We start from the raw sequence: 113261 nt of genomic DNA on the forward strand, positions 1-113261 counted from the left end.
CTGATCCCCAGGGAAAACATTGCTTGATTGACAGCTATTTGGAAAGCGAGTCAGGACGTGCTAATGGGCCAGCACTCTGCCCACATGAATCTAGAGCAATTCCCATTGGCTCCTGATTCTCCAGGGCTGGAATTGGTGCTGGAGAGCTTGACAAGCTGCTTATAAGCACTCCACTCCCCCCACACACTCATTCCAGCCAAGAAGATGGCTCCACAAAGGACAGCACTATTCTTGCAAACACGGAGCTTGATAGAGTTTTGGATGAGGTGAAGGAGAGTTGGGGCACCCTCTACCCTAGAGTGGGAATGAGGCTACCGTCCGCAGTTGACCAGGCCTGGGTGGAAGTGGCTGAGGCATTCAGCGCTGTGAGCCTCACCAGGCTGACGGGTGGCATCCGCAGTGGAAGCCTTGGACCAAAAGGCCACAGCCATGGGTCAAGACATCCAAGGTTTGGGGCACACTATGTGGTCGATGGCTGAGGCTCAGGACAGGGGAGCCCAGTCACAAGTACATTGTTGCGGCGCTCCAGAGCTTGGTCATGACTGAGGGCATCAAGAGCATTGACCGGTCGCGGACTGACTTGCGCCAGTCAGAGGAACATGTCTCACTCGCTGAAGGACATGGCTCAGTCTCTGTGCTCTATGGTTGATCAAATCGAGACCCACATTGAGACGAGAGCGGACCCCCAGGACTGGCAGCGCCAAGTGACGGATGGAGCCTCTGGAGTTCACTCCGGCCTCATCTCTGGAGGCCATCAAGCACCCAAGGGAGGAAGAGGTGATGCAGCCTGTGCCGGTGCCTCCCGCAGGAGTGCTTCTGAATCCCTCCATCTGATACTGCTGCATCTGATGGACAGCGGGCAGAACAGGGTGGTACCCTGTTCCAACATGCCTCAATCCTGTCTGAAGGGTGTGAGGGAGGTGCTGGGTGTGGAGGGTGTGACAGGTGATGAGCATGGGAGGTTGGTGTGGGTGTTAGAGGACGGCATGGGGCAGGGCTCCCAGGACAATTGAACGTTCCAGCTGGGGTCACTCTCAGGGGCAGCAGGGAACAGGGCCAGAAATGTGAGGCTGCCTTGTATGACAGCTTACCCAGTGAGTGACCCATCACCACTCACCATCTCCATAACCATGCCCTGCACCACTGCACCCCCCCCCCCCACCCCCCACCCCCAATCCCAAAGAATATATGGGCCCGTGAGATGGAATGACCAGCACACATGCAGGGATCACCGGGCAGATAGTGGAAGGTGATCCTAAAGGCAGGAGTTCGACTTTGTCAAATGATGAGGAGCACCAGAGCCCACAGCCAGTCATCATCATCGTCCATCCCATAGACAAGATACTGCCTGCCCATTGCCAACACCCTGTAGTGATGCTGGCAGGACCCGCAGAGGGGGGAGAGGGTGCTGGGATAGAGTGAGGAGGGACATAGGAGGCTGTGAGCGGCTATGTGGAAAGGGCACCACTTGGAAGTGGGGGATGCATGGGGAGAGTATGGAGAGGTAAGACAGGGTGGCGGCGTTGCTGTTGGCCAGGCCTCTTAGTTGTCAAATCTGGAGGTGATGAGTTTGTCCTATATATGGCAACCCTGGAGCACACATTGGGCGACCTGTTGTGCTAGCCCGGGCTCCATGCATGCTTTTTCCTGGCCATCCTCCTCGTCAGATGAGGCCTGGAGTTTGTCCTCCTCCTTCAGTATGTCCCCCCCTCAATTGTGCGATGTTGTGCAGGATGCAGTGGGCCAGCACGATGTTAGAGACCCTCCTGGGGCTATATTGGGGTGCTCCACTGCAGCAGTCAAGGCATTGGAAGCAGATCTTATGGACGCCAATGCCCCGCTCAATGATGCTCCTGGTTGCTGCATGGGCACCGTTATAGCAGTGCTCCGCGTCGGTCTGGGGCCTCCGGACAGGCATCATTAGCCAAAATTTCAGCGAGTAATCTTTGTTGCCCAAGAGACAACCCCTCACCTGAGGGAGTGCACTGAAGGTGCCGGGAACCGCCGAGTACGCCAGAGTGGATGACAGATGGATGACGGTCATGCACACTGCCTGGATATCAGGTCACACACCAATTGCACATTCAGGCAGTGGAAGCCCTTCTGATTGATGAAGGGCACCCCGTGATGAGCCAGTGTTCATAGGGGGACAACTGTGCCACCGATCACCCCCTGGACCTGGGGCATGCGAGTGATCCTGGCAAATCCTGCTGCCCGGGCATCCTGGTGTGCCTGGTCCAGATTTAAGTTTATATAGTCTGCTGCATTGACGCATAGGGCATCCATTACAGTGCTGATGCACCTGTGTATGGATGTCTGAGAGATCCCCAATAGGTCCCCGCTTGGCCCCTGGGAAGACTCAGAGGCACAAAAGTTCAGGGTGACCGTCATCTTGATGGCCACGGGAAGTAGGTAGCCTCCTCCAAACCCATATGGTGCATAATCTGGCACTGGTGGCGCACGGTCTCCTTGGCTAACCAAAGTCTTTGACAGCACAGGCAGTGACGATACACACGTGCCCTGGTACGGCGCCTCCTTTGCACCTCCTCCTCGGCCTTTTGGGTGGTCGACACTTGAGCCTCAGTGGCTGGTCCCTGCTCTTCTGGGGCAGGCTCCTCTTGTACAGGGTTCTCCCCGAGAAGGCCCTGTGCCTCCTTATTCCATGCATCCGCAATGGCAGCTGCGGCCAGGTAGATAGCAAACATTACTAATTGTACTCATTCATTCTTTGCAGGAGGGAAAAGAGAAGACATGTTAGCAAGATGAGTATTCCCTTGCCCTTCCAAATCCAACACGCTCCATGCTGACCCCCGACTGCACTTCAGCTCCACAATCCACATGGCTTTCCCCCCCCCCCCCCCCCCAAACTCACCCCCACCCCTTAGCCAATCCCCTCGATGTTGCCTTCCACACTGCACCACTGTCTCGAGCAAAGTGGCATCGGGGAGCCTCTACCCTCACCACCCGTCCCTGTAAACAGGGGCACCGCTGACTGCCGCAACTGGTGTCAGTGATAGGCCCTGCAACCCGTCCTGTCTCTTCGTCTCCTTATTGGGGCCTACTGTGGGTGCCCTCATTGGGTGGGCCGTGTGTTATCCCGCCAGCAGGGTGACACCTGGTTGTGTGCTGGAGAGGGTCACGGTGTACCACCAATCGCATCCAAGCTTATAGGCTTGTGTGTGGGCAGGTCCTGCAGATGGGGATGAGGCAGGGAAGTGAGTGGCTGCTGGGAGCGTAGCTGCAGTGTGATGTGGGCCCTGGGTGTGACACACAGATTGTGACAACTTGTCCAGGGGCAGAATGGATGAGAGCAGGGGCGCGGTGGAAAAGCAGAACTTGGAGACGGCTGGTGGTTCTGTGGCATGGGCTAGCAGATAGGGTCACTGGTGAGGCCTTTGCCCTGAGGGGGGCAGCGTGCCAGGGACGATGCCAAAGACCACGGTGCACGTGTCCTTTGTTTGGGGTGAGATCTGCTATTCCCCTGCAGCAGGGCTGTGCTTCTGATAAGTGCATTGAGGACTGGCAGCACTTGAGCTTGGCCATGCCGATCCTGTTGACAGAGGGGTGGCCTACCAAATGATCAGAGGCTCTGTGAACATTTACACGACACAGTGAACAGCCAGAAGAGTGAGCAGCAAAGAACCTGTAACTCGTTCCAAATGGGTGCTTTAAAACAAATACTGGTCTGATTCCGGACATTTCGATCCCGAGGGGGACACCCCAAATCCGTGGATCTGTCAGCAAGTTGCTCCCCACTATTCCCCCCCCCCCCCCCCCCCCCCCCCCCCCCGCCCGACCCGGGCAGCCACCCCCCAGCAAGCGGTACAATTTTAAACAGTTTTTCAAACTTTGCTTACCATCTCTCTTCCCCTCGACAGCCATAGCGCCCAGTCCCCATTAGCAAATACCTGTAATAAATCGCGCCCGCGTGACTTACACCCAAGTGGCGGGGTATCGTGATGGTCCGGAGCACAGTGCGTCAAATATGCTAATCATATTTAAATGCATGGAAATGCCAGTTTTGCATGCTGCCGCGGAGCACAGACCTAGTTATCGCCACCAGTGAGGGACCAGAGCACAGTGCCCGAATCGCCACCTGGCCTTGATTTTGGCCGGACGCCCGATTCTCTGCCCGAGCGCGGTTTGCGATTGCGGCATTGCAAGGCGGAGAATTTCACACTTTGTTTCATGTTACTGACGGTAAGTGTGCTAATAGCATGCATACTGATGGTAAGTTTGTTAATACCGTGCATTCTGATGGTAAGTGTGCTAATACTGTACATACTGATGGTAATACCCCAGGTATGGAAACATCATTATTGACATTTCGAAGTTAGAAATTTATATCAATACCTGCAGCCCTGCCAGCAGTTTTTAAAAATGCTCTTTATTGCCGTTGCACCTTGAACACAGACTTGTAAGAAAAAGAAAACATTGTTACAATTCCAAGCAAATTTGTTTTAGTTCTCCTGAGCTAAATATTTATTTAAAAATTATTAGTAGGTACATGACCCCTTCAGACATTTTTCAGCAAGGTTGAAAGGGCTTAAATATATTTCAGAAGCTAAACACAGAGATTTTTGAGGTTATTTAATGTGTTGTATTTTGCATCCAGCATCGTTCAGATGAGATCAATCTATTCCCACTCAGAACAGCCAAATAATTTTAGTACATACTGCTGAATATTTGGATGCCTGAGGTATTATATAGTCCAAGGATATTGAGTGCCATCTCTTGTTCATGTACACTATTATGCTACATGCTCCTCTTAAAGATGGAGCTGATATTTTCGCACTGGGCAGTTTGTGCTGACGTGGAAGAAGCTGGTACTGATATCTAATATCTGAGAAGCTACATGGGGTACATTTTCTTTTTAAATGGCTATATATTTCCTATAGCAGTCAAGCTAGCATCCAGCTCCTATATGACACATGCTTTGTACATGCATCACTTTTAAAATAAAACAAGCATTTTTTTTTTTACTTTACAGGACAGGTATTGTTTTTTCAATTTCAAAGTTCACAGTAATCAAAATGAAACATTTTGGGAATTTAAAAGTTTTAAAATGTTATCGCACACGCCAATATATAAACACTGCACTGATGGTGATTATTCTGGGGGAGTCAAATTAATGCACAATAATGGGAGTGTACAAAAACAAATACTGGGTAGGAAGCTACAAATACATTGGGATTGCAGGATCAGTATATATTTGACCAAAAGTGGAATAGACCATACATGAAGTGGTACAAGCTGAAAATGACTGATGGAATTATTCATCATTAAATATTCACTCTGCAAAATTCAGAAGACTTGAAGTGGGAATGCAGCATTAATGACAATTCAAGACAGGCATCTGCGAGTTCAAGTAGATAAAGAACATATAAATGAGAAAGGTCCACATTTGTCCAAGAGATGGGCTCCAGACGATCCATGTGACAATTAACAGTCACAAGTATAGAGTAAGCATAATGCTACCATTGTTGTACATCAACGATCATCCTCTGCGAAATTCAGTCATTTTCTCTCAATGCTGTCCTGCCCCATATCACTAACTCCTTCCAAGAACATTTTTCTAAATAACATTTGCTGCTATTAGATTCCCAAAAATGGAGAGGATCCTTTTGTCAAAGATTTCCGTCTTTTCCTGTTTTGCTCAAAAGAAAGTTGAGGTTGCGAGAAAACTACTTGGATGCAACTTGCTTGTTAAGTGAGAGTTATTTCATTATTTTCAAGCCTGCTGCAAAGTTTCTTCTGTCCTTATGAAATCAGGCACTTGACTTGTTAAAAAGGCTGCTTGAATGATAAAAAATAAACAGTCGACAGTATCTGCTGTAGTCATTCAACAGCAACGTTTGAATGTCCAACCGGGATTTTCATTCTCCGTTCCTTCGCGCCGACGGGATTCTCTGTTCCCACTGCAGTGAATGGCGATTCGGCTGAGCGCCAAATTCTCTGTCCTCTCTGCTAGCGGTAGCGAGGCAGACTCACAACGGAGAATCCCGCCCCAGGTGCATTAGACATTGAGGATTTCAAATTCTTCCTCTGACTCAAACAGTTTGTCAGCTGGTTCAACAAACTCTGTAGGTCAAAGAACAAAAGACAAAATAAACATTATTAACCGTATAAAGTAAACCCAGATTATCACTTCATGATATACTGAGAGAAGAATGCAATTATTGAAAAGCAAACTTTAGAACAGATAAAGAAAAATATTTTGGTTCAAAGTAATGAACAGAATAGAGGACGAGAAAGGTGACAGAGGCAAAATCATTAGGATTATTCAGTATACAAGTAGATGTGATGGGAGTCTTGGTGTATGTGATGTTCTTTGTATTGCTTATTTCAGGATGGTTGGCGTAGTGTTTACAAAGATCACAAAATAGCTTAAACAAAGCTATAAAATTATTAACACTACTAATTTGGATTCGACATTTACTCCTAAAGAATACACAGTTGATTAATAACATTTAACTGCTCTCATCTACAGCTAATCTTAATACTGATATAAACTATGATCTGCTCTCACTTAAACTATTTGTACTTCTGACTCTCTCTAGTTAACTCCTGCATACACTCTCTTACAAGGCTTAGCAACACTACCTTATATAGTTGTAACTGTAGCTCCCTCTAGTGGCTACTCTAGGCACATCCTTAACCCCTGCAGTTCTGATAATACCAGTGTACCAAAGGAATGAGCTTTAATTAACCCTTTAATAAAACCTTTCTCATCCCTAACTTTTCTTATTTTCATATTTGTTTTGGTGCAGCAATATCGAAACAATTCTTCATGATCTTTTTATTTAAATGTAGAAGTATGAAAGGACCACTCTAACAAAACCAACTTACAGTTATATAGGACTGTTTATATAATTAAGTATCCGAAAGTGCTTTAAAGATGAATGATGGGCCGAGCAGAAAATAGAGGAAAAGACAGGGGAGGTGAGAGAAGGGAATTACGTAAACTTTGAGAAGGCCTCTGTGGAGGAGAGAGGGGTGGAAAGGTAAATATGTTTAAGGAGAGAGTTCTGTCAGCTTTGGTGGAGTGGAAATAATACTGCAGCCAGAATTGGAAGAGTACAGTATGTATTCTGAGATGTAATATTGAAGAGGACTAAGCTGGTGTAGAGTTATGTCCTGGAGGAATTTAAAGAAAAGAACCTTGATACTATTTTTATGGGAAAAATAGTGAGCCTGTGAGGATAGTGTGATAAGTGTGCCAGACAATATACAAGATAGGATATGAATGCAGTGTTGGTGGAAGGTGAATCTAAGAAGTTGGCATGAAGAATATATGGAGGTTTGAGTTGACTAATGGGGTTACTACAATAATAAACAATGAATAATGTCTTAGCATGAATCTTACCTGCTCCTGTGGTCTGCACTTCAGGTTTGGTCGCAGGTATAAAAGGAGGCCAGTGTGAAGGATGCTTCTCAACCAATTCAAACATCCGGAAGCTTCGGGTCATCAGAATTTCCTGTTGTTTGGCACATTTATGTCATTAGTCGTAAGCTCAACATAATTTTAAATGTCACACTCTAAACTATCTTTATGGGGGCAACTGTATTATTGTATTTCAATTTCAACCCCGAGTATCCCAGACTAATCAGGATGAACGTTTTCCTTATTGTCAGTTGTACAGGCAATGAAATTAGTTTGGGGGCAGTCTAAACCTCGGTCCTCCTGGGTAAGAATCCACACTACAAAACAGTTTAAGTATGACACTAAATCATTGTGATGCAAAATCAGTCCTCACAGATACCAGTGCTTATGACATTAACCTAGCAATGACCCATGGTTCACTTCAAAGAGGATCCTTTCTTAACAGTCAGACCGTCATTTTTGAAACATATTTCCTTGTGGTTTGGGCAGAGGGCCATAAAAGATGTCCATTTTCCAAGAAATAACGTCATATTTCAGAATAAAGAAAGCTGTGGTCCCTTAAATGTTACAAACTTCCTCAAGACTTTTTTTTAAAAAGTAAAATCATTTAGAAAATGAGAAACAAATCTGAAAGAACACTAAGCTCAAATAATATGAATCTCAATGTTAAATTAAATCAAAATTAAATTCATGCCGGAAGAACTGGTGTCTACCCGAAGGGAAAAGAAATTATGCACCACCTCAGGGTGAACAGAGCGAGGGAGATTTATCTAGACCACATCCTAATAACATCTTTAAAAAAGCTTTCCTGTTGGCAATGCTTTTTTAAATGCTTACATGAATGAGAGGTCACAGATGTAGGTTGAGAGGCGGTAGATTTAGAACTCAGATGAAAAGGAACTGCTTCTCGCAGAGGGTGGTGAATGTGTGGAACTCGCTGCCACATAGTGCGGTGGAAGCCGTCATTAAATGGTTTCCAGGAGATAGATATATTTTGGATTAAAAAACGGGTTAAAAGGATATGGGGAACAGGTAGGAGGTGGATTTGAGACCAGGAAGAGATTAGCCATGAACTGATTGAATGGCGGAGCAGGCTCAAAGGGCTGAATTACCTACTTCTGCTCCTAATTCCTATGTACTTATGGGAGCGTCTTTGGTGAGGGCCAGAATTTTGCCCACCCATAATTTCCCTTGAGAAGATGGTGATGAGACACTTTCTTGAACCTCTGCAGTCCATGGGGTGCAAGTACACCCACAGGGCTGTTAGGAAATGAGTTCCAGGATTTTGACCAAGTGTGTCATAGAACATAGAACGATACAGAATGATGATATTGTTCCAAGTCATTATAGTTCCAAGTCAGGATGGTGCGTGGCTTGGAGGGGAATTTGTAGGAGGTGACATTCCCTAGGTGAGCGAAGTATTGGAATTGGAAGGTGCTGTTAAAAGAAGGCTTGGTGAGCTACTACTGTGCGTCTTGTTTATGGTACACAATGCTGTCACTATATTGGTGGTGAAGGCGGTGAATTGTGAAGGTGATGGATTGCGTGCTGATCAAACAGGTTGCTTTGTCCTAGATGGAGTTGAGTTTCTTGAGCGTTATTGAGCTGCACTCATTCAGTCAAGTGGAGAGGATTCCATTACACTCCTGACTTGTGCTTTGTAGATGGTTTGGGGAGTCAGGAGGTTACTTGCCACAGAATTCAGCCTCTGGCCTGCTCTTGTATTTATATGGCCAGTTCAGTTCAGTTTCTGGTCAATGGTAGCCCCAAGATTTTGATGGTGGGTATTCAGCAATGATAATACTATTGAATGGCAAGGGTAAATAGTTAGAGATTCTCTATTGTTGATAGTCATTGTCTGTTACTTGTGTGTCATGTGGATGTTAATTTCCACATATCAGCCCAAGCCTAGGTCCTGTTGGAAGTGAGTATGGACTGTTTCAGTGTCTGAGGATTGACGAATGATTCTGTGCAATCAACAAAAAAACTAGGTGAGATTCTCCGGCGGCTGGATGTTCCATTTTGCCAGCAGCCCGGGGTTTTCCCGATGGCGTGAGGCTGCCCCACAATGGGAAATCCCATTAACTGGCCGGCGTAACAGAGCATTCCGCTGGCGGGTTGAGGCAGAGATGTGGCACAGCGGGGCAGAGCATCCCGCTGCCCAATTCTGACCATATGATGGAGGGAAGGTCATTGACGAGGCTGCTGGGGATGGTTGGGCCTCGGACACCACCTTAGTAACTCCTGTCGCAATGTCTTGGGACTGAGGTCATTGGCCTCCAACAACTGCAATAATCTTCTTTTGTGCTAGGTATAGGTGTCTGGTCAGATAATCAGATATGCTGGCACTGGGCATAAAATGTCAGAGAATATTAAAATTCTATGGTGCTGTTAATCTCCAGTCAAAATGCAATTATTCGAGAAAATCTTGCATTAATAACCAATCTTCTTTTGAACACTGGCACGGAGACTATTTAACCTGAGGGTCATCATGACTGTCTTCAATCCAATCTTCACTAAATGCCCTTTCAAAATTAAGTCTTGCACTTTTCCTTCAATCTGATGTAAACTCCACAGGCGTGATTCTCCGCAAATGCGGAGAATAGTAAAGGCTGCCGTGGGACAGGCCGTGACCCACGGCAGCCTTCACGGCCACTTCCGGGGCCGATTCTCCCCCCCAGGCGGGGCTAGGAGCACGGCCCCGTGCGTCACGGCGGCGCGGCCTTGACGACCGTCGTCAAGGCCGCACGTCAAGCGTCATGGCGGCTGACGCGACCGATGACGCATCCGCGCATGCGCAGGTTGGACAACGCCAACCCGCGCATGCGCAGTTGGCGCCTTTATCCTCAGCCGCCCGGCAAGACGTGGCGGCTTGATCTTGCCGGGCGGCGGAGGGGTAAGAGTGCGTCTGTTTTGGACGCTGGCCTGACGATCGGTGGGCACCGATCGCGGGCCTGTCCCCTCCCGAGCACAGTCGTGGTGCTCCCGTGCCAATCGGGCCTCTGGATGCCCCAAACAGGCATCTGCCGCCCGTTTCACGACGGCAGCGAGCAGGTGTGTTTGCTGCCGTGTTGAAACGGGCGTGAAGGCCCGGCCGCTCGGCCCATCGGCCTCGGAAAATCGCCGCTCGCCGTAAAAAACGGCGAGCGCCGATTTGTGGCGTGAGTCGGGCGTGGGGGAGAATAGCGGGAGGGCATGAAAAATGTCGGGAGGCCCTCCCGCTATTCTCCCACCCGGCGTGGGGGGTGGAGAATCGTGCCCCACAGATTTCAAATTAATGTTTAATTCATAAAAGAATAATCAGGATTCAGATTAAGACTAAAAATAGAAATGGTTTAATTTCATACCTTCTGTACAGAACTACACCAGATTTCAAAATCTCTTTCAGTGTTGAAAAAAAATCCCTGGAACAAGAAATAAATGTCATGAAAATGTGAAAATCAGTAGGATGTGCAAACTTATGCAATCAGTCATGAGCATACTGAACTTCAACATACCTTTTTGACAGCACAAGATTTAAAGCAAGTAGATAAATTGCTATCCCATATTGGTCCATCAATGGGGACATTGATCCTTGATTATTGCTAACTAACACTTGGGTTGTTTAGATTTAGTTAATGGATTAGTAGAATCTACCTGTGTCGCTTTCACAGTAACTTACTCTTGTGATTCAAGCTTGGTGAAGGGCTTCTCTCTATATCGGACTTGTGACATAAAAATGTCACTTTCTTGTCATCTGCTTTAGTGCATTCATGTAACAAAGAGAGAAAGGCAGGCGGCGTTTATCCTCAAGGTTTTTCCTCCTCCTCCTCCAGGTACTATGTTCTAAGACGGCATTGGCAGCTGTGGATTGGTCCATGCTTATGCTTAGCAAAATACTGCAGTGGGTAGGCTTGCTTCTTGGAATGTGACTGACCAGGACACTCTCCTGCTCTTACCGTTTGCCATTGGGTACATTGAAAGGATATACAGACAGATAAACCACCCTGTATGGCTATGTTATGAAGGCACCTTCCATGACCATCAAGCCCTGAAATGGGACGTGAACCCAGAACGTCTGGCCCAAAGGTAGGGACGTTACCACTGCACCACAAGGCCTCCAAATTATCCTCAAAGCTAGAACAAATCAAACAACATATATTTGCTCTGTAGAACACAAAGTCTTCCCAATGGGGATGTTCCTGTTCTTAATTAGGCTGTTTGGCTTGGAGGAAGAAGGTAGGAACCAAACTTGCAGTAAGTGCTTCCCCAGGGAGTACTTATTAAAATTTGGTGGTGAATCAACCTACGTTGTTGATTTGTACTTCCTAACAGCTGGTGTGTTGCAACATTGGCAGGATGTAAACAGTGGCGTTCCCCAGGGGTCAGCGTTGAAACTATTACTATGCGGGTGATTTTAAGCCCACACTAGCCGTGCGTGGATAAGGTGAAGTGGCTGCAAAGTCCAGAGAGAACTGGAAATCGTGAATCTCTCCGGCAAGATGTCAATTTCCGATCTTCAAGCCCCCTCATCAGCGGAGTAACGTTAAATATGCCGCAGGAGCCCAGGAACCCCATTTTAATATATTAGCATGTCATTCGTGAGCATTCACTCTGGGACCCCTCACTGAATATTCATTGGGCGCTGGCCTGCGGCCTGACGTCACACTGGCACCATTTCTAATAGCTTGACATAAACATGAACCTGACAGAGAAGACCGAGATAGACATTTCTTGATTAATTAGGGAATCAGAGGTTACGGGGAGAAGGCAGGAGAATAGGGATGAGAAACATATCAGCATGATAGACTGGCGGAACAGACTTGATGGGCCGAATGGCCTAATTATGCTCTTATGGTCTTGTGAACCTGGCAACCTCACCTCCGAGGGAGATTTCAGAGGCGAGTGCTCAGGCAACCATCACCCTCCGAAAAATGAATTGGGTACTCTAAATTTAAAAAATTTTTTTAAAAAAAGAACCCGCATCACCCTCCAGGGTGTTAAAGCTTACATGGCACTGGAGAAGACACGGGAGACACAGGTGAGTTGAACCCGGGGCTGGGGGTAGATTTCAGTATTGCAAACCCAGCTGCAGGGGTCGCTTGCAGGCCTTACCAACCCTTCATGCCAGGATGACCCTTGCTTTAAAGTGGTTTAAAGGCTGGAATGCAGGCAGCGCTTCCCGCGACCTCTTGTTTTCATGGCCAAACTAATTTCTTGTTGCCGATTTATTTGATTAACCAAATTTAAATTCCTCAAATGCTACAATGGGATATTAACTCATGTCCAAGATTGAAAATATTCTTATATCGATGGCTTTTAGGACATAACATGTCTTGCCAGAAACAAGGGTGGAAATAAAAGAATTATTTTTAAAAAGGGTATGAGAAAAAGGAAGAGGAATGGGACTAAGTATTTAGCACTGACCGAGACAGTCCAGGCACAGGATCAAACAAACTCGTACTGTAAAACACTGATTCTGCTAGCAGTGCAGCGCAATCTCGGTTTCAGGCCATAGCTCCAAATTTCCAACTGGGTACCCAGATGTCGAAACCTCTAACTTTCCTGTTTGATGCACCATTACAGTTTCTCCAGAGCTTTATCCGCTATGAGCAACCATTAGGATAAATCTCATTAAATGTTTTGTTACAGTCATCATTATCTGTAGCCATGTATAACATTGAAATAGGATTTTTGTTCATAATCAAATCACTGTTTTGCCAGCAGATGGTGGTACTGCACTCTGTAAAGAAATTCAACATTCGAGCGTATGCCGGAGAATACAGAAGAACAAAGGGGGGAGGTCGACTGTTGGGGTCTTCAAGGTTCAAAACCAAGAAATTCAAAATAATCAAGTACACCCCCATTGTGGTAAAACTTAATTCAAAATCTCCCGAGCAGCATGCACTAGTTGGGAGGCAAGAGAATTTAAATGGGATATAGAAGAAATAAAATGGTGAGCACTAGGCTAAGCTAATTTTTTAAAAAAGCAGCACTGAGCAATAGATAAATTTAAAAGGGGTGCACTCAAACAAAGCAAGAAATAAACTAAAAGGGGAGCTGTTTTTCTTGCATTAATTCATGGGATGTGGGTGCCGCTGGCTAGCCCAGCATTTACTGTCCATCCCTAGTTGCCCTTGAGCCGGGACGAGTGAGCTGCCACTTTGATTAAGTGCCACATCACAGGGTATTGCGGAAATAAAAGTTCATGGTTTATGGAGTAATGTATTGGCATGGATAGAAGAAATCACTGGCGAACAAGAAGCCAATAATCGGAATAAATGGGTCTTTTTCAGGTTGCCGAGGTGTGCCACAGGGATCAGCGCTGGGACCTAAACTGTTTACAATTTATATAAATGACTTGGATGAAAGGACGGTTGCCAACTTTGCAGATAACACAAAGATAGGTAGGTAAGTAAGTTGTGAAGAGGATATAAAGAGGCTACGAAAAGATATTGATAAAGTGATTGGGAAAAGGTGTGGAAAAAGGTGTATACTGTGGGGAAATTTGAAATTGTCCATTTTTGTAGGAAGAATAAAAGAGAGGCATATTATCTAAATGGTGAGCGATTGCAGAGCTCTGAGATGCGAGCGATCTGGGTGTCTGTGCATTAATTGCAAAAGACTAGTATGCAGGTACAGCAAGAACATAGAACATACAGTGCAGAAGGAGGCCATTCAGCCCTTCAAGTCTGCACCGACCTAAGCCCTAACTTTCACCTTATCCCCGTAACCCAATAACCCCTCCTAACCTTTTTGGTCACGAAGGGCAATTTTTATCATTGCCAATCCACCTAACCTGCACGTCTTTAGCAAGTAATCAGGAAAGCTAATAGAATGTTATTTATTGCAAGAGGAATTGAACACCAAAGTAAGGACGTAGTAAGTACATCAGTTATATGTAGAACTTGAGACCACAACTGGAGAACTGTGCACAGTATTGGTCACCTTATTTAAGGAGGAAGTAAATGCGTTGGAAGCAGCTCAAAGTGGTTTGCCAGATTAATACCTGGAATGGGTGGGTTGTCGATAATGAGGAAATATTAGGTTTGTATTCACTGGAGTTTCTAAACTCTTCTAAGAGTAAGAGGCAAATTGATTGAAGTATGAAGATCATTAGAGATATAAACCAGGCAGATGCGGAGGTGATGTTTCCTCTTGTGGGAGAATCTAGAACGCGGTGTCACAGTTTAAAAAGGGTTCGCCCAATTAAAATGGAGGTTAGGCAAAAATATTTTCCTCAGAGGGTTATGAATCTTTGGAACTTTCTTCCTGAAAAGATGGTGGAAGCACAGTCCTTGAATATTTTTAAGACAGAGGTGGATAGATTCTCGGAAAGCAAGGGGATGTTTGGTTATCAGGGATAGGTTGGATGCAGATTTGAGGTTACTATCAGATCAGTCATGATCTTATTAAATGGCGGAATAGGCTCAACAGGCCAATACATTACTCCCGATACCATGAACTTTTATTTCCGCAATAACCTTTGACGTGGCACTTAATCAAAGTGGCAGCTCACTAGTACCGGCTCAAGGGCAACTAGGGATGGACAGTAAATGCTGGGCCAGCCAGTGGCACCCACATCCCTTGAATTAATGAAAAAGAAATAGATGCTTGCTTCCCCGTTTAAAACCATTAAAAAAGCAGATTAGCTGATCACTATGTCATTGCTGTTTGTGTGGCCTTGCTCTGTGCAAATTTATGCACATAAATGATGCTTTGCACATCAGAATTTAGGGAGGACATTAAGGACCTTAGAGAAGGTCCAGAGGAGATTTATTAGAATAGTAGCCAGGGCTGATAACCTTCAGTTATGGTGAATGATTGGAGAAACAGTTTTTCTTAAAGGAGAGAATGTCAAGAGGAGATTTGATAGAGGTGATCAAAAAATAAGGAGAACATGTTTCCAGTGATAGACGGGTCAACAACCAGAGCTCATAGATTCAGGGCGAATGGCAAAAGAACCAGAGGTGGCACCAAGATATTCAGGCACTGCCTGAAAGGGTGGTGAAAACAGTTTAATTGTAATATTCAAAAGTGAATTGGATAAGTATTTTTGTCTTTGGAATGAGAAATTAAATTGAGACCCTGAGTGCCCTGTCTCTCAGCATGGGTGTAAAGGAGGCCATGGTACTATTCGAAATAAAAGGAGTGACGTTATCTCTGGTGTCCTGGCCAATATTTATTCTTCAATCAACATCACAAAAACAGATTATCTGGTAATTCTCTGGTTGTGGGAGCTCACTGTATGGAAAATGGCTGCCACGTTTCCTATAGTGCAACATTGCCTACACTTCAAATCTTTCCAGTGGCTGTAAAGCATTTTGGAACATCCTGAGGTCACAAAAGTCATGTCTTTCTTCACTTGAAGAGAAAAGAATATCGGACTATGGAGAAAGAGCTGGCTAAGAGGCGGTGTAGACTCGATGGGCCGAATGGCCTCCTTCTGCACTGTAAATTCTATGATATGATTCTATGATAATGGTACTTATTGGCTAACCTTACCAAAGAGCTAGCACAGGGCGTGATGGGCTGATGGCCTGCTTCAATGCTATATCATACTATGATCCGATGAATAAGGGTGACCCTAAGTGGATGAATGAGTTGAATGGCCTCCTTCAATGCTGTAAGGTTCTATTCCATACACACACGTATTACTGACATTGAAAACAGGATCCTGATTTAAATATTTAAACACTTATTAGTTTAGCTGGTTAAACTGTTAGTGGTGCTGTCCTCTTGAGGGGGGAGCTTGTTATTGGTTCTTTTCCTGGTAGCTTTGGACTTACGTCTGGCTCCACTTTATTACTCAGACAAAACGGTCCTGTAGTAAGCCTGATCATAGAAACTATTATTCTTGGTTGAGACAGCAAACAATTAATTAAGTAGCGTCACTCACTAAAGCTACTGAGGGATCAAGATGTGTAATTTTCATACGATGTGGTATTCGCTGGCAGTGATAGCTGTAATCGTCCACACTCCCATCATCCTCTGTGTCTACTGCAGTCTGTGTCGTATGAGGATCCAAATAGATTAATTCATCTCCTGTGTAGGCAAGGGGAAATGAACGACGCAAATAAAATTTAGTGACTGCTCAATACAAAACCCTGAAGATAACCTTTAATTTAAAGTACAATACCACCACTAATAGATGTACGCAGAGGCACACACACATGCCTACATTGTAATGACTCATTCTACATTATTGTAAAATTCTGGCATTATATAAACTGTGTCCATTGCACAGCACATTATTAATGCTATGACACAAGTCCATTACTGGCTGTTCCGAGCCCACATGATGCATTAAAGCACTCCCAGTGAATAAGATTGAAGTGACAATTTTTTTATTGCCGCAGGGCCCTAGTTTCCTGCTTTTTGGTCATGGATTTTCTATCAGGCATCTTCAGACAAGGCTACAGTTTCACTGGATGGTATCTTTCATTATCATGTGGACTGTAGCAGTGAAGGTTTTTGTACTTTCTCCGTATTTACAATGTACAGCACCACATCAGCACATGAACAAGATAATTTGCTCTATAAAGAAATTGAAAGGGTACTTGAGGACAGAATATCATCTTTAATGGGAAAATTCAATAAATCTATGTGATGAATGTAAAAGATTGGTATGTATATTGTATTTAATATCTGTTTCAGTAAGGTTTTTTAAAAGCCTGGGTGGAGGTATATTTGTTGCAGTAATATTATTACAGAACCTAGGTTAAGGTATCCAGACTCTATGGGCGGGATTCTGCGGGAATCAGTGGGGTGGGCAACTCCGGCGCGAAGGAGTGATGTGAACCACTCCAGCATCGGGCCGCCCCAAAGGTGCGGAATCCTCCGAGTTGGCCCAGGCGTGGGAGCGCTAGCGTGTGCTGGCGTCATCCCAGCGCATGCGCAGGGGCGTTCATCTCCACAGCACCCGACGTGGAGGAATAGAGTGCCCCCACTGCAGAGGCCTGCCCGCGGATCGGAGGGCCCCAACCGCGGGCCGGGCCACCGTGGGGACACCCCCGGGACCAGATCCGCCCCGCGCCCCCCCCCACCCCCGAGGACCCCGGAGGCTGCCCACAGAACTAGGTCCCGCCGGTAAGTACTCTAATTTACGCCGGGGGGCCGGCCAAAAACAGGCGGCGACTCGGCCCATCACGGGACGGAGAATCGCCGGGGGGGGGGGGGGGGGGGGGGGGGAGGAGGAGGAGACCACTGCTAGCGGCCGCAGACTGGCGCGGCACGATATTCGCCCCCGCCAAATCCCGGCGCCAGAGAATTCGGCAGCCGGCAGGGGTGGGATTCACGCCGCCCTCTGCCGATTCTCTGACCCCCGGCGATTCTCCAACCTGGTGGGAGGTCGTAGAATCCCACCCTATGTCTGCTAAAGCTGTAATTAAGACAACATAGAATCCATAGAATAGAATCCCAACAGTGCAGAAGGAGGCCATTTGGCCCATCGACCGACCCTCCGAACGTGCACCCTACATAGGCCCATTTCCCCACCCTATCCCTACAACCTCACCTAACCTTTTGGGCACTCCGGGCAATTTAGCATGACCAATCCACCTAACCTGCACATCTTTGGACTGTGGGAGGAAACAGGTGCACCCTGAGGGAACCCACACAGACACGGGAGAACGTACAAACTTAACACAGACAGTCACCCAAGGCTGGAATTGAACCCGGGTCCCTGGGGCTGTGAGGCGGCAGTGCTAACCATTGTGCCACCATGCTGCCTTTATAAGAGGTGTGGTCATGATTAGTTTTAACCATTTACATGTTTAGAGATGCCTAATGCTAGATTATTATGATTGTTGGAGATTTCCTGGAATGTAGATAATTTATGGGGACTTGGGTTTAGTCCAAGCTAAGCAGGTCATGGAACTTAGTGCGATACGAATGATGCAATTAATGGGAGCAGCCAGGTCAGTCTGTAGTTTAGACGTTTGTTATAGCAGTGTCTTAACCCACAGGTAGATCGCGGGAGGGTGTCGGGATGGTGGTGGAGCGATTGCTCGTACCGTTCCCATGGTGGTCCCGATCACAGGAGAAGCGTCCAACAGCTGCTACCGGCTTTTACATTGAAGCCGCAGCCACCTTTCAAACTAAAATAAGTGAGGCTGTGTGGAGTCCGAAGCAGCAACAAAGAGCAGCTCATTCATCCTGCACAAGTGACTTGTACGTGCATTTGTCGCCAAATCACGGAGCAGAGTTGCTTCCATTTCCAGCTGCTGGCAAGACAATAGTGAAGATGGATCGTTTTCCTAAAAGTAAGAGATGGCCAGAGACTCATAGTAGTGCAGGGGTTTTCAAACTCAGGGTCGTGACCCGCACGTGGGGCGCGGCTAGGTGGCGGGAAGGTTGTGGAGCTCATTCCCGATCGCGCGAAGAAGTTTCCAACTGCAGTCCCCGATTGGTTGCGGTATTTGAGGCTAGGCTGTGTGCTGGTCACACAGGGGGAGGGGGAGGATGGGTGGACGCGTGCTAACAGTGGTGTCCCCAGCTTGGAGCTCCGCTCTGGTGCTCGTCCTTTGCGCGCTGCTCTGCTCATCCCCCGCCACCGATCGGCAGTACGCAGCCTGCAGCTACTTGGTCAATCCGTTCAACGGCCAGCACAACGTCCGCTTGCACTCCCACGATGGCAAGTACTGGTCGGGAAGTGGTCTGTGACTGGGGTGGATACAGTGAGAGGAAGCCAGGCTGGGTTTCTCGGAATACTGATTAACCAAGGCCAGTCAATAGGGCTGACAAATATGAACACCGGAAGAAACCTACAGTCATCACTTTGCGTCGACACTCTCTGGAAACCAGGAAGTCAGAGCTTTTGGTGAGTTTGTAAAATAAAAACAAGATTGTACTTTTTTATAATTGGTTAAATTTCTAAAGAAATGGGAACATATTTAAAACAAAGCTTGTGTGTAAATGTAAGGTTGCACATGTTCAACTGAAGTTAATTTAATTTTTAGCAGTAAAAAGTCATAAATTTGGAAAAATTAGGTATTAGGAATAAAGTTTCAAAGTCAAAAAAGGAATGCCGGCTGTGACCGGCCTTTAAATATGAACGATGAGTCTTTCCACCAAGGCAGTGGCAGAGAGAAGGTCATGCATCAGGCACGCCAATACTTTAGGCGCAAAATCATAGAGGTGAGATTACTCCATTTTGTAGCTGCCAGTAAATAAGCAACAGGACTGTGTGAAGAACTGAAGATGGGTCATTTTGTAATAAGATAGAGAGGGCCTGAGATACAAACTGTAATGACCTCCAATTAGCATTATTAGTTGGCCAATTGGAGTATGAGCTCCCTCAATGATAGCTCATTGAGGAGGCCCATATAAGCACCTGTGTAGGCTTTGTGATCCAGTCTTAAGTTGACTGGAATGCTAGCAGCACTGTTGGAGCTGCTCTTGTATATAGTTATTGGCAATAAATATTGGTGTGGTGATGTGACTCCTGCCTCCTGTGGATTATTACACAAACAGAACAGATCTCACAACTAAATCTGCTGGAGAGAGCTTTTCAGGAGAGTCCACGGTAGGACAAGGCAGTGCGAGTGTGAGCTGTATGCCGAGCTCCAGGGCCTCTGGTGAAGAAACAATTAAGAAGAAACTGAAATCGGGAACAAAGCAGTGTAAAGATGATTTCTTGCGATATGGTGCTAATTGTGCCAAAGCAAATCAGGATGCAAAGCCTATGTGTGTTATATGCAGGGAAGTGCTGACAAATGAAGTTTAGGACCCTCAAATCTTCAAAGGCATTCGAAGACTAAGCATGGCGAGTACGAGGACAAACCTCTTGATTTTTTTTCAAAGCATGCAGCAAGAATTTAAATCGACAGCTGAAATGTAATAGTGAATGACGAAGCAAGAGATAGTGTGAGGACCAAGCAGGCCCACCTGCCACATTAAAGGTAAGCAATAATGGTATGTTGCGAAAGTCGGCTGACATGGGTTGCTAACGTCAGCTGGTATGTCTCGCGAACGCCAGCCAGCATGGGTCTTGAAGGTCCGCCAGTTGGTAAAAGTGGGTCCCGGGAGAAAAAGTTTTAAAAACACTGTAGCGGTGTATCTATTGGCCAGGATCTCACAACAGAATCTGCTGGAAAGAGCTGCTCAGGAGAGTCCAGAACAGGACCGAGCAGTGCTAGTGTTAGCTCTGTCAACAGCTCCAAGGCCTCTGGTTAACAGCCTACAAAGAGGAAACTTACTCAGGAACAAAGCAGCATAAAGATGATTTCTTGAGGTTTTGTCAATTGCAAATAAGGATGTAAAGCTCATGTGTGTTATATGCAGGGAAATACTGGCAAATGAGAAACCAGGGGCTGGTTCAGCACAGGGCTAAATCGTTGGCTTTTAAAGCAGACCAAGGCAGGCCAGCAGCACAAGTTCAATTCCCGTACCAGCCTCCCCGAACAGGCGCCGGAATGTGGCAACTAGGGGCTTTTCACAGTAACTTCATTTGAAGCCTAATTGTGACAAGTGATTTTCATTCATATATTCAGATTTTCAAAGAGAAGTGGTGGATGAAAAATCCCTTTTGAGGTTGAGACCCCAGAGTCAGTTCTTAATTTACAGCTGACTCCAAATTAAAAGACGACGCTGCTGTAGCTGACCTGTAATGCCACATTAAAAACATGGCAAAAGCCCATAAGGCTGTCAGCATTCTGGAGCAGCATCCCCCAGGAGTATCCAGTGCTGAGTAAAACAAGCATTCTTTTGCTATTGCCCTTCACCCTACATGTGCGAGGTTGGATTTTCTGTTTTCATAAAGGTGAAGACAGCACAAAGGAACTGGATGAAGTCTGCACCTGATATGCACATTGCCCTCTCCTCACGTGAACCTGATTGGAGTGAAATTGTGAGGACCAAGCAGGCTCCCCTTTCGTATTAAATGTAAGCAAATGTGGTGTGTGTCACAGAGGTCAGCTGGCGTGGGTTGTGAAGGTTGGCAAGAGTGGATCCCGGGAAAAAAGGTTTGAGAAACACTGTTATAAGATCTTAAGTTGAACAATATTTTTGTCAAATGCTGTCAGATTAAACAGAAGCTTCTGACAACACAGAAGGATTTTCAGATTGTTCTTGAAAGGTTTCCTCTCCAAAACTTTTCTACACAAATAAGCAAGTAAACCTGTTGTTAACTTTATTTATAAGAGGCATTTGAACTATATTGGGATTGCTAGGTTGAAATATTTATAGTGAAGGGGTAAGGCGTAAGTTTGAACTTTTCCTTGTGTTTGAGAACAGTTTAACTGATAATTGTAAAGCTATTTTCTTTGATGTCAATGTAGTTAATTCTGTGTTTGAATCAAAGTTTAATTTAACATAAAAGATAGCTATTGGTCAGAGTCATCACTCCTGTGGTGAAGTATCCTTCCCTCACAGTTTTACAAATTAAAAAGTGTTTGGGGTTCTTGTCAGGTATCCAAACAAACATTGGGGCTTGGTCCTGGATCCTAACACCTAAACATTAATTGTGTAAATCCAAGTTGCTTAGAGTCAGGATTGATTAAGAGACATAAATGACGGATTCATATCCAGATCATGACTGGAACCAATTTTATGAAATAAGAAAATAACTAAAAACAAAAGGGTGGGTGGTGTGGTTTTCAACACTAGCAGCGGTGTATTTAAAGGTAATATATTGTGCATGCAGGATAAATACATACGAAAATTCAACAAGCTTAGACTAAACCTATGTGATTTTAAATGGATTAAGAAAAATAAAACAATAATGTCAAAAGCCTACAAACCCTGCAGGGGTGATTAACATGGTGATCAGGAGTGAAATTCTCCGACCCCCAGCAGGGTGTGGAAATTTTCTGCCACCCGGGAATTGGCGGGGGCGGGAAACGCGCCACACCGAGCGGCGAGCCCCCTGCGGTGATTCTCCGGCCCGCGATGGGCCGAAGTCCCACCGCTGGGAGGCCCTGTCCCGCCGCCGTGGTTTGAACCACCTCTGGTGGCGGCGGGATCGGCGGCGCGAGCGGGCCCCCGGGGTCCTGGGGGGGGCGCGGCGCGATCGGACCCCGGGGGGTGCCCCCACGGTGGCCAGGCCCGCGGTCGGGGCCCACCGATCGGGGGGCGGGCCAGTGCCGTGGGGGCACTCTTTTTCTTCCGCTGCCGCCACGGCCTCCACCATGGCGGACGCGGAAGAGAATCCCCCAGCGCGCATGCGCCGGTGGTGACGTCACCTTTGGGGAGGCCCGACGCCAGAGTGGTTGGCGCCACTCTGCTACGCTGGGACCCCTGATGGAACCATCAATTCACCAGAAACGTGTTTCCGATTTGAATCTAGGCTTTAATCGACTTACTTCAGAGCCAGCCTGTTACCTGTAGATGAACTCGTAGTGAACTCAGGCTGACTCTGGACACGGGTATTTATACAGCTGCACTAGGGGGAGGAGTCGTGGGCGGAGCCAAGGGTGGAGCCCAGTACAAGTTCCTGAGTGCTCCCAGCGCTACTCTCCCTAATGGTAGGATAGCGCTACTGCGCTTCCAAAGACAGTGTGAATTAACATATATACATCAATTACATTCACCCCCTTTAAAAAAAATCAAGTCCGGCGGGGTTGGTGGTCTAGTCTATAAAGTCAGTCTGTCCGGCGGTCGAATTGTCCGCTGAGATCTGCGGAGCACCGGGGTTGCAGCCTCTTGCCGTGGCTGGATGGGTGTTGTGTGCTGGGGTACGATGGGGGACTCCAGGGAGGCAGGGAGCTTCATACTCTCCTGGTTCAACCGGGGACTGGGGGCGCTGGGGGCTGGCCGGCACGGGGGCGCGGAACTGGTGGAGCGAGCTCGTGGGCTCGGGAGCGCAAGGGGGCGGCGGCATGGGGTGTAGGGTGAGAGATCCTTCTGTGGGGGTAGAGGGGGCGCTAGATCCGGCGGGTGCCAGATCCCGGAGGGATACAGTGTCCTGACGGCCTTCAGGGAACTCAACAAATGCGTACTGGGGGTTGGAGTGGAGTAGGCGCACCTTCTCAACAAGGGGGTCGGTTTTGTGCACCCTGATGTGTTTCCTTAGGAGTACGGGGCCCGGCGTCCTCAGCCATGCCGGAAGTGAGACCCCCATGGTAGTGCCCCTGGAAAAAATGAAGAGCCTCTCGTGAGGGGTCTGGTTGGTCGCCGTACACAAAAGGGACCTAATAGCGTGGAGCGCGTCGGGGGGACTTCCTGCCACTGGGAGACTTGGAGCTTTCTAGACCGAAGGGTCAGTAGGACAGTCTTCCAGACCGTCGCGTTCTCCCTTTCCACCTGCCCGTTCCCCCTGGGGTTGTAGCTGGTAGTCCTGCTCGAGGCAATCCCTTTTCGAGCAGGTACTGACGCAGCTCGTCGCTCATGAAGGACGAACCCTGGTCGCTGTGTACGTAGCTGGGGAAACCAAACAGGGTGAAGATGCTATGCAGGGCACTAATGACTGCGTGGGAGGTCATGTCGGGGCATGGGATAGCAAATGGAAAACGGGAGAACTCGTCTACGACGTTTAAAAAGTAAACGTTCTTGTCAGTTGAGGGGAGTGGCCCTTTGAAATCAATCACGAGGTGTTCAAAGGGCCTAGAAGCCTTGACCAGGTGGGCCCTGTCTGGTCTAGAGAAGTGCGGTTTGCACTCCGCACAGATCGGGCAGTCCCTGGTGACCGCTTTTACCTCCTCGTTGGAGAAGGGCAGGTTTCGGGCCCTAATGTAGTGGGCGAGCCGGGTGATGGCAGAGGTCATTGTGGATGACTTTTAATCGGTCTATCTGCGCGCTGGCGCATTTCCCGCGGGATAGGGCATCCGGAGGCTCGTTGAGCTTCCCGGGTCGATATTTGATATCGTAATTGTAGGTGGAGAGTTCGATCCTCCACCTCAGAATTTTATCGTTTTTTATTTTGCCCCTTTTGTGAGTTGTCGAACATGAAGGCAACCGATCTTTGGTCGGTGATGAGGGTGAACCTTCTACCTGTGAGGTAGTGCCTCCAGTGGCGGATAGCCTCCACGATGGCTTGTGCTTCTTTCTCGACTGAAGAGTCTCGATGTTCTGAAGCGGAGAGGGTACGGGAGAAAAATGCAACTGGTCTCCCTGCCTGATTTAAAGTGGCTGCAAGAGCTACCTCAGAGGCGTCGCTCTCTACCTGAAATGGGGTGGATTCATCCACCGCCCGCATGGCCGCTTTGGAGATGTCCTCCTTGATGCCGTCGAAGGCCTGGCGTGCCTCGGCTGACAGGGGAAATCGTGTGGGCCTAAAGAGTGGGCGGGCTTTGTCCGCATATTGAGGGACCCACTGGGCGTAGTAGGAAAAAAATCCCAAGCACCGTTTGAGGGCCTTGGGACAATGAGGGGGAGGGAGTTCTAAGAGGGGGCGCATACGGTCCGGGTTGGGGCCCAGGACTCCGTTTTCCACAACATAGCCGAGGTTGGCTAGTCTGGATGTGCGGAAAACGCATTTCTCCTTGTTGTACGTGAGGTTCAGTTTCTGTGCCGTCTGGAGAAAAAGGTGGAGGTTGGCATCGTGGTCATATCCGCAGATGGTGACATTGTCCAAGTACGGAAACGTGGCCCGCAGCCTGTACTGGTCCACTATTCGGTCCATTGCTCGTTGGAACAACGAGACCCGATTAGTGACGCCAAAAGGGACCCGGAGGAAATGGAAGAGGCGGCCATCGGCCTCGAATGCCATGTAGTGGTGGTCCTCCGGGCGGATTGGGAGCTGGTGGTATGCACACTTCAGATCCACAGTGGAAAAGAGCCGGTACTGGGCGATCTGGTTTACCATGTCTGCAATCCTGGGGAGGGGATACGCGTCGAGGAGCGTAAATCTATTTATAGTCTGACTGTAGTCGACCACCATGCGGAATTTTTCCCCGGTCTTAACGACCACCACCTGAGCTCTCCAGGGACTATTGCTGGCCTCTATAACCCCCTCACTGAGTAGCCTTCGGACCTCTGCTCTGACAAATACCCTATCCTGCAGGCTATACCGCCTGCTACGAGTGGCTACGGGTTTACAGTCCTTCGTGAGATTGGCAAAGAGAGGAGGGGGGAATTCGCAGCGTAGCGAGGCTGCAGATCGTGAGTGGGGGCAGGGGCCCTCCGAAGCTGAGGGTGAGGCTCTTGAGGTTGCATTGGAAGTCTAGGACTAATAAGAGTGGCGCGCAGAGTTTGGGCAAAACGTAGAGTTTGAATTTCGAGTAACTAGCGCCTCGGATTGTGAGTGTCGCGGCGGTGCGCCCCTGGATCTGGACCGAGTGGGAGCCTGAAGCGAGCGCGATAGTTTGCTGCGTGGGGAAAACGGGGAGCGAACAGCGTCTTACCAGGTCTGGATGTATGAAGCTCTCTGTGCTCCCAGAGTCGAAGAGGCGTGGCATTTTGTACCCGTTGATATGGACCTCTGCCATCGAGTTTCGTAGATTCTTTGGTCGTGATTGGTCCAGGGTGACCGCGCTGAGTTGTGGGTAGTCGGCGGCTCGATCAGCTCTGCTGGAGTGGCCCCTTGATGACTGCCCTCTGAGTTCATAGTCTAATTCGAATTCCTCCGCTGAGTTGTCCGAGCGCGGAGATGCCAATCGGGCCAGTGGATCGCACGTGGCGGGCGGTGAGGAAGATGGCGTCCAAGATGGCGGCCCCCATGGGTCGCACGTGTCGGGCGGCGAGGAAGATGGCGGCCCCCATGAGTCGCACGTGGCCGGCCGCGTGGTGGAGGTTTTCCAAGATGGCGGCCCCCATGGTTCGCACGTGGCTGGAGGGGGCGGAGTCCGGGTATAAGGCCGCAGCGTTTCGGGCCCCGCGGAGCTGCGAGTGAGGGGAGCGATTACTGCGAGTCGCTGGGGAGTTGGAAGTTGGGGCCCTTTTTGCGAGGCACACTCTTGCGTAATGCCCTTTTCGCCCGCAGCTGCTGCAGGTCGCGTTGCGGGCCAGGCAGTGCTGCCGCGGATGCTGATTCTGGCCGCAGAAGTGGCTGGCTGGGGCAGCATGGTGGTTGGCTGCGGCAGCATGGTGGCTGGGCGGCCGCGTAGCACAGGCCTGGGGGAGTCGCTGGTCGGGGGCCCATGATTGGGTCGCGGGGAACGAGTTAAGGCTGCGGAAGGAGACCTCCATTGTGGTAACAGCTTCCACAGTCGTTTCTAAGTCCTGGGCCCCCTTTTCCAGCAGTCGTTGGCGCACATAGTTAGACCTGAGGCCCGCTACAAAAACATCACGTACCGCCGATTCCCTGTGTCAGCCGCGGTAACCGCTTGGTAATTACAGTCATTGGACAAATTATTAAGTTCTCTTAGGAATTCGGCGAGTGATTCCGTTGGCCGCTGACGGCGAGTCGTGAACACATGGCGAGCGTAAACTTCATTAATGGGCCTTAGATACATTTTTTCGAGAACTGCTAGCGCCGCAGTATATGAACTGGCCGAGTTTAGTTGCGTAAAGATTCTGTGGCTCACCCTCACGTGCAGTAGACTTAGCTTCTGATCCTCCGTAGTTTCGGCTGTGCTCGCTTCGGCCAGGTAGGCCTTGAAGCACCGGATTCAGTGGGAGAAGATTTCTTTAGCCTCTGCATCCTGCGGGTTGAGTTCCAGGCGTCCAGGCTTGAGGGCCGATTCCATAATCGATCTTTACTGTTCTTAAGTCGATTAAATTGATGGAACCATCAATTCACCAGACACGGGTTTCCGATGTGAATCTAGGCTTTAATCGACTTACTTCAGAGCCAGCCTGTTACCTGTCGATTAACTCGTAGTGAACTCAGGCTGACTCTGGACACGGGTATTTATACAGCTGCACTAGGGGGAGGAGTCGTGGGCGGAGCCAAGGGTGGAGCCCAGTACAAGTTCCTAAGTGCTCCCAGCGCTACTCCCCCTAGTGGTAGGATAGCGCTACTGCGCTTACAAAGTCAGTGTGAATTAACATATATACATCTATTACATTCACCACAACCCCCCACCCCTCCGGGTAGGGGAGAATCCCGCCCCAGGTGTGCACAGCAGATGAGGCTAAATGTAATTTTAAAAATGCATTCTGTACCACAAACAGTAAGAGGGTAGTCACAGAAAAGGTGTCAAGGTGTGGTGAAGAGGAGATCTTAAATCACATTATGACAGAGTATAAGCAGTTGCCATTTGGCAAAGGTGACCTGGTGATCATCAATAAGGCTGCCCACAAATGGTCAGACCAAGACGATAGTGCATTATCTTGCACCAGTGCTCTAAAGAAATGTCTACAAAATTCAGAGTGCTGTACAATGCACTCAATTGTACAGCATGGCGCACTCCTCCATGGGTCAAATTTGCCACAAGTAAGTTTCAGAATGTACTTTTTCATTTGGTGCCATTATTTCAGTTTTGTACCAGTACCGAAACTGGTAACTCAAGGTACTTACCAAGAAATCCTATGAAATAATAAGCATTGTTTGGTTTTCCACCTAAGACTCCTAAAGACTGAGGCATCTTGAAACATTCCTGGAACAGAGAAAAGAAAAGAATATCAGAATTGCAATTATCTGGGGTCTTCTTTAGAGTCCAAAGAAGTGCAGCAAAGGAGGACACATCCCTTTTTTACAGCACCATAAATTAGGCAAGTCTCTGACTCGGGGTGAGGGGATCAGACATTGGTGGCAGTGGGAGGGAGCAAGGAAGAGGTCAGACATCGGAGGGTTGGGGGGGGGGGGGGGAGTCAGGTCAGGTCAGGGAGATCGGATTTGGTCAGGGGTTAGGGCGAGTGAGGTCGGTGGTGCGGGTGGGTTGACGAGAATGAGGAATACCATGATGGGGAGTGTGGTTGGGGGGGGGGGTTTCTCCTGTGGGATCTGGAGTGTGGATGTGTCCTGTGCAGGTAACAGTCTGGGTATTTAAAATAGTCATGCTGAAGTCAGAAGTAGTTTTATTTATTCTAACTTTTTCAGTTTAACCATTAGTGTGGAACTGACAGAACCAGCTGAAGTTAGCAATTTAAATCGCAATGTCGGATGGTTTCCAGCCCAAGTATCCAGGGGTGGTTACCGCTTCTGGGCAACTGTCGTGTAAACCCTTACCCAGGGATTTCCCAGAGGGATCCCACGGTGCATCTTTGTGGTATCGCCAAATCTGATGCTGGGGAACCAGAAAGTTACACGCCATTGCTGGAAATATAAAGCAGATCACCTAACCTCTAAAGAGAAAAGATAGATGAATATTTCAGGTATATGGGATAACCGACCTAAGAAATGTCTACAAAATCCAGACTGCTGTACAATACTCAAATTGTACAGTACGGCACTCTCCTCCATGGTCAGATTTGCCACAAGTAAGGTCTTGAAATGATGTCATGATTTGGATTCACCTTGGATTTTTTTTCAGAAGCAAAGTGTTCAGTCTGAGCCTGGCTAACTGTAATCACTAAGGAAGCAATAAATTTCAGAAGCCAAAGTTTCTACTAAATCACATTAGTCGTGGGTTATAGAGTTGCTTAAATTGAGGCCTGAGAATGGCAGTAGACTGCAATCCACAAATGCTCCAGAGTTATACCCTTGCAAAAGAGAAGGGCCGCTATATCCTCATGTCATTACTGTCATGTCTCTATCGGAGGTTCACCCTGGGAATAAGATTTTAAAATCACGCCGTTGTTTATTTTAGAATCAGTAACTATGGAGATCAAGAGGCCTTCTGACAAATCTTTCCAGAAAGACAGATGGATTTTCAACTTGCCTTTAGTGCGTTGATGTAAACTGGATTAATGTGGTTTATTCCCATACGTAGAGGTATGATCAGCAAAAGTGGTTTCCAATCCCTACAGTGTACAGACGCAGACTGTTTTTTGGACACATCACCTCTGTATAGTGAAGTGTCTGTTTGTAACCTGAAATTTTCAGACCAATGTTTGCAAAGTTTCTCTGAAACAATTTTAAAAAGAACAAAAGTGAGAAATGTAAAAATTTTAAATCAGCAAGCAATGGAGAATACACAGTGTTAAATATATTTCTTCAGTGTCAATGGCAATACACTAATTGTCTTCAGTGTGACTAGCTTGCAACAATCAAATGCATTCATGACAATATTCAGTTTGCCAGAACGCTAAGTCATAAGGCTGGATTCTTCCACCCTGCCCACTGCAAGATCACCACGGGCAAGACGGGGATAATGGAAAAGTCCATTGACCTCGGCCGGGATTCACCAGTCGCTGGGCGGGTGAGGCCGAAGAATCCCGCAGTGGAAATAGTCAAAGAAAACAGGAAAAAAGGGAAATTTCAAAGATAAACCTGCTAATTTAAATTTCTAAAGCTGGAGAGGAAAGGCCGGTGGAAAGATTCCACAACGCAAGGTGTGAAGGTGCTTTTAAAACAGTTCAACTGTTGAAGACGCTAGTGGCAGCACCGCTCCCGATAGCCCCGGGGAAATACTCAGTGAGTCCGCCAGTAATAGCTTCGTTGAGAGTTTGGAGGCAGTTTTGACAGCACTTCGGGTTGGGGGCAGGGTCAAGGGAAATGCCGATTTGGGGGAACCAGAGATTTGAGCCAGGAAAGTGGGGATGGAAATTTACGGAGATAGGAGGAGAAAGGAATTAGGACACTAAAAGATTTGTTTCTTGGGGGTCATTTTGTGGGATTGAAGGAGCTGGGAGCAAAGTATGAGCTGGAGCAGGGGGAAATATTTAGATACATGCAGGTTCGAGACATTGCTAGGATGGAGATACAGAGCTTCCAAGAAGAGCCGGCTTCCACATTGCTGGAGGGGATGTTGACAACAGGGGGACTGGAGAAGGTGGTAGTGTCGGCGGTTTACGGGGCTATTTTGGAGGAGGAGAAGGCGCAGATAGAATGGATCAAGGCAAAGTGGGAGGAAGAGTTGGGAGAGGGTATGGAGGGGGTTCTGGTGTGAGGTGCTCCGTAGGGTGAACGCCTCCACCTCGTATGCGGGGTTGGGGCTAATACAGCTGAAGGTGGTGTATAGAGCACACCTTACATGGGCAATGATGAGCCGGCTCTTTGAGGGGGCAGAAGATGTGGGTGAACGTTGGGGTGGGGTCCCGCAAACCACGTTCATATGTTTTGGCCCTGTCCAAAGCTGGAGGATTACTGGAAGGAGGTTTTTAGGGTAATCTCTAAAGTGGTGCACGTGAAACTGGACCCGGGCCCTTGGGACGCCATATTCGAGGTGCCGGAACACCCGGGGTTGGAAACGGGCGTGGTGGCAGATGTTGTAGCCTTCACCTCTTTGATCGCCTGAAGGTGAAGATCCTGTGCCATGGCGTGGCAGGGGGACCTGCTGGAATTCGTGACACTTGGAAAGGTCAAATTTGACCTGAGGAAAAGGATGGAGGGATTACACAATTCATGGGTGTTATTCATTATGCACTTTCGAGAATTGGATCACATCGAACATTGTGGGGGGGGCTGGGAGGGTTGGGGGGAGAGGGACTGTATGTGTTAATGGTGACTGTGGGTGATTTCTGATTCCTTTTTGTCATTTGTTTATGTTAACATGCGGGCAAATGCCTGGGGTTTGGTTGGAGGATGGGATCGTTGTTATTGATATGGGGATTGACATTTCATCGTTGCTGATTATTGTTTGGTGTAAATTTGGAAGAAAATGTGAAAAAGGAGAATAAAAAATATTTTAAAAAATAAAACAGTTCACCTAAAGATTTGTATAAACAACACAGGTAAACATTCTGCGGCAGTGTGCCAGACACATTCTAATCCAGAGAGGTGCGGTCAGAATTCCTGCACGTAAAAATGCAATAAAATAATGAAGGTAGTGCACTTTAACCTTGTTTCTTTTCTCTTGGCACAAGGCTTTCTTTCAGAGTAATCACGTACAAAATCAATGCAAAAATACTCAATTGGCATATTTCCTAAAATATAAAGACAGAACTATTTCCATTTAAAAGAAGGTAAATGTTGTATTGCTTAATATGAAATTTGGTCTAGCAGAAAATTAATGTGAACTCTTTTCTATAAACTCGGAAACAAGTCAATTCTGTTTTGGGTCCAAAGTTTATAGGTTTTATCTCCATTTAGTGGCTGTTCGTTGTTTACAAATGCTTCACAAGAAACAGATGCATGCTGACAAAGAGTGAAATACTTATCAATGTTGTGGGAAGAAATCTTTTAAATAAAAAGTATTTTTAAAAATTTAACCCATTGCTGGGTTCATTTTTCTAAACTTATGAAGATATAAAAGATACTGAGGTTTACCTGCAGGCGACAGGGTCAAAGGCACTGAAATTCCACAAGTGTGAATATGAACTGGACAAAATTTCTTTACTCACTATTTTTAATTGAAATGCTAATCTGTTTATTCACATTAATGAATGAATTTTTAAAATTGTCATAGGTATGAACACTCCTGGTAAGGCCAGCATTGATTGTCCATTCCTTATTGCCCTTGACAGTGACCCCTTTGCGAAGGTACATCCACAATACTGGTAGGGAGTTCCAGGGTTTCGCCCGAGCAATGAATGCAGCCATAAAAATAGCGCACTAAGATGTTTCAGATTCTCTGTTTCCGAAAACACACCAAAATACCCATTGTGTTTTTTTTGTAATTTTGAACCCAGTAAAAGGTGCCAATGGTAGGCGGTTGGGGTTGTGAATAATCAGAAGACTGGCTGATTAAGAAGAGTTGGGCTCTTAGCACACTCGAATACAATTCTTCCGCAACAATTAGATGAGGAAAGAAGGGAATCTAATTCCTGTGGTGCTCCATGGGCACTTGGCACGCGTTCAACAGAAACAGAAAGCTTTGGAAATCCCCAGAATATACTGTTTCATTGTTGATGGGCCAATCAATATTAGGAGCTGTTTAGTTTTAAGACAGTGTTCCACTAGTGTAAGTGGAACTCTTACACTAAACATCGTGGCAGGAAAATAAATTCGCACTCAAGCTTGTTCTCGAGTAACCCTGGACAATTTTATAACAACCCTGCTTGCTGGTATATGGCAGAGTGAAGCAGGTCTCCGGAATCAGCAGCGAAGCCAGTTATGCCGGCTCAAAATGATTCATCGAATTCCCCGGATTCAGTGTTAATTAATGGAGAAAACATTGCTGACTGAGTAAAGAAAATATAAAAACTCACTGATATCCTCAATGACTACAGTATTGTCCATGGAAATGTAAACTGCCAGAGCATTCCAGTCATCAAATAAGGCAAGTTTTCTGCAAGGAAAGAAAAATGTTTCTTGTACATCTCTATCTGGAGACAAGAATGAGGCAGGGAATGGATACTTTGAAGTGATTACACAAAGCAAGATAAATATTAGATATAAGCCACTAATTTAAGAATTGACATAAAGACATATTTTAGTTTCTTCATGATATGTACCAGTCAGCATTTCCATTACAGAATTGTTCTGGTGCAGAAGGAGGCCATTTGGCCCATTGTGTCTGCATAGGCTCTCCAAATAAACATTATGACCTAGAACCATTCTCCAGCCTTTCCCCCGTACCCTTGCACATTGTTTCTATTCACATAATCGTTAATATTGCAATCTTGTAGTCATTCTGGGATATTATATTATACCATTAAGCATATTGCATTCCCTATGAAGCAGCAGGCTTCAGCAGGGAGATTCTATACCTCCATGGCTGCTGTCGGAGGAAATTGATGCTGCCTATTGTTCATTTGGAAATTGTGTTACTCTAAAGTGGAAAGATTTAAAACAAGCTGGGTGGTGTACTATGCTATTAGGAGATTTAGGCATTGGCTTTTTATACGGAGATCTGGGCCCTTGTCTAGCCCAGACTGGTGTGATGGTCTTTCTGTCTATTGGCTGAAATGGGTGCTGTACAATTATTGGGAGTCGTTTCCCAGTTCTTAGTGGACCTTGCCCAAAGCTGCTACTATTCGGCAGATTCATTCAAAGAAGTCACAGGTCGGCATGCATGGGAAATCGAAAACTGGCACACTATTACAGTAAGGAATGTTCTATTATGTGATTCAGATATATTTTGGGGCATGGTAGCAGGAACATTGGCCAGGATTCGCCCCTACCTGGCGGGGCGGGGGGTCCCGGCGTAGCGGAGTAGCGCCAACCACTCTGGCGTCGGGCCTCCCCAAAGGTGTGGAATTCTCTGCACCTTTAGGGGCTAGGCCCGCGCCGGAGTGGTTTCTGCTCCGCCGATGGCGCGAAAACCAGTGCCAATGGCCTTTGGCATTACGCTGCCCGGCGTCGGGGCTGGCCGAAAGGCCTTCACCGGACCACGCATGCGCCGGTGCGTCAGTGGCCGCTGACGTCACCATCGGCGCATGCGCGGTAGGGGGGTCTCTTCTGCCTCCGCCATGGTGGAGGCCGTGGCGCGGTGGAAGAAAAAGAGTGCCCCCACAGCACTGGCCCGCCCGCCGATCGGTGGGCCCCGATCATGGGCCACGCCACCGTGGCGGCACCCCCCGGGGTCCGATCGCCTCGCGCCCCCCCCCCCCCCCCCCCCAGAAACCCCAGGGCCCGCTCACGCCGCCAATCCCGCCGGCACCAGAAGTGGTTTAAACCACGTTGGCGGGATTGGCCTGTCAGCGGCTGGACTTCGGCCCATCGCAAGCTGGAGAATCGCCGCGCGGGGCACGCCGATCGGCAGGGCATGATTCCTACTCCCGCCGATTCCCGGGTGGCGGAGAATTCCGGCCACGGCGGGGGCGGGATTTACGCCGGCCCCGGGCGATTCCCCGACCCTGCGGGGGGTCAGAGAATTCCGCCCATTATTCTGCATCGAACTATGTAACATTTTCCCTGGAATGCTCAATTCTGACATGTGTGGATATTTTTGTTCTGGGATAATTCACATCCATAGAATCCCTACAGTGGCAAAGGAGGCCATTAGGCCCATCGAATCTGCACCAACCCTCTGAACAAGCACTCTACTTGGGCCCACTCCCTCTATCTCCGTAACCCCACCTAACCTGCACATCTTTGGACACTAAGGAGCAATTTAGCATGGCCATTCCACCTAACCTGCACATCTTTGGACCGTGTGAGGAAACCGGAGCACCCAGAGGAAACCTACACAGACACAGGGAGAACATGCAAACTTTACACCAGGGTTTTTTCAAACTGCTGGTTGCAACCCGCGGGTGGGTCGTGGGCAGGTGTTAGGAGACTCGCGGAATTCCCGATCACGGGAGAGATGCCCAAAAGCCACAACCAGTTTTAAGAATGCCGGCCACAACCTGCCAGCCGCAGCCAGGTTTTAAATGCATCGGTGTTAAATGCGAACAATGCAGTCTTTCCACCAGAAGCAGTGGCAGAGAGCTGGCCATGCGCACTGTACATCCGTGCTTTTGGTGCAAAATCATTGAGGAGAGATTCCTCCATTTTCTGGCTGTGAGCAAGCAAGCAACAGGACTGTGAAGATCTGAAGATGGATCATTTTCTTATAAGTAAAAGAGGGCCAGAGACACAAGCAGGCCAGGATCTCATAACTGAGAGAGCTGTGCAGGAGTCCACATCAGGACAAAGCAGTGCTGTTGTGAGCAGCACAGGAGAGTCCACATCAGGACAAAGCAGTGCTGGTGTGAGCAGCACAGGAGAGTCCACAGCAGGACAAAGCAGTGCCAGTTTGAACTGTATACAGACCTGGTGAGTCTATTGAAAGAAGCTGAAATCGGGAACGAGCAGTATAAAGATGATTTCTTGAGGTATGTCTTTGTTAATTGTGCTAATGCAAATCAGGATGCAAAGCCCATGTGTGTTATATACAGGGAAGTACTGTCAAAAGAAAGTTGGATACTAACTACATCTTACCTTGCAGACATCTTTTCAATTTAAACAAATTGAACCTCAAAATTGCAAGGGAAGGATGATATTTGTTTTGGCACTGAGTCGAAATAGGTGCTTTCCAAAAGTCAGTGAAAGTTTGGCAAGACAGAACTACTACATGTTCTCTAAACTGCTACGGCACATCAAAGAAAACATTGTTAGTAAGGGAACTGTGGGCAGTACGGTAGCACAGTGGGTAAAGCTGTTGCTTCACAGCTCCAGAGTTCCAGGTTCGATTCCTGGCTTGGGTCACTGTCTGTGTGGAGACTGCACGTACTCCCTGTCTGCGTGGATTTCATCCGGGTGCTCCGGTTTCCTCCCACAAGTCGTGAAAGATGTGGGGCGCGATTCTCCGCTGCCCACGACGGGTCAGAGAATAGCGGGAGGGCGTCCTCGACATTTTTCACGCCCTTCCGCTATTCTCCACCCCCCCCCCACCCACAGCCGCCGCACAACACGAATTGCTGCTCGCCGTATTTTACGGCGAACAGCGATTCTCCCCAGGCCGATGGGCCGAGTTCCCAGGCCTTTACGGCCGTTTTTGCGGCAGCAAACACACCTGCTTGCTGCCGTCGTAAAAACGGCCGCAACATGCCCGTTCTGGGCATCCAGGGCCTTGAAGGGGGGTATGGGCCCGCGATCGGTGCCCACCGATCACGGGCAGTGCGTCCGTAGTGGATGCACTCTTTTTCTCCCTCCACCGCCCCGCAGGATCAGTCCGCGGGGCGGCCGAGGGAGATGACGGCCCCGCGCATGCGCGGGTTAGAGCCGTCCAACCCGCGCATGCGCGGCTGACGTCATTGTGCGCGTCAGCCGGCGTGACGCTTGGCGCGCGGACTTAGCGACAGTCGCTAAGGCTGCGATGCCGTGCTTCACGGGGCCCCGCTGCTAGCCCTGCCCGGGGGGGAGAATCGGGTCCCGGGAGGGGGCGCGGAGGCTGCCGTGAAACACGGCCAGTTTTACAGCAGCCTTTACGATTCGCCGCATTTGCGGAGAATCGCGCCCGTGCTGTCAGGTGAATTTGATATTCTGAATTCTCCCTCCGTGTACCCGAACAGGCGCCAGAATGTGGCCGTCTAGGGGATTTTCACAGTAACTTCATTGCAGTGTTAATGTAAGCCTACTTGTGACAATAAAGATTATTATTATAACTGTCAATAGACTGGAAAGCCTTATTCAATCGTTTCTGGCTGCGCTGATCAACAATTTTTATCGCTACTTTCCAGAGAAGTTTCAGATTTCGAAAGAGAAGCGGTGGTTAAAAAAATCATTGAGTTTGACACCCCGGAGTCAATTATTAACATACAGCTGACTCCAAATGAAGAGATTGAACTTCTGTGCCTCACCTGTGACAGCAAATTAAAAACGCGCCACAAGAAGTAGCATCTCCAAGGAGTATCGAGTGCTGAATAAAACAAGCATTTTGTTGCAATTGTCCTTCACAAGACCTACATGTGCGAGGATGGATTTTCCGTCCTCAACAATGAAGAGAGCACAAAGGAACCACTTGAAGTCTACCCCGGATATGACCATTGCCCTCTTCTCCTGTGAACCTGGTTGGAGTGAGATCATGAGGAACAAGCAGGCTCACATGTCGCATTAAAGGCAAGCGAAAATAGCATGTTGCAAAGGCCGACCAGCGTGGCCGCAAAGGACGGCCAATTGGTAAAAGCGGGTCCCGGGCAAAAAAAATGTTTGAAAACACTGCTCTACACAGGCAGTCACCCAAGGCCGGAAATGAACTCGGGTCCCTGGCTCTGTGAGGCAGCAGTAACTTAATTTTATCCCATATTATCATTTCTAAAACCGTTCCCACCAGTGAGGGTTAAACCTACTGCCCTGTGGTTGCTGGTCTTACTCTTACACCCTTTTCTGACCAAGACTGTAAACATTAGCAATTCACCAGTCCTCTGACACCACCCTCTATCAAAAGATGATTGGAAGGTTATGGCCAGTGCCTCGTACATTTCAACCCCTATTTCCCTCAGTATCCTTGGATGCATCTGATCTAGTCGAGTTGACTTATTAACTTCAAGCACAGCCAGCCTTCCTCTGTATAAATTTTTAGTCTATCTAGTGTTTTAACTATTCCATTGGCAGCTTCTTCTTGGGAAAGACAGATGCAAAGAATTCATTTAGTACCTCAGCCATACCCCCTGCCTCCATTAATCCCTTTCTTGGTCCCTCATTGGCACCACTTCTCTTTTTACTACCTTTTACTGTTTAAATACCTATGGAAGACTTTTGGATTCTCTTTTATATTAGCTTCTAATCTCTTCTCATATTCTGTTTCTCATTTCTTTTTTTCACCTCCCTACTGAACTTTCTATATTCAGCCGGGTTTTCATTTGCATTATCAATCTGAAATCTGTCATATGCTGTCTTTTTCTGCTTCATCTTATGCTCCATCATGTCCGTCATCCACGGGGCTCTGGCTTTGTTTTTTCTCACTCCCCCCCCCCACCCCCCGGCCCATTTAGGAATCTACCTCGACCGTAACCAAACTATTTCCACTTTGATGGCCGCACATTGCTCCATTAAAATCTTTCCGGCCATAGACCATAAAATGTACAGTGCAGAAGGAGGCCATTCAGCCCATCGAGTCTGCACCGGCCCTTGGAAAGAGCACTCCACTTAAGCCCATACCTCCACCCTATCCCCGTAACCCAATAACCCCACCTAACATTTTGAGACACTAAGGGCAATTTAGCATAGCCAATCCACCTAACCTGCACATCTTTGGACTGTGGGACAAAACCGGAGCACCCGGAGGAAACCCACGCAGACACGGGGAGAATGTGCAAACTCCACACAGACAGTGACGCAAGCTGGGAATCGAACCTGGAATCCTGCAGCTGTGAAGCAACAGTGCTAACCACTATGCCCACCGTGCCAATCTTACTCACCAGCCAGATCTTCCGGTCCTGCTGAAGTGAGCGGCCATTTGCGTGGCACGCTGGCCCTGCTGCCGGGAAATCCTCCATGGGCCGTCGATCTTGGTGGAACCAGAAGACCCCACCAACAGAAATGGCCACAAAATCCTGCCCATTGAAGTTGGGCCTCCGCAACTAATTATTTTTACTTGGGATTGCTCTCTTGTCCTTTTCCATAGTGAATCAAAATCTCATGGCACCCTCCTCTGATTACTGTCCTCTAAATAATCCCCTACTGACACTTGAACCACTTTACCCGATTCATTCTCCAGAACCAGATCCATACATTTGTTCTTGTTGGGCCAGAAACATATCACTCCAGGAAATTCTCCTGAACACACTTGATACTCGTCATCCTCTCTGCCCTTAACACTATTAAAATCCCAGTCTATATATATTAGGGTAATTAAAGACCCCCATTACAACTACTGTATAGTTTATGCATCTCTCCCAATAGTTAATGACATATATAGAGTGGACTTTTCTCAAATGTATGCTAAGTGGCGCAGCAAGCAGGAAAAATGACAAGGAAGCTGCCAGCCCCAAAGGAACCTTTCCTTGTATTGACCGGCACATAGCCAAAGGAAATGAAGGGGCTGGTCCCAAGACGTCACTTTGGCTCTGACTAAACCCACCCCTTTAGCAACTTTGATTGTAAATTAAAGATCGAAACTAACCCCCCTCCCCAAAAAAAGACTGAACATATCTCCATAACAATCCCCATCCCCCTCAACCCCACAGAACTTGCACCCTCCCCCATGGAACACCCTTCTGAGCCAACAGGGGGGACCTCTCTGGGCCTGCCCACTGGCATTACTCGCTGGCAGGGGGCAGTGCTTGGACACTGACTCTGACTAAACCCACCCCTTTGGCAACTTCGATTGTAAATTAAAGATCGAAACTAACCCCCCTCCCCAGAGTTGCAGAGGGAGGAGCCAAGTCCTAGGTTTTGGAGCTTTGATATGAGCTTGGCTGGGATTATGGCGTTGAAGGCAAAGCTATAGTCAATGAATAGCAGTCTGATGTAGGAGTCTTTGTTGTTGAGATGCTCCAGGGATGAGTGTAGGGTCAGGGAGAAGGGGCCTACTGTGAACCGGTTGTGGCGCCGTGATCGTTTTGTGGAGGTCGTACCTAGATTTCTTGTATAGGTCAAGGTCACCCATCTTGAATGCCTCAGACTCCATTCAGTAGGGAGTGGATCACCTGGTTAAACCAGGGTTTCAGTTGGGAAACGCCGGTACTGTCTTCTTTGGTATGCAGTCCTCGACACAGTTACTAATGACGGTAATGGCATACTTGTCTAAGTTGGCCCCCCGAGTTCCTGAATATAGACCAGTTCACTGACTCCAAGGAGTCGTGTAGGATCTCTTCCGTTGTCTCGGATCAGCATTGCACGACTTTCTTAACTAGATCCTCCTGCTTGGGTTTCTGCGGAGCACCGTCTTCATAGAATCATAGAATTTACAGTGCAGAAGGAGGCCATTCGGCCCATCTAATCTGCACCGGCCCCCGGAAAGAGTACGCCACCCAAGGTCCACACCCCCACCCCATCCCCACAACCCAGCAACCCCACCCAACACTAAGGGCAATTTTGGACACTAAGGGCAATTTAGCATGGCCAATCCACCTAACCTGCACATCTTTGGACTGTGGGAGGAAACCGGAGCACCTGAAGGAAACCCACGCACACACGGGGAGAATGTGCAGACTCCGCACAGACAGTGACCCAAGCCGGGAATCAAACCTGGGACTCTGGAGCTGTGAAGCAATTGTGCTAACCACAATGCTACCGTGCTGCCCTTAAATGCTACCGTGCTGCCCTGTCTTGTGGTCTGATTTTCCAAATGCGGTCGGGGGATGGAGCAGTAGGCGCCATTGATGTTTGTGTAACAGTGGTCAAGGATGTTAGGGTCCCTGGTGGGACAGGCGATGTGTTGGTGGAATTTTGGCAGGACACTCTTGGGATTGGCCTGGTTGAACTCCCCGGCCAGGAGAACCGCTTCTGAACCAAGAGGAGCAGGTGTGCTTCTTCCAGCCACTCGGGCTAATATTCTTCCACGATCTGCCTCACTCCCTCAACTGTCTCACTGTCCACAATCTTCAGACCCTCACAGAAGAACATAAGATGTAGGAGCAGGAGTAGGCTATTCAGCCCCACACCCCTGGTTCGCCATTCAATAAGATCATGAATGATTTGATTGTGGCCTTGCCTGACTAGACTATGGCCTTATCTCCACTTCCTTGCCTGTCCCCCAAAATTCGTCACTCCCTTGTAGGTCAAAAATGTTAATGATATCCTGATAGCCATTGAATTTGATAGGATCTTCCCAGTATTTCCTGGCTGAAAACATGCACTCATTTGCTTCCACTCCCACAAATTATCAGGTTTCATACCCTAACACAAACACAAAACACAATAAAGAGTCAACAAAAATATATTCTAAGCAGAAGGATGTGATAGGTCAGCTTGACTGTAATAGTTTGATGGGACATTCCTTCCCTTATTCTGAATTTTCACTTACTTCAATACTTGGGCCACTGTGTTAGGTCCATACCATTCCCCGACAGATTTACCCTCTCCCACTCCCATTTGAGCTGTTACAAAAATAGACAAGAGAAGTGTTAGAATTCGGTAAAGGCAGGTATGTATCACAATCATATCCTGACGCAATCAAATCCAATAAGCGATAAACCTTGATTGTGACATCTAATAAGGATTACATTTTTAAAAACTAGTTTTTTTTTGTAGCGCATCCAATTCATTGGTTATCCAACACTAAACACACTCAATTAGCATTTTCAATTTGAATGAGAAATCTTGCACACTACGTTTGGATGTGACATGATTCAGTCTAATCCCATGCTTCGTTAAGCCTCTCCATTTGTTTGGAACCAAAAGGTACTACATTCCTACACAGATATCATGAAATAACAGAAGCCCTGAATTTGGATTACCCATTTGAGAATAACACCAGATGTAACAAATGTATATTCTAAAAATTATTGATACCCTCTAACCAAGGTGACCACTCAGCAAAATATTTAAGGGACACCTTGGCATCAGTGTAAACCTGCAAGAATGAAGAGAGAGGGGAACCGTCAGTGAGTGGCGGTGGCGGTGGTGGTGGTGGTGGGTGTGTGTGTGTGACCCAGAGTACTGTAAAGCTCCAACATTACTAAGTCAGGTAAAACAACCTTAAAAACTCCGGGACACGTGATGAGGCCCAGTTACAGGATGATCCCATAACTTCCGGGACTGTCGGTCACACTGCCTCTAACTTTCACTCAGTGAGAAACCAGTTCCGCGTTTAGCATTTCAAGTTAATGCTAATGCCTTGAATAACTCAACATCCCATAGTAAGGTAGTTGCAGGATCAAGATCTCAGGTTACATGGCTACAGGGCTGGTGCAGGAGGGAAGGCTTCAGATATGTGGATCATTGGGATATCTTCTGGGGAAGGTGGGACATGTACATGAAGGACGGATGAAATTAAATGAAAATGAAAATCGCTTATTGTCACAAGTAGGCTTCAATTAAGTTACTGTGAAAAGCCCCTAGTCACCACAATCCTGCGCCTGTTTGGGGAGGCTGGTACGGGAATTGAACCGTGCTGCCGGCCTGCCTTGGTCTGCTTTAAAAGCCAGCTATGGAGGGGCACCAATATCCTGGATGGGAGGTTTATTAGAGCTTTTCGGGAGGGTTTAAACTAGTTTGGCAGGGGGATGGAGACCAGAGCTATGGATCAGAGGATTCGATTGCTTTGAACAGGCAGAAATATAGAACAGTACAGCACAGAACAGGCCCTTCGGCCCTCGATGTTGTGCCGTGAAATAGTATGCATCAAGTCTGTGAAGAAGGACAGACAGTTGACAGGGCAAAGTTGCACTCGGCGGAATGGGTTAAAGTGTGTCTGTTTCAATGCAAGGAATAAGGGAGATGAACTTAGAGAATGGGTCAATACTTGGAACTACGATGTTGTGGCCATTACGGAGACATGGATTTCACAGGGGCAGGAATGGTAGTTAGATGTTCCGGGGTTTCGATGTTTTCAGAAGAATAGGGAGGGAGGTAAAAGAGGAGGGAGAGTGACACTGTTAATTAGGGAGTTTCACCACAGCTGCAGAAAAGGAGGTAGTTGAGGAGGGTTTGTCTACTGAGTCAGTATGGGTGGAAATCAGAAGTCAGACGGGGGGGGGGGGGGGGGGGGGGGCATATTGGACTTGGTGCTCGGCAACAAACAAGACCAGGTGTCAGATGCTCAGTGGGAGAGCATTTTAGGGACAGTGACCACAAGGCCTTGACCTTTACCATAAGAGGGATAGGAACACACAGTATGGGAAGGTATTTAACTGGGGAGTGGAAATTATACTGCTATTAGACAGGAGCTGAGGAGCATAAAGTGGGAACAATTGTTCTTGGGGAAATGCACAACAGTAATGTGGGGATTGTTTAAGGAGCATTTGCTGCGAGTGCTGAATAGTTTTATCCCACTGAGACGAGGATGGAACGGAATGGAATGGACGGAATGGTAAGGTGAAGGAGCCTTGGATGACAAGAGAAGTGGAGCTTCTAGTCAAGAGGAAAAAGGAAGCTTACGTAAGGTTGAGGAAGCAAGGATCTGACTCGGCACTAGAGGGTTACACGGTAACCAGGAAGGAACTTAAAAATGGACTGAGGCGAGCTAGAAGGGGGCATGAAAAAGCTATGGCGGGAAGGATTAGGGAAAACTCCAAGGCGTTCTACACTTGTGTGAGAAATAAGAGGATGACCAGAGTGAGAGTAGGGCTGATCAGGGATAGTGGAAGGAACTTGTGCCTAGAGTCTGAAGCGATGGGGGAGGCCCTAAATGAATACTTTGCTTCAGTATTCACTAGAGAGAGGAACCTTGTTGCCCATGAGAACAGTGTGAACCAGGTTAATAGACTGGAACAGGTTGATATTAAGAAGGAGGATGTGCTGGAAATTTTGAAAAGCATCAGGATAGATAAGTCCCCTGGGCCTGACGGGATATACCCAAGGTTACTACGGAAGTGAGGGAGGAGATTTCTGCGCCGTTGGTGATGATCTTTGCGTCCTCATTCTCCACTGGAGTAGTACCGGATGATTAGAGGGACACGAATGTTGTTCCCTTATTCAGGAAAGGGAATAGGGAAATCCCTGGGAATTATAGACCCATCAGTCTTACGTCTGTGGTAAGCAAAATATTGAAAAGGATTCTGAGAGATAGGATTTATGATTATTTAGAAAAACATTGTTTGATTAAAGATAGTCAGCATGGTTTTGTGTGGGGCAGGTCATGCCTCACAAGCCTCATTGAATTCTTTGAGGATGTGACAAGACACATTGATGAAGGTTGGGCAGTGGATGTGGTGTATATGGATTTCAGTAAGGCATTTGATAAGGTTCCCATGGTAGGCTAATTCAGAAAGTTAGGGGGCATGGAATATAGGGAAATTTGGCTGTCTGGATACAGAATTAGCTGGCCGAAAGAAGACAGGTAGTGGATGGAAAGTATTCCGCCTGGAGGTCGGTGACCAGTGGTGTCCCGCAAGGATATGTTCTGGGACCTCTGCTCTTTGTGGTTTTTATAAATGACTTGGATGAAGAAGTGGAAGGGTGGGTTAGTAAGTTTGCCAATGACAGGAAGGTTGGTGAAGTTGTAGATAGTGTTGAGGGTTGTTGCAGGTTGCAACAGGACATTGACAGGATGCAGAGCTGGGCTGAGAAGTGGCAGATGGAGTTCAACCTTGATAAATGTGACGTGATTCATTTTGAATGCTGAATGCAGGGTTAAAGGCAGGGGGCGGAATTCTCCGCAGGGGGCCGAATTTGTGAAGGCCGTCGTGAACTCGGCCGAGGTTCACGACGGCCTCGGAGCCTGCTCCCCGCACCTAATTCACCCCCACCCGGGGGGCTAGGAGCGGGCCTCCGTCTTTCTCAGCAACGACCTCGTCACGCCGAGAATGTGAAGTCATCCACGCATGCGCGGGTTGCCGGTTCGAATCCGCGCATGCGCGGATGACCTCCCACGATTCTCCCACGCCACGTGGGGAGCGGAGAATTCCACCCAGGATTCTTGGAAGTGTGGAGGAACAGAGGGATCTTGGGGTCCACGTACATAGATCCCTCAAAGTTGCCACTGCGTGTGGTGTGTTGGCTTTCATTAACAGGGGGATTGAGTTTAAGAGCTGCGAGGTTTTGCTGCAGCTTTATAAAACTCTAGTTGGACCACACTTGGAATATTGTGTCCAGTTCTGGTCGCCTCATTATAGGAAGGATGTGGAAGCTTTGGAGAGGGTACAGAGATTTACCAGGATGCTGCCTGGCCTGGAGGGCATGTCTTATGAAGAAAAATTGAGGGAGCTAGGGCTTTTCTCACTGGAGCGAAGAAAGCAGAGAGGTGACTTGATAGAGGTGTACAAGGTGATGAGAGGCGTGGATAGAGTGGATAGCCAGAGACTTTTCCCAGGGTGGAAATGGCTGTCACAAGGGGACATAATTTTAAGGTGATTGGAGGAAGGTATAGGAGAGATGTCAGCGGTAGGTTCTTTACACAGAGAGTGGTGGGTGTGTAGAATGCACTGCCAGCAGAGGTGGTGGATTCAGAGTCATTAGGCACATTTAAGAGACTCTTAGGCAGGCACATGGACAACAGTAAATTGAAGGGGTGTAGGTTAGGTTGATCTTAGATTAGGATAAATGGTCGGCACAACATCGTGGGCTGAAGGGCCTGTACTGTGCTGTATTGTTCTATGTTCTACTCTATGTTCTATGTTATAAAGCACCCTATCATGGTCAGTAGCAAGGACTAGTGCACTGACTAACTGCGTAGGGACATTGGGCGGAATTCTCCGACCCCCTGCAGGGTCGGCGAATCGCCTGGGGCCATCGTAAATCCCGCCCCCGCCGTGGCAGGAATTCTCCACCACCCAGGAATCTGCGGGGGCGGGAATCACGCCACGCCGGTCGGTGGGCCCCTCGCAGCGATTCTCCGGCCCGCAATGGGCCGAAGTCCCGCCGCTGTCAGGCCTCTCCCGCCGGCGTGGCGGGAGAAGGCGGCGTGAGCGGGCCCCGGGATCCTGGTGGGGGGGGGGGGTGCGTGGGGCGATCGGACCCCGGGGGGTGCCCACACAGTGGCCTGGCCCGCGATCGGGGCCCACCGATCGGCAGCCGGGCCTGTGCTGCGGGGGCACTCTTTTACTTCCGCCGCGCCACAGCCTCCACCATGGCGGAGGTGGAAGAGACCCCCTCCACCGCGCATGCGCCAGTGGTGACATCAGCGGCCGCTGACGCTCCGGCGCATGCGAGGACTCACGGCGACCAGCAAAGGCCTTTTGGCCAGCCCCGACGCTGGTCGGCGGGGCGCCAAAGGCCGTTGCCGCCAGTCGGCGGAGCGGGAGCCACTCCGGCACGGGCCTAGCCCCTAAAGGTGCGGAGTGGTTCTCGCCACTCCGGTACGCCGGGAACCCCCGCCCCGCCGGATAGGGGAGAATCCCGGCCATTGTATATAAGCTGTCCTGCATACATACACCTAGCTCGGAACAAGTCAATGACTACTGATATGAATTCTCCACATCACGCCCAAGTATTTTTGCAGTGGAATGTTAATTTAGAATACGTTGAACCGCTATAACTGGTCAGAGGAATATGGAGTTCAAATCTTCAACCTGTACTTTCTTCTTCTCCCAATGCTGAAGGAAGGGCTCGTTTCCCACAAAGATAGAACCTTTCTTTGCTCAGGTTACATGGGACCATCCACCCATCCACCATGTACACACTGTACATCGTTCCTCAAGATTGGGAAATCGGTCAATTTATAGGCATCTGCTCGAGTCAAGCACTTAACATAATGTGCAGTACGGTGCTGTATCTCTCACAATACACAATCTGTTTGATGCTTCCCACTAAGATTAGGTGATAATTATGTGAAGAAAAATTTGATTGGTCCAGAATTACAGCACTCCATGTTAATAAGGTGCTGTTTTCCACCCATGTCATCAAATCTAATCCCACTCCTCTGTTCAACTTCTATGGTCTTTAAATATACTTCTTTTCCAATCAACTACCTCATTTGCTTTTTTTAAAAATTGATCCTGCTTCAGCAACCATTTGTAGCTGAGGTTCAGATTCTAACAATCCCAGCTGTAAAGAAACAGCATGTGACGTGCACAGCTTGTACTGGTACCCCACCCCAGAATATACAGGTAAGAGATGCTCCTACCTCTAGATGTCCAAGGGGCTGTGACTGCAATGACTACAGCTCAAACTGCTATCAAATTATGCCATGTGCTACAACCCTAAGCTGCAACCCGTTTTCATAGATGGTACTGCTTTATGGAAGGATACCACTTCTCAATCTGCAATTCCATTGTGACCAGAACCACAGTGCAATACCAGATGTTTTCAATTTGGAAAAGAATAAAAAAAGTGTTAAGAACACCTTGATGCTGGAAAGCATAGTGGCACAGTGTTTAGTACTGCTGCCTCACAGCACCAAGGACCCGGGTTCGATCACGGCCTCAGGTCACTGTCCATGTGGAGTTTGCACATTCTCCCTGTGTCTGTGTGGAGCTCACCCTCACAACCCAAAAACATGTGCAGGGTAGGTGAATTGGCCATGCTAAATTGCCCCTTAATTGGGAAAAAATGAATTGGGTACTCTAAATTTAAAAAAAGAAAGAACACCTCGATGCTAATAGTTATAACAGTTAGTGTTTTCATATTTCTACTGGGCAGGGCAATTGTCCAATATATTCTCCTTTAATGGATTTACTTTTGTATCCCTTACCCATTTGATGAATTGAGTAACAGCTGTCCTTCTTGTCCAAGAAACATTGCAGAATCCGGTGATACTGTTCAGGCTGCCCTTTGCCTTTCTCCCATCGCCAATCTACATCAGAACCATTAAATTAATCAACTAACCAAATATACATATGGGTACAAAAAATAGTCATTCAAAATAAAAGACTGATTATCCTCTGTTTAAAAACTAAGTATTGATTATAATACCCACTAGTCTCGGGGGGCACAATTCAGTAACCCCGTTACGCCCAGATCGCATGCAAACCCCAAATCAGGTTCCGCGGTGGGTCGACTCACTTTGCCCGGCGTGATCTGAATCTCGTTCTCGCTGGACAAGATCCAGATCTTAGTATTTAAGTTAGCCGTACCCAGATGCTGGATTCACCCGGCGCCAGAGACTCACCAGCCACCCCTGGGAGACCTCGTCATTGCCGTTTAGAACTGGTTCATACAAGGGCAGCACAGTGGCGCAGTGGTTAGCATTGCTGCCTCAGTGTTCCGAGGTCCCAGGTTCGATCCCAGTTCTGGGTCACTGTCCGTGTGGAGTTTTCACATTCTCCCCGTGTCTGCGTGGGTTTCATCCCGACAACCCAAAAATGTGCAGGCTAGGTGGATTGGCCATACTAAATTGCCCCTTAATTGGAAAAAATTAATTGGGTACTCTAAATTTATTTTTTTTAAATAACTGGTCCATACAAATGTGGACCAGGCATAATGGCACCTGGAGGGTTCTCCCAGGCCATTGGAGATCCCCGGGTGGTCTGGCATGGCCACCTAGGCAGTGCCACCCTGGCTAGGGGAACTTCCAGGGGTCAGATTGGCACTGCCAGGTGTCCTTGTCAAGTAGAGAAGTGATGAAGTGGGGGGGGGGGGGGGTTCTTAGTGGCCTCCCAAAGGTTGGTGGTGTGTGAAGGGGGTTCAAAAAGTCAGACGGGACCTGAAATGCAAGGAGAGGGGTGGGGGTGGTAGCTGAGATCAGGGCTGCCAGATGAAATGTCCCTGTTCTGCGAGGAGCCTTTCCCTTGGCAGGAAGAAACTCCCCGAGACCCAAAAAAAGGCAAAGTGCCGTTGAATAGCTGCAATTTCTTGGCATAGAAACCACCGAGAAACACCCCACGAAACGCGCCATTCAGCGGACTTCAACTTCAGTCTGCTGAATTGCGCCCAGTATCTCTGTTTAAAACAGGATATCTGGTAAAAAGAAAATCAGTTGAGAAGACTTATTTGGCCCTGAGTGTTGGTGAATTTTAATTACCATCAGCAGAGACACAGTCATGAGCGCTGTCCTGAATCTGATAGCTAAATTAACCCATTATAAACTAATGGAAGTTTGGCAATTTTGGTAGTTTTATGCAGAAGAAAAAATGGAAGGCAGTTAAATTCATATCAATGAAGACACAGGCCACGATCATACAGCCTCGTTGTGCTCGATGCAACTATCGCGCAAGAGGCGTCTCACGAGATTCATGATGATCAGGACACCTTGCGAGATCTAACGAGAACACGCAAGAAGGCGGGATCCAGTTTTCATATTTAAGCGAGCAGCTAAACTCACTTAAAAATGTTCACGCTGGAGTTATCTAACGCGCGGGATCAAACCCCCACGCCTTGGAGACCTCGGCCGGGCTCCATTTAGCACTGGCCCACACAAACGTGGACCAGGCATAACGGCACCTGGGGGGGGGGGGGGGGGGGGGGGGGGGGGCGGGTGGATCTCCCTGGAGATCGGAGGCCTCCAGGTGATCGGGCTCTGGGCAGGGTTGTACCCTGGCACTCCCACTGGTCGGATGAAAGTGGAACCAAGTGAGTGCAGTCTTACTGAAATGGAAATCGAGGAAAGGCACTGGAAGAGAATGGTGCAGCTGACTGTGTCAAAGGCTGCAGAGAGGTCGTGAAGAATGAAGTCGGATTCTACATCACAGTCAAACACAATGATACTTACAACAATGATTAGATTTAATGCTGTGGCAGCTGGAATAAATGCAGATATAGAATGGTAGGAAAGATGGGCATAGGTTTGGGAGTGGTTAAGGAATGCATAGAAGATTGCAAGGAACATAGTAATTAGGAACAGAAGTAGGCATTTCAGCCTCTTAAACCTGCTCCGCCATTCAATAAGATCATGGCTGATCTTTTCCTGGTGTCAAATCCACCTCCCTACCTGTTCCCCATATCCCTTTAACCCGTTTTTTAAAATCAGAAATATATCTTTCTCCTTCTTGAAACGATTTAATGACTCAGACTCCACCGCACTATGCGACTGTGAGTTTCTCAAATTCACCACACTTTTCCATAAATCCTCCTCATCTCAGTTCTAAATCTACAGCCTCGCAACCTAGATCTGTGGCCTCTCATTCTAGATTGCCCCACATGAGGGAGCATTTAATCTATGTTTACTTTATCAATCCCTCATCGTATTTTATATACCTCGATCAGATCCCCTCTCACCCTTCTAAACTCCAGCAAGTATAAATCCAAATTGGACTAAGGGATGTAGCACAAGCAGCAGAATAGATGGTCTCAATCTTATTGCAGAAACGTCCATGGGCTCCTTGCAATTGTTGGAGATATGGATGGAGGGGAGGAGGGTAACAGACAATGGAGAAAGGAAGTTGGGACGCTCTTTACTCTGGGAATATCTTTATTTTCTAGGATGATCTTGGATTACTGAATGGATTTAGCAGAGAAAGGCAAGGCCCAATAACACTGGATGAGGCATAGATGACTCATCTAATTGTGTGCCAAATATGCTTATAACTAAACCCCTTTGAAGGAACAAATCAAAAAATTGGGATCAGACAGAATAAGCATTTACTGGGAACAAAGGCATTTAAAAATGGGTGTGAGCAGATTGGAAATACCATAGTAATGGGGCCAAAGGTTAGACAGCTGAAAGTTTGAAAGTGCAATTGTAAATAACTTGGTGTGGGGGAAGGGAAAGAGTTGGAGTTCTTCCAAGAGTGACACAGAAGGAAGTAGGTTTGGAACTGACCAAGGGGAAACAGCTGATCAGGAACTCACGAGAGTGACTGGAGATGGCCTTGCCCACAGTAATGGCAAGAAATGGCCATGAAATGTGGTAGGTTACATGAAGCAGGAGGGAAGTGTGATCACAGGAGAAAGGGAAATTTGAGTTGAGATGAAGAATAAGACCACAGAAGAACAGGGGTGGCATTTTACATGCCCCGACAACACTCTGGATGTACCCACACCACATGGATTGCAACAGTTCAAGGCAGTAGCTCACTTTTTTAAGGACAGTAAATGTTGGCTTTGCTCACATCCCAAAAATGAATTTTAAAAAGGCAGGTGATACAATTTACATTCAGACAGGGAGGCTTCAGTAAGAGACAAGGCTATGAAGTCACAGCAAAGTTGTGGAGGCTACAGAATTCTTTGAAAGTGAACTGACTATTAATTTCTCTTTTGTATCAATCAGGCCCTTACATGAAGCAGAGCAATTACTGTCAGATATTTAACAAGATCTGCCCCGGGATTATTCTTTCCCTTTGATAAGTGGTGAAGGAGAGTGTCCTGAAAATCATTAATATTTCCTTACAGTATATAGATAACTCCAAAGGTACACCTAATCCCGAAGCTGCTGCTCCAACAAAATGGCACTCAACTGTCTCAACATCTGCATGGTTCAGATTTCTCAAATAAATGGTTACCATAAATACTCACCTATCCCCAGGTGCCTGCATATTAAAGCTTGGGCCAGGATCATCTGTCCACAGCGCAGCATACATCCCCAGCCAGCATCAGATGAGGGACCAGTCCCCCCTGTGTGAACAGAAACAGAGAATTTACTGCAACTTTCAGCACCTCCAGCCAGATGTGAGCCAGTTGCTATCAACCTGATCATTTGCATTTGGTTATGAATATTTTATCTTCTCAATCAACATTTTAGTATATAAAACATAAACACATTTTATATGTGTATGATGTGGAGATGCCGGCGTTGGACTGGGGTGAGCACAGTAAGAAGTCTTACAACACCAGGTTAAAGTCCAACAGGTTTGTTTCAAACACGAGCTTTCGGAGCGCAGCTCCTTCCTCAGGTGAGGAAGGAGCAGTGCTCTGAAAGCTCGTGTTTGAAACAAACCTGTTGGACTTTAACCTGGTGTTGTAAGACTTCTTACAATGTATAAGTATAGGAGTTTGATACTCATTAAACAAGGTTTAAATGTTTTTCATTGTCCCCATTGGTTCATTGAAAAATTATAAAATCCCACCCACCACGCCAGATACGCTGAACGCTTTGGTAGAAAGTGATTTTACACATACAAATTTGTATTTCTATAATATATTGTTATATCTCTCCGAATCCTCTCAAATAGTTTCACACACACCATGAGATGAATTACTTTGCAGTGGAATAATTATTGTTATTTGGACAGTCATTTTGTGGCCTTGGCGATGAACAGCCCACCAATGCCACACAAGGTTGGTACGGTAGCACAATGGTTAGCACTGTTACTTCACAGCGCCAGGGTCCCAGCTTGGGTCAGTCTTTGTGGAGTCTGCACGTTCTCCGTGTCTGCGTGGGATTCCCCCGGGCGCTCCGGTTTCCTCCCACGAGTCCCGAAAGCCGTGCTGTTAGGTGAATTGGACATTCTGAATCCTCTCTTCGTGTACCCGAACAGGCGCCGGAATGTGCGACATGGGGCTTTTCACAGTAACTTCATTGTAAGCCTTCTTGTGACAATAAAGATTATTATTTTAATATACTTAACTCATTTCCTGCATTGCCGAGCATTTTTAGATGCCGTCCCGATATTTCTATCCCTCTCAGAAACCCCACTGCCCCACCTTATCTCTTAGGGGGTCCTCGAACCCCCCCCCGCCCCCCCAATCATCCCACCTCTCAAGGGTAGGGCACCCCCAAGCCAATCAAAGCTCATGAAATGGTAGCAGGCCTGTCGGAGTCAGCAGGGGTACGTTCCCTGCCAACTCTTAGGATGATGGGCGCCGATCGCTCGCATCCTGAAAATTCAGGCTATGCTTCCACACAATGTCGACCCGCTATACCACTTTTTATCTTTCATGTCATCGAAGTTACTCTCTGAAAAAGAGGATGTTTGTGCAACCTGCTATCAAACCTTTGCCATTCTCTGCCGGCTATGGGTTACATGTGAAAAAAGTTTGTGCAACCTCTATCTTGTTCCTATTGAGCACAAGTCCAGAACACAAATTAGTAATTTCATTCAAAACCCATAATCACAGCTGGAGTGGACAGCTGAAATATCATTCTGACGCAACTAAAATTAAGGCAGGTCACTGGAATATATCAAAGGAAGTTTTCTGCAGTTTAAAAAAATACTGTGCTGCCCTCTGTTAGGATATGATAGCAGAGAGATCTTGGTGCCCATGTACATAGATCCCTTAAAGTTGCCACCCAGGTTGAGAGGGTTGTTAAGAAGGCGTACGGTGTGTTAGCTTTTATTGGTAGAGGAATTGAGTTTCGGAGCCATGAGGTCATGTTGCAGTTGTACAAAACTCTGGTGCGGCTGCATTTGGAGTATTGCGTGCAGTTCTGGTCGCCGCATTATAGTACGGCTGTGGAAGCATTGGAAAGGGTGCAGAGGAGATTTACCGATGTTGCCTGGTATGGAGGGAAGATCTTATGAGGAAAGGCTGAGGGACTTAAGGCTGTTTTCGTTAGAGAGAAGGTTAAGAGGCGACTTAATTGAGGCATACACGATGATCAGAGGATTAGATAGGGTGGACAGTGAGAGCCTTTTTCCTCGGATGGTGATGTCTAGCACGAGGGGACATAGCTTTAAATTGAGGGGAGATAGATATAGGATAGATGTCAGAGGTAGGTTCTTTACTCAGAGAGTAGTAAGGGTGTGGAATGCCCTGCCTGCAACAGTAGTGGACTCGCGAACACTAAGGGCCTTCAAATGGTCATTGGATAGACATATGGACGATAAGGGAATAGTGTAGATGGGCTTTAGAGGGGTTTCAATGGGTCGGCGCAACATCGAGGGCCGAAGGGCCTGTACTGCGCTGTAATGGTCTATGTTCTATCTTCTAATTATACAGAATTCTTAGGGGCAGCACAGTAGTATAGTGGTTAGCACAGTTGTTTCACAGCTCCAGGGTTCCAGGTTCGATTCCCAGCTTGAGTCACTGTCTGTGCGGAGTCGGCACATTCTCCCTGTGTGTGTGTGGGTTTCCTCCGGGTGCTCCAGGTTCCTCTCACAGTCCAAACATGTGTGGGTTAGGTGGATTGGCCAGGCGTAATTGCCCTTAGTGTCCAAAAAGGATAAGGGGGGATTACTGGGTTACGGGGATAGGGTAGAGACGCGGGCTTGAGTAGGATGCTCTTTGTAAGGGCTGGTGCAGACTCGATGGGACGAATAGCCTCCTTCTGCACTGTAAATTCTGAATAAACTGATCATTCAGCCCATGCCAGTGTGAATGCTCTACATGAGCCTCCTTCCACTTTTCTTCAAACCTCTCAACATAGTCTTCACCTTTCTTCATATGCTTGGCCAACTTCCTCTTAAACGTATCTATGCAGTTTGCCTCAACTATTTTTTTTTATTCATTCATGGGATGTGGGCATCGCTGGGCCAGCATTTATTGCCCATCCCTAATTGCCTTTGAGGGAGCAGTTGAGAGTCAACCACATTGCTGAGGGTCTGGAGTCACATGTAGACCAGATTTCCTTCCCTAAAGGACATTAGCGAACCAGATAGGTTTTTATGGCAATCGGCAAAGATTTCATAATTATCTTTAGACTTTTAATTCCAGATTTTCATTGAATTTAAATTTCACTATCTGCAGTGGCAGAAATCGAACCTGGATCCCCAGAGCATTACCCTGGGTTTCTGGTTTACTAGTCCAGTGACAATACCACTACGCCACTGTCTCCCCTATCTCTGTTCTTCATTATTCCTAAAGAAATAATGTGTACCTGCCAATCATCATAACAGCACCCATCTGCATTTCCTAGCTGGTTGAAAATAGTTTTGCAAGTTGACCTAAATGTTCTTGGGAGAGAACTAGGAAAAGAACAAGCATTTTCACACATAGCAAACTTGGGGCAAGATACTTTGGATGGCGGAGGTTTCCTGATCCATCAAGGAGTGTTAATTGGCTGGGGGAGGGGGGGGACTTGAGAGAGGACTCCTCATTCAGGTGAACATCCTGCGTCAGGGAGCTGCTGGCCAATCCGACCGACCAGCAGTTCAATAGTCCTAGCACCGTTTGCGGCAGCAGTGGCCAGAACTGGTACTACAAGCAAGGTCCTAATCCCTATATTCAGGACCATGTAAGTGCAGGTTATCTCATGATGAAGAGGAGAGGTGAAGCCGAAAGGGTTGAAGTGGGGTTCCTGACAGACAGACCAGGGACAGGGGTAAGCACTGATGGGTAGGCACACCTTTCCACCACCACCCCCCCCCCCCCCCCCCAACCCCACTTCCCGCCCAAGGTCCGAGCTGGGCAACCTTCAAGAGCTTCCCCGTTGGATTACCCAAGGCCTCTCCTATCACATGCAACATTGCATACAGGTCGGGGTTGGTGGAAGGGTGGCAGCAAGGTCACCCAGTGAATTTTACTGGCTCCACTTGCCGATGAACATGCCGACAAGGCATTGTAAAAATCTGCCCTTGGTTTATTTGGAATCAAGTTCACAGATGAGAAATGAAATGAAATGAAAATCGCTTATTGCCACAAGTAGGCTTCAATGAAGTTACTGTGAAAAGCCCCTAGTTGCCACATTCCTGATTTTTTATGTCAACATCCTTCAGTGCTTTATGTTTTGGAAAATCATTGAGTCCCATTATCCCTCTGTATTAGACAAATTATGAATCTAACTGGGTGATCATGAAGTTTTCAATTATAAGTGTGCTGAGAGAGACCATTGTTGTATTTACTGTTTAAACATCTTTGCCAAGTCAGTCAGAGCTACAGCAGAGTGTTAGAATGCTTGTTAGTACAGACAATATTTACACAACTGATCTGAGGTGTCATGGTGAGGTGGGGCTGGATTTTCATTTGTGGAATCCAGTACAGTTCTAGAGTGGAAATACAGGTGAGGAACCTACAAATGCCATTGCTGGATCGGAGGGCAATTTTTAAGGAGTTCCATCTAATTAAGGACAGAGGATGGCTACCTAAGGATGCCCTGGACACAAGGTAACTAGTAAATCAGTGCCGTCTTTCTCTCAGGCATGAAAAATGGGTTGGAGATTCCAGACAGGTTGGGGCAATTTGCAAGAATTAAAACTTTTAAGCCTCCCTATGCTGTGAACATTTCTGGAAAGCATCATCTATCCTATGTGCACTAAGAAAGTATTTTGAAGACGGGTCAGATTGGCTCAGTTGGTAGTACCTTTGCCCGAATTAGAAAATTATGTTCAGGCCCCGCCCCCAAGTACATATGGGGCTGGATTCTCTGTTTTTGGGACTATGTCCCCACGCTGTCGTGAAAACCATGGTCTTTTACGCCAGGAAAACTGGCGTCAAAAGGCCACAAATTCACCGCCTTGCAGGGGGCTGGCAGGCAGCTCTCGTGGAGCTCGCAGCTTCAGCTGCCGATACAGCCCCCCCCCCCTCCCCCCCCACCCACCCACGATTTTGGCGTCGGGGTGCGGAGAATCCAGGCCAAGCTCCCTCCAATTTTCCTCCCCAATGCTTCCCACTTTGAAGACAATTATGCACTCAGTTGAATGGCAGTAGCAGCCTTCAGTATCTCAGTGAAACAACTATTGTCATGCATGAACCTTTACAGTGAGGATTGAGGGGCTCTTCATGATTGGGGATGGCCACAACTGAGTCCCACTTTATCGTAGTATGTCACAGTAACTTCATTGCAGTGTTAATGTAAGCCTACTTGTGACAATAAACATTATTATTATTTATTACATAATTTGTAGCATTTATCCCTTCACTAGACAGTGATCTAAAATACTCATGTTGACCAATTATTATTACCTTCCCTGGCTCAAGAATATTCATGCCATCACCGCCACTGATGAGATGAGCTGATTCATAACAGGCTTAAAAATGAACTGATAATACCAATTGTTAATGCTCTGAACATTCCTCTATGCCAAGCAATATAATCTGGATGAGAATTGGGAGGCAATGACAAGCTATGACAACAGGAGGACGATTAAACGTCTCATTCTTTGGTCTTTGGGGTGGAATCTACACAGGAATGTCCAGGACACAATGCAGCGGATTGCTGAGATAGTACTATCTGCAGTGAACTTCATTTCCTACAGTAATGTAATTGGTATATAAATGCAAATTGTTGTCATGGAAAAAGGAGCAGCCCAAAAATGCCGGGGGGGGGGGGGGGGGGGGGGGGGGGGGGGGGGGGAGAAGAATTGGAGAAGTTAATCCCTTCCCATGACACAACAACAGAAGTGAGTTCTCAACCATGCTGAGTACAGGAATACTTACCAATTGGGGAAAACTTCTTCCTGTATGTAAACCAAAGTCTTGACCTCACGTCTGACAGGAGTTCAGATCTTTCTGTTAAACAGAAAAGAAATATTAGGTACATAACACTGCTTTCCAAGTGATGAAGTACATGAAGGCTTTACAGAGCTGCTGTCAAGATAAATTATGCAAGGTCAACTGAATATTCACTGGTGTATTAAGGAATTTACTATCCAAAGTAACGACACTCAAACTGGAGATTTGTGCTTTCTGCAGCTTGAATCCATGACTTATGACTCAGAAAACACTTGCAGCCAGATGTAGGGAAATATAGTGCCAAGGTGAACCTGATAGACAGATGTTGACCACAAAATTTGCCAAATATTATTTTGTAGTTATAGAGTCTTTCACCTGTAACTCGGTGCTGAAAGTTTTTAAAACTGTTGGTGAAGTTTCTGAAGTGGACGGTGGGGGTTAGAAATAGAAGCACAGAGAGCACTGAAGCATTTGCTTCATTGTCGGTATCACCGACATTTGTTGCCCATCCCTAGCTGTCCCTGAGAAGGAAGTTGGTGCTCATTCTTCTCAAACCAGCTTGTATTTCCAGATTTAAACAAAATAAAAAAATTCAACTGCCCTGGTGGGATTTGAACTCTCAGTCTCTGAGTTATTATTCAGGCCTCCAGGTTATCAGTTCATGAGCACTACTCCATCTTATCCAATTCTAATAACCACTTAAACTAACCTGAAAAAACTTCAATAATTTTATTTTGTTGCTAAAAATGACATGTTGCTGAAACTTTTCGGCTTACACTCATCAAGGCAAGTCATAAGCCTTGAGCAATCAGAGTCAACCTACCTGTTTTGAATTGAAACAAAGCTTGACAATGAAGTGTAAGTCATCAGTTAACTGGGGCATTCTCCACGGCAATGCCTCTAGCAATCAAAGTCCACTTGCCAAACAATCAGCACTCTCTCAGCATGAAGTATAAATTATTGTTCCCTTTACATTTGGCATTCTTGCAAATTATTCTGATGAGTGCAAGACGAAAAGCTTCAACACCATGTGTCTTTTTTCAGCAATACGCAAGTTCTGTACTACCAAATAGTTATTTTATTTTGGTTTAACAAAATCATGATAAAATCAATAGGGAAACAAAGAAATGTGGGTTTCCTCCGGGTGCTCCGGTTTCCTCCCACAGTCCAAAGATGTGCAAGTTAGGTGGATTGGCCATGCTAAATTGCCCTTAGTGTCTAAAAAAGGTTAGGTTACGGGGATAGGGTGGAGGTGTGGGGATAGGGTGGAGGTATGGGCTTAGGTAGGGTGCTCTTTCCAAGGGCCAGTGCAGACTCGATGGGCTGAATAGCCTCCTTCTGCACTGTAAATTCTATGGTTCTGTTAATTCCACAGATTTAAAAAAAACAGATACAACTAATAGCACTACAAAATAAACTTCACCTTCCATGGTTATATTACCTGCACGATGATAGTTTTTTTTTTAGTAGTTATTTTCTCGTTTCTTACTTGCACATAGAATTATATAGAATTAAGAATACAAAAATAAGACATTCGGCTCAATATTTCACCCCACCCCCATTCCAAATCCCTTTTGCGTTCTCTCTTATGAATGTATCGAGTTTCTCCTTAAATGCCATCTAGCCGAATGGCCTCCTTCTGCACTGTATGTTCTATCTGCCTTATCCACTCCATTTGGCACAATTTCGCCATTCTAGTCTTAAATTCCTCTGAACGTCTTTATCTGATCCGTACTGATATTTATGCCGTCCCAACCAAGTGTTAAAACACAATTTTATAATATATTCTGTAAATGTGGAATTTTACTTCTTCCATGATCTGATAATTTAAAATTAAACCTTGGGAATGAAACTGAAATTACATTTTCTAAACAGAGATTTTCCTCCTTTCCTGCTTGCTTGCATCCTTGCTGCAACATTTTCATTTTTCTTCTATCCCCGATCCATTTACTCCTCCACTTGCAGCTGACCTAAGCTTTTAGCCTTGAATGCTTCAAATGAATCACCATTCATGGGGCTCAGTCAATTCCCAGGACCATCTACTAGTTTTGTTGGATCTAATGCTGAAGGAGTGAAAAATGTTTTGTGAGACCCTTGAGCAACATCCCCCTCAACCTTTGCCATTAACAAAAAGGGCATTCATTTCTCTCATGGCTGTGTGAAATTGCTGCCACAGAATACCTACTTATTTGTTGTTTTAACTAAAGTCACTGATTAAAATGTAACGCACCGCATTTTGTAAGGATTTGGTGCAGGAAAATAGTAGATTAATTTAAGCATTATCAAATTACTCCTCAACTTCCAGCTTTGCAAGTTTATAATTTTTTTAAATAAATTTTGAGTACCCAATTCATTTTTTCCAGTTAAGGGGTAATTTAGCGTGGCCAATCCACCTACTCTGCACATTTTTGGGTAGTGGGAGCGAAACCCACTCAAACACGGGGAGAACGTGCAAACTCCACACGGACAGTGACCCAGAGCCGGGATCGAACCTGGGACCTCAGCGCGTGAGGCCGCAGTGCTAATCCACTGCGCCACCGTGCAAGTTTATAATTACAGCCAATGTACAGGTCACTCAGCATCTGGAAAGGTCATATATGACCTTCATCAACACAACTCACAAATATCACACCTACACTGTTAAGCTTATCTTTTCGTTTAAAATGCTGATCAGCCTGCTGCTCATTCTCGGCATTTTCTTATTTTATTTCATTCCTCCATTTCTATTCCTGATTTCATGCAAAAATATTATTTTCCGCACACTCCATTATCTTTTTCCTTCTTAGAAACTGATTTTGATAACTCTTTCCTTCACCTTCTTCCTCTTTGCCCTATCCATAAAAGTATGTATTTAACAAGATATCTCTCCTTCTCTTGTTGAACTGAAAACTCTCAATCACTCACACATTGTATTCTGAACCCAGGTTTATTTGTCAGGAATGTTTCTGCTCTCCATGGAGGTAAAAAATGAAAAGTGAAACCACCCTTTGGCTATTTTCACCCCATTTAAGTAAGAGCTAACAACCTCCCATCTGCTTCATTACTGCCTAAATTGAACAGCTAGTCTGATAAACAACTAAAACCCGGGACTATTTAACCCAGAATAGCACTGCAACAGAAGTGGGATCCATTGTACTTATTTTTCTACTATGTCAATCCTACCTGTTTTTAAGTGATACTTTTTTCCCAGAATCCATGTAGGCTCTTCAGTGTCTGGAAAGTCTTCAAGCAGCTCTGAGAAGCCAGGTATTTGATTTTCACACTTGGCCAGAACTGTAATGATACAAACAGAAGGCACAGTAAAGAATGACTACTCTTCAAAAACGGGCACAAAAAATACATTTCTGAAGAACTATTCAAAACCACCAGTAACATTTTCATTCAGCAAGTCAGGAAATAAAAAAAAAAACCTGGCACCAGTAAAACTGACCACAAAGCTATTAAATTGTCATAAAAACCCTACAGGTTTACCGTCATGCTTTAGGGAAGGAAACCTACCTTTTTATTGCCTTGCACGTTTTGTGACCAAAACCAATATGGTTGACTCTTAATTGTCCATTACATGTCCTAGCAAGCCATTTAATCCACCAAGGACCCAGGTTCGTTCCTGGCTTGGGTCACTATCTGTGTGGAGTCTGCACGCTCTCCCCATGTCTGCGTGAGTTTCCCCCGGGTATTCCAGTTTCCTCCCACAAGTCCCGAAAGACGTGCTTGTTAGGTCAATTGGACATTCTAAATTCTCCCTCAGTGTACCCGAAAAAGCACCGTGGTGTGGCGGCTCGGGGATTTTAACAGTGACTTCATTGCAGTGTTAATGTAAGCCTACTTGTGACACTAATAAAGATTATTAAAAAGGATTATTACCAACTTCTTAGGCAACGAAGGATGGGAGAAAATGCCTACCTTGCCTACATCATCCATATTCCAAGAATCAATTGTAAAATAAAAGCTCTGCTTGGCTAACATAATAAACTGTGTATGGAATTTATGTTGCATTGCCAATCACCTGTATTTCCAACTGGAAAGTTTTGCATCAGCGGTAAATCCTGTTGCCCTAGTTAGAATGTTGCGGAATCAAACCATGCCCTATAGACTTGAGGACATAATTTAGGTTCACACTTCAGTGCAGTGCTGAGAGAATGCTGAACTGTCAGACATTAAGATGATACATTCAATCTGCTCTCTTAGGTGTACACAAAAATAATATCTGGTACTATTTCAAGAAATGCAGTGAAGTTTGGTCAGTAACTGCTACCAGGCTATTTGACTGCGTAAAGCACTGCTACCAAATCCTAACCTGTGCTCACTCAGAATTCGCATCCAAGCATTTCTTAAATCAATCACTGAAGAGTGGCCATTAACATGGACCAAAGCTAGCTTTCTCCCCACTCAAGCCAGGAAAAAAACTGCAGCATTGCCCTGTCTGAGATTAACTACCCCAGCAGGGAGCAGAAAATGAACCTGGGAGCATCCTGGTCCATAAAGCTAATTAATTTTCTCACCAAATCATCAGAGTTCAATTTATATTATTTCTGTGGCTTTAGAGACAGTTTCAGCTCAGCACATCCCACTGTTTGTTGAGTTTCTTGGTACTTACCTTTACTTATTTTATAAATGGAAAAAAGACACAGAATTTCACAAAGTTTGTTTTTCTGCCATAGCCTCAAGAAATGTCTCGGCACTCAATGTTGCAGCACTTCACAAGCCGGTGGGGCGGGCGTCACGGTGGCACAGTAGTTAGCACTGCTGCCTCACAGCTCTTGGGATCCGGGTTCAAATCCCACCTCTGGTGACTGTGTGGAGTTTGCACTTTCTCCGGGTGCTCCACTTTCCTCCCATAGTCCAAAGAGGGGCAGGTTAGGTGGACTGGCGACACAAAATTATCCCTTATTGTCCAAATGTTAGGTGAGGTTACGGGGATAAGGTGGTGTGACCTTAAGTAGGGTGTACATTCGATGGGCCGAATGGCCTCCTTCTGCACTGCAAAATCCATGATTCCCATTCACGTGCCCAAGCATCATTCCCCCCCCCCCCCCAATACTCCCCCCCACTGAATCAGGATTCCCCTGATCGGGTCTTGATACGATAAACATTGGCAAGAAAAAGGACAGCTGTCACAAGCTGTCAAAAGAAGCCAACTCAAGAATCAATCTTCCAGACAGGATGTCATTACTTTTTGGAACGGAATCACTTTAAGTGCAGGATTTCATGTCATTACGAAACAGATAGTCAACAAGCTTTCGTTAACTTGACATCGCAGTTAAAGTGCGCGTCTGACAAGCTTCGCTTAAAAGATTGGTCAAGGTTGAGAAATATAAATGAGCAAACACCAAACAAAATTGAGCAGGCGAAAAGCATCGATGAGTAGGAGCTCCTTTGAACGTGGCAACAAATAAGCCCAGCCGCCACCAGCTAACCTTCTGTCAGTCTCAGTGCGGGTAGCATGCTACATAATGAATAATGATATTAGAACAATCATCCTCCCGGTGATGGATACCATACCCACAACACTGATTTGGACAATATTTATTGTGGCCTCCAAACAACCAGAAGAGAAGTTGCACCCATAGCTTTTATCTATCTACCGACAACGTTTCCAAACAACATTCAATCAAACTTAGATACGACATTGTTATCACACGCAGACTTTTGGGATTGCGTGTTTTAGTTTAGTTACCACAGCTGAGACGTTACCTGCCTCCATTCTCAGTCCTGTCAGTGTCATCAGCGGATCGCTGCGCTGCGCCTGCGCGGCCGGCGCGGTGTATGCCGGCCAATGTAGTTCTGCTGCCCCCCGAGCCTTTGTCTCCCTCCGGACATTGAGAACTACAGCTCCCGGGGTGCACCGCGCTCGGTGACCTCCTACCTGGACTGAGATGGCACCGCCAGAGGCCCCGCCTCCGTTGCTAAGGCCCGAAGCTCAATGGCCAACCTCGGGACGGCTGACTTCATAAATTGCCAGCAGTATGTCTGCCCTTCCCGTGGACAACTACAGGGCATCTGGAGGATGGAGGTTTGTAGGAGATTCGACACACAAATGGATACAACATTGTCCACAATGTTTTTCTTCAATCTGATTGGTCAAAGTGCTTTGCCTGTGAGCATGGTAAAGGATTGACAGCGGAGCTGAGGGCGTGGTCAATGACGTGTCAACAGCGGGGCAGGGGCGCGGTAAAGGATGTGATTGACAGCGAGGGAGGGGCGGGGTTTAACGTGATTGACAGCGGGTAGGGGGCGTGGTAAATGATGTGATTGACAGCGGAACTGGGGGCGTGGTAAATGACGCGATCGAAAGCGTGGCAGGGGACGTGGCAAAGGATGTTGACAGCGGAACAGAGGGCGTGGTAGAAGTTATGATTGACAGCGGGGTTATGAATGTGATTGACAGCGGGACAGGGTGCAGGGTAAAGAGAAAAGTTAACTCTGTTTCTCTCTCCTCAGATTCCGCCAGAGCTGCCAGTTTTTTCCAGCATTTTTCGTTTTGATTTCGGGTTTCCAACATCCTCAATTGGGGTAAAGAATTTGATTGACAGCCCCGGGAAGGAGGCGTGGCGAATGATTTGATTGACATGATAGACGAGTCCGGGGCGTGGCCGATGACGATTGAAATCAAGCTCGGGGCGTGGTCGATGACGATTGACAAGAAACCGGGGCATAGTGGATGACGATTGACAAGCAGCCGGGGGCGTGGCCGATGACGATGAAAAGCAGCCGGGGGCGTGGCTGATGATGATTGACAACTAGGCCAGGGCGTGGCCAATACCTTGAGTGACGGCTGGCCGGGGCAATGACGCACCGGAAGGTGTGTCCGGTTGGGTGGAAGTGGAGAGGAGGCTCTTGTTGCTATGAGAGTGAGTGATTCAGCAGCATGGACGGTACAGTGTCTAATGTGGAGATCTGCAACCTGGCCTACACAGGAGATTTGGAGCAGCTTAAGGCACTCATCCTGTCAAACAAGAGCCTAGCTACAAAAACTGACCAAGTAAGCAGAAACCCTCTCCATTATTTATAGTGCAAAAAGACTGGTTGGGCTAGTTCTCCATCATGTGTTCTTGAGAGTCACGAAGTGTTAACTCTGTTCCCCTCTCCACAGATGCTGCCAAATCTGCTGAGTTTTTCCAACGTTTCCTGTTTTTTCTCCCCAGATTTCCACCATCCAGTGTTTTGCTTTATTCTTCCTCATGAGGAGGATTAGTTCGGGCCCCTAAAGTTTAACCTGAAGCCCCAGTGGGGGATTGGTACTCTACTAACTTTGTGATCGTTTATGGCACAGAAGGAGACAATTTAGCCCATTGACTCTGTGCCAGCTCTGAAGTGTTGGCTAGTGTCGACTTGAGAGATGAACAGACACTACCAACACTGAGGAAGGTTCAACTCAATTTTATTAACTAACTTCTAACTAACACCCGATGACTGCGGGTCTAAATGATGCTAACTTAACCTAGAGACCTAAGCCTTGTCCGAACCAGTTGATTCTCTCGGCACGTGGTGTGAGTCTGTGCTGGACTGGATGAGTTCTTGTTCCACTGAGGCAGCACCCAGAATGAGCGGGAACCGTGGTGCCCTCTGCCTTTATAGTGTGTGTATTCAAACTGGTGATTGGCTGCGGTGTTTGTGCATGTTGATTGGTCCCTGTGTGGGTCCATCAGTGTGTGTCTGCACCATGATATACTGGTGTATATTATGACAAGCTCCATTCTAATCGGCCTCATTCCCTACTACTCTATCCCCATTGCCGGCAAGTTTATTTCTTCCAAGGGAGTCTTTTCTTGATGGTTCGTCGTAGGCAATATGTAAATGCGGAGTTAAAAGACAATGCTTGACCTATTGTTTCATTTTATGTTTGATCGTAAAAAACTAGGAACGAGAGTTGATTATATGGCTTCTTGGGGCCTACTCTGCCATTCTGTATGAACATGGCTGACCTTCTGCTAAACTCTACTTTCATCACCTCAAGCTTACCAGAGAAACCAAAAAACTATCTTAGCCTTGAATACAGTCAGTGATGCAACATTCACAATCCTCCAGAGTTTCAAAGAATCACAATTTCAAGTTAAGATATTTTTCCTCATGTCAGTTTTAAGTAATCAACCTTTCCTCCTGAGACTGTGCGCAGTATTCTAGATTCCCCGGCCAAGGTCAATAACCAGCTGCCCTTGTGGTCTGCTTCAGAAATTCATGCAGGCCACTGCTTTTCAATGAATAACATCTCCTCGCTGATACCTGTTCATTGGCTAATCCCCAGGCAGTTATTTTGCTTGATAGGGAAAAAATAGGAAAGGAAACCTGGCTTGGAGGAATACTGGGCCTTTGGTGTGGAAGATTGTTAGAATTTCCATCTTGGAAGTCCAACAGTGCCAGTAAATAGAGAAGTAGGAGGCTAGAGTATGGGGAGATGCTGCAGAAAGAGTGTTTGAACTCACTTGGCAGAGGTGTGGGAGCCAGAAAATATTGTCGATGGAAGTGCAAGTTGCACACAGAATTGGGAAAGACAGATTGAACAAAAGTGGGAAACAGAATGGTGTTAGCAAGTCAGTGTAAGAGGGAATGACATAAGATCTAAATAAGGTTTATTACGCATGAATGTGAGCTCGCGGAGGGCGGTAAATAAGGTTGGTGAGCTGCAGGCACAGAGAGCTGTGTGGTGAATTTGATGGAGTGGTGATAATGAAGGCCTAGCTCAAAAAAGGCAAGACTAGGCACTGAATATTCCTGGCTACAAGTTGTTCAGACAAGATAGGGAAGGAAGGAAAGAAGGAGCTGTATTGATTAAGGAAAACATTACACTGCTGGAAAAAGAGGTAGTCCTATAGGGGTAAAGGACAGCATCTATTTGGTTAGAGCTAAGAAACAGTAGAGGTGCCATTGCACTACTGGGAGCATTCTATAAGATACCATGTAGTGAAAATAATGTGGAGGAACACACTCACAAAGAAATTACAAATAGGTCCTTGAACTATAGAATAGTTATGATGTGGAGATGCCGGCGTTGGACTGGGGTGAGCACAGTAAGAAGTCTTACAACACCAGGTTAAAGTCCAACAGGTTTGATTCAAACACGAGCTTTCGGAGCGCAGCTCCTTCCTCAGGTGAATGGCGAGGTATGTTCCAGAAACATTTATATAGACAAAGTCAGAGATGCTGGACAATGCTTGGAATGCAGGCATTTGCAGGTAATCAAATCATTACAGATCCAGGGAGAGGGATAATCACGGGTTAAAGAGGTGTAAATTGTCTCAAGCCCGAACAGTTGGTAGGATTTTGCAAGTCCAGGCCTGATGGTGGGGGGTGGATGTAATGCGACATGAATCCAAGATCCCGGTTGAGGCCGCACTCATGCGTGCGGAACTTAGCTATAAGTTTTTGCTCGGCAATTCTGCGTTGTCGCGTGTCCAGAAGACCGCCTTGGAGAACGCTTTTACTCTTCAGGACAGGGAGGGTCTATACATTGTGCATTTAAAATTATTTAATCCAGCTAGCCTGACCAGCTTGCTGTGTCTTTGACAATCATATCAGGAATAGTCCAGACAATAGATAAGGGAGCTACTTTTCATTGCACCCTAGTGTATCTACACTCTGGTGGATAGGTAGCCGTTCTTTGACCTGCAGATGGATTGGTCTAGTTGCCAGAAAACCTGCTTGATACAGCATGGCCATTGCTATCTTTGGCAAAACCAGCCAAGCAAAATGATTAGTTTGCAAAGCCAATTGAATATACATCCTGAACAGGGAAGACTACAGAGCCCAAGTTTGAATTTAGTTTCGATTTTACATCATTTTGACAGAATTGGTATAGCCATTTGACCCATCGTGTCTGTACCTGCTCACTGAATGAGCAATCCACCTAGTGCCATTCACCCGTTTTCTCCCCTTAACCCTCTACTTTGTTCCCATTGATGTAGACAGGGGCATGTTCTCCACTGCGCTTCCTGAAGTCAATGACAATCTCCTTAGTTTTGTTGACATTGAGGGAGAGATTATTGTCATCGCACCAGTTCATCAGATTCTCTATCTCATTCCTGTACTCTGTCTCATAATTGTTTGACCCACTATGGTGGTGTCATCAGCAAATTTGAAAATCGAGTTGGAAGGGAATTTGGCCACATCAGTCATGGGTGTATAAGGAGCATTGTAGGGGGTTGAGGACACAGCCTTGTGGGGCATCAGTGTTGAGGATGATTGTGGAGGAGGTGTTGTTGCCTATCCTTACTGACCTGCCCTCCTCCTTCTCTGGGAACAATTTTTTTCTATCTACTTTGTCCAAGCCGCTCATGATTTTAAATACCTCGGTCAAATCCACAAAGCGGAGGAGCAGAAGTAGGCCACTCGGCCCATCAAGTCTTCCCATTCAATGAGATCATGGCTGATCTAATATAATCCTCAACTCCGCTTTTGCGCCTTAACCCCAGAACCCTTGATTCCCGTACTAATTAAATATCTGTCTATTTCAGCCTTGAACATACTTAACGACCCAGCCTCTACAGCTCACTGCAGTAAAGAATTCTGCAGATTCGCTACCCTCTTAAGAAAACATTTCTCCTCATCTCTGTCTTAAATGGGTGACCCCTTATTCTGAGATTATGCTCTTTGGTCCTAGTCTCTCGAACAGGAGGAAACATCCTCTCAGCATCTACCCTGTCAAGCCCCCTGAGAATCCTATATGTCCCTAAGGTGACCTCCCATTCTTCTAAACTACAGGCCCAACCTGCTCAATCACTCCTCATCAGAAAATCCCTCCGTACTCAGGATCAATCTAGTGAACCTTCTCTGGACTGCCTCCAGTGCCAGCATATCTTCTCTGAGGAAAGCAGTTCCAACATCATAAGATCTCTCTTCATAACTGAAGTTCCTCATCCCTGGCACAAAAACAGAAAATTCTGGACAATCGCAGCAGATCTGACAGCATCTGTGGTGAGTGAGGGAAGCTCGCGTTTCAAGTCTGGCTGACTCTTTGTCAAAGCTGTAATTGTCCAGTACTGTTTTTGTTTCAGATTCCAGCACCTACAGTAATTTACTCATAATTTCCTCATCCCTGGAACCGATCTGATGATTTTATTCTTTACTTTGTCTAATATTTTCACACCTTTACTAAAGCATGGTGCCCAGAACTAGTTGGAATACTCCAGTTTTTCAACCCCAGAGACGAAAGCCCTCATGAAGACATCAGCAGTCAAGCTTCCATTGTTGCCAGTGATCTGAATTGCTTGATATAGTGCAAAGAGATGTTCAATATGATCTGCACCAGGCAAATAGTGACCCTCATTGATGCCCTTTTGGTGCTATTACTATAAGGCACTAATTTATACTGTGTAGAATAACCTACTGTGAGGCACCTTGTAGACAATATCAATTAGAAAATCCCAATCCACTAACCTAGTATACGGGTTACGTGGGTTTAAGTAGGGTGATCATTGTTCGGCACAACATCGAGGGCCGAAGGGCCTGTTCTGTGCTGTACTGTTCTATGTTCTATGTTCTATGTTCTAGTTATTTTAACATGTCTTATCAAATTCGTACGGTACAACACACTACTTTTTCTAGCTGATCATAAAGAATGTCTGTTATGATCCCCTCGAACATCTTTTGATTCGATTTATTATTCTCATGTATTAGTATAGTGAAAAGTGTTGTTTCTTGCATGCTCTATAGACAAAGCATACCGTACATAGGGAAGGAAGGAGAGACCACAGAATGTAATGTTACAGTCATAACTAAGATGTAGGGAAAAGAGGTAGGTCCATTCAAAAGTCTGATGGCAGTAGGGAAGAAGCTGTTCTTGAGTGGGTTGGTATGTGACCTCAAACTTTTGTATCTTTTTCCTGATGGAAGAAGGTGGCAGAGAGCATGTCCGGGGTACGTGGTGTCCTTAATTATGCTGGTTGCCTTTCTGAGGCAGTGGGAATTATAGATAGTCAATGGATGGGAGGCTGGTTTGTGTGATTGCCTGTAATTGATGTCAAACTACTAAACCTAGAATTCGTCTTTTTTGAAAATCATATATACATGACCATCCTTCCAAATCGAGGATGAAATCTGAGACTCTAGTGAACAGTTAAATATTTAAGCAAGAGGCTTGCAAAGAACACATCATATATATTTTAATCAACCATTGGCAGCAGCCTGGTCTGTATTAAGGTTTCTTGTTTTGCCTAATATTTTAATAATTATATATTTTTAAATCTACAGTGCAGCTCATAGCTGGTAGTTGAGCATGGTGTACAGGTGTGAGTCAGAGACAATGTAAATGTCAGTGGCTTTATGTTTCTTCTTAGTCTTTTGACTCACAATGTAGTTAAAAAATATTTTGCCATTTGTCTACTATCTTCTTCATTAATCACTTTGCTGTTCCGATAACTGCTTTTGTGCAAGGTTTTTATATTTCTTTGCGTCTGTGTTAGATACCACATAACTATCATTAGCAACTAGATCATAGAATTTGCAGTGCGGAAGGAGGCCATTCGGCCCATCACGTCTGCATTGGCCCCTGAAAGAGCACCCTACCTAAGCCCAGACCTCCACTTTCCCTGTAACCCAGAAACCCCACCTAACGTTTGGACACTAACAAATTTACTGTGACCAATCCACCTAACCTGCACACCTTTGGACTGTGGGAGTAAACGGGAGGACTTGGAGCAAACCCACACAGACACGGGAAATACATGCAGACTCTGCACAGCCAGTGACCCAAACTGGGACTCGAACCCGTGTCCTTGGCTCTGTGAAGCAACAGGCTAACCACTGTGTTACTGTGCAGCCCCAACTATTAGCAACTATTACAGCAAGGAAATCACTGACTACTCACTACAACCTTTTTCAAAAACTCGCTGATAGGCTGTGCCACTACAATGAAGCTACAGTAGCAGGCACCTCAGTATTTTTTGTTAGGCATAATAATACAAGTACTCCTGATATCTTGGTAGCATTACTACTATCAAGATAAAGGATTTTTTTCCAAAAACAAGGTTGGTTTTGTGTAGGATCTCTTGTAGTCACTGTTGATTGCTGCAAGGTTTGCTCAGTCTGGAGGTTGTGTTTTAAATCTGGTTTTAAGTGTCTAAGTTATGTTGAGAGCCTTGTGCATTCAAAACAAGTGCTGCACCTTCAGGGGAGCGTCCATTGAGTGAGCAGTGAAACATGCCATCTGTCCCCTCTGGTTTGAAGTAAAATATTTGAAGAAATAAAGACATTGCCTTTCAGAATCTCAGGATATTGCAAAGCACTATACAGCCAGCAAATAAAAGTGTTGCCACTGCTGTAGGAAACATTCAACCAATTTGATGTGTGGAGGACCTTGCTTTCTGCAATGTGATAATAGGCATATAGTCTCTTTTTGATGGAAGGTCATTGACCTGAATCTATAACTTTGTTTATCTCTTCACAGATGCTGCAGATTTGCTGAGTATGTCCAACATTTTCTATTTTTATATCTGTTTTTAGATATTGGATGATATTGGCCAGAACATCAGGGAGAACATTCCTTGCTCTTCTTTGAAATAGTGCCATGGGATCTTTTACATTCACCTGAGAGAGCAGGGTATTGGTTTAATGTCTCATCCGTAAGATTGCATCTCTAACGGTGCATTACTCCATCAGTGCTTCACTACAGCGCCTGTACTTTGCACTCTACTGTCTGTAGAAGAGCAGTGGAGTTCTGATCCTGGCCAATATTTATCCCTCAACCAACATCACTTCTGGAAAATGCATCATCTGCTCATTTGCGTGACCTTGCTGTGTACACTATTTGATTATCATGTTTCATGACAACCGTGAACACACTTCAAAAGAACTTCATAGAATGTAAAACGCTTTGGAATACAACTTCTTTCTTTTTGTGTTCACGTTAATGGCTTTGGTAATAATAAAAAATGCAGGTCAGATAGCATCTATAGAGAGAGTTAACGTTTCAGGTCAATGACCAGTTCAGATGAAAGGTCTTTAACCTGAAACGTTAACTTTGTTTTCTCTCTACAAATGCTGCCAGACCAGCTGCGTTTTTCCAGCATTTTCTGTTTTTATTTCCGATTTTCACAATCTGCACTATTCTGCTTTTTGGTTAATAGCCGTTCTAGCTAGGATATCCCTGAAATGGTTTACAGTAAATCTGAGAGCGCGTTCCTTAGAAGTATGTGGAGTCGACATGAGAAATAACTTAAAATAGTCTTACTCTATTTTCCCTGTCATGTTTGCTCAGGATAACCGGACGGTATTGCACTGGTCATGTTCAGCTGGGCACAAGGACATTGTGGACTTCCTATTAAATCTTGGAGTGCCAGTCGATCCTAAAGATGATGTGAGTAGCGTTGGTTGATTCTTGTTCAAGCTATTTCTTCTTGTTCACAGCTGCAGTTTGTTCCCCTTTCTCGTGTTCAATTCTTTCTGATAAAAACGGGTTAAAGGGATATGGGAAGCAGATGGGAAGGTGGATTTGAGACCAGAAAGAGATCAGTCATGAACTGATTGAATGGCAGAGCAGGCTCGAAGGGCTGAATTACCTACTTCTGCCCCTAATTCCTATGTTTCTGTGGCCTAGCCCCTCTTTGTATGTATCCACCTCTAGATCGACTACTCCCCAAGAACTCTGCATTCTTTCAACTCTGACCTCTTATCCATCTCCCACTTACTTCACTCTGCGATTGGCAGCTGCGTCTTCTGTTGTTTATATCCTAAGCTCCCCCACTCCCTCCCCACATTTGCCTCACCTCACTCTTCTTGGTTGAGAGCCTCCTTTGAAACTTACTTTTTGCTTTGGTCACCTATCCATGTCAATCTTGTGCCTGATAAAGGACTTGGATGTTGCACTACACCAAAGGTGCTATGTAAATGCAATATATGTAGGCCTGTGCTTTCATGGATTGTATCATCACCATAAAATCAATGTGAGGATCCTGTGCTGTTTCAAACTACTTCCTTAAGTTAATTTAAAAACTGCTTAAAATTTATGGGCTGTAAAACTCGAGAATGCCAGAAAGTGGGCAATGGGATCATGATGCATGACACTGCTTCTGAAACAGGCAGCACACAAACTTCATGCTGATGAGTGGTTGCACACCTTAGCATAGATTGGAAGTCATTTTAGATAAGTGAGAGTTTTGACCTGGGAAAAAATACAAGCATCTAAAAAAAAAATGTTATTCTTCCAACTAAGGGGCAATTTAGCATGGCCAATTCACCTACCCTGCACATCTTTTAGGTTGTGGGGGTGAGATCCACGTAGAAACGGGAAGAATGGGCAAACTCCACATGGACAGTGACCCGGAGCAGAGATCGAACCCGGGTCTTCGATGCTGTGAGGCAGCACTGTTAACCCACTGTGCCACCCGGAAAAATACAAGCATAACGCAACATGGCAAAGATTAGGTGTCAAAGTTCTCTGAACCCTGATAAGGCACAGGAGACCTTGATGCAGAAGGACTGGAAGAGAGAGTCCCTCTATTCACAAGAAGCCCTTCCAGATGATTACCAACCATTACAGTCAGTGCGAGCAGTCAAGTGCGGAGGACCTGAATGCAGTGGAGCAAAAACTTTAATGATCTCTGATAAGTGAATGCATCTTCACCTGAGGAAGGAGCAGTGCTCCGAAAGCTAGTGTTTGAAAGAAACATGTTGGACTTTAACCTGGTGTTGTAAGACTTCTTGCTGTGCTCACCCCAGTCCAGCGCCGGCATCTCCACATCATGGCATCTTCAATTGTCATCACCAACAATCTGTCTTGGTCCACTCACGTCGCCGGGGGCGGGGGAGAGCGAGGCCTCTAGGGTTATAATCTCTAGATTATTACCCAGACCACGTGCAAATTTGTAGGGATAAGCAGATTAAGCAGAAAGAGTGGTGTGGGAAAGAGGGGTTCAATTTCATGGCACTCTAGCATCACTGCTGGGGCAGGAAGAACCTATACCATTGCGACAGGCGTGAAGCACGCTTCAACCAAAGTCCGAAACAGAATGGAAACAAGGGCTTTAAACTATTAAATAGGGTGGAGAAGGATGGGGATGGAAAAGGCAATAGTAAATAAAAAATAAATGGTTTGAAAACAAATGAAGTGAAAGATATCCGAGTGATTGTCAGAAATTGTGCTTTAAGCACATCGCGAGATAAAGCTAAAAGTCATTCAATCAAGAGGGAGATATATGAAGGGTGCAAGTTAAACAGGAAAGCAGAAATACAGATATGTGGACCAACACAGGGCTAAATCGCTGGCTTTTAAAGCAGACAAAGGCAGGACAGTTCAATTACAGCACAGTTCAATTACCGTACCAGCCTCCCCGAACAGGCGCCAGAATGTGGCGACTAGGGCTTTTCACAGTAATTTCATTTGAAGCCTACTTGTGACAATAAGCAATTTTCATTTCATTTCATTTTCATGAATGTTGTTTGTGGAAATGCACAGAATGTAAGGAACAAAATGAATGAATTACAGGTGCATATTCAACTTGGGTGGTATCACATGGCAGACATTACTGGAAGAAAGTTGAAAAAAATAGGGGAGGAAAATGCAGGATGAAGCATGGATTCTGATGAAAGATATAAAGAATAGAAAAGGGTAACAATATATTCAAAAGCTATAAAAGAGCATACTAAATTATAATTGTAATGACTATCATAATCAGCACAAGGTTTATGTTTACATTAGAAAAAGAGGGTGACCAGGAGAGCAACGCCCCCCCCCCCCCCCCGCTCTCCAAGGCGATATTGTAAACGTGCAAATAAGGAAATAATGGACATGCTGAATAATTAGTTTGTGACCATATTTACAGTAAGAAAAGGGGTCAACATACCAGACGTCACGAGGAACAGTGAATCGGGGACAGGGCCACACAAAAATTAACAGAAGCAAAATAACAATAATGTATAAAACAATGGCACTGAAGACTGACAAATCCTGAGGACCAGGTGGTTTCTGCCGCAGGGTTTCAAAAGAAGTAGGTGAGAGGTTCTCTCTGGGAACTGTCCAATAACATGCACAATTTTGCAACCACTTTTGCTGTTGGGAAAGGTGTGCGAAAATAAACAGGGACTTTTGGGCCAGTTAGCCTAACATCCGTTGATGGGAAATTGCTAGAGTCGATGAGGGAACTGAACACCTTGAAAATGTTCGGAGTCAACCAGCATGAATATGTAAAGGGTAAGACATGCCTGAGTAGTGGACAGGGGGAATGACAATAGATGTTATTTACATGGGCTTTAGTAAAGCTTTTGATAAAATCTCTCAAAACAGACTGTTAGCTAAAGTTGAAACTCGTGGAATTGAAGGCAAATTATTGACCTGATTAAAACATTAGCCTGAGCAACTGGAGATAGCGAATAGGGATAATGGGCAGATATTGTAGTTAGCAGGATGTGATGAATCCCACAAGGGTCTGTCTTGGAGGCCTCAACCTAACAATATTTATTAGCCACCTTGGCAATGGGATAGGAAGCCACATATCTTTGGATTTGCTGACGGTACTAAGAAGTGGTCATTGTAAGCTGTGTGGTTGGAAACATAAAATTACACGGCGTCGTGAATTAAATGCACGAGTAAAACTGGGACAAATAGATTTCAAAGTTGGAAAATATAAACAAATCCACTTAAGATCTTAACACGAAATGGATAGAATAAAGCACGTTTTACATGGTGAAAAGCTAGAAACAGTGATGGTCCAATGTGAATTGGGTGTCCAATTACAGAGATTGTTAAAATGGCAAGGAGAACAGGAACAGAAAATAGTCAAACTAATGAATGCTGGTCTTTAGGTTTCACAGAATAAAATAGAAAGGGTTAGAAGTCAGGCTTGAGCTGTGAATAGCCCTGGTTAGACCACATCTGGAGTGTGTGAGCAGTTCTGTGCATCTTAGGAAGGATGGAATGGCCTTGGAGGAAATGCACTTTTAATTTACGAGAATTATACTTGGACTCCAAGGGTCAAGTTATGAGAAAATAATTCAAAAATTAGGATTATATTTCCTGAAATTTAAACGGTAATGTGGTGGTTCCATGGAAATCTTTTGAAGGTATTAAAGGAACAAATATGGTAGATAGAGAATAGCCATTTCTGCTAGTTAAGTAGAGGGAATAGAATTCCTGCAGTGCAGAAGCAGGCCATTCAGCCCATTGAGTCGGCACCAACCCTCTGAACGAGTACTTCACACAAGCTCATTCCCCCGCCCTATCCCATTAACCCCTTCATCTAACCTACACATCTTTTTGGATACCAAGGGGCAATTTAGCTTGGCCAATTGACCTAACCTGCACATCTTTGGAGAGGAGGATTCCTGTCTTAAAATTTAGAGCTGGACTTCTCGGGAGCGAAATTGGAAAGCACTTCTAGGATGTTAGAAATTCAAAACTCTCCTCCACAGTAGGTGAGGATCCATTGTTAATTTTAAATTTAAGGTTGATGGGTCTTTGTTAATTAAAGACATTAAGGGATGTGTGTGCCAGAGGAGGACCTTTGGAGTTAGTTCGCAAATCAGGCATGATCTTGGTAAATGTCGAAACAAGCTTGAAGGCTAAATGACCTACTCCTGTTGCTGGATCTTGCACAAATCAAATTAGGATTTATGGTGCGAGGAAATTATACTTTCTTGCATCTTTGGTATCACATAGCACTCCTAAACCTACTGAGATGTAGCATAAAGCCCCTTTTACCATGCAACATTAACATTCTCTGAAATGCAATCTCACTCCTGCAATATCAGATTTCTGTTTCCCAAAACAATTATTTTTGTGATTTCTCTCGGTGACCTTGCTAAGTGACAATTTATGCAAGTAAACTGGCGTTTGAAAGAAGTGCATTATTCAAAAACAAGATCCTGGTGTCTGCATTATTTCAATTGCACTAGGGAAATCCTTTCACTTCATCTCAGCTGTTTCTCTACTCGCAATAATGGTCCTCCGTGAAATAAATTCAGGCTGGTCTAAACCAATCTCTTGCTCAATGGCACAACTGTCCAGTTATGGTGAAGGAATCACCTAGGTTGTTATCTACACTCACACCATGAGAGGGTGCTCTTGAGAACTAAGTTGCATTGAAATGAAATGAAAATCGCTTATTGTCACGCGTAGGCTTCAATGAAGTTACTGTGAAAAGCCCCTAGTCGCCACATTCCGGCGCCTGTCCGGGGAGGCTGGCAAATTAAAGAAAAGTCTTGATCTTGCATCCTGAACCGAGGCTTAAAAATTTGGCTCTAAACAATACACGTTTTTAATTCAATGCAATATTTCAACAGACGTTTGTGGTGTTGTGCGAAGCAAATAATGGCATGAGTAAGTCTACAATTCAAAAAGGAAAATAAATGTTGAAACACTGAATTAAAAACAGAAAATGTTTGAATTCACAGGGCATTCAACAGCTGTAAACAGAAAAGATTGTTGCCATCATGACCCGGGTTGATCAATGAGTGTAACCCTGCCTCAGCTGCTTGACTGGTCTGTGTATATTTCCAGCATTTTCTGTTTCTTAAGATTCCCGTTCTATCGGACTCTTAAACTTACATGCTGGCAATTTCAATTATACAGGTCAGCTGGACACCCCTACACATTGCTGCATCGGCAGGTCGAGAGGAAATCGTGAAGGTGCTGATTGGTAAAGGAGCTCAGGTCAATGCTATCAATCAGAATGGTTGCTCACCTCTGCACTATGCTGCTTCTCGAAACCGATACGAGGTATTGCACCAACGTTTAAAAATGTCAATTTCTATTTGGTTTATACCTGGTTTCTTTTGTTGCTCAAACCTCCATCTCTCGGGAGATCATTATTCAGGAGCTCTTTGTTACTCAAACACCCAGGGCCCTCTGATACTTGTTGCACGTTTTACTATGGGCGTAAAACGCGTTTATTGGAGTGTATTAACACGCCTCCGAGTTCGACGTGTGCTTAACACTACTAGGCTCTGTTCTATGTAATTATTTAGCTCTGGAGTCGCCAGTTGCCGTATAGGCAACGTCACAAGTATTCCAAGGTCAAGTTCAAAGTAATAAAGACGATACACCGATTAGTAAAGTTCAAACGATCAATATTTATTATACAGTTATAATAAATACTCATGCACACACTAAGAGACTAAGCTATAACTAAACTTAAGTGAACAGAATACTTATCTAACAGGAACAGGCAAGGTCAGAGAACGAGGCCTTCGTCCTGGTTTGGTACTGCAGCCTTCAGCAAGCGTTCTGGTACTTGGGAGTCTAGTGGGCTTGGATCGCGTAGCGAGCGTTGAACTTACGGTTTCGGCGGCTGGTGCTCAACGGCTGGAGTCAGGATGCAAGATGTCAGTCAGAGCCGGAGCACGAGTTTAACAGACCGGGCTCTGTGGGGGATTTGCTTTTATACCCCTCTCTAATGTCCTTGCCCCCTTCTAGGCGGGCTCTACCTTTCGGTACCGATTGGAACGTTTCCAAACGGCTACCTTCGAAATCCTCCAATGCGGGGGCTTCCCTCGATGTTGGGGGGTGGTTTCGATATTCGTTACTCTGGTGCCATCCTGTCTGCTCCACCAATTAAGTGCTACATTGAGATGGAAATGTTGCCATTGTGTGTGCCTGGATCTGGGCCGCCTCATCAGAATGTTAAGCGCTTTGCCATTAACACCTTTGGCTTGGAGATCTGCACCTGGCCAGAAAACTGGTTTGCTGCTTGCAAAATGCTAATTAGTTGAGAGCAGGCTGTCTGTTCTCACTAAACAGGCTTTCCCTGCTGTCTTCCATTTTAGTTTGGCTCAGTGTCCATTTTGCGTGGCCAGCATGGCTACATACTTCCTTGTCATTGAGGGTTAAGGGATTTTGATGAAACCTCTCTGTAAATCATTTTACTGCATTCTGTGTAAGTAGATTTCACATTTCTATACCTCTATACAAAGTTCACGGGCAATTGGGGATGGGCAACAAATGCTGGCCTTGCCAGTGACAGCCACATCCCATGAAAGAATTTAAAAAATACTCTCTTTCAGTACCTGTGAAGTTCTTGTAAACTTGGGAATTACGATTACAGATCACCAGCTCTCACTGCACTTTTATTTCACTCTTAGACATAGACCCAAAAGACACAACTATTAACATACTGCACTCTAGTTTGCTTTATGTTCAAGTTGAGTTGCTAGGTTTCATTTGCATTAATTTTAACAAATTAAAGTGCATGCAGAACAGTACAATGTCACACAATTGCTACTACTTACTTTAATCTTTAATTCACAGAATGTGGGTGCTGCTGGCAAGGGTATTTCCCATCCTTAATTTTTCTTGAGAGGATGATGATCTTCCCAAATACAACTGAGTTGCTTGTAAGTTGCTATTCAGAGGGCAGTAAACCACATTGCTGTTGCACTGAAGTCACACATATGACAGAGTGGATAAAGAAGACACATTTCCTTCCCCAAAGGATATCAGTGAATGAGGTGGATATGTATGATGATCCAGTGGTTTTGATACCACTGATACTTGCTATTTATTTAGCTGAATTTATTCTTTAGGTGGAATTCGAACTTGTGTCTCTGGATCATTTATCCAGGCCTCTTGATCACAAATCCATAGCTCCTATACTACCAAACCCCCTTTGAAGGTGTACTTCCTCCTTAAAGTCTATTTCTCACTCCATGCATACTTTAGTACGGTTCCTAAATATGTTTGCTCGTCCTTATTTGCTGACATATCATCAGTTCTTAAACACAGGACTTACGTATACTGTTGTCATCTTGATTTGCTCAGGGGTCAGTGAAAACCGAACAATGTAGATTCGCATTGTTTTGTTTTTCATCTGTCTTTCTGTCAGAGTCCACCTCAAATGAAATTGTACCCAGAATGGCAAGTGATTACACCTGTGACATGGTCTGCACCAGGATCGATTAGCATGTCAAACAACTCTGAAGATTAGAAATGATAAACATTTGCTTCAGTCCAAATTACCTAACACCTGTTTGCTGCCGTAACATTTTGGGTACAAGATAAAGTTTGCCTCAGCTTGTAAATTGTACAGAAATTGTTAAGTTACCAACAACTTTACTTCCTCCAAACTAAGCATATCCTGTGGCCTAACCACTGAACCTTTCCTTTCAGCCTGTGGCAATACAAACATCTGCATCCCTCTGATATTCACCTGATAGCCACTAGGCATGTGTAATGTGGAACCCAAATTGGCATATCTGTGGACTATTCAGTCATAATGTGCATTTATTCCTGTCCTAACCAGGCATCTGCCTGGGCATTTTTCAACAAGTGTTAATGAACCAAAATCAGGCCAGTGGCCACACCTAAATTTTGTGTTTTGTCCCTTGGAATTTCCATTCTTGGAGGAGAAGGGAACAGAACCACTGTTTGCTGTAAATGGCATTCTCATTGTCAATCGTAAACATTTTTAGAAGTGATCTTGTAAGTTGCTTGCGCTTGAGACAAGTTAGTGCCCTAATCGACTCCTCCATCATCCCCAACTCTTCAACCGCTTCCCAGAGTATCTTCCCATGCAATCGCAAAAGATGCAACACCTGCCCCTATACCTCCTCTATTCTCACTTACCAAGTCCCTAAACATTCCTGTCAAGTAAAGCAGGATTTCACTTGCACTACCTTCAATTTGGTCTCATCTACACTGGGGAGACTAAATGCAGACTGCATGACTGCTTTGTGCAACACCTCCACTCAGTCTGCCAACATGACTCTGACTTTCCAGGGCGACATGGTAGCACAGTGATTAGCACTGCTGCCCCACGGCGCCAAGGTCCCAGCCTCGGGTCACTGTCCGTGTGGAGTTCTCCCCTTGTCTACATGGGTCTCACCCCCACAACCCAAAGATGTGCAGGGTAGATGGATTGATCATGCTAAATTGCCCCTTAATTGGTAAAGAATAATTGGATACTCTAAATCTTTTCTAAAAAAGACTCTGATCTTCCTGTGCCTTGCGATTTCAACTCACCATCTTGCTCTCATGCCACATGTCCGTCCTTGGCCTGATTCAGTATTCCAGTGAAAGCCCAGCACAAATTGGAGGAACAGCATCTCCGCTTCCAATTAAGCACCTTACAGCAATCTGGACTCAACATTGAGTTCAACAGTTACTGAGCATGAATCCTGTCCTCCCATCTTGACTCCTTTTTTTTAATCCAATTGTTTTGTCCCAACACCACCCCGTCCCCACAGGGCTGTCTGTCACTTGTTCTTAAGTTTTGCTTCCATAGAGCATTGTTCTGTTATTAACACATTCTGCCAGCTTACCTTTATGCCACTATCAGCACCTTCTTTAGTCTTTAATAAAGCCATTAATACTCCAATTGTCGTGTGCCCATGACATCTTTGTCAAATCTCTCCTAGCTTCCATCTATCTTCCATTTTGTTCCGCCTGCGACAGCCCCTCTTAATGTAAAATCCATTGTATTTCTCCCTCTCTTTAATTCTGAAGAAGAGTCAAAAGAACTTAAAAAGCTGGTTCTCGCGCCACAGATGCTGCTAGACCTGCTGAGTTTTTTCAACATATTCTATTTTTACTTCAAATTTCCAGCATCCCCTGTATTTTACATACATCTTATTATACATCTTAATGCAGGCTGCTAGTGGAAAAGTTACTGCAAGCATTTCAAACACCGCAAATGTACATCTTTAAATTATGCTGAATCATTGTTTATTTTTCCATTTTTTATTTTTCCATTTTTCATATTCCATTGTTAGAAACTTTATTTCTAAAAATATGCCCTCAGTTTAGTGAAGAATTAAAGGTGGCGCATGCAAGGAGTTTTAATACAAGTTGTTATGGTAATTTGACCATTTTCATTGTTATATATTACTGACAGCTTTTTAAAAATAATATTTATATTGGAAGTTCTCCAGCCTTGTGTGTTACTTGCATGTTCCCTATCTTTTGGTTTGATTTGTTGTAGAAATATGAAGTTTGAACTTGCGGATGCAAAGAATTTCCATGTTGCACTTGACATGATGGAGCCAATGCATGCTAGACGCAACACTTTTATTTAGAAGTGGTACTGCTCATAATGTACTCTTGTATAAAGACAGGACTGGACTATGCTACCACAAATTATATTTTAAAGGTCAACGTCCAATTGCTAAGGAAAGAACACCTTCAGCCACTAAACGTTTGATTGCTGTTTGGTCAGTGAATTTTGCAAACTAGTTTTACGCTTCCAATCAGAAATGCACAGCATCTGAAAATTGTTTCCTCCCTGTACATCCACTGGCAGTTTCTTTTAACATATTACAAGTAAATCTCTTGTGGCTATTTTGTATGACTAGACGCATTCCATCGTGTAACGCACAGTATGCAATTCTTCCACTAAGCAGAGGTTTTTTTTTTCTTAAAGCCACAAAGTATACTTGTACATAAACATTGGATGAGCTTAGAGTTAGTTGTTCTTCAGGCTGCAGTCGTATTGAGCCTTTCAGTTTCTCAGGCAGACAGAGTGTTTTACGAGCTATAGATTACTTTTGAGGTGCAATCGCTAACATGCTGGCAAATGTGGCCCAGCTAGGCAGCAAACAACACACAAATGTCCAGATAATCTTGGTGTTATATGAGGGAGAAATGCTGACCAGGATGCTTAGAGAATATCCATTTACCACCCCCGAGCCATGTTCCACTTAACCTATTGTCCAAAAGATGGCAGCATTGAAATGTCAGTCTTGAATTGATAGACATGTTGGGCCGAAGGGCCTGTTTCTGTGCTGTATGACTCCATTATGTGCTGATGTCCTTATCGGGGCTTCTGACCTGCATGGCCATGCTGCCAATTGTGCCAAGCTGGCAACTGCAGTCCAGAAACATAGTTTATATTTTTTTTTAAAGTGCGATCGATAAGATTAGACTGTGGTTCCAGGCACTTTGCAATGCCTTTATATCTATTTCAAAAACAGGCATGGAGCTAACCCAGGTAATTTGAGTGGTTAAAATCCACAGGAGAAAAACATTTGGTATCTGTAATGATACAATCACAAAATATCCCGATGAAGAGAAAATAATTAGGAGCAGCCAACCTAGATCTCCGAGAGGAAAATTATATTAGAGGAAACTGATAAAATGATTTGACAAGGCTACAGATCTGGTGAATGCGGACTCTCCAGAAGTGTGATAAAACGCTACACAGGAAACTAGAACTTTAAAGGGTGTGAAGTTCAAGGAAGAGTAGCAAAGTGGACTAAAAAATGGTTAGAAACTAAAGAATAAGAGTTGGGGCTACTTTCTCAGTCATTCTAAGTGGGTAGCAGTGTTCCACAGACCTCCGTTTTGGAACTTCTTCTTATGAGAATGTCTAGATTTGCAGATGATGCTAAGATAAGGTCATGGTAAATAATCCTTTGGACTACAGGAACCTATAAGTGAATATTGAGAAGATGCTAGAATGGGCAAAAAGGTGGCATTTGGAATTTAGTGTCAGTCAAAATATGTACGCTTCAAATTTTGGCAAAAATGAATTGTGTGGGGGGAGGCTGAATGAGTTGTAAGAGCAGAGGGGTTTGAAAGCTCAGGTTCACAACATGTTAAATGCAGAACTCGAGTGGGTAATGTCATTTAACAAAAACAGATGGAATATTAAGCTTCATGGCATCAAATATGAAAGTCTAGATGCAGTGGTGAATGTATTGTAAAACCTTAGACCCACAGTTGGAGTACCTTGTGGAGCTTTGAGCTTCACACTAAAGGAAGGATATTGAGAGCGTATAATGCATTAGAATGCTGCTCAAAGAAATCCTCCAGCTGCACCGCTTGTTGTTACTACCCTTTTTTTGTCCTCAACATCTTCTGGGGCACTCCATCTGCTGCCTTAGCTAGCTGCTATAAGGCACACACCCCCCCCCCCCCCCCCCCCCCCCCCCCCCTCCTCTCTCTCTTTACTGATTCAAATTCAGGCCACAATTCAATTCATTTTTTTTTTAACTTTGGCTTTTTCTTTTTGTGAACTTCTCTCTCTCTTTGTCCCACTAGACACTTGACTTTCTTGCAGTCCTTCTCCACCTGAAAATGATACCCATAATCCACTGACCCAAAGGCATCCAAAAATCCACAAAGGCAAGCACTAAAGTAAAGCTGATGTTGCTGCGTCACCTCATCATCAGAGTTCAGTAGTTGCAACTTTGCTTTGCTTTTGTCACTAGTTTGGTAATGATTTCCACCACCTACTCATGGATAATTTGACTCAGCAGCCGGTTCTTGGAAAAGCTCTGTTATATTTTTGCACTTCCCATTGTCTCTTTCGGTGCTTTTTCCCCTTTATTTGTGTCTGCGTGTTTTTGATTTGAAACTGCAAAACTCTTTTTGGCACGCATATGTATTTTTATGGTGGGAGAGAGAACAAAACACATTTTAACATACGCAAAATACTGCAGATGCTGGAAATCTGAATAGAAACAGCATGCTGGAAATACTCAGCAGGTCAGGCAGCATCTGTGGAGAAAAAGAGAGTTAACGTTTTGGGCCGATAAGACATTTTTGCAGAGCTCTATTTTCATGACATCTTATCTAAACTAAGGTTCACGGCATGGTAATGTCAGAGTGGCACAATGACTTCACTTCTGCTTCTGTTTCTGACTTCTTTATCAGCCAATGATTAATAGCTCTCTAACTATCTGTTTTAATGGTTCAAAGATAATCGTGTGAGTTGAGGTGGTATAGTTTAATCTGGTCTTTTAAAGCTAGCAATGCAACTTTTGTTCAGTGATTTTAAGTGATTATAAACAGCATCTTACTTTCCATTTCATGATCTCAATAGCCCCAACTGATCAATATCTGACTACTTCACTTGAGTTGATCAGTATGTCTTAATGATCATTTCATCAAATGTGCTTTCATGGTACACAACAGTCTCACCCGCACCCCCCACCTCCCCAGGGCGAGTTCACAAATCCATGAATGGATGGAATTTAATCGCCTCCCTCTGAAGAAGATTCCAGGAATCGACTACTAAAGCTACCTAGATTAAATTGCAACAACTTTTTTTTTAAATTCTAATAAACCCCTGTCATTTGGGGGTGTAATACTAAGTATTTTGAGATTGCATTTCATATCATCTAGAAGATGCACCATAACTTATGGCTTGTCTTGAGATGTAAGCTGCTTGGCTCTCAAGGACTTTTTATAATGTGGGCAAAGTTTTCATCAATCCGTGACTTGACATTTACTCAAAGCACATCTATAGCCAATTGAAAACTGGAGAGACTAACTTGGATGGATACTTTCTGTAATATGTATTTGAAATGTCCCTTGTATATGTGCACTTGCTTTTGTCATGATGTTTGGCCACATTTTTGTCAATGATTATCATTTGAAATTGTAGACATTCTAGAATTAAAACATCTTGAAGAAAATTGATCTTGTATGGTAGTGCAAAATGGGTGATAGCTATCACCCAAAATCAATTTCTCACTCCTCTGTAAACATTGCCTGTAACACTAGTCGCTTGCCTCAGTGAGTAGGTGTTGCTGTGGAGTGGGTCTCCCACCATTATCACCAGCTTGGATATTAAAATGAGCAGTGCAGCAGGCAACTTAGTTTTGATGGTTGACTACCATTTTTTTGGTTTGTTCATCCTTGTAGAAGTATTGCGGAGTCCCCTGAAGTTGAATGTGAGACACATCTGTTGCCAAACAGTGGCTAGTAATGTTGATAACTCCTTTCATCTTTCTCTTTTCTGAAGTACGGTTGCAGAGTGCAGAATCAAACCTACTTAATGTAAACGGTTTAATGTTTTTATTTTGTGAAGTATCAAACTGCTTATATTCAAAAACCCTAATTCTGTTCTCGCTATAGATTGCTTGCATGTTGTTAGAGAATGGAGCAGATCCAAATGTTACAGACAATATCCACTCCACTCCCTTGCATAGAGCTTCAGCAAAAGGAAACATCCGCCTTGTACAGCTCTTGCTGAAGCACAATGCCTCTACAAATCTCCAGGACTTGGAGGGAAACACACCGCTGTAAGTACCTAATTTATTTTTGAAGGTGTGTAGTTCATGTGGAATAGGGTATTTACAAAGTAAGAGTATAACTAAACAACTTTTGGCTTCCCTGCTCTGGGTCATCTTTAGATATATCACTTCTCATTGAATAGCAGTTATTTTAAATTGTTGACAAATGTCAGTTTGCTACAAATTTCAGGCTTTGTTCATTTCAAAAGGTGTTTTTTAAATTTGAAAAAAAAGGTTTCGCACACAAAGATATTATCAAGTGTTCAGTTTTTAATGAGGGAGTGGACGAGCGCACAAGATCTGGTACCAATGCTTTAAATCATGCTTTTTCAAAGTGGGGGTCGTGACCAGCAGGTGGGTCGTGGGCAAGTGTAAAAAGGGTTGTGGTGCACTCTGAAATCAGCGTAAGAATTCCAACTACTGGTAAGATCAGCTGGATGGCAAACAGTAAGAGTGTCACAAAAATGGCTTTTGTGAGGGGAGATACGAGAGAATGCGTCCAGGAGTGAGAAGCAGATTGAATTTGCCGGCTGGCAAACATCCTAACTGCAAGCCAGGCGGTTAGCTGTAATTTAGAACCATCACACGGACAAGACTGAAGCCGAGTAAAGGGATATCATCGCCAATTAATATGATTCTTTACTGAACTGAAATCTTTCAATCAACTACCCTTAAATTGAGTAGCTTTTCGGGATCACCCACCAAGAGACTCCGTCCCCATTTCTGGAGAGAAGCTAGCTTAGACCTCTACCCTGCAACCCTCCACATATGCACATTCCCTCTCTCTCTCTCCCTCTCTCTCTCTCTCTCTCTCTCTCTCTCTCTCTCTCTCTCTCTCTCTCTCTCAGTCCTCTCGTTGAAAGACAAATACCAGGTTGGAGAGTTTTTGCATCCATTCAAAATGTGTTGACGAGAGAATGCACCCAGGAGTGAGAAGCAGATTGAACTTGCTGGGTTTGTAGAAAACTTTCTTTCTGGGTCTGGGTGTCGGTCCTTGCCCGCAGCAAATCTGACTGCATTTACCAGATTAAGCCTGACACACAACAATTACACTCGGGCTGTTTCACAAAAGCAACCAGAGGAACATCCTTGGAATTTTATTGAAATCTGCTGCCTTTCTCTGCTCACCATCTGCCAACCCAAAAATTATCTTGCCACATCTAGGCCAACACCCTAGTGTCATACTGCAAGGGTGCCATCTTGTTAGAAATGCTGTTTTCCAAATACCATGTTCAATGGAGGCTTTGCTTCTCGTATGGATGTAATAGATTCCATGAGACACATTCAACAAGAGCAGGAAGTTATCCCTGATGTCCTACAATTAACATCACAAAAACAGATTATCTGGTCTTTATCACATTGCCATTTTTGGGAGCTTGCTGTGCATAGATTGGCACTACAGCAAAGGTGCTAGCAAAATCTAAATCTTGTTTTTTCCCATAATTCAAACATTAATATCAACCATGTGGCTCCATTATGCACTTTGAATATCTCCCTACTTTCATAGAGTTTACAACACAGAAAGAGGCCCTTCGGCCTATCGCGTCTGTTCCGGCCATCAAGCGAGTCCAAAAGGTCAGCCAGGTGGCAAAAGTGGGTCCTGGGGGGAAAAAAGTTTGAAATACACTGCTTTAAATGTTTCTCTGCTAGGAATGTGAAAGCCATCATGGAAAGAAAAATTTCCAAGGTCCAATTTTAAAAATAAAAAATAGAATTCATAACAATCCCAATACAGGGGTCCACAACGCCTTTCCCCCTAACTGCTGGAATATTTTACATTCTTTCTCCACCATCTGTCCTACATTCCAAACTGGACAATGCTACAGAATACCTATTAACCATATTTAAAGCTGCTTAGTAGTGCACACACACCTTAAAATGTCACATGTGCCGGCAGCTTGTTTTTATTACACTTGTAATATTTTTGAAGTTGCTTCTGACCTGGATTTCTAATCTTCAGTTTCAAACTAATAGGCACATTTCAATCCCTCACATTTTCTGATTAAACGGTAATCAAGCTCTAGTTACAGAAACTAGAATGATCTAGTATTCTGTTTACCTGAGAATTAGATGTTTCCGATTTAAGGGGACACCACTCCAATTTAGTAAAATAATATAACATGCACTTGTATGGTTGAGCACCCATGTCTTTTGAAGACATCATCACCAATGCCAGAGGGTATTCAGTGTACATGATTTTGCATTTAATGTGTGTCCGTCGCGCTCACGTTTCCCAGAACTGTTCAGAAACAATAATTATTTCACTATCCGAACACATTTGCCTCCAATATTGTACAAGTTCTTTCATCGGCTATGTAATTTGTCTTTAATAATGGCCTAATCTGTGACTCCCCTTAGGCAATGAATGGTACAGAAGATCTGTTAGTGGATTAGTTAAAAATAACATTAGGAGGAGACTTCGGTTGGCAGCATGTAGGGAGAAGTCACACGCGAGATGGCTCCCATCAGGGTACTTTATTATGGCCCTTTTTGCACAGTTTCTGGGGATATTTTTGCGTAAAAGCTCATCTGATCAATGGTGCAAGGTGCCCACATAAAGGAAATGGCAAGCAAGACCTGGGCAAAGAAAATTGTAGATATAATAATCTTTATTGTCACAAGTAGGCTTACATTAAGACGGCAATGAAGTTACTGTGAGAAGCCCCTAGTTGCCACATTCCCGCGTCTGTTCGGGTAAACAGTGGCGGAATTCAGAATGTCCAATTCACCTAACAGCACGTCTTTCGGGACTTGTGGGAGGAAACCGGAGCACCCGGAGGAAACCCACGCAGACGCAGGAATAACGTGCAGACTCAGCACAGACAGTGACCTAAGCCGGGAATTGAACCTGGGACCCTGGCGCTGTGAAGCAACAGTGCTAACCACTGTGCTACCGTGCTGAAATTTGCCGAAAGATTCAGAGGCTTCTCGAGGCTCTTCAGTGAAGAAAATAGCGGAAGCTGCTTCTGCGACTCCAGCAACTCCACTAACGGCTGAGATGCTTGCCACCGTCATGGGGTGGAATTTGAGAAGCAATGGAGGGTTGTGTTTGGAGACTTTCGTAAGTTGATAGAGGATGCCCTGATCCCATTTGGTCGAAGTTAGAAAAGACCTCCAAAATAGTAAAAGTGCATGGCGCGGCAATTAAGGGCGTGGAGACGGCTGTCTCGAACCACAGCGACTAGATTGCCTTGCTGGAAGCTGAGATCTCCCTGATGGCCGGTGAAAATAAAGCACTGAGGGCCAAGGTAGATGAACTGGAGAACCACTCTAGAAGGCAGACTATCAGAATCGTAGGGTTGCCAGAGGGTGTGGAAGGCCAAACTCTCTCAAAGTACTTTTTCCAAGATATTGGGAGAGGATGGAACCGTGTCCCCTCCTGAGCAGGATCCAGCAAATGGGACACTCTGGCAGAAGCCCCGTCCCAACAAACCACCATGGATGTTATTGTTCGGTTCCACAGGTTTCAGGAGAAGGAACAGGTCCTGAAATGGACTAAGGAGCATCGGGACTATAAATGGGAAGGCCATGCCATCAGGCTTTACCAAGACATTTACTCACAGAGGTAGGTCTCTTTTCCTCTGGGTGAAGAGGGCGGGGTATTCTGCGAGGATTTCGGATCATTCTCCACAATTTGTGGACTTGGTCCTAGCGTCAGGTCATTCTCAGCGCCCGCACTGGAGGTTGAATACGGCGTTGTTGGCAGACAAAGGATTTTGCGGACACATATCCTCTGCCATATCAAGTTTAACAAGAGTGAGTCTATCTCACCTTCTACTCGATGGGAAGCCCTTAAGGTGGTTATTAGAGGAGATAATTTCCTACATGGCACATGTGGAAAGGACTGTGAGGGTGGAGCGGCAGAGGCTGGTGAACTCCATCCTTGAGGTGAACCCGCTTGACCCTCCCCAGAGTTGCTTGCGAGCAGGAAAAAGCTGCAAACGCAATTTAAATTGTTATCAACAGGTAAGGCGGTGAGTCAGCTGCGCTCTCGGAGGAGGTATTCTATGAATATGGGGAGAAGGCCAGTCGCCTTTTAGTTCATCAGCTGAGGCGGCTTAGTGATCCGAGTTCCATATGGGAGCAAATGGAGGCAAGTTCTTGTACGGGCTCCAGTTTGGGTACCTTAGGAACTGCCTCGCTTCTATTGTCTCCTGCGAGATTTTCGTAGAATCCAGTGGTTGTATACATCCCGATGATCTGGAAGCAATTCTGGCAACACTTTAAATTTGGCTCCATGTCGTTCATGACCCCTATCTGTGATAATTATCTCTTTGTGCCAGCGAGTTTAGACTCTAGTTTCGGTCGGGGGGGGGGGGGGGGGGGGGAATAGTCTAAGGTTTGGGAACTTGTTCGTGGAGAGAAGGTTTGTCTTTTGAGGAGCTGTCGGTAAAATTTCAACTCCCTGGAACCAATTTGTTTAGGTATTTCCAGATTTGTGTTTTTTTTTTTTGCGGAAGACTTTTCCTTCATTTCCCTTGACACCACATTGAAGAGAATTTTATCTTCATCCGGGTTTGGTGGGGGGAGTATTTCGGATATTTATGGCTAGACCAGCGGAGTCGGCCCCGTCGGATGAGGTGACGACAAAGTGGGTAAGTGGGAGGGTGAATTGAGTCCTATTCTGGATGAGGAGGTGTGGAGCGAGGCTCTTCGCAGGGTAAACTCCATGTCCTCCTGTGCTCGGCTCCAGTTCAAGGTGGTGCACAGAGCTTATCTGATCAAGGTGAGTCGAGTGGTTTTTTTTTTTTGGGGGGGTGGATGACAGCTGTTAACGGTGTTCTTGGGGGCCCAGCTAATCATACTCTTACATTCTGGTCATGTCCCAAGTTGTTGAGCTTTTGGGTCTCCTTCTTTAACACCACGTCAGAGATTTTTAAGCCGAACTGGAGCCCTGTCCACTGGTGGCCTTATTTGGGATATCCGACTCGCTGGTACTGCAGATGGAGGCGATGGCGGATGTCCTCACCTTAGCCTCGTTAATAGCCTGGAGGTGAGTTCTGCTTGGGTGGAGTTCCCCTACTCTGCCTAGTGCCCCGACCTGGTTGGGTAACCTCATGGAATTTTTACATTTGGAGAAGGTCAGATACCCCATTAGGGGGTCGATGGAGAGGTTTTACCTGAGATGGCAGCCATTCATTTCCTTTGTTCAAAATCTGTTCTCTTCCCAATAGCCCTCATTCAGTTAGCAAAGCAACAATCTCTAGGTGTTAGCATTTTCGCTGTAAGCACAAAGGAACATTTGATTGAAAGCCAGGTAGAAAGATCTTTCATCTCCGTGTACTTGCAACTGCGCCGAATACCAAATTCAACGGACAGTCGAGGGACCCACTTGATTTGTCATTCATTCACTGGTCACAGGTTTGCCTGACAGTGAGCAACTTATTCCGTCATTGCCAGGTTTTTAAAACATGCTTCACTTGTAACACATTGGAATAAAGTAACATTTCCACAGAATGTTTCCTTTTCGGCGTTTTGAATGAGCTTTGTTCCATACAATTGGAAAGTCTCAAAAGCAATTCTGAGTGGGCAATACACACTGATCATGCCGTGAGGGGAATGTGAAAACACTGTGCACAAGTTCCCTGTGTATTGATGGTGGGAAATGATGGAGCCGGTGGTTTGTATTGGACAGAATGTTTTCAGCAAGCAGTATGGAGCTATTGTTGAAATGCTTTGTGGAAATTGGAGCATTGTAAAATGATAGGGGGTGGCGGCGGGGGGGGGGGGGGGGGTGGCGGCGGGGGGTGGGGGTGGCGGCGGGCACAGGGTTGTCTGAGGTGGCGGGCAATGTGGCCAAATCCTCAATGGAGAAAATAGCCAGCAAGAAGCTGCAGCTGCTCCTCTGCTTCCTGGGAGTCTCCGTCTGTTAGTTTTTCTTATATTTTACAGGAGACGATGTAAGTACTCTGAGCCCAAGACAGAGAGCACCCGGGGAAAATGGGCCATTCAGTGAACAAATACAAAATGTCCTTCCGCCAAGGATTAATAATTTATTAAGCTGGAGTGCCTCCAGTATCTCTTGTGCGTAACTATTCTTCATGTGTAACCCTGGACATCACAGGCATGTCTGATCCTGTCCTCACTCAATGCTGACAGGGGCTACTGGATAGTGATTAAGAGCAAGAAAACGGGATGATTTTCTTTCACTCCTTTTGCCTGTGTCAAAACACTGCCCTAAACTCAGTTCCCTAGAGTAAAAAGAGAGGGCTGCATTTTCCAGCCCTTCCCACCAGGGAACCCACTGCAGGGGAGTCACCATCAGTGGGGCTTGACAATCCAGCTGGCACAGCTGGTGAGCAACGCAAAAACACCGTAAACATCATCGGGACCAAAAGATCCCACTGTCGTAACATGCTCAAACCGGTATTCAGCCCCTTTATTGTAAACTGATAAACAATTCCTCTTGTTAGTCCTTGCCCACTATGGTGGGTGGTGCACTTGGGCATGGGTGCAGGCATCCTCCGTGGCACAGTGGGGCTTTAGTAGTCGAAGGGGGGCTGAGAAAATCCTCCCCAGATTAACTGATCATTTACTTTTTAAAAATATTTATACAACCTTTTGCTGTGTGAACAATTGCTGCTTTTGACCACAACCACAAAGATTACACTTTACAATAATGAATTTACTGTAAAACACTTGGGAACTTTCTGCTATGAATAGAAATCTGTGCTTTCATTCTGACATCACACATACAATGTAACTATGGGAAATGTCGGGCAGCCCACTGCCTTAAAGCATAATTTGTTATGATCAGAACCTGGGTTGGGGGATGGCAGTAGCTTTGAAGAAATGTAATTTCTTGTACGAGAATGATGAGGTTATTGATTATAATGATGAGACGGGGAGGCAGAGGTGGTGGCGCAGTGATATTGTCACTGGTAATCCAGAGACTCAGGATAATGGTCTGGGGTCTCGGGTTTGAATGCCACCACGGCAGATGATGAAATTTTAATTTGATAGAAATCTGGAATTAAAAGCAGCAATCCCCAGGCTTGGGAGCAAAGATGGCTACCCACCTCCTCAGATCCCCACAGTAGTTACTCTGCCAGCTTCACGTTTTTTAAAACGGTATACTAATCAGTAGCCGCTTGCTGGGAGGCCGTTAGTGAGGGGCCGTTCCTGTTAATTGTATGGAGATTGGCTTTAAGTGGTGATTATTAATTTCCCGCCATACCATGGCAGGATCCTGATTATGCTAAGGGGAGCAGGCCGGTTAGATCGCAAACCGCCCGGCACGATTCTCGATTTTGGCCTCTCTCGCGATCAAACGGCCGCGTCGCACTCTCGCTCCAGCTCAACGGGCCGTAAAATTGCACCCGGAGTCCACAAAGGGATTTTTGGAAGATAGGAGGATAACGTGGGAAAATGTTCATTTTGGCTGGAAGAATAGAAAAGCAGAATATTATTTAAATGGAAGGAGACTGCGGAAATCTGTGGCAAAGGAGGATCTGGTTGTCCTGGTACATGAATCACAAAATACTAGCATACAGATACAGCACATAATTAAGAAGGCAAATGCAATGTTAGCCTTTATTGTAAGGGAATGGAATGTAAATGTAGGGAAGTCTTGCTACAGCTGTACATGGCCTTAGTGAGACAGCAACTTTGTACAGTTTTGGGCTCCTTACTTAAGTAGGGAAATAATTACAATGGAAGCAATTCAGAGAAGGTTTACTTGGCCACCTGCAATGAAGGGGTTGTCCTATGCAGAAAGGTTGAGCAAATTAGACCTCTACACAATGGTGAGATCTCCCCATTCTTGTTAAATCCCACATATTTGTCAATCATCCTTGCCACCTTTACACAGAATCCCCCAACCACCGCATATCCACGTAACCAAACGAATCAGGGGGTCTCTCTTCTATCCCCATCCCTCCACCATTCACACCCTTTCGGCTACCCGAAACGTGCCTAAACAGGCTCAGCAGGCAGCAGCCCCTCCCTCCACCTTGCTCCCATTCTCAGTTGCTAGCGAGCTAGCCCCCTGCTAGAGCCCCCTCCCCCAGGTGCACAACAAAGAAAAGGCGACACCCCCCCCTCCCCACACACCTCAAATACCAAAATGCCCCGCTCCTCACTCCAACCCAGAAACTGCTAATCTCCCCTCCCCCGCATCCATATACTCTCTCAAAACCTAAGAGAAGGGCAGAAGACAAAGAAAATAGGGGGGGGGGGGGGGGGGGGGAGAAACTAAACACTTTCAATTATCGCTAACTATGTACAAAGACACATAATTAAACAAAGCACAAAAGTCGTTACAGCAATGTTCGCAAACGAACCCATCCCAACAACAAAGTCCCTGTTCCATCACTCAGTTCAGTCCAAATCCTGAGCTTTCACGAATGCTTCTGCCGTCTCGATGAAGTGATCTCTGGAGTTATGGGTAACTCTTCATAGAATCACAGAATAATACAGAAAGAGGAGCCCTTTGGCCCAACAAGTGCACCGACGCATGAGAAACACCTGACCTGCCTACCTAATCCCATTTGCCAGCACTTGGCCCATAGCCTTCCACTTCATTTATTATTTACTCACAGCTCTTAAAAAGCACCAAAAACCTGGCAAACTAGGGCAGCTCAGTGGCGCAGTGGTTAGCACTGCTGCCTCACAGGAGCCGAGGTCCCAGGTTCGATCCCGGCTCTGGGTCACTGTCCGTGTGGAGGTTGCACATTCTCCCCATGTCTGCGTGAGTTTTGCCCCCACAACCCAAAGATGTGCAGGGTAGGTGGATTGAACAGGCTAAATTGCCCCTTAATTGGAAAAAATGAATTGGGTACTCTAAATTTATTTTTAAAAACCTGACAGTTAACTTCCTTTTCTAACTACACCTGATGTATTCTTTTACTGGGGGCTATATTTTCTTAAATTTTCTATTGCTTTATAATGCATGTAATGTTAGATAGATAATTGGTCAATTGAAAAAGTATCATGGTGGTAGGCACCTGAATTGTGACGATGCAAATAAAAGTAATCAGAATTTATAACTTGATTAGAGACAGTTATTAAGATAAAGTATAAAATAATCAAAGGATTACACCATTATGAACATTTTCGTATACAAATAAATGGGTGGCATGGTAGCACAGTGGTTAGCACTATTGCTGCACATCACCAAGGACCCAGGTTCGATTCCCGGCTTATGTCTCCGTCTGCACTTTCTCCCCGTGTCTGCATGAGTTTCCTCCGGGTGCTCCAATTTCCTCCCACCATTCCCGAAAGACTTGCTTGCTAGGTGAATTGGACATTCTGAATTCTACCTCTGTGTACCCAACAGGGTGGCGACCAGGCGACTTTCACAGTAACTTCATTGCAGTGTTAATGTAAGCCTACTTGTGACACTAATAAAGATTATTATTAATTTCTGATTATATAATGAGGGTTGTGGATTATAAAATGTATAACTATGAGGTAATGCATTTATGTCGTACCTTATGGTCTCGAAACAATTCTGTATCTGGGGAGTCTCTTTGAATTGATTGTGTGTGCATTAAATAGCTGCTGAAACATTATAGTATCGTTGAAAATAGGAACAGGATTAGGCCATTCGGCCCTTGGAGCCTGTTCTGCCATTCAACATGATGGTCATGTCTGATCCTCTATCACAGCGCCATACTCCAGCGCTCTCCCAATACTCCTTCATAACACAAGTCTAGAAATCCAATACCTTTTCAATAAAGATTATTATTATTACATGGAGCGGAGACCGTGAAACAGTAAAGACTAATGAACCCTGCAGCTATGTTATTATCAGGCAACTGGTAATTTTACGTTTCTGTTTTAACAGAAAGCCAGCAAAAAAGCAGCTTGAAATTGCTGACCTTTCTCCCAACTGTATTTGACGTGAGATTAACGATTAATTTGAACTTCTCTTTACAGACACTTGGCATGTGATGAAGAACGGGCTGAGGAAGCCAAGCTTCTGGTGGAGAATGGAGCAAGCATTTACATTGAGAACAAGGAGGAAAAGACACCTCTTCAAATGGCTAAAGGTGGTCTTGGCTTACAGCTGAGGAGAATAATAGAAGGTTGAAAATGAAAATGTTTTATGACAGCAGTCTAAACTGTGGTGTTTCCCTCAAAACATGGAATAAAAGCAAGGTGGGGCATCGAAATTTGCGTGCTTGTATCGGTTGTGTACGCCATGCCAACTCTGAGTATGTGCATAACACAAATTGTGCTCCCTACAGCACATGAATAATTTAGACTTGAACCTGAAGGAAAGTCTTTTTTTTAACGACAGTCTCATTGATATATTCTTTGGTCTTAAAGCGACCAAACAGGTTGTTTCTCTTGCCGAACTTTCACTGGTTCTGGATTAAGTTACCTGTCAAAGCAGTGATAGCAGTACTGATCACAGAATAAATTCTCTTTCTCACTTTACAGTGCAGTGTCAAAACTGTTCATTCATAAAGAACGTCAAAGACCAAACTTGCAGCAGTATGGGGTAGGCACTGTAACTAACAGCTGGTTTGGGCTTGAAAGATGTCACTAAAGATGTGAAAATATAAAAATGGAAGTGTGTTCAGTAATTTGTATCTTCACACCAACATATCTCATAGGATATGTTTTAAAAACAACTTGTGAAGTACTGGAAATTTCTAGGGATTGTCATTGACTGATTAATCCTTTCTTCCCCTCGCCCCTCTTTTCCACCCTAGATTTTTGCTGAGGCCAATGTCCTCAGTATGTTCACTGTCTCTTTTATATATCAGCAGCAAAACTTTTTTTTAAAAGTCATTATCTAGACTCAATTATTGTCACAAAGAATAGATGAAAACATTATACTGATGGATTCTGCTAATGAATGAATTGAGAATCTAAATAGATGAAGCAGTCCTTATTGTTGTCTAACATTTAATTGGGTACAGTCATCATTGCTGACTGCCTGTGACTAGCTTCTCCATTTCCTGCTGAGGGTCCTCCTATGTGACCTCCTTTTGGGGATTGGAGAAGAAGAAAGGATTAATCAATGCGAAGCAGTAATTTTAACAATTTTATTTTCCTCATACCACTGGCACTAACACATTGTTTAATGGAGTTATTGATTGTCACCTTTTACTGAATCTCATACAGTTAGAACTACAAATTATTTACTACAAAAAGTTCTCTATTTTTGACTTTGATGCTTTCTAAGGTTACCGTCTGATCCTGTGCAGCATTATCGTTCCTGCTGATTTCACATGTAGAAATGTCCACTGCAATACATTGACGTAGGAGTTAATGTTAAAACAGATTTGCTGGGGTAAATGAACATTATCTTTTACCATGTCAGTTCTGTTTGGATGAAAGGAGGTTATTGAGGGAATATTTGACATGTAAATCAATTGTAGTGTTGAAATTTTAAAAAAAACAAAAGGTACTGGAGATACTAGTCAGGTCTGATTGAAAGTGCTACTTCTTCTATAACCTACTATTCATCGATATGTCCTTGAGTCTATTGAATATGGTTCCTGTAATAAAGATGTATACACAATCATTGCTTTGTTTTTCCTTCTTAAAAAAAATCCTGAATCTCTTTCCATAAGCATATTTAATTATTTTTGTGGAATATGACAATGATTGTTCTTTGTTATTCTGCATTCTACCAGAGGGGCTTGGCTGGCCTTGGTTGGTTCTGGGGAATCTGGACTCCACTCATCCACAAAATGATTAAGTGAGGTGCTGACACAGTTGACCTATTGCTCATTTGTGTTCGGAGGATTGTATTCCTTTGTTCTTGTAGATTGGCTTCACCCTACTATTCTGCTGCCTTACTAGATCAAACTACTTTGTCAACAATATAGATCTTGCATCACCTCCATCTGTTTGAACCCATGCCGAACTCTTTCAGTGGTTCTGGATTAATCTTTGCTTCTCTTCTGCTTCATGGTTGCCCAATCCATGTTCAGTTGAGGACAATGGCCAATGCCCTCTACATTTGGAAAGCCAAAGCATTATCCATCAGAGTCAGCATGGTTTTATGAAGGGCAAATCATGTTTGACGAATTTGCTTGAGTTCTTTGAAGATTTAACAAGAAAAGTGCATAATGGGGATCCTGTAGATGTAGTACAGCTGGACTTCCGGAAGGTGTTTGTTAAGGTGCCGCACAGAAGATTAATTCACAAGGTGAGATCACATGGGATTAGGGGAAGTTATTAGCTTGGATAGAAGGCTGGCTAACAGGTGGGAGACAGAGTTGGGATAAATGGGTCTTTTTCTGGATGGCAAGATGTAACTAGTGGGTTGCCACAGGGTTCAGTCCTTGGGGGGGGGGGAGGCAGCTATTTATGATCTATATTAATGACTTGGATACAGGGATAGAAGGTTCTGTAACCAAATTTGCAGTTGACACAAAAATGACAGTAAGTTGCAATGAGGAAATAAGAACCTTACAAATGGATGTAGATAGGTTAGGAGAGTGGGCCAAAACGTAGCAGATGGAGTTTAATGTGGATAAGTGTGAGGTCATGCATTTTGGTCTAAAAAATGGAAAGGCAACTTATTATCTAAATGGAGAGAGACTTTAGGGTGCTCTGAGGCAAAGGGATCTGGGTGTTCTCATACATGAGTCACAGAAAAAGAGCATGCAGGTGCACCAGATAATAAGGGAAGCAAATTGAATGTTGACATTTATAGCAAAAGGAATTGAGTCTGAAGGTAAGGAAGTGTTGCAACTATACAAGGCATTGGTAAGGCCACATCTGGAGTATTGTGCACAGTTTTAGTCTCCTTGAGGAAAAATGTAGTGGCATTGGAGGCAGTTCAGATTGAGTCCAGAGATGAGGTGTTTGCCAGATGAGGAGATTGAACAGTTTAGACCTAGAGTTTAGAAGAATGAGGGGAGATCTAACTGAGGTATACAAGATTCTAAAAGGTATGGATAAAGTAGATGTGGAGCTGATGCTTCCTCTTGTGGGGAATTCTAAAACGAGAGGTTATAATCTTAGAATACAAGGTAGCAAATTGAAAACAGATTTAAGGGAAAACTACTTCTCCCAAAGGGTTGTGAATCTGTCGAATTCACTACCCCAGAGTGCACTGGATGCAGGGTAATTTAAGGAGGAGTTAGACATTTTTAATTGGTAATGGGTTGAACGGTTATGGAGAATGGGCAGGACGGTAGAGTTGAGGCCAGGATGGGATCAGCCATGATCACATTGAAGGTGTTTAGACTCTGGAGGCTAAATTGCCTACTCCTGCTCCTAGGTCATGTGTTCTAGGGAGGAGATGCTCTGGCTGATTTCGCAATCCAGCTCTTGGCCTGTAACATTGTAGGTGGCAGATGAGGAACATATCAGCCATGATAGAATGGCGGAGCAGATTCGATGGGCCAAATGAACTAATTCTGCTCCTAATACTGGGGGCAATTCTCCAGGGCCATTAGACCTAGCTGGAATACCCGCTGCCCTGTTAAATCGGGCGTGAGGCCCAAAACTGCATTCTCGCCTGCCGTCAAACACGTTGCGAGTCTCCCAACCCGCTCCTCCGGTGAGATCAGTTTCTTACCCAGAAACAATGAGAACATGATCTAAACTGGTTAGCGTCCATTTCAATCTCATTCGTGAAATTGAAGTGGAATGCTGCAGTTCCCCAGTATGCTCTCCCCACCCCGCTCTAGCTGCAGGTCCTGCGAGCACAAACCACGATTAGTCCCTCAAAGTGAGGGTCAGAGACACAAGTGGGCAAGCATCCTCCCCACATTTACCTTCAGGGTGCTGAGGAGGTCCTTCAGGAAAAGTGTTGGTCGGATGGGCTTGGGCTGGACAGGAGGGACTATGGTCAGGGATCTTTCCCAGGGTGGGAGCCCTGTGGTAGGTCTTCCCTCTGAAGCCTTGAAAACCGTTGATGTCTCCCAGCATATCAATATCAATAATCTGTCAGATGAACATAAGAACTAGGAGTAGGCCATCCGGCCCCGAGAGCCTGCTCTGCCATTCAACAAGATCATGGCTGATCTTTTTGTGGACTCAGCTCCACTTATCCGCCCCCTCACCATAACCCTGATAGCCTTTACTATTCAAAAATATATCTATCTTTGCCGTAAAAACATTCAAAGAGGTAGTATCAACTGATTTACTGGACTGGGAATTCCACAGATTTACAACCCTTTCGGTGAAGGAATTCCTCCTTAACTTGGTCTGAAATCTGCTTCGCCTTATTTTGAACCTATGTCGCCTAGTTCTAGTTTCACCCGCCAGTGGCAACAACTCTTCTATCTTAACTATTCCCTTCATAATTTAATGTTATATATCCCCCCTCATTCTTCTAAATTCTGCATATAGTCCCAGTCTACTCAGTCTCTCCTCATAAGCCAATCCTCTGGAATCAGTGAAAGAAAACTTCCCTCTGTGGTCTTCAAACCATTGATGTCTCTCCCAGTATGTCAATATCAATGATCTGTCAGAGTGACGGTAAAAGGATGGGAACCGGGTTCGAGATTCAGCAGAGGTGAATAAGGCATTAAGGATTTTTACAGGAGGCTGTATGGGTCGGAACCCCCAAATGGGGCCGGAGGGGATGAGGCACTTCTCAGGGGGGCTGAATTTCCCAAAGGTGGACGGGGAGCTGGTAGAAGGACTCGGGGCCCTGATCGGGTTGGAAGAGATAATGGAGGGTCTGAAGGCCATGCAGTCGGGTAAAGCCCCAGGGCCAGACGCGTACCCAGCGGAGTTCTATAAAAAGTTCTCTGGGATATTGGGACTGTTGTTGATGAGGATGTTCAATGACGCAAGGGAGAGAGAGGTGCTGCCCCCAACGATGTCACAGGCCATGATTTCGCTGATCCTTAAGCGGGACAAGAACCCGGAGCTGTGTGGGTCCTAGAGGCCAATATTCTTGGTGAATGTGGACGCCAAACTGCTGGCCAAGATTTGTCCTCCAGGATTGAGGATTGTGTTCCGGACGTTATTGGGGAGGGCCAGATGGGTTTGTTAAGGGTAGGCAGTTGGTGGCCAATATAAGAAGGCTATTAAACATGATCATGATGCCCCCGGAAGGTAGGGAGGTGGAGGTAGTGGTCGCAGAAAAGACCTTTGATCGAGTAGAATGGGAATATCTGTGGGAGGTACTGGGACAGTTTGGATTTGGGCGGGGCTTTATTGACTGGCTCAGGTTGCTGTATCAGGCTCCTGTGGCGAACGTAGGACAACATTGGACTATTTTAGTCTGCACTGGGGAACGAGACAGGGATGCCCCCTCTCCCCACTGTTGTTCGCGCTAGCCATAGAGCCGTTGTCAAGGGCGCTGAGAGCTTCAAGGGACTGGCCGGGGGGGTGGAGCACAGAGTCTCGCTTTATGCAGACAACCTGCTTCTGTATGTATCGGACCCAATAGAGGTGATGGAAGAAATCATGAGCATTCAATCGGAATTTGGCTGGTTTTCGGGTATAAGCTAAATATGGGAAAAGTGAGATGTTTGCGGTCCAGGCAAAGGGACGGGAGAGGCGATTGAGGGAGCTGCCGTTTAGATTAGTAGGAGAAAGCTTTAGGTATCTAGGCATCCAAGTGGTGCGGGAATGGGACCGGCTGCATAAATTAAATCTGGCCCGACTAGTAGACCAAATGAAGGACGATTTTCGGAGATGGGACGCGCTTCCGTTGTCACTAGCTGGGATGGTGCAGACGGTGAACATGACGATCCTCCGGAGATTCCTGTTTGTATTTCAGTGTCTCCCCATCTTTATCCCCCGGTCCTTTTTTAAACGGGTCAACAAAGTGATCACTGGTTTTGTTTGGGCGGGCAAGACCCCGCGAGTAAGGAAGGTAATGCTTGAGCGGAGTCGGGGAGAGGGCGGGTTAGCGCTGCCAAATGTTAGTAACTATTACTGGGTGGCGAATATAGCCATGATCGGGAAGTGGGTGGTGGGGGAGGGGCCGGTGAGGGTGCATATGGAGGCAGCTTCTTGTAACGGCACAAGCCTGGTGGCGTTGGTAACTGCGCTTCTGTCGCTCCCGCCGGCACGGTACTCCACCAGCCCCGTGGTAGTGGCAGCCCTGAGAGTCTGGGGGCAATGGAGGAGGCATGTGGGAGCAGATGGAGCATCAGTTTGGTCTCCAATCTGTACTAATCACCGGTTTGCCCCGGGAAGTATGGATGGGGGCTTCCGGAGATGGCGGAGAGCAGGGATTGAGAGGATGGGGGACATGTTTATAGAGGGGAGCTTTCCGGGTTTGAGGGCGCTGGAGGAGAAGTTTGGATTGGCGAGGGAAACGTATTCAGGTACCTGCAGGTGCGGGACTTCCTACGTAGCCAGGTTTCAACCTTCCCGCCCCTACCACCAAGGGGGATTCAGGACAGGGTAGTTTCTAGAGGGAGGGTAGGAGAAGGGAGCGTCTGTGACATTTACAAGGAACTTATGGGGTCAGAGGAAATGCAGACTGAGCAGCTGAAGCGCAAGTGGGAGGAGGAGCTGGGAGGAGAGATAGAGGATGGTCTATGGGCAGACGCATTGAGTAGAGTCAACGCGTCCACAACATGTGCCAGACTCAGCATGATACAATTCCGGGCTCACGTGACAGTGGCCCGGATGAGCAAATTCTTGGGGTGGAAGACAGGTGTGCAAAGTCTGCGGGAGGGCCAGCGAACCATGTCCACATGTTCTGGACATGTCCGAAGCTCAGGGGATTTTGGCAGGGGTTTGCAGATATCATGTCCATGGTGTTAAAAATAAGGGTGACATCGAGTCCAGTGGTGGCGATTTTCGGGGTGTCGGAAGATCCGGGAAACCAGGAGAAAGAGGCAGGTGTTCTGGCCTTTGCTTCCCTGGTAGCCCGGAGATGGATACTATTAGCTTGGAGGGACTCAAAGCCTCTGAAGTCGGAGACCTGGCTATCTGACATGGCTAGCTTTCACTGTCTGGAAAAATTAAGTTCACCATGAGAGGATCAATGTTAGGGTTCATGCAGAGGTGGCAACTGTTCGTCAACTTCTTTGCGGAAAATTAATCGTCAACTGAAGGGGGGGGGGGGTAGTTTAGCTTAGAGTAGGGGATTAATAAAGGTGGGACCTGTAAGGGAGGGAGACGGCTTTTGCACTATGTTATAGATTCATGTACATTGTTTATTTTGTTGTTGTAAAACCAAAAATACCTCAATAGAATGTTTACAAAACAAAAGATGACGATAAAAGTTTTTGATGTGTTATGAAGTTCCTTCACATTCATTTTCATTGCCCTTTAACTTTTTCAAGCCTTTGGGCTTGCTGAGAATCTTAAAAGCTCTGAACAGCATTATTTGCATTCAATTTCATGGTCCATTACCTTTTACAAGCCTCTTGATTGACTTGGTCTAGGCTATTTCAAAGAAGGGCTGGCTTTGTTTTTATAACTCTCCATGATCCATTAACTCTGAAGTGCTTCCACCTTTGAGCAGGTATTGTTTCTAATACAGTTTTTCACAGAAGCTATTGCTTTGTCTCAAGTGCTTCCGAGAAAGATCAGGTGTTATTTCTGACTGCAGTTTTTTTTCTGGTGGGGTTTCTTCTGTTCTGAAATTCTTCCTTGAAAAACCAAGTGCTCTACTGAAGTTCTGCCCCCAGCACTCAGGCAGTGCCAACCTGGCAGTAACTCATGGTAGTGCCAAGCTAGCAAGGGGGCCTGATGGGAGAGGGCTTTGCAAGTGATTGGGCGAAGGGAGGTCCTTGTCAGTAATTGGGGGGGGGGAGGTGCTGTAGTGTGATTATGAGATCAGGACCCCCTTTAAAATTGACGCATCATGCCTGGCATCAGAAAATCTTGTAAGTGTAGGTGGATCGCAATCTGGTTTGCGCTGACGCACCTGTTGAGAATATCACCTCGTTTCCCATCAGAGACCACAGAGAAATGTTTTGGGAAAATTCCGCCCACTGTCTCTACTACGGCTTACATAGACTTACATAGAATTTACAGTGCAGAAGGAGGCCATTCGGCCCATCGAGTCTGCACCGGCTCCTGGAAAGAGCACCCTACCCAAGGTTAGCACCTCCACCCTATCCCCATAACTCAGTACCCCACCCAACACTAAGGGCAATTTTGGACACTAAGGGCAATTTATCATGGCCAATCCACCTAACCTGCACATCTTTGGACTGTGGGAGGAAACCGGAGCACCCGGAGGAAACCCACGCACACACGGGGAGGATGTGCAGACTCCACACAGACAGTGACCCAAGCCGGAATCGAACCTGGGACCCTGATGCTGTGAAGCGATTGTGCTATCCACAATGCTACCGTGCTTCTTCAGGTGGACCTCAATCCTCAGCTGGTTCCTAGCCTCCGTTCTACTCCAGTCCACTACTGGAAAGCTGAAACATACTGTGCTTCAAAACCAGACCCTGAAGCATGTCAGTATTGGTGTAAAGAGGCCATTCAGCCCATCAAATCTATGCTGGTTCTCTGCAGAGCAGCCCATCTCATTTGTGTTGTTCCTCGTGTCTTAATAAAGCTCGCAGTCTCAAGTGTGGAGAAGATGCTTTATTGTGAGTTCGTTCAGTTTCCAGAGCTCGACCTAGAACTACCTTCCAGCGCTAACTACCAGCTTTGCTTGCTGTGTGTCCTGCTTACCAGCCCCCCTGCTGTGAAGAGTGTGTCCTCACTTCCTGTCCCGTGCTCCCTCTAGTGGTCGCTCAGTTGTGTTGCATCTGGTTAACTTGTGATCACCACATCCCCCTTTTTCTCTTAACATATTTTCTGAACATCGTTAAAGAAAATTGTACATCCTGTCCCAGTGTATTTATAGCTCTCCCGCTCGTGTTTGCTCTGTTGTTTTTGTATCTGGTCAATCTACGATCACCACATCCCCCTCTTTCTCATTACATAGTTTCTGTACATCATTAAGGAAAATTATACAAAACAGTAACTTATGATATGCGTATCTATACAAGTGATGATGCTATTGCCTTAGTTAACAAAGCCAATGTATTTATATGTCCAAACTTAATAAACACATTTATGAGTCCAAACTTGATGAATTTGTTCAGAGCTTTTTTTTTTTTTTTGTTGTTGATGACGTGGTGATATTGATATTGCAAGTCCGCTGTGAATGTTGTTGGTGTTCCTTGTTATCTTAAGTACCCAATGCGTCATCCCGAGGTGTTTGCATGGTCACATCACTGATGTTGACTGGCATGGACTTTTTTTTGTGCTTGTGGTGTTGATTTATTGTCTCATCCGCCTTAGATGCTGGTGTGCTTGCTTGTTCTGGAGCAGACGTGAGTTTGTGCGATTCGTTGTCATCCCATGACATGTTTGTAGTCTTGTTATCGTTTTGCAGTGTGCTGTGGCATCGTCCATCATGTGCCAAGTAGTGCCATTGTGTACAAGTCGTTGTTTCATTGCTGTTGTTTCTGTCGTTCCTGTTTTTGTTGTTTCCGTTGCCGTACTTGTCGCTGTTTTTGTCGTTTCCGTCTTTGTTGTTGTCGCTATCTTTGCTCCTGACTTTGTTGTGTTTGTTGCCATTCTTGTTGTTTCTGCCTCTGTCGTTATCGCTATCTTTGTGCCTGACGTTGTTGTTTGTCTTGTTGCGCTTCATGTTGCTTTTATTCTTGCTGTTGTCGTTCTCGTTTCTGCTGTGCTTCTTGCTATTGTTGTTTGTCTTGTCGCGCTTCATGTTGCTTTTCTTCTTGCTGTTGTCGTTCTCGTTTCTGCTGTGCTTCTTGCTATTGTTGTTGGTCTTGTCGCGCTTCATGTTGTTTTTGTTCTTGCTGTGTTTCTTTTGACTTTTGTTTTTCTTGTTATACTCTATGAGTGTCCCGAGTGGATAATTTGAGTCATTGAGCATTCCGTCTCGCGAGTGGTGCGAATGATCTGATGTTGCATCGGTGCAGGTGACATCAATCAGTTGTGGAGAATTGGATTCCGCATCTTTGCTTTCTTGGTGCTCGTCTTCCGGAGTCAAAGTCTTCTTGATTACATTTGACGCGGTGTCTGTGGACTCTCGGCGCTCCTCTTCTGGAGTCCAAATCTGCATGATTTCAGTTGACGTGGTTTCTCTAGACTCTTGGTGCTCCGCTTCTGGAGTTAAAATCTTCATGATTTCTGTTGATGTTATCTCACTGGACTCCAGGTGCTCCTCTTCTGGAGTCAAAATCTGCATGGTTTCTTTTTGTTTGATGTCTCTGGACTCCAGGTGCTCCTCTTCTGGAGTCAGAATCTGCATGGTTTCTTTCGGCATTGTCTCTGTGGACTCCAGGTGCTCCTCTTCTGGAGTCAAAATCTGCATGTTTTCTTTTGGCGTTGTCTCTCTGGGCTGTTGGGTGGCCCGACTCTGCTTCTGTACAGACAAGCTGAGAACTGTCAGTCTCACTGTGATCCTGTACGTCGAGTGCGAGCACCTTGTCACTGTTTTCGCTCTGTGCTTCGGTACAGACAAGCTGAGAACTGTCAGTCTCACTGTGATCCTGTACGTCGAGTGTGAGCACCTTGTCACTGTTTTCGCTCTGTGCTTCGGTACAGACAAGCTGAGAACTGTCAGTCTCACTGTGATCCTGTACGTTGAGTGTGATCACCTTGTCACTGTCTTCGCATGCAGTGGGCAGAGGTGCATTGTCTTCTTCTTGTTCCTGTGAGCGTGTTGGACTTTCATAGTCCGCTCTTTCTTCTTGTTCCTGTGAGCGTGTTGGACTTTCATAGTCTGCTCTTTCTTCTTGTTCCTGTGAGCGTGTTGGACTTTCATAGTCTGCTTTTTCTTCTTGTTCCTGTGAGCGTGTTGGACTTTCATAGTCCGCTCTTTCTTCTTGTTCCTGTGAGCTTGGTAGACTTTCATAGTCTGCTTGCGGTTGCTCAGGTACAGCGGGTTTACCTTCATGGTCTTGTTCATGCTTGGTGTCCGCCCGGGAGTGTTTGCTTGCATCCCTGTTGGCGTCTTTCATCACTCGCACTGTGGAGCCTGTCATCGCTCGCTCCGTGGAGTCTTCCTGTGCTCTCTGTGTGGCGTCGTCTTCGTCTTGGGTATTGCTGTCATCCAATGTATCGACGAGCTGCCATGGCACCATGGTGTTGGATTCATCCACCATGAGTAGAGTCGTGTTGAGCTTTGCAACGGTGTCGCTGATGCTGTGATCAGCATGTCCAAATAACTCCTCCATGTCTGAGTAGTATTCTTTGAAACCCATTTCATCTTCGTTGGCTTCTTCTACCACGAGTTGATTCGTGTTGAACTTTGCGACCGTGTCGCTGATGCTGTGATAAGCATATCCGACTGACTCAGCTGTGTCTGAGTAGTATTCTCCGAAAACCAAATCATCCTGGTTGGATTCTTCTACCACGAGTTGGTTCGTGTTGTGCTTTGCGACCGTGTCGCTGATGCTGTGATAAGCATATCCGACTGACCCAGTCAGGTCTGAGAGGTAATCGTCAAAAAACAAATCATCTTTTGTTGTTTCGGAATTCTTTTTGTTCGCTTCACTGTGTGTGGTGAAGGCAGCTTTTTCCAAGGTTTTGTGCAATTTGTTTTTCACTGTTGGTTTAAGTTCAGGCGTTTTTCTGTGTTCTGAGGCAAGAAAATTTGGTTTTACCACTTTAAGTGTCTTGTTTTCAATTTTCGGGCATTTCCCTTTTAAGTGGGCGTGGTCAGGATTCTCAGACGTCATGACGTCACGCGTAGGAACGACTTGCACATGCGCAAATCGGCTCTCTTTCCTTGTGCGGTTCGGTGTCCATTGCGCATGCGCAAGCCGCGCATGCGCATGACGGTCCGCGACGAAGACTTTTTTTGACTGCGCATGCGCGGCTTACGCATGCGCATAACGATCGGCGCCGCGATCTTTTGTAAACTGCGCATGCGCGACTTCCGGTTCCGGCGCATGCGCGACTTCCGGTTCCGGCGCATGCGCAGACGCGATTTGTAGTTCTTTGCTTACCAGAGACTGCAAAATGTGCTCCGACGCCATTTTATCGCGGATTTCAGCGTTTTTTCTTTCTAAAAGTTGTAAGTTACCTTTTCTTTCCGATCTGGACTGGATTTCAGCGTTTTGGCTTTGTGAAAAATTCATGTTATTTCTTCTTTTTGATCTGTACTGTGCATTCGCGATTTCCTGATCTTTTTGTGATTTTTTAAGTCTTGCATCACTCAGTCTCTGTGCAGGTTGGACTGTGAGCATGCCTTGCTGTTCAAATTTCTCACAGTACTCTTCAAATTTGTTTAGTAACGTTTGTAAGCTGTTCCTGTCTTCACCTTTTGAGTGTTTAAATCCATTATACACTTTCCTATTGACAGGCCCTTCGATGAGAATTGCTATTTTAATTTTGTCTGAGGCTTCTGCAACATCATTAGCTATGAGATAAAAATCGAACATTTGTTTAAACCTTTTCCAGACATTTCTTACATTACCAGTCGTGTCCAGCTGAGGTGGGTATCCATGCCACATCCTCGAATTAGCGATGTCTTCCCCAGTCAAATGTCCAGTAGGAGATTTCCATGCCATTTTGTGCTTTCTGTATCTGCAGCTGAGTTGTCCTGTCGTAAGCGTCCTGAAATCACTGCTGGTACCATGTGTTGTTCCTCGTGTCTTAATAAAGCTCGCAGTCTCAAGTGTGGAGAAGATGCTTTATTGTAAGTTCGTTCAGTTTCCAGAGCTCGACCTAGAACTACCTTCCAGTGCTAACTACCAGCTTTGCTTGCTGTGTGTCCTGCTTACCAGCCCCCCTGCTGTGAAGAGTGTGTCCTCACTTCCTGTCCTGATCTATTTATATGGCTCTCCCATGCTCCCTCTAGTGGTCGCTCAGTTGTGTTGCATCTGGTTAACTTGTGATCACCACATCATTCTCCTGCTCTATTCCTGTAGCCTGTTTATCTCCCTTGAGTGCCCATCCAGTTTCTCTTTGGAATCATTGATCAACACTGCTTCCACCACCATCGTAGACCGTGTGTTCAAGGTGTACCAACTGCTGCATAAAAATGTTCTACCTCACATCTACTCTGTATCTCTGCCTAAAGCCTTAAATCTGTGTGCCCGAGACCTTGTACGATTAATTAGTGGGAACAACTTTTCCTTGTCTATCGAATTTAAACCTGTCAGCACGTTGTACCCTTCTGTAAAATAATCACCTCTGCTCACAGGAGAACAACACTAAATTCTCCAATCTACCCTTGCCACTAAATGCTCTCGTCTTCTGAACTGTTCCGATAAATAAACTCCTCCAGTTTAATTGCAGACTGGCTAGTTTCCACCCTCTCAGAAGTTCAGATCCAATCCTTCGAAAGGCAGCACTTTAGCATTTAAACTGCTCCATTGGCTTCTGAGCATGAGCTCAGCTGATTTCGTGTCACACTCACCTATCTGGTTCTTTGGGCTTTACTGCAACAGAAGGCTGACGCAACTGCCGATTAGGCAGCAGTGGTCTGATGTTTGCCTGCATCTTCTTGCAAGAATGTTGCAATACTGACCTGTGAAGATGGAGCTTGGAGTAAACTGATGCAATTATCCCTACAGCCATGTTGTATTGCACCACCTCCATTTTAGCAGTTGTCAAGAGGAAAAGTCTGGGCTACACCATTACTGACCTCCCTTGCCGATTAACACCTGCATCTTGGGGTCGAATTCCCCCCTCAGTTTTGCTTGTCAGTTTTCACTTTCTACATCAACTTTGGTTAAGGTTTCGAATAGTTTGCAATGCATACTGAGGCTTTCAAAAGACTTAAAAGAAAATAGTGCTGCTCTTCTGATACTTAACTTTGCTTGTATGAAGTCTGCAGTCCCTCTGCAACTGTGTTTACTAAATACATCAAATCTGCACCGCAGACAATGCAAATGAACGACGAACAAATTTGTCAGCATAGCAGCTATTTCAAACCATAATGATGTGAAACGCACTTTCATTCAAAATATAGGGCAATAGCTCCAAATAGAGCAAACAACAGGACGGGGTGTGATGTACCAGGTGGCTTATATACAATGATTTCACTATAATCAATGCAGTGCATGTGAAAGGAGCTCAGAATCTTTTCTGAAGTTCTGTCAGTTATTGGTGTCATATGATAACTTATAAATATAGTAATAAATGGTGTGTGCCATCAACTTCTCTGTGACTGAGGCAGCTGCATGGAGGTCAACTTACTCAGTTTAACTTTGGGATTCAGGGACCACATTTTTGGCAGATTGGATTTGGTAGCTGCACATGCTGTGTTCCCACAGGGCCTTGTTCCTTCAAAATTTCTAAATTTAATACTTTGGCAGAGCTCCTGCGAGGGCTATAGGCGTTTGTATGATAGCATCCATCATAATCCCTACAGTGCAGAAGGAGGCCATTCAGACCATCGAGTCTGTACCAACTCTCTGAAAGGGCACCCAACCTCGGCCCACTCCCCTGCCATATCCCTGTAGTCCCACCTGACCTGCACATCTTTGGACACTTCAGAGGCAATTTAGCACAGCCAATCCACCTAATTGGCACTTCTTTGGACTGTGGGAGGAAACCGGAGCACCCGGAGGAAACCCACGGGGACAAAGTGCAAACTGCGCACAGTCACCCAAGGCCAGAATTGACCTCCGGGTCCCTGGCGCTGAGGCAGCAGTCCTAACCACTGTGCTACCGTGCCGCGCCCATGTTCTCTTCCAATCTTCAGGAGCTCTTCTAGGTTGGCTAGGGAATCTTGGACAATTGGCAACGGTCAACTTAAAACCAAAAATTAATCCTTTGTCATGAAAGATGCTGGACAAACGCATGGCAGGAGCAGAAGGGTACAATTGTTCCCACCTATCTGGTCTGTAAATGATAGCAGAGTGTTCATACTACTGGACTAGTAATGTAGTGGCTGGGACTAACGATCTTTTGAGTTCATATCCCATCATAGCAGCTGGGGAGTTCAAATTCAATGAATTAAGTAAATCCGGAATTATGTTATCAGCAACTTGACCATGACTACTGGATTGTTATAAAGTCCTACTTAGTTCACTGATGCCCTTGAAAGAAGGAAATCTGCTGTCTTTACCTGGTTTGACTATGTGCGACTCCAGACCCACAACAATGTGGCCGATACTTAATTGCCCTTTGGCATGGTCTGGAAAATCTCAGTTCTACCAAATCACTATGACAAGGCAGTTCAGGAAAGTAGCCTACCACTATTTTCTCAAAGGAAATTAGGGATGCACAGTAAATGCTGGCCGTGTCAGCGATATAAATATCCTCGAAATGAATGAATAAAATGACTGAATGTTTTATCTGCATTCTGAGCACATGGTTTCCCTAAAACGAAGGTGTATCTGTGCATGAAAATGTTAGATTGGAAAATGGCAACTAATCAATTTAGCTAACTCTTATTATTACCGTACAGACATAACCTACCTACTAGTTGCTACAGATACAAAGGATGTCATCATTTGAAGAGGAGCCTGCATCTTAATATTTGGGTTATGTTACGATTATCTTTTATCAGCCACCAGAAGGGGGAGCTGTCATTCCCTCCCATCTGTTTCTCGAATAACGTCCTACCAAACGTTGGTGCATTAACATTCTGAATTGATACAAATCATTTAAGATAATGAATAAGTGGAGATATGATGGAAAACAAGTGAGAGGTATTATCTGGATAGTTTATACAAACAGGAAATTTAAAGTCTGATATACATCAGCAACTCAGATATTTAGATAAGCATCAATACAAAGATGGAATTTAATATTCTGTCAGCACAGAGGAAGCCAGTAAAACGCTAAACGCAGTCTGGAAATGAGCCAAATTTTATTTTTGGGATCATGTGACATGAATGGGATTGCAGAGTAGGTCGATCAACTTGTGATTTTGAGATGTGTCTTGTGAAAACCATTTCATGAATTTTTGTACTTAAGAGTGAGGTATGTTCAAAGGTTATTGGGGAGGCAGAATGTGGAGTCGAGGTTACAATCAAATAGCCTTTATGAGGAGGAGCTGGAAAGGATCCACTTGCCTTGACTGCCCTATCGGTTTTCAAACATAGGCCTGGGCTGTCTGCTTCCCCCTCCGTGGCTTTTGGTCAAAATGCTTTACCAGGTTAAAGATGCAATATAAATGCATGTCTTTGTGATAGCAGATAGTTAATGCTTTGCACTCATGAAAACTTGGATGCAGCATTTCCCAGATAGATTCTGGAATCCCCAGTTCACAGGCACACAGAAGTGGTTGGGCAACAATTGAAGAGATTGACCATTTCTGGGCTTGGAAATAATGTTTTGCCGGGGGACAGAACTAGATCAACATGCAACACAACAGGCAGCCCATGTCTTCTGCTCAGTTGACCTCTCAAGGCCTGCCAGAGGAAGTCTCTCCTCCAGGACTGATGTGACTTCCTGACAGAAGCCAGTTAGCCCTCTTTCTTCTGCCAGATGGTAAAGGCCCCCCAAGTCCAGAATTACAGCCCAGGGTATGAGGCATCTCCAGGGCAGGACAGTCCTGCAGGATTTAGAACATAGAACATAGAACACTACAGCGCAGTACGAGCCCTTCGGCCCTCGATGTTGCGCCGACCTGTGAAACCATCTGAAGCCTATCTGACCTACACTATTCCATTTTCATCCATATGTCTATCCAGTGACCACTTAAATGCCCTTAAAGTTGGCGAGTCTACTACTGTTGCAGGCAGGGCGTTCCACACCCCTACTACTCTCTGAGTAAAGAAACTGCCTCTGACATCTGTCCTATATCTATCACCCCTCAATTTAAAGCTATGTCCCCTCGTGTTGGTCATCACCATCAGAGGAAAAAGACTCTCACTGTCCACCCTATCTAACCCTCTGACTATCTTATATGTCTTTATTAAGTCACCTCTCAGCCTTCTGAACGAAAACAACCTCAAGTCCCTGAGCCTTTCCTCGTAAGACCTTCCCTCCATACCAGGCAACATCCTAGTAAATCTCCTTTGAACCCTTTCCAAAGCTTCCACATCCTTCCTATAATGTGGTGACCAGAACTGCACACAGTACTCCAGGTGCGGCCGCACCAGAGTTATGTACAGCTGCAGCATGACCTTGTGGCTCCGAAACTCAATCCCCCTGCTGATAAAGGCTAGCACACCATATGCCTTCTTAACAGCCCTATTAACCTGGGTGGCAACTTTCAGGGATTTATGTACCTGGATGCCGAGATCTCTCTGTTCATCTACACTACCAAGAATCTTGCCATTAGCCCAGTACTCTGCATTCCTGTTACTCCTTCCAAAGTGAACCACCTCACACTTTTCCGCATTAAACTCCATCTGCCACCTCTCAGCCCAGCTCTGCAGCTTATCTATGTCCCTCTGTATCCTATAACATCCTTCAGCACTATCCACAACTCCACCGACCTTCGTGTCATCTGCAAATTTACTAACCCATCCTCTACACCCTCTTCCAGGTCATTTATAAAAATGACAAACAGCAGTGGCCCCAAAACAGATCCTTGCGGTACACCACTAGCAACTGAACTCCAGGATGAACATTTGCCATCAACCACCACCCTCTGTCTTCTTGATTTAGTGAGCACAAAGTCCCTTACCCAAGCAGTTTCTTTCGGTCCTGCTTGGTTCAGTGTGGATGGTCTCTGCTGAATCTGTGGATTGGGCATTCATCTACATGTAGTGCAGTTTGTTCTATTCCCTCAGGCACATAGGGGGTGGACACTAATGCCCCTCTATAGAGGGTGGCCAAGCAAGGGCCGTGGCAGGTCCTGAACCTGCTAAGTGTGGACCACTCTTTCCTTAGATTAAAACCAGGCAGTTATTGGGGTGGGTTTGAGACCAAATACTTGGTTGCCATGTCCAATGATTCTCATTCATTTGGCAGGGAGGTATACATTTTCTGATATGGTGCCAACCAAAACCCAAAACAAGGTAGCACCATAATCCATACTTTGAAACACACAGAATTAGCAAGAATCCCATTGCGAGTGGGGGTTGTATGTGTGTGTGTGTGTGTGTGTGTATGTGCGGTGGGGGGGGGGGGGGGGGGCCACAGTTGACCTTTTGCCTGGTTGATTCAATGGTAAATTAATTCACTTAACAAAAGCTAGCAGTGACTTACGACACACTTTTGTATTTACTGATTAAACACACGACAGTAATTATTTATTGAGTGTTAAAGGTTTGACAACAATGAATAAAAACAGAACAGCTGATCAGCCAGCTTTCTGAATGAGTTTGGATGAACTGTTTCATTCTACTTTTCCACTCAATTCTTTATTTGCCTCTATTAGAACAAAAGCAACCACACTCCATATTTTGTTCTTGCACCACCACAGTCCAAAGATGTGCAGGTTAGGTGGGTGAGGTGCTCTTTCGGAGTGCTGGGGCAGACTCGATAGGCTGAATGCCCTCCTTCTGCACTGTAGGGATTTTATGGATTATTCCCAACTGAGAGATCATATAGGTGTTCTTCTGCCAAACCTCTGGACTCTTAGCATGTTCACAGCTATGCCCTGGGGTAATTTGCCCACCCACTTTCCTTGCATGTTGACAAGGACTGTGGGGCTTGAAGTGTAAAGCACCACTCATCTGTCGGGACTCTGTTTATGTCATCGTATTTTTGAGCATAGGAACTCACCAAGGCTCCTTAGACATCATCTTCCAAACCCACGACCGCTACCATCTCGAAGGACAAGGGCAGCAGATGCATGGGAACAGCGCCAGCTGGAAGGTTCCCCTCCAAGCCATTCACCATCCTGACTTGGAAATATGTCACCTGTCACTGGGAACTCAGAATCTTGGAACTCCTTCCCTGACAGCACTGTGGGTATACCTACACCACATGGACTGCAGCAGCTCAATGCGGCGACTCACCACCACCTTCTCAAGGGCGATTGGAAATCGGCAATAAATGCTCGATTAGCCCCCGAAGCCTACATCTCGTCAATGAATAAAAAGAAACCATGCATTCTGCTTTGGAGCACTCTGCCAAGGTGTAATTCAAGACCCACATGAACTAATTCCTGCTGCCAATAATGAACATTCCTGACATTTGAATAGGAGGAGCTAAACTGGAACTTTTCCAAAATGTCCAGAAAAACACTTCAGGAGCAGTCATTAAGTAGTTTTACATTTTTCTGCTGCTGCGGTGAAATTGTGCTAACAGTCAATCGGAAGGAGCATAAAAAGCATCAAAAATATGGAAGGATATCACTGGGGGTTGTGACAAATACATAAAAAATTACTTTGCCCAGGGGCTTGTGTAGACAGATATTGTGAATTTCTACAGCACCACGCCCCAAATGATTAGCAGTTTCCATCGCAAGGAACAGCAACAGCACAAGTGGTTACTGAT

General features: G+C 45.6%; 2 protein-coding genes across 3 annotated transcripts; one reads left to right on the forward strand and one right to left on the reverse strand.

The window, feature by feature from the left end:
• Positions 1 to 4369: 4369 nt before the first annotated feature.
• On the reverse strand, positions 4370 to 62063 carry atg4a (autophagy related 4A, cysteine peptidase). Of its 2 annotated transcripts, none has more exons than XM_038776156.1 (13): positions 61917 to 62062; positions 59385 to 59495; positions 56208 to 56279; positions 50469 to 50567; positions 46771 to 46872; positions 40504 to 40576; positions 32375 to 32454; positions 29005 to 29189; positions 27702 to 27780; positions 16263 to 16408; positions 10732 to 10788; positions 7367 to 7478; positions 4370 to 6081 (listed from the first exon to the last, which is right to left on the reverse strand). In XM_038776156.1, exons 1-13 carry the CDS (start codon positions 61945 to 61947, stop codon positions 6017 to 6019), a joined length of 1212 nt encoding a protein of 403 aa, XP_038632084.1. In that variant the 5' UTR covers positions 61948 to 62062; the 3' UTR covers positions 4370 to 6016. The 2 variants fall into 2 exon arrangements, with proteins under 2 accessions (XP_038632084.1, XP_038632085.1); XM_038776157.1 differs by having other exon boundaries at positions 5865 to 6081; positions 61921 to 62063.
• Positions 62064 to 62730: 667 nt separating this feature from the next.
• psmd10 (proteasome 26S subunit, non-ATPase 10) lies at positions 62731 to 95574 on the forward strand. Its single transcript, XM_038776161.1, has 5 exons — positions 62731 to 63204; positions 70414 to 70512; positions 75721 to 75867; positions 83941 to 84107; positions 93978 to 95574. The coding sequence occupies exons 1-5, from the start codon at positions 63091 to 63093 to the stop codon at positions 94129 to 94131; spliced, it is 681 nt and encodes a 226-aa protein (XP_038632089.1). The 5' UTR covers positions 62731 to 63090; the 3' UTR covers positions 94132 to 95574.
• The last annotated feature ends 17687 nt before the right edge of the window (positions 95575 to 113261 follow it).

The sequence above is a fragment of the Scyliorhinus canicula genome, chromosome 17, assembly GCF_902713615.1.
Source record: "Scyliorhinus canicula chromosome 17, sScyCan1.1, whole genome shotgun sequence".
NCBI lineage: Eukaryota > Metazoa > Chordata > Chondrichthyes > Carcharhiniformes > Scyliorhinidae > Scyliorhinus > Scyliorhinus canicula.

Coding starts and splice junctions, on each gene's coding strand:
- psmd10 (XM_038776161.1), top strand. CDS start 63,091: ATGGACGGTACAGTGTCTAATGTGGAGATCTGCAACCTGGCCTACACA. Junction 63,205..70,413: donor TAGCTACAAAAACTGACCAA/GTAAGCAGAAAC, acceptor ATGTTTGCTCAG/GATAACCGGACGGTATTGCA. Junction 75,868..83,940: donor CTTCTCGAAACCGATACGAG/GTATTGCACCAA, acceptor TTCTCGCTATAG/ATTGCTTGCATGTTGTTAGA.
- atg4a (XM_038776156.1), bottom strand. CDS start 61,947: ATGACACTGACAGGACTGAGAATGGAGGCAG. Junction 29,190..32,374: donor TGTAGTCATTGAGGATATCA/GTGAGTTTTTAT, acceptor AAATTGTTTCAG/AGAAACTTTGCAAACATTGG. Junction 7,479..10,731: donor GGTGTAGTTCTGTACAGAAG/GTATGAAATTAA, acceptor GCCAAACAACAG/GAAATTCTGATGACCCGAAG.